This window comes from Heptranchias perlo, chromosome 29 (genome assembly GCF_035084215.1).
Source record: "Heptranchias perlo isolate sHepPer1 chromosome 29, sHepPer1.hap1, whole genome shotgun sequence".
NCBI classification, from domain to species: domain Eukaryota; kingdom Metazoa; phylum Chordata; class Chondrichthyes; order Hexanchiformes; family Hexanchidae; genus Heptranchias; species Heptranchias perlo.
Window position 1 is genome coordinate 37,075,317 of NC_090353.1, and position 141,686 is coordinate 37,217,002.

At 50.3% G+C, this 141,686-nt stretch overlaps 3 protein-coding genes across 7 annotated transcripts in view; 2 read left to right on the forward strand and 1 right to left on the reverse strand.

Annotated features, from left to right (window-relative positions):
- The first annotated feature begins 18,798 nt into the window (after window positions 1–18,798).
- keap1a (kelch-like ECH-associated protein 1a) lies at window positions 18,799–27,513 on the forward strand. Of its 2 annotated transcripts, none has more exons than XM_067968572.1 (5): window positions 18,799–19,409; window positions 20,075–20,751; window positions 21,158–21,363; window positions 22,853–23,029; window positions 25,518–27,513. In XM_067968572.1, exons 1-5 carry the CDS (start codon window positions 18,843–18,845, stop codon window positions 25,682–25,684), a joined length of 1,794 nt encoding a protein of 597 aa, XP_067824673.1. In that variant the 5' UTR covers window positions 18,799–18,842; the 3' UTR covers window positions 25,685–27,513. The 2 variants fall into 2 exon arrangements, with proteins under 2 accessions (XP_067824673.1, XP_067824674.1); XM_067968573.1 differs by having other exon boundaries at window positions 25,549–25,689.
- Window positions 27,514–33,428: 5,915 nt separating this feature from the next.
- On the forward strand, window positions 33,429–117,522 carry ssbp4 (single stranded DNA binding protein 4). Of its 2 annotated transcripts, XM_067968574.1 has the most exons (18): window positions 33,429–33,627; window positions 34,273–34,345; window positions 34,469–34,530; window positions 36,403–36,487; window positions 91,551–91,640; window positions 95,467–95,550; window positions 98,142–98,201; window positions 98,573–98,639; window positions 100,660–100,730; window positions 101,338–101,405; window positions 102,690–102,738; window positions 103,112–103,147; window positions 103,971–104,022; window positions 105,040–105,110; window positions 108,066–108,144; window positions 109,003–109,031; window positions 111,581–111,682; window positions 113,093–117,522. In XM_067968574.1, exons 1-18 carry the CDS (start codon window positions 33,572–33,574, stop codon window positions 113,120–113,122), a joined length of 1,164 nt encoding a protein of 387 aa, XP_067824675.1. In that variant the 5' UTR covers window positions 33,429–33,571; the 3' UTR covers window positions 113,123–117,522. The 2 variants fall into 2 exon arrangements, with proteins under 2 accessions (XP_067824675.1, XP_067824676.1); XM_067968575.1 differs by lacking the exons at window positions 34,273–34,345; window positions 34,469–34,530.
- A 7,828-nt stretch (window positions 117,523–125,350) lies between these two features.
- LOC137299655 (inositol-3-phosphate synthase 1-A-like) overlaps window positions 125,351–141,686 on the reverse strand; it is a 19,699-nt gene continuing 3,363 nt past the window's right edge. The window contains exons 2-12 of one of the 3 annotated variants that reach the window (XM_067968576.1): window positions 141,667–141,686; window positions 141,007–141,152; window positions 137,230–137,391; window positions 135,396–135,525; window positions 134,458–134,651; window positions 133,751–133,900; window positions 133,274–133,489; window positions 131,541–131,705; window positions 130,519–130,632; window positions 128,901–129,118; window positions 125,351–125,964 (exon numbers count right to left, since the gene is read on the reverse strand). The exon at window positions 141,667–141,686 is cut by the window's right edge and continues 74 nt beyond it. In XM_067968576.1, coding sequence (XP_067824677.1) covers window positions 125,778–125,964; window positions 128,901–129,118; window positions 130,519–130,632; window positions 131,541–131,705; window positions 133,274–133,489; window positions 133,751–133,900; window positions 134,458–134,651; window positions 135,396–135,525; window positions 137,230–137,391; window positions 141,007–141,152; window positions 141,667–141,682 — 1,698 coding nt within the window. In that variant the 5' untranslated portion in view covers window positions 141,683–141,686 and the 3' untranslated portion in view covers window positions 125,351–125,777. Of the gene's footprint in view, window positions 125,965–128,900; window positions 129,119–130,518; window positions 130,633–131,540; window positions 131,706–133,273; window positions 133,490–133,750; window positions 133,901–134,457; window positions 134,652–135,395; window positions 135,526–137,229; window positions 137,392–138,137; window positions 138,217–139,763; window positions 140,294–141,006; window positions 141,153–141,666 lie in introns of those variants that run through there. The other 2 variants (XM_067968578.1, XM_067968577.1) reach the window with 2 other exon arrangements.

The following is a 141,686-nucleotide window of genomic DNA, read 5'->3' on the forward strand; positions in this document are numbered from 1 at the left end:
TTTTACTCTGTGGATTGACTATAGTCTAGTGTTTGCGGGAAGCTTTTGAAGATGCCGAATTAAGCTCGGCAGTGCCAGTAAGACCGGTTCAAGTCTCTCTAGTTCTCAGTCTCTCTGATTCTCAGTCACCCAGACAGACAGCAAACTGCAGAGTCATGCTGATATTTGCGAAAGTGCCCGAACATTCAGCTGTGCTCCAGGAATTTGCCTGCGGGCTCAGGATATCCTGATAGGACAGAACACAACCTGCCGCGCCCCCCTACCTGCCGAACACAGTCAGATCCTGGGCAGATCGGCCGTGTGTGGCTGCACCCTGATCTGATCTTAAAGGAGGTCGGGGACAGCGGGCGGGAGGTTTCAGAATTCGTGTGGGTGGATGTTTCTCAAAGGAGAAGAGTTAAAGACTGTCCGAGTTGGGTAAGTTTTCTGTTCCTTTTTGTATCCAGCCCTCGCACACACCCAGGGTCGGAGAGGGCGAGTTGTGCGGCCGGTGCCGGGTCAGTGGGTCCCAGGGTCGATACCTGGTCTGGGGCTAGGGAGATAATCTCAGCCTGGAACTGCTGGAGGATTGAAGGGGGAGGGATGGAAATTTAGCCCAGCTACCCGTTCCTGGATCGCTGTTCAGTGACACCTGTGGGAACGGGTGTGGGTGTTGGTCAAAGACCAGAATCCGGGCTCGGCTGTGACGCCTGCCGTGGCCGAATAGCCTCCGACGCACTGTCCGGATGCACCCGCGGAGAACGGGCACCGGGATGGGAGAGACAGAAGGACGCGTGTTGTTCCACTCCTAGTTTTCCAAGTAAGAACGAAAGAACTTGCATTTATACAGCGACTTTCACGACCTCAGGATGTTCCAAAGCGCTTTACAGCCAATGAAGTACTTTTTCAAATGTAGTCACTGTTGTAGGAAAACGGCAGCCAATTTGCACACAGCAAGATCCCACAAACAGCAACGTGATAATGAGCAGAATTTTTTTTTAGTGATGTTGGTTGAGGGATAAATATTGACCAGCACACCAGGGAGAACCTCTTCGAATAGTGACCGTGGGATCTTTTACATCCACCTGAGAGGGCAGACAGGGCCTCGGTTTAACATCTCATCCAAAGGACGGTACCTCCGACAGTGCAGCGCTCCCTCAGTACTCGGGAGTACGGGCCTGGATCGTGTGTTTGAGACTCTGAAAGGGGGCTCGAACCCACAACCTTCTGACTCTAAAGGCACAGCTGACGTCGGATGATTTACCCCCCCTCCCCCACTAGCCCTGGGGGGGGGGTTGTAGTGCCCCCACCACCTCCTTGCTCAGGCCAGGGGTTGAAACTGGGCTCAGTATCGCACCAGGCAGCACCCGAGCGATCGGCCAAGTCTTGTGCTGAACCTGGGCCATCAAACCGATTTCCCCAAAGTGTCTAAAATCTAAAATTAAAGCATTTTCAAAACTAGGAAATTGCTTTGGACCATTGTACTTGCCTCGATTTAAAAATAAACCAGGCTGTGCTCGAACTGACCGTTAACCGCTGCAGGTCACAGGCTGTGAATGGATCCTGGGCCAACCCTGGAACACTCTCCACGACCTGGCCTCAGTGTCCAATGTCACCTCCCTACTCCGCCCCCAATCTCAGCTCCTCACTACAAGTCCCTTGACCTCTCTGTTCACTGATGTTTCACTTTCTAATCCGGCCTCATAGTATCATAGTAGGTACAGCATAAAAGGAGGCCATTCGGCCCATCGTGTCTGTGCCGGCTCTTTGAAAGAGCTATCCAATTAGTCCCACATCCCCTGCTCTTGCCCCAGAGCCCTGCAAATTTTTTCCTTCAAGTATTTATCAAATTCTCTTTTGAAAGTTATTATTGAATCTGCTTCCACCGCCCTTTCAGGCAGCGCATTCCAGATCATCACAACTCGCTGCGTAAAATAAATTTTCCTCATGTCGCCTCTGTTGCTTTTGCCGTTCACCTTAAATCCGTGTCCTCTGGTCACCGACCCTTCTACCACTAGAAACAGTTTCTCCTTATTTACTCTGTCAAAACCGTTCATGATTTTGAACACCTCTATTAAATCTTCCTTTAACGTTCTCTGCTCTAAGGAGAACAATCCCAGATTCTCCAGTCTCTCCACATAACTGAAGTCCCTCATCCCTGGTACCGTTCTGGTAAATCTCTTCTGCACCCTCTCCAAGGCCTTGACATCCTTCCTAAAGTGTGGTGCCCTGAATTGAACACAATTCTCCAGTTGAGACCTAACCAGAGTTTTATTAAGCTTTAGTACTCTGTGCCTCTATTAATAAAGCCCAGGATCCCATGTGCTTGTTTAACAGCCTTCTCAACTTGTCCTGTCACCTTCAAAGATTTGTGCACATATACCCCCAGGTCTCTCTGTTCCTGCACCCCCTTTAAAATTGTACCATTTAGTTTATATTGTCTCTCCTCATTCTTGCTACCAAAATGTATCACTTCACACTTCTCTGCATTAAATTGCATTTGCCGTGTGTCTGCCCATTTCACCAGTCTGTCTCTGTCCTCCTGAAGTCTGTTACTATCCTCCACATTGTTTACTACATTTCTGAGTTTTGTGTCATTTGCAAACTTTGAAATTATACCCTCTATACCCAAGTCCAGGTCATTAATATAGATCAAAAAGAGCAGTGGTCCTAATACTGACCCCTGGGGAACACCACTGTATACTTCCCTCCAGTCTGAAAAACAACCGTTCACCACTACTCTCTGCTTTCTGTCTTTAGCCAATTTTGTATCCACGCTGCTACTGACCCTTTAATCCCATGGGCTTTAATTTTGCTAACAAATCTATTATGTGGAACTTTATTAAATGCCTTTTGAAAGTCCATATACACAACATCAACCGCACTACCCTCATCAACCCTCTCCATTACTTCATCAAAGAACTCAATCAAGTTAGTCAAACACGAATTTCCTTTAACAAATCCGTGCTGGCTTTCATTTATTAACCCATAATTTTCCAAGTACCAATTAATTTTGTCTCTCATCATTATCTCTAAAAAGTTCCCCCACCACTGACGTTAGGCTGACTGGCCTGTAATTGCTGGGTTTATCCCTCTCCCCTTTTTTGAACAGGGTGTAACATTTGCAATCCTCCAGTCCTCCGGCACCGTCCCCATGTCTAAGGAGGATTGGAAGATTGTGGCCAGAGCCTCCACAATTTCCGTGCCTCAGTAACCCACGATCCAACCCATCTGGACCGGGCGACTTTTCTACTTTGAGTATCTGACAGTTTCAGGAACACAGCGTTTAAAATAAAATCTGTCCAGGTGTTTGTAACTGAAGGAAAAACAATTTATCGATGTATTTCATAGAACCCTGGGATTGGGAAAGAGAGAAATAATCCCAGGAATGGGAATGAGAGAGAGGAGCCCCAGGAATGGAATGAGACAAAGACCTGGGAATGAGAGAGACCCAGGGAATTGGAATAAAGGAGAGTCTGGTGCGTGTGTCGGTGCGTGTGTCGGTGCGTGTGTCGGTGCGTATGTTGGTGTGTTGGTGCGTTGGTCGACGTGTCGGTGCGTGTGTCGGTGCGTGTGTCGGTGCGTGTGTCGGTGCGTGTGTCGGTGTGTCGGTGCGTGTGTCGGTGCGTCGGTGCGTGTGTCGGTGCGTCGGTGCGTGCGTCGGTGCGTGTGTCGGTGTGTCGGTGCGTGTGTCGGTGTGTCGGTGCGTGTGTCAGTGTGTCGGTGCGTGTGTCGGAGTGACGGTGTGTCGGTGCGTGTGTCGGTGTGTCGGTGCGTGTGTCGGTGCGTGTGTCCGTGTGTCGGTGCGTGTGTCGGTGCGTGTGTCGGTGCGTGTGTCGGTGTGTCGGTGCGTGTGTCGGTGCGTATGTCGGTGTGTCGGTGCGTGTGTCGGTGTGTTGGAGTGACGGTGTGTTGGTGCGTGTGTCGGTGTGTCGGTGCGTGTGTCGGTGTGTCGGTGCGTGTGTCGGTGTGTCGGTGCGTGTGTCGGTGTGTCGGTGCGTCGGTGCGTGTGTCGGTGCGTCGGTGCGTGTGTCGGTGCGTCGGTGCGTGTGTCGGTGTGTCGGTGCGTGTGTCAGTGTGTTGGTGCGTGTGTCGGAGTGACGGTGTGTCGGTGCGTGTGTCGATGTGTCGGTGTGTCGGTGCGTGTGTCGGTGTGTCGGTGCGTGTGTCGGTGTGTCGGTGCGTGTGTCGGTGTGTCGGTGCGTGTGTCGGTGTGTCGGTGTGTCGGTGCGTGTGTCGGTGTGTCGGTGTGTCGGTGCGTGTGTCGGTGTGTCGGTGCGTGTGTCGGTGTGTCGGTGCGTGTGTCGGTGCGTGTGTCGGTGTGTCGGTGCGTCGGTGCGTGTGTCGGTGTGTCGGTGTGTCGGTGCGTGTGTCGGTGTGTCGGTGCGTGTGTCGGTGTGTCGGTGCGTCGGTGCGTGTGTCGGTGCGTCGGTGCGTGTGTCGGTGTGTCGGTGCGTGTGTCAGTGTGTCGGTGCGTGTGTCGGAGTGACGGTGTGTCGGTGCGTGTGTCGATGTGTCGGTGTGTCGGTGCGTGTGTCGGTGTGTCGGTGCGTGTGTCGGTGTGTCGGTGCGTGTGTCGGTGTGTCGGTGCGTGTGTCGGTGTGTCGGTGTGTCGGTGCGTGTGTCGGTGTGTCGGTGTGTCGGTGCGTGTGTCGGTGTGTCGGTGCGTGTGTCGGTGTGTCGGTGCGTGTGTCGGTGTGTCGGTGCGTGTGTCGGTGTGTCGGTGCGTCGGTGCGTGTGTCGGTGTGTCGGTGTGTCGGTGCGTGTGTCGGTGTGTCGGTGCGTGTGTCGGTGTGTCGGTGTGTCGGTGCGTGTGTCGGTGTGTCGGTGCGTGTGTCAGTGCGTGTGTCGGTGTGTCGGTGCGTGTGTCGGTGCGTCGGTACGTGTGTCGGTGCGTCGGTGCGTCGGTGCGTGCGTCGGTGCGTCGGTGCGTGTGTCGGAGTGACGGTGTGTCGGTGCGTGCGTCGGTGTGTCGGTGCGTGTGTCGGAGTGACGGTGTGTCGGTGTGTGTGTCCGTGTGTCGGTGCGTGTGTCGGTGCGTGTGTCGGTGTGTCGGTGCGTGTGTCGGTGCGTGTGTCGGTGTGTCGGTGCGTGTGTCGGTGCGTATGTCGGTGTGTCGGTGCGTGTGTCGGTGTGTTGGAGTGACGGTGTGTTGGTGCGTGTGTCAGTGTGTCGGTGCGTGTGTCGGTGTGTCGGTGCATGTGTCGGTGTGTTGGAGTGACGGTGTGTTGGTGCGTGTGTCGGTGCGTGTGTCGGTGCGTGTGTTGGTGTGTCGGTGCGTGTGTCGGTGCGTGTGTCGGTGTGTCGGTGCGTGTGTCGGTGTGTCGGTGCGTGTGTCGGTGTGTCGGTGTGTCGGTGCGTGTGTCGGTGTGTCGGTGCGTGTGTCGGTGCGTCGGTGCGTGTGTCGGTGCGTGTGTCGGTGCGTCGGTGCGTGTGTCGGTGCGTCGGTGCGTGTGTCGGTGTGTCGGTGTGTCGGTGCGTGTGTCGGTGCATGTGTCAGTGTGTCGGTGCGTGTGTCGGAGTGACGGTGTGTCGGTGTGTCGGTGCGTGTGTCGGTGTGTCGGTGTGTCGGTGCGTGTGTCGGTGTGTCGGTGCGTGTGTCGGTGTGTCGGTGCGTGTGTCGGTGTGTCGGTGCGTCGGTGCGTGTGTCGGTGCGTGTGTCGGTGTGTCGGTGCGTGTGTCGGTGCGTATGTCGGTGTGTCGGTGCGTGTGACGGTGTGTTGGAGTGACGGTGTGTTGGTGCGTGTGTCGGTGTGTCGGTGCGTGTGTCGGTGTGTCGGTGCGTGTGTCGGTGTGTTGGAGTGACGGTGTGTTGGTGCGTGTGTCGGTGCGTGTGTCGGTGCGTGTGTTGGTGTGTCGGTGCGTGTGTCGGTGTGTCGGTGCGTGTGTCGGTGTGTCGGTGCGTGTGTCGGTGTGTCGGTGTGTCGGTGCGTGTGTCGGTGCGTGTGTCGGTGTGTCGGTGCGTGTGTCGGTGCGTTGGTGCGTGTGTCGGTGCGTGTGTCGGTGCGTCGGTGCGTGTGTCGGTGCGTGTGTCGGTGTGTCGGTGCGTGTGTCGGTGCGTGTGTCAGTGTGTCGGTGCGTGTGTCGGAGTGACGGTGTGTCGGTGTGTCGGTGCGTGTGTCGGTGTGTCGGTGTGTCGGTGCGTGTGTCGGTGTGTCGGTGCGTGTGTCGGTGTGTCGGTGCGTGTGTCGGTGTGTCGGTGCATCGGTGCGTGTGTCGGTGCGTGTGTCGGTGCGTGTGTCGGTGCGTATGTCGGTGTGTCGGTGCGTGTGTTGGAGTGACGGTGTGTTGGTGCGTGTGTCGGTGTGTCGGTGCGTGTGTCGGTGTGTCGGTGCGTGTGTCGGTGTGTCGGTGCGTGTGTCGGTGTGTTGGAGTGACGGTGTGTCGGTGCGTGTGTCGGTGTGTCGGTGCGTGTGTCGGTGTGTCGGTGCGTGTGTCGGTGTGTCGGTGTATCGGTGCGTGTGTCGGTGTGTCGGTGTGTGTGTCGGTGTGTCGGTGTGTCGGTGCGTGTGTCGGTGTGTCGGTGTGTCGGTGCGTGTGTCGGTGTGTCGGTGCGTGTGTCGGTGTGTCGGTGCGTGTGTCGGTGTGTCGGTGCGTGTGTCGGTGCGTGTGTCGGTGCGTCGGTGCGTGTGTCGGTGCGTCGGTGTGTCGGTGCGTGTGTCGGTGTGTCGGTGCGTGTGTCAGTGTGTCGGTGCGTGTGTCGGAGTGACGGTGTGTCGGTGCGTGTGTCGGTGTGTCGGTGTGTCGGTGCGTGTGTCGGTGTGTCGGTGTGTCGGTGCGTGTGTCGGAGTGACGGTGTGTCGGTGCGTGTGTCGGTGTGTCGGTGTGTCGGTGCGTGTGTCGGTGTGTCGGTGTGTCGGTGCGTGTGTCGGTGTGTCGGTGTGTCGGTGCGTGTGTCGGTGTGTCGGTGTGTCGGTGCGTGTGTCGGTGTGTCGGTGTGTCGGTGCGTGTGTCGGTGTGTCGGTGTGTCGGTGTGTCGGTGCATGTGTCGGTGTGTCGGTGCGTGTGTCGGTGCGTCGGTGCGTGTGTCGGTGCATGTGTCGGTGTGTTGGAGTGACGGTGTGTCGGTGCGTGTGTCGGTGTGTCGGTGCGTGTGTCGGTGCGTGTGTCGGTGTGTCGGTGCGTGTGTCGGTGTTTCGGTGCGTGTGTCGGTGCGTCGGTGCGTGTGTCGGTGCGTGTGTCGGTGTGTCGGTGCGTATGTCGGTGTGTCGGTGCGTGTGTCGGTGTGTTGGAGTGACGGTGTGTTGGTGCGTGTGTCGGTGTGTCGGTGCGTGTGTCGGTGTGTCGGTGCGTGTGTCGGTGTGTCGGTGTGTGTGTCGGTGTGTCGGTGTGTGTGTCGGTGTGTCGGTGCGTGTGTCGGTGCGTGTGTCGGTGTGTTGGAGTGACGGTTTGTTGGTGCGTGTGTCGGTGTGTCGGTGCGTGTGTCGGTGTGTCGGTGCGTGTGTCGGTGTGTCGGTGTGTGTGTCGATGTGTCGGTGCGTGTGTCGGTGTGTTGGAGTGACGGTGTGTTGGTGCGTGTGTTGGTGTGTCGGTGCGTGTGTCGGTGTGTCGGTGCGTGTGTCGGTGTGTTGGAGTGACGGTGTGTTGATGCGTGTGTCGGTGTGTCGGTGCGTGTGTCGGTGTGTCGGTGCGTGTGTCGGTGTGTCGGTGTGTCGGTGCGTGTGTCGGTGTGTCGGTGTGTCGGTGCGTGTGTCGGTGTGTCGGTGCGTGTGTCGGTCCGTGTGTCGGTCCGTGTGTCGGTGTGTGTGTCGGTGCGTCGGTGCGTGTGTCGGTGTGTCGGTGTGTCGGTGCGTGTGTCGGTGTGTCGGTGCGTGTGTCAGTGTGTCGGTGCGTGTGTCGGAGTGACTGTGTCGGTGCGTGTGTCGGTGTGTTGGTGTGTCGGTGCGTGTGTCGGTGTGTCGGTGTGTCGGTGCGTGTGTCGGTGTGTCGGTGCGTGTGTCGGTGTGTCGGTGCGTCGGTGCGTGTGTCGGTGCGTGTGTCGGTGCGTCGGTGCGTGTGTCGGTGTGTCGGTGTGTCGGTGCGTGTGTCGGTGTGTCGGTGCGTGTGTCAGTGTGTCGGTGCGTGTGTCGGAGTGACGGTGTGTCGGTGCGTGTGTCGATGTGTCGGTGCGTGTGTCGGTGCGTGTGTCGGTGCGTGTGTCCGTGTGTCGGTGCGTGTGTCGGTGCGTGTGTCGGTGTGTCGGTGCGTGTGTCGGTGCGTGTGTCGGTGCGTGTGTCGGTGTGTCGGTGCGTGTGTCGGTGTGTCGGTGCGTGTGTCGGTGTGTTGGAGTGACGGTGTGTCAGTGCGTGTGTCGGTGTGTCGGTGCGTGTGTCGGTGTGTCGGTGCGTGTGTCGGTGTGTCGGTGCGTGTGTCGGTGTGTCGGTGCGTGTGTCGGTGTGTCGGTGTGTCGGTGCGTGTGTCGGTGTGTCGGTGCGTGTGTCGGTGTGTCGGTGCGTGTGTCGGTGCGTGTGTCGGTGTGTCGGTGCGTGTGTCGGTGTGTCGGTGCGTGTGTCGGTGTGTTGGAGTGACGGTGTGTCAGTGCGTGTGTCGGTGTGTCGGTGCGTGTGTCGGTGTGTCGGTGCGTGTGTCGGTGTGTCGGTGCGTGTGTCGGTGTGTCGGTGCGTGTGTCGGTGTGTCGGTGTGTCGGTGCGTGTGTCGGTGTGTCGGTGCGTGTGTCGGTGTGTCGGTGCGTGTGTCGGTGTGTCGGTGTGTCGGTGCGTGTGTCGGTGTGTCGGTGCGTGTGTCGGTCCGTGTGTCGGTGTGTGTGTCGGTGCGTCGGTGCGTGTGTCGGTGTGTCGGTGTGTCGGTGCGTGTGTCGGTGTGTCGGTGCGTGTGTCAGTGTGTCGGTGCGTGTGTCGGAGTGACTGTGTCGGTGCGTGTGTCGGTGTGTCGGTGCGTGTGTCGGTGTGTCGGTGTGTCGGTGCGTGTGTCGGTGTGTCGGTGCGTGTGTCGGTGTGTCGGTGCGTCGGTGCGTGTGTCGGTGCGTGTGTCGGTGCGTCGGTGCGTGTGTCGGTGTGTCGGTGTGTCGGTGCGTGTGTCGGTGTGTCGGTGCGTGTGTCAGTGTGTCGGTGCGTGTGTCGGAGTGACGGTGTGTCGGTGCGTGTGTCGGTGTGTCGGTGCGTGTGTCGGTGCGTGTGTCCGTGTGTCGGTGCGTGTGTCGGTGCGTGTGTCGGTGTGTCGGTGCGTGTGTCGGTGCGTGTGTCTGTGTGTCGGTGCGTGTGTCGGTGTGTCGGTGCGTGTGTCGGTGTGTTGGAGTGACGGTGTGTCGGTGCGTTTGTCGGTGTGTCGGTGTGTGTGTCGGTGTGTCGGTGCGTGTGTCGGTGTGTCGGTGCGTGTGTCGGTGTGTCGGTGCGTGTGTCGGTGTGTCGGTGTGTCGGTGCGTGTGTCGGTGTGTCGGTGTGTCGGTGCGTGTGTCGGTGTGTCGGTGCGTATGTCGGTGCGTCGGTGCGTGTGTCGGTGCGTGTGTCGGTGTGTCGGTGCGTGTGTCGGTGTGTCGGTGCGTCGGTGCGTGTGTCGGTGTGTCGGTGCGTGTGTCGGTGCGTGTGTCGGTGCGTGTGTCGGTGTGTCGGTGCGTCGGTGCGTGTGTCGGTGCGTGTGTCGGTGTGTCGGTGTGTGTGTCGGTGTGTCGGTGCGTGTGTCGGTGTGTCGGTGCGTGTGTCGGTGTGTCGGTGCGTGTGTCGGTGTGTCGGTGTGTCGGTGCGTGTGTCGGTGTGTCGGTGCGTGTGTCGGTGTGTCGGTGCGTCGGTGCGTGTGTCGGTGCGTCGGTGCGTGTGTCGGTGTGTCGGTGTGTCGGTGCGTGTGTCGGTGTGTCGGTGCGTGTGTCAGTGTGTCGGTGCGTGTGTTGGAGTGACGGTGTGTCGGTGCGTGTGTCGGTGTGTCGGTGCGTGTGTCGGTGCGTGTGTCGGTGCGTGTGTCCGTGTGTCGGTGCGTGTGTCGGTGCGTGTGTCGGTGCGTGTGTCGGTGCGTGTGTCGGTGCGTGTGTCGGTGTGTCGGTGCGTGTGTCGGTGCGTATGTCGGTGTGTCGTTGCGTGTGTCGGTGCGTATGTCGGTGTGTCGGTGCGTGTGTCGGTGTGTCGGTGCGTGTGTCGGTGTGTTGGAGTGACGGTGTGTCGGTGCGTGTGTCGGTGTGTCGGTGCGTGTGTCGGTGTGTCGGTGCGTGTGTCGGTGTGTCGGTGCGTGTGTCGGTGTGTCGGTGCGTGTGTCGGTGTGTCGGTGCGTGTGTCGGTGCGTGTGTCGGTGTGTCGGTGCGTGTGTCGGTGTGTCGGTGCGTATGTCGGTACGTCGGTGCTTGTGTCGGTGCGTGTGTCGGTGTGTCGGTGCGTGTGTCGGTGTGTCGGTGTGTCGGTGCGTGTGTCGGTGTGTCGGTGCGTGTGTCGGTGTGTCGGTGCGTGTGTCGGTGTGTCGGTGCGTCGGTGCGTGTGTCGGTGCGTCGGTGCGTGTGTCGGTGCGTGTGTCGGTGTGTCGGTGTGTGTGTCGGTGTGTCGGTGCGTGTGTCGGTGTGTCGGTGCGTCTGTCGGTGTGTCGGTGCGTGTGTCGGTGTGTCGGTGCGTGTGTCGGTGTGTCGGTGCGTGTGTCGGTGTGTCGGTGCGTCGGTGCGTGTGTCGGTGCGTGTGTCGGTGTGTCGGTGTGTGTGTCGGTGTGTCGGTGCGTGTGTCGGTGTGTCGGTGCGTGTGTCGGTGTGTCGGTGCGTGTGTCGGTGCGTGTGTCGGTGTGTCGGTGCGTGTGTCGGTGCGTATGTCGGTGTGTCGGTGCGTGTGTCGGTGCGTGTGTCGGTGTGTCGGTGCGTGTGTCGGTGCGTGTGTCGGTGTGTCGGTGCGTGTGTTGGAGTGACGGTGTGTCGGTGTGTCGGTGCGTGTGTCGGTGTGTCGGTGCGTCGGTGCGTGTGTCGGTGCGTCGGTGCGTGTGTCGGTGTGTCGGTGTGTCGGTGCGTGTGTCGGTGTGTCGGTGCGTGTGTCAGTGTGTCGGTGCGTGTGTCGGAGTGACGGTGTGTCGGTGCGTGTGTCGGTGTGTCGGTGCGTGTGTCGGTGCGTGTGTCGGTGCGTGTGTCGGTGTGTCGGTGCGTGTGTCGGTGCGTGTGTCGGTGCGTGTGTCGGTGCGTGTGTCGGTGCGTGTGTCGGTGTGTCGGTGCGTGTGTCGGTGCGTATGTCGGTGTGTCGTTGCGTGTGTCGGCGCGTATGTCGGTGTGTCGGTGCGTGTGTCGGTGTGTCGGTGCGTGTGTCGGTGTGTTGGAGTGACGGTGTGTCGGTGCGTGTGTCGGTGTGTCGGTGCGTGTGTCGGTGTGTGTGTCGGTGTGTCGGTGCGTGTGTCGGTGTGTCGGTGCGTGTGTCGGTGTGTCGGTGCGTGTGTCGGTGCGTGTGTCGGTGTGTCGGTGCGTGTGTCGGTGTGTCGGTGCGTATGTCGGTACGTCGGTGCGTGTGTCGGTGCGTGTGTCGGTGTGTCGGTGCGTGTGTCGGTGTGTCGGTGTGTCGGTGCGTGTGTCGGTGTGTCGGTGCGTGTGTCGGTGTGTCGGTGCGTCGGTGCGTGTGTCGGTGCGTCGGTGCGTGTGTCGGTGCGTGTGTCGGTGTGTCGGTGTGTGTGTCGGTGTGTCGGTGCGTGTGTCGGTGTGTCGGTGCGTCTGTCGGTGTGTCGGTGCGTGTGTCGGTGTGTCGGTGCGTGTGTCGGTGTGTCGGTGCGTGTGTCGGTGTGTCGGTGCGTCGGTGCGTGTGTCGGTGCGTGTGTCGGTGTGTCGGTGTGTGTGTCGGTGTGTCGGTGCGTGTGTCGGTGTGTCGGTGCGTGTGTCGGTGCGTGTGTCGGTGCGTGTGTCGGTGTGTCGGTGCGTGTGTCGGTGCGTATGTCGGTGTGTCGGTGCGTGTGTCGGTGCGTGTGTCGGTGTGTCGGTGCGTGTGTCGGTGCGTGTGTCGGTGTGTCGGTGCGTGTGTTGGAGTGACGGTGTTTCGGTGTGTCGGTGCATGTGTCGGTGTGTCGGTGTGTGTGTTGGAGTGTTTGTGTGTGTTGGAGTGTTTGTGTGTGTTGGTGTGTTTGTGTGTGTTGGTGTGTTTGTGTGTGTTGGTGTGTTTGTGTGTCTCGGCCGATCCATTCTCATATCCTGGGAAGGAGAACAAAACATTAGATGGGAATTTTCTATCAGGGAGAGAGGAGGCCTTCACCCTCTACCTGAGTTAGATTCGAGTTTTAGAGATAAAAGGGCACACAGAGACCTGAACCGGGTCCCAGAGGTGAGAGGCAGGCGTCTATCTCACTGCACCAACCAGTCCCCACCATTCCTTATAAAATCCGTAATGAAGCAACACTGGAACATAAAACTTACTTCCTCAGTCCGACTATAGTGAGAGTTCCCCGCATTCTGCCAGACTGTGAACCTTACACAATGAGCCTAATGCGCCCTTACTATCTTTATGCATCTCAGTTTTCCCTCCAGTGTCTCAGCCAAGTTCCTGTTCCTCCTGTTCTTCCTGTGTCGGCAGGCCATTCAACTGTATGGGGCATCACAGCTGAGCCAGATCCCGTCCTCACCCAATATCCACACACATGCACTTTCCTTCTGGAGTCTCTGGGTTGCTGATCAGGAGTGAGAGCCCAGGTTGATTTCTCCCTCCCCCCACCAAGGGACACTGAGGCCAATTTTGGTGCCCCAACTGAGATCAACTAACTCAGCACAGACTGGGGGAGGGAGGCGGGCCTTGATGTCTCAGTACGACACCCAGTGCTGTATTTTTCCGGGAGTTCGTTTTATAGCTTAGTGGGTAGCTCGCTCGTCTCTGAGTCAGAAGATTGTGGGTTCAAGTCCTACTCCAGAGTCTTGAGCCCATAATCCAGGACTGAGGGAGTGCTGCACTGTCGGAGGTGCCGTCTTTTGGATGAGAAGTTAAACCGAAGCCCCGTCTGCCCTCTCAGGTGGACGTAAAAGATCCATGGCCACTATTTCGAAGAACAGAAGGGGAGTTCTCCCCGGTGTCGTGGCCAATAATTATCTCTCAACCAACATCACTAAAACTGATTATCTGGTCATTTATCACATTGTTGTTTGTGGGATCTTGCTGTGCGTAAATTGGCTGCCGTGTTTCCTACATTACAACAGTGACAACACTTCAAAAGTATTCATTAGCTGTAAAACACTTTGGGACGTCCTGAGGCCCTGTGCTGGGGTGTCAGCCTAGATTCTGGCTCAGACGACCCGTACCCTTGAAGAACTTTGTTTCGTTGGTCAAGCAAAATCCATTTTTCTCCAACTGTTTAATAATTGACAACAGCTCTTAGTTGAACAATAGAATTGTTTATTGCCTTTGGATTTACACATAGGGTTTCCCCGACACTCCCACTGATTTGAGTAAAGTGTTTATCTTGCAGAAAGACTTCTCAAGGGCACGACTGGATATCAAAAGTGTATTTTTTGTGGGGCTGCGGGGGGAATGTACAAGAATCGGACACTTTCGATGAGCCCAGTTGTGTGGAGTTATGGCCTGGTTGCAACAGATATGGAGAGGAAATGCAGCTCAGTAGATGGGAACACAGGGATGGATTGTAACGTCCCAGGGCTGGTGAGAGGCTTCCTGCCGACTGTGAAGCATTTGTCCAGCTTTTTTTGTCGAAGATCTGAAATGAAAGCTAATCAAAGAAACTTAAATGACGGATGTATCTGTTCAACTCTTTCATTAACTGGTTCAAAACTTTTAACAGCTGACTGTTAACTGTTTGCAACTTTAAGAAAGAAAGTATTTGTATTTATATAGCACCTTTCACATCCTCAGGACGTCCCAAAGCTCTTCACAGTCAATGAAGTACTTTTGAAGTCACTGTTGCAATGTAGGAAATGCGGCAGCAATTTGCGCGACGGAAACACTCCCTCAGTACAGCACTGAAGTGTCAGCCCGGATTATGGGCTGAAGTCTCTGGGGTGGGCAACTGTACCCCAGTGAGAGTTGGTGCCCGTGGAACCCATACCCCAGTGAGAGTCGGTGCCCATGGAACCCGTACCCCAGTGAGAGTCAGTGCCCGTGGAACCCGTACCCCAGTGAGAGTCAGTGCCCGTGGAACCCGTACCCCAGTGAGAGTCGGTGCCCGTGGAACCCGTACCCCAGTGAGAGTCAGTGCCCGTGGAACCCGTACCCCAGTGAGAGTCAGTGCCCGTGGAACCCGTACCCCAGTGAGAGTCAGTGCCCGTGGAACCCGTACCCCAGCGAGAGTCGGTGCCCGTGGAACCCGTACCCCAGGGAGAGTCGGTGCCCGTGGAACCCGTACCCCAGGGAGAGTCAGTGCCCGTGGAACCCGTACCCCAGGGAGAGTCGGTGCCCGTGGAACCCGTACCCCAGGGAGAGTCGTTGCCCGTGGAACCCGTACCCCAGTGAGAGTCGGTGCCCGGGGAATAGTGACAGTTACTATCCTATTCTGTCATTTCTTACAGGATAAAACAGCCCCAGTCAGAATGGGCCTGCCCTGTCGGGTCTCAAGGTCTACATCAAGTTTTGTACAAACCCGGGTGCAGAGTGGAAAGGGTTAACTCCTGCCCGAGATCCATTGTCGCTGACGGGGAATGACTAATCAAAAAAAACAGTCACTCGTTTTTTAGTGCACTGATCATGTGACCTTAACAGTGTGAAAGGATGATTAGGAGAGGGAGAGGCAGTGGCAAAGAAAGAAGAGAGAGTCCTTTCTGAAGATTTGCATTATTCATCCTGGAAAAGCCGGAGTTGAGATGTGAATGCGAGCACACAAACATTGTTACTCCAGCGTTTGTGCCCTCTCGCTGTGTAAATATAAAAAAATGGGCTCTCAGTCAGTTAATTCCAGCCACCAGACAGAGGCTGAGGGATGTGAGCAGCTTTGGACTGCAGTCTGGGCCAGTCAAAGATAGCTGAAGGTTCTGGGACAGTTTATAAGCTGCTTAGTGATGTCAGCTGTGGCTCAGTGGGCAGCACTCTCACCTCTGAGTCAGATGTTTGTGGGTTCGAGTCCCGTTCCAGAGTCTTGTAGTACATAATCCAGCCCGACACTCCTGCTGCCAGTACCGAGGGAGTGCCGCACTGTCTGTAGGTGCTATGAAGCCCTATCTACCCTCTCAGGTGGACATAAAATATCCCGTAGCTCTATTTCAAAGAAGAGCAAGGGAGTTCTCCCCAGTGTGCTGGCCAATATTTATTCCTCAACCAATCACTAAAAAACAGATGGTCATTATCACATTGCTGTTTGTGGGATCTTGCTATGCACAAATTAGCTGCCTCATTTCCTGACTTACAACAGTGACTGCACTTCAGAAAGTACTTCATTGGCTGTAAAGCACTTTGGGACGTCCTGAGGTGGTGAAAGGTGCTATATAAATGCAGGTCTTTCTTTCTTATGATGAGAGAATACAACTAGGCCCATTTCCAATAGCAGCTGCACTCTCTCTTCTATCACACGTGCCATTCTCACCCGGTCCCTCCTCCCGCGTCACGTTCCCATATTACGGGATAGAAATTGGTTATGGTGATGATCATGGGAAAATATCTTCTCAACAATAACAACTTGCATTTATATAGCGCCTTTAACGTAGTGAAATGTCCCAAGGCTCTTCACAGGAGCGATTATCAAACAAAATTTGACACCGAGCCACATAAGGAGATATTAGGACAGGTGACCAAAAGCTTGGTCAAAGAGGTAGGTTTTAAGGAGCGTCTTAAAGGAGGAGGGAGAGGCGGAGAGGTTTAGGGAGGGAATTCCAGAGCTTAGGACCGAGGCAGCTGAAGGCACGGCCGCCAATGGTGGAGCGATGAAAATCAGGGATGCGCAAGAGGCCAGAATTGGAGGAGCGCAGAGATCTCAGAGGATTGTAGGGCTGGAGGAGGTTACAGAGATAGGGAGGGGGGAGGAGAGATTTGAACACAAGGATGAGAATTTTAAAATTGAGGTGTTGCTGGACCGGGGACTGGGTCAGCGGAGAGGCAGGTGCTGAGCTATGCCAGGAGCTACACGGATCCCTGCAGCTACCATGCGACCGGGCTGGCACGGCCAGTGACAGCAACAGAAACCGCACCCTGAAACTTGGCTCCAAGTGCCAGTTTGGCTCAGTAAGTAGCACTCTCGCCTCTTGAGGCAGAAAATCGTGGGTTCAAGCCTCACTCCAGAGACTTGAGCCCCATAATTCAGGCTGACACTCCCAGTGCCACTAGTGAGGGAGTGGTCTGATGGCCCCCCCCATCCCTATCTCTGTAACCTCCTCCAGTCCTACAACCCTCCGATATCTCTGCACTCCTCCAATTCTGGCCTCTTGCCCATCCCCGATTTTCATTGCCCCACCATTGGCAGCCGTTTTACTACATTAAAGGCACTATATAAATGCAAGTTGTTGTTGTTATTGCTGCACTGTCGGAGGTGCCGTCTTTCAGATGAGACGTTAAACCGAGGCCCCGTCTGCCCTCTCAGGTGGTTGCAAAAGATCCCATGGAGCTATTTCGAAGAAGAGAAGAGAAGAGGAGTTCTTCCCGGTGTCCTGGCCCGATATTTATCCCTCAACCAACATCACTAAAAACAGATTAATGAATCATGCATCACGTTTACTGTTTCGTGGGATCTTGCTGTGCACACACCCTGAATGCCTTGCGACGTCCTGAGGATGTGATAAAGTACAGTGAAGCTGGAGGTGCTTTGGTTCCAGGCGTGTTACAGTGCTGATCCGGCGGAGGGGAGGGGAGTGGGGAGGATGGTACTGTGGAGTCTCACAGAACGACGCCCTCCTTATATATCAGTCAGGGGTTAAGTGTTGGGGCTGCCCCATCCCTGGTCTTTCCTTTCATTAGTTGCCTGTCTGTTAGTCCCCGCCCCCTTTCAGCCCTAAACAAGATTACCAATGCATTGAGATGCCTTCTGAGTCTGTTCAAAAGCGTTCACAATTTTTGTCCCCTATGGTGACAGTTCCCTTTAATTGCCTCCATCCCTTTAAAATTCACTGAGTGCACTTTCCTTTTCCACCACGAGAGTGCTCTTTAGATCCACCTGAATTTATGTTCAGGATCTCACCTGGGAAAATTAGATGTAAACAAGCTGTTTCCATTTGAAAAGAAAGAACTTGCATTTCTATAGCGCCTTCCACGATCTCAGGACGTCCCAAAGCGCTCGACAACCAATGAAATACTTTTTGAAGTGTGATCAATCTAGTAATGTCGGGAAACGCAGCAGACAATTTGCACACAGCAAGATCCCACAAACAGCAATGTGGTAAATGCCCAGATAATCTGTTTTAGTGATGTTGGTTGAGGGATGACTATTAGCCCAGGACACTGGGGAGAACTCCCCTGCTTTTCTTCAAAATAGTGCCATGGGATCTTTTACGTCCACCTGGGCAGGCAGACAGGGCCTTGGTTTAATGTTCCATCCGAAAGATGGCTGCTCTGACAGTGCAGCACTCTCTCAGTACTGCCCTGGGAGTGTCAGCCTGGATTATGGGCTCAAGTCTCTGGAGTGGGGCTCGAACCCACGATCTTCTGACTCAGAGGCGAGAGTGCTGCCCACTGAGCCTTGAGTCTGTTAAACCCACTGATAACCATACAGGGCGTCACTACACAGGGGAGGCGCCCACAGCCCAACACTGGTCAGCTGGTCATTTCCGCCACAGGGACTCAACAAAATGACCTTCATGTTAATGATTAACTGCAGGTCCCATCAGCTGGTCCTCGATGAGACGAATCCCACCTTGTCCCTCGATCAGATGTTTATTTACCAACAAACAGAAAACAGAGCGACAAAGGGAGTAGGAATCCTGCATATCAACAGACTGAGACAGATAAGAACTTTGGTTATAATCAAATGCACATCTAACGCTGTCCCAGCACTGACTGTGTGTATAACAGGACTGAGTGTCCCAGCACTGACTGTGTGTATAACAGGACCGAGTGTCCCAGCACTGACTGTGTGTATAACAGGACTGAGTGTCCCAGCACTGACTGTGTGTACAACAGGACTGAGTGTCCCAGCACTGACTGTGTGTATAACAGGACTGAGTGTCCCAGCACTGACTGTGTGTATAACAGGACTGAGTGTCCCAGCACTGACTGTGTGTATAACAGGACTGAGTGTGTCTTTAAAGTTTACTGATGTTAAGTTGCCAGCGATAGACTGATGTTGATTTTCCTGCTCCTCTCCGCAGTGCTGGCTGAGCTCCCCAGTGGTGGATTCTATGTTGTCGATGCTCGGTTTGGTGTGACACAGATCGCTGGTTGGAGAGGCCTTTTCCTGCGTCTGGCCTTTCGCCATCGGATCCACAGCTGAGGGGGAGCAGGAACAAGGGGTGCAGTCCGTCTAGAATCTCTCTTCAGTGCCATCTGCCGTGACTCACACCAAACTCTGCCATCATTTTAAACATCGGAAACATTCCACAGACTGTCCTGCAGTACGGTCAAAAGGGAGAGAGAGTACAGGACTGTAATGGAACTGTTCTCCGATCAGGATTGGAGCTTGTAGCTGGGGCCCGGGGCCTCAAGGTATCAGTCCTGGCCCTGTCACTGAGCGCTACTTGTACTCCTGAGGAATTGGTCCCACCCCCCTGAAGATATTGTCCTCCCCCAGCACCCCCCCAACCCCGATCTCTGGGCAGAAGCTGATGTACCTGTAGCGAGGTTCTCGCTCCCAGACCGGAAAAGGAAGAACGTTGGAAAGCAGCTGATTCGTCGGCTGAGTGACTTTGCAGGATTGGGCCTGAGGTGGGGACGAGGATGGAGTCGGTATTTGCGGGGCTGGTAACATTGCGATGAGCTGAGACCTGCCAACAAGTCAAGTGGGCAACGGAAATCCCCCCAAATAAAAAACCCACAAACAGCCGCTCCGAGAGAGAGGGGGAGGGAGAGAGAGGGGGAGGGGGAGGGAGAGGAGGAGGAGGAGGGGGCAGAATCCCCGGGGGAAAAAAGAACAAGAAAATGTTCTGTTCCAGTGGGAGAGAAGCCAACGCAACGGTGAAGTTTGAAGCTGTGGTTATCCCGTCGATGAAGGGACACGGGTACTTGGATTACACTGTGGAGAAACACCCAGCCCGAGCCCTGGGGGTGATGCAGGAGCTGTGGAGAGACAAGCAGCTGTGCGATGTGACGGTGCGAGTGACCTACGCCGGGAAGGAGCAGAGTTTTGCCGTTCACCGGATCGTCCTGGCCGCCTGCAGCCCTGTCTTCAGGGCCATGTTTACCGGCAACCTCCGGGAGCGCCAGGCGCCTGAGGTGAGGCTGGAGGGAATCCACCCCCGGGTGATGGAGCGGCTCATCGACTTTGCCTACACCTCCCGAGTCTCGGTGGGGGAGCAGTGCGTGCTGCAGCTCCTGTTGGCCAGTACCATGTACCAGGTGGAGGGCGTGATCCAGGCCTGCTGCGACTTCCTGGTCAAGAACCTGGACTCGGCCAACGCCATTGGGATCTGCCGCTTTGCAGAGCAGATCGGCTGTGCCGAACTCTGGCAGAAAGGGAAGGAATACATCAACATACATTTCACCGAGGTACAGAAACCCAACACCAACTCCCAGGTCTCACCATCTCTTCCCGTTAGCTCCCTCCCGTTTCTCAACCGCTGTGGCCCAATGGGATCATGTAAGCTTGGTTGGGTGGGTCGTGCCCTGAAAAATCCCCCTCAGTCAGCGGGTTACTGGGTTCGAGCCCCACTCGAGCCTGAGACTTGAGCCCCACTTCAGTTCACACTTCTCCGCCTTAAATTGCATCTGCCGCGTGTCTGCCCATTTCACCAGTCTGTCTAATATCCTCCTGGAGTCTGTCACTATCCTCACTGTTTTACCACACACATAACATCAACTGCACTACCCTCATCAACCTGTCCCTATGTCTGTCTGTCTATCTCTCTCTCACTCTATCTCTCTGCTCCCTCTCTCACTCTTTGTCTCTCACTCACTCATCTTTCTCTGGTGTCTCTCTCTTTCCCTCTGTCTCTCTCACATTCACTCTCTCTGGTCTTTGCACTCTCTTCACTTAAAGTTCAATCTCTTTTTCACTGTGACCCTGGTTCACCCCTCTCCCCCCCCCCCCCTGCTGCCCTCTCCTCCCCTGCCACCCTCTCCTCCTGCCCCCTTGCCCCCTCTCCCCCTTCCCCTCTCGCCCCGCCCCGCGCTGTTTCAGACTCTGTCCTGAGCTGTGGTTTTGTCTCCACCAGGTGACCAAGGAGGAGGAATTCTTTAACCTGATGCACTGCCAGCTCCTGGATCTGATCAGCCAGGATGGGCTGAACGTTTTGTGCGAGTCTGAGGTGTACAAGGCCTGCCTGGAGTGGGTGCGCTGGGACCTGGAGGGCCGGGCCCAGTACTTCCATGCGCTCCTCAATGCCCTCCACATCTATGCTCTGCCCCTCAGGTTCCTCAAGCACCAGCTGCAGGAGTGCCCGATCCTCGACAAGGCCAACACCTGCCGTGACTTCCTCTCCAAGATCTTCCAGGAGATGCATCTCCGCAAACCGCTGCCTCCTGTCAGACAGCGTGGGAACCAGCTGATCTACGTGGCTGGTGGGTACCTGCACCACTCGGTGCCGACCATGGAGGCCTTCAGTCCCAGAACGGGCCAGTGGCTGCGGCTGGCGGACCTGCCGGTGCCTCGGAGTGGGGCGGGCTCCTGCGTGGTGCTCGGGCTTTTTTACACGGCGGGTGGCAGGAATAACTCGGAGGGCGAGAACGTGGACTCGGGCGCCCTGGACTGCTACAACCCCATGACCAACCAGTGGACTCCACGGGCGCCGATGAACGTGCCCAGGAACCGGGTAGGAGTCGGGGTGATCGATGGAGTCATTTACGCCGTCGGGGGCTCCTGGGGGTCTTTGCACCACCACAGCGTCGAGAGGTAAGTGACCGCGGAGGGACTGGGAGTCATGGGGTTAATCCTTTCAGAACTGACAGGCGGGAATAGGGCGACATGTGAGGGCAGTGTTGACAGAGCAGAGTGACCAGTGCGTGACGGAGTGCGTGACGGAGTGCGATCCGAGTTAGTGACACAGTGAGCAACTGCGTCATGCGACTAAAGTTAGGTGGCACAGTAAATAGTGTAGATGGGAGCAGAAAGTTGCAACGGGTCATTGAGTGAGTGGGTGAGACTGGCACATTGCCAGTACTGTCCTGGAACACGAACTCCATCGACCGGCAACGCTTTCAGGAGAGGAGGGGAGATAATTGACGGGGGGGTGGGGGGAGATTAAAGGCTGGGGAACGCTTTACACCGTGCTTACCATCCCTTACCGCTTTGTTCGTAGATACGACCCGGAAACGAACCAGTGGACGTTGGTAGCGCCAATGGCAGAGTGTCGGATAGGCGCTGGCGTGACCGTGTGGAACGGACTCTTGTACGCGGTTGGCGGATTCGATGGAAAGAACCGTTTGAACAGTGTGGAGTGTTACCACCCTGAAAAGGATGAGTGGATCTCGGTCACCCCAATGGGGACCATCCGCAGTGGAGCAGGTGGGCCTCCGACAGAGTATTTGGGGCAATTAAAGAGGACCTTCTTTTGTGATTTCTCCCCCACCCCCCCACCACTTTACCCCCCCCCCACCGCTCCTCACGCAGGCAATGACTTTTTGGACAGGTACAAAAAATAATTAAAAAGGCTAATGGAATGTTGGCCTTTATCTCAAGAGGGCCGGAATAGAAAGGGTGGAACGATGTTACAGTTGTACAGAGTTCTGGTCAGACAGGATGTGGAGATTCAGTTCTGGGCCCCACACCTCAGGAGGGAGATATTGGCCTTGGAGGGGGTGCAGCGCAGATTCACCAGAATGATACCGGGGCTAAAAGGGTTAAATTATGACGACAGGTTGTATAGACTAATTGAATGATGGAACAGGCTCGATGGGCTGAATGGCCTACTCCCGTGCCTATGTTCCATTGAGGTATGGTTCCATTGAGGCCCCTATTTCCATTAGCTTGTCCTCAAGCTTCCCTAATAATTTCCTTTTATTTATTATAACACCTCTGGGCCAGAGATACACAGGGGCAGGGGTGTGGGTCACTCAGGGGCAGGGGTGTGGGTCACTCAGGGGCAGGGGTGTGGGTCTCACAGGGGCAGGGGTGTGGGTCACTCAGGGGCAGGGGTGTGGGTCACTCAGGGGCAGGGGTGTGAGTCACTCAGGGGCAGGGGTGTGGGTCACTCAGGGGCAGGGGTGTGGGTCACTCAGGGGCAGGGGTGTGGGTCACTCAGGGGCAGGGGTGTGGGTCACTCAGGGGCAGGGGTGTGGGTCTCACAGGGGCAGGGGTGTGGGTCTCACAGGGGCAGGGGTGTGGGTCACTCAGGGGCAGGGGTGTGGGTCACTCAGGGGCAGGGGTGTGGGTCTCACAGGGGCAGGGGTGTGGGTCTCACAGGGGCAGGGGTGTGGGTCACTCAGGGGCAGGGGTGTGGGTCACTCAGGGGCAGGGGTGTGGGTCACTCAGGGGCAGGGGTGTGGGTCACTCAGGGGCAGGGGTGTGGGTCACTCAGGGGCAGGGATGTGGGTCACTCAGGGGCAGGGGTGTGGGTCTCACAGGGGCAGGGGTGTGGGTCACTCAGGGGCAGGGGTGTGGGTCTCACAGGGGCAGGGGTGTGGGTCACTCAGGGGCAGGGGTGTGGGTCACTCAGGGGCAGGGGTGTGGGTCACTCAGGGGCAGGGGTGTGGGTCACTCAGGGGCAGGGGTGTGGGTAATATGGGGTTGTGGGTTACATAGGGGTAGGGTGGGTCTTATATTGGGATAAGGGTGTGGGTTATATAGGGGTAGGGGTGTGGGTTATATAGGGGTAGGGGTGTGGGTTATATAGGGGTAGGGGTGTGGGTTATATAGGGATAGGCGGGTGGGTTATATAGGGGCGTGGGCTGTACAGGGGTAGGGGCGTGGGTTGTACAGGGGTTGGTCCAGGATGCTGGGGGTCCATGAACCACCTCTCCCTCTGGACCTGATCTGTTTTGGTCTCTTCCCTCAGGCGTCGTTGCGCTGGACAATTACATCTACGTTGCCGGGGGTTACGATGGACGGGAGCAGTTTTCATCAGTTGAACGTTACAGCATAGAGTCCGATAAATGGGAGAGTGTCGCCAGTATGAAGCACTGTCGGAGTGCGATGGGGGTAACTGCTTATCAGGGCAAAATCTACGCACTGGGTAAGGGCCATATCGATATGCAGTGGAAAGTATGTTGGGTCTTTCGAGCTCACTCAATTGGTAAATGTACTGACCCCAGGGCGGATCCGTGGTCTGTGCTGATTTAGCTGAGGTGCAGGAGTAGGGACACTATTAGACTCAGTGCCCCTCTCCCTCCGAGTTTGGGAGGGGAACAAATCAGCCAGGGTCCCTGTTCCCCCTCACTATCCAGCTGGAAAGTGCCTGAATGTGAATGCCGATGGGAACGGGCTCTGCTACGATGCACCCTGTGGTAAAATATCCCGTCCAGGCTGTGTAGGCTCAGACTGGTGAGGTGCAGGAGGTGATAACCAAACCCCGGAAAGGGTCGGTGCCTTCAGATGGGAAAGGTGGGTGAGGGACATACTAAAGGAGTTGACCTCCTTATTGCCCCTCCTCCCAACTCCGCACATACGTTGCGATAGCATCGCACGCCCTGCACTGCGGATAATCCCCAGGAGTACCAGGAACAGGCACCTTACAAGTGGGTTCCAGAGACTGTGATCGGGTGGGGGAACCCTGACAGATTTCCCCCCTTTCTACAACAACAGCTTGCATTTATATAGTAAAACGTCTCAAGGTGCTTCACAGGAGCAGTAATCAGACAAAATTAGACACCAAGCCGCATAAGGAGATATTAAGACAGGCGACCAAAAGCTTGGTCAAAGAGGTAGGTTTTAGGGAGCGTCTTAAAGGAGGAGAGAGAGTCGGAGAGGTTTAGGGAGGGAATTCCAGAGCTTAGGGCCCAGGCAGCTGAAGGCACGGCCGCCAATGGTGGAGTGAAGGAAATCAGGGATGCGCAAGAGGCCAGAATTGGAGGAGCACAGAGATCTCGGAGGGTTTTAGTAATTCAGTTTTAGTGCTTCTACTGATTGTCCTGGGTGAAATCAGCACAGGCCAGGGGAGGAATCTGAGGTGCAATTTAATGGGAATAAGTGTGAGGTGACAGGAGGAAAAGGAATAAACAACGAAAGCTAGAGGGCCAAATACATGATTCCCTGAGAGTGTGAATGCAGGAAGACGCATCCAAAAAAAAGCCAACAGCAGCCTGGATTTTATGAGTAGGAGCACAGAGTACAAGCGCCAAGAAGGAATGATAAATGTTCACAAAATATTGGCCACAGTTAGAGTACTGGGTGCAGTTACTGACGTCCCATTACAGAAAAGGGTTTTGATGGAGTAAATAAGGAGAAACTTTCCACTGGCAGGAGGGTCGGTGACCAGAGGACATTAGGGATGAGCAATAAATGCTGGCCTTGCCAGCGACGCCCACATCCCATGAACAAATAAAAAACCCCACAGATTTAAGATAATTGGCAAAAAGAACCAGAGGGGAGATGAGGAGAATTTTTTTATGCAGCGAGTTGTTATGATCTGGAATTCGCTGCCTGAAAGGGCAGTGGAAGCAGATTCAATAATAACTTTCAAAAAGGAATTGGATAAATACTTGAAAAGGAAAAATTTACAGGGCTCTGGGGAAAGAGCAGGGGGGAGTGGGACTAATTGGATAGCTCTTTCAAAGAGCTGGCACAGGCACGATGGGCCAAATGGCCTCCTTCTGTGTTGTATGATTCGATGAAAGGACATTAAAGCCATAGAGAGCGTACAGCGTAGATTCACCAGGATGATGCCAGGGATGGGAAACTAGAACAATGAGGAGAGACTTGAGATACTGGGACTGTTTCCATTGGAGCAGAGACGGCTAAGAGGAGATTTAATAGAATTTTTTTAAATGATGAAGGGTTTTGATAGAGTGGGGAAAGACTATTTCCCTACTCATTATCAAAACCTGTCATCATTTTAAAAACCTCTATTTGGTGATGAGGGGACATCAGTTTAAAATTGTTGCCGAGAGAGGAAAGAGGTTCGGAGATATCTTATTACACAGGGGTTGTTGGGGTGTGAATGCTTTACCCCAGGGAGTAGTTGGGGTAGAGACCATTGCATTTTTCGAGGGTGATGGGGAGAAAGCGTGACAGTGGGATTAGCTTTGGATTGATACAGGGCTATAGGGAGAGAGTGGGGCAGTGGGATTAGCTTTGGATTGATACAGGGCCATGGGGAGAAAGTGAGGCAGTGGGATTAGTTTGGGATTGATACAGGGCTATGGGGAGAGAGTGGGGCAGTGGGATTAGTTTTGGATTGATACAGGGCCATGGGGAGAGAGTGAGGCAGTGGGATTAGCTTTGGATTGATACAGGGCCATGGGGAGAAAGTGAGGCAGTGGGATTAGTTTTGGATTGATACAGGGCTATGGGGAGAGAGTGGGACAATAGATTAGTTTGGGATTGCTCTAGCAAAGAGCTGACACAGACACGATGGGCCAAATGGCCTCTTCCTCTGCTAGTTACATTTACCACTCTGATCTGCGTACCTCAGTACCGGTTTGAATGGAGCCATTGGGTTTGCCTCAACTTTGGCTTCTAAACATTGACATTTGAAATAATTCCTTCTTCCCCCAAATGTGTAGGAGGCTTTAATCAGAAAGGTTTCCTTGACAGTGTGGAGTGCTATGACCCTCAGAAGGATGAATGGACAGAGGTGACCAACATGCCCTCTGGACGTAGTGGAGTGGGAGTCGCAGTCACCATGGAGCCGTGTCCAAGAAACCTGACCCCTGCTGACGGAGATAGTTAACCACCCTCGCGGTTAATGTTGCAGAAAACGGCCAGAGACAGCTGTGCCCTCCCCTATTCCTCCCCACTCCCCACCGCACTTATCCGTGAGAAAGACATCTCCATTCTGCGATTTCAGACTCTCCAACTCCCCCATTTCCGATGTTTGGTGTAGGCCGCTCCAGCACGGAACGGCTGGAAGTTCTGCAGAGAGCCTCGAGAGAAGAGATCGAGAGGGAGATGATCCGAGTCTCTGACACTCTGAGAGGGATCCGCGGTGTAAATGTAAACGGCACTCGTAACTCAGACTCCCAGAGCGTCGAATTCAACACCTGGGTTTAAAGCCCCAAATATGGAGGTGGCACGGACTCCAAGCGGAAAGCTGATTTGTTGATCATTTCTTTCGAAAAGGAGCTGGATGGATATCGGTCTGGGATTGGGGCAGGTCCAGACTGAGGAGCATATACTCCAGGGAGCAAGATGGAGTGGGCGAAGGGCTGGACACTGGGCCAAGACTGGGATACACCATATCCCCACTTTGTGCAGGAGCTTCCCATGGTTTTTTGAGGGGGGAAGTTATGTGTAAGGAGACTAGACAGGGCTGACCAATGGGTGTGTGAGTGGTAATAGATATTCTAAATTCCCACTTAATCACAATTGAGGATCAGAGAGTCTTTATACAGAACCCCTCCTCAGGGTGGGGAGAGTCCATGATGGGGTAGAGTGTACATGGGCTGTGGGGTTTATGGAATCAGTGAACCCTTCTTGTTCTGCCAATTGCTGGGATCAGTGTCCTGTGGGTTTTCTGGGCTGATACCTGGTCCCAGTGTAGTCACTACATCAAGTAAGCAGGTAAATCCAATACTGAGTCACAGCGACCAGGAGGGTCATAGGTTCAACCATTGGTCTCTGCTGAATTGGCTTGGGGTCATAGTTGGAGTGTTACAATTGGCCTCAGGACCCTGGCCGAGGGAGGGAGGGAGGGAGGGTGGGTGAATGTTTGGGGTTTAAGGCTCTTCTGTTGGCCCACTCAGCCGAGGGTGGCTGCAGAAAATCACACTCTGCAAGGAGTGGGACACAAGCAACAGAATCGGAAACAAAGCCTGGAACTCCCTCCCTTACAGCACTGTGGGAGAACCTTCACCACACGGACTGCAGGGGTTCAAGAAGGCGGCTCACCACCACCTTCCCGATGGGCAATAAATGCCGGCCTTGCCAGCGAAGCCCAAGAACGATTAAAGAAAAACTACACTCGTCCCAAGAGAAAAAGTAACAAAACTTGCACCTGCTCTCCCCACTCCCCCATCTCTCCCGAGGGTGCATCCAGTCGCTCAGGACGATTCCATGGGCACTGGTCGGATTCCAGTAACTCGTCCAAGTGGCTATTCTTCATGTGTGAGCCTTGGCAGTGAGTCTATTGAACTGTGTGAGGCAGTGCAGCCGAGTCTGGTCCTGTCCTTACCCGATGTTCACACACAAACATTCTCTCGCACTGGGCCGTGATCCGAAGCTCTTTTTTTTTTAACCCATCTCTTCCTATCTTGGGGGTACTGAGGCCGATTATAGAGCCCTCCCCCTCAGTCCGAGGACAGTGACAGCCGCCCCATCCTGGCAACAGTGGCCCTTAATATCGAAGATAGAGGGCAGTGTCTTGAACCAGAGCTGGTGGGAGTGGGCGAGGGGATGGGGAGGGAGACACGGAGTGGGTGCGTGGGTCCAGTGAGTGTTTCCTGCTGACGATCTCTGAATGTAATTACTGTCGATAATTGTACATAGTCACAGATATAAATTATGTTCGTTTTTGAAGATTTTCAGATGTATCGGTATGAAAATAAACCATGTCAAACAAAACTAGACTGTGATTTCTGGCACTTGTCTGTGTTTTTCCTCCCCCTTGAAGGGGAGAGGGGGACAGGATCGGGCTCAATAGTGATGCCTTCCAGAGCTGAATGTCCTGCTAACACTCGCCACATGGCCACTTGGGTGAGGTTTTGGAGGGCAGTCAGTGCCCGCGGAACCCGTACCCCAGTGAGAGTCTGTGCCCGCGGAACCCGTACCCCAGTGAGAGTCAGTGCCCGTGGAACCCGTACCCCAGTGAGAGTCGGTGCCCGTGGAACCCGTGCCCCAGTGAGAATCGGTGCCCGTGGAACCCGTACCCCAGTGAGAGTCGGTGCCCGTGGAACCCGTACCCCAGGGAGAATCGGTGCCCGTGGAACCCGTACCCCAGGGAGAGTCGGTGCCCGTGGAACCCGTACCCCAGGGAGAGTCGGTGCCCGTGGAACCCGTACCCCAGGGAGAGTCGGTGCCCGTGGAACCCGTACCCCAGGGAGAGTCGGTGCCTGTGGAACCCGTACCCCAGGGAGAGTCGGTGCCCGTGGAACCCGTACTCAGGGAGAGTCGGTGCCCGGGGAACCCGTACCCCAGGGAGAGTCGGTGCCCGGGGAACCCGTACCCCAGTGAGAGTCGGTGCCCGGGGAACCCGTACCCCAGGGAGAGTCGGTGCCCGGGGAACCCGTACCCCAGGGAGAGTCGGTGCCCGGGGAACCCGTACTCAGGGAGAGTCGGTGCCCGTGGAACCCGTACCCCAGTGAGAGTCGGTGCCCGTGGAACCCGTACCCCAGTGAGAGTCGGTGCCCGTGGAACCCGTACCCCAGGGAGAGTTGGTGCTTTCAGAAGCCGGGGCTAAGATCCCTCCCTTGAAAACACTGAGCCGCCTTTACTGTAAAGCTTGGTGAGGAGGGGCCTCTTTCCGCCATTCTTTGACACTTGATGTTTTGCATTGTTTGTAAAATAAGCATTTTTATTTGCAAGGCAGAAATTACTAGTTCCCATGATACCTTTAAATACCCACCTACTCACCAACAAATGCTGTAGGTTGTTTTAGCTCAGGACAGGCCTTAAAGGGGCAAGCAATGTCTGTGATGGATTGGAATCAACTGGAAAGCCAGTCATTAATATTTCAAGTACAGCAAAGTGGAGACTTTAACAATCGGGTAGTTACCAGTTCCAAGTGAATGGTGACTGGTTTAAGGGTCAGCACTGCCATTGTGAATCTCTGGGCCTTTTCTAGAGTGTGAAAATGTGAACTTTTATTATAAAGTAATGATTTTTAGCGATTTTCAGAGTATTCCCTGCACTGGTGGCTCCGACAGTGAGGGGCACAGAGCAACAAGGTCCCAGGGCCCGAGTTAGCCGATCTCAGCGATCGGAATGCAATAATTGGCCTGAGTGTCCATGGGCGAGGAAGGAGAGGGGAAAATTCAGACAGGATCCCTGCTTTAATCATTGCCCAGTGATCCCTGTGTGTGCACCCCAGTGAGAGTCAGTGCCCATGGAACCCGTACCCCAGTGAGAGTCAGTGCCCGTGGAACCCGTACCCCAGTGAGAGTCAGTGCCCGTGGAACCCGTACCCCAGTGAGAGTCAGTGCCCGTGGAACCCGTACCCCAGTGAGAGTCAGTGCCCGTGGAACCCGTACCCCAGTGAGAGTCAGTGCCCGTGGAACCCGTACCCCAGTGAGAGTCAGTGCCCGTGGAACCCGTACCCCAGTGAGAGTCAGTGCCCGTGGAACCCGTACCCCAGAGAGAGTCAGTGCCCGTGGAACCCGTACCCCAGTGAGAGTCAGTGCCCGTGGAACCCGTACCCCAGTGAGAGTCAGTGCCCGTGGAACCCGTACCCCAGTGAGAGTCAGTGCCTGTGGAACCCGTACCCCAGTGAGAGTCAGTGCCCGTGGAACCCGTACCCCAGAGAGAGTCAGCGCCCGTGGAACCCGTACCCCAGAGAGAGTCAGTGTCTGTGGAACCTCGTACCCCAGTGAGAGTCAGTGCCCGTGGAACCCGTACCCCAGTGAGAGTCAGTGCCCGTGGAACCCGTACCCCAGTGAGAGTCAGCACTTTGTAAAAAAGAAAGCCTGGGAAAATTGTGAATAATAAATAAAAATGCTGGGGGCAAATGTAGGTCAGGTTGTTAACCCTGGGAGAGGGAATAACGATGCCCCTTTAAGATGTGTTACCTCTTTAAGAGCGATGTGGAAAGCAGCCCAGCCCAGCTTGGTCCTGTTGCCACATTAAACAATAAGGATGCCGAGAGACTGCCAAGCGGCCGAGCCTGGCAATAGCAATGTGAGGGTCAGTTTCAAGGATCCCCACACAATGTTGCAGATCTCGCTGGCAGGGGTTCGGGACAATTAAACTGGCCCCAGACACTCCCGGGTCAGGTCCAGGGCTACGGTACTTGGCTCCCTCGCTGTGCACCGATTGTACGGGTTTGTGGAGTGCCCTCCCATTGAGGGATTTTGTGGGTCCAGGTATTGCAGCCTGTCCCATGTGATTTTAACATTTTAAAATCCTTTCCTTAAAGTGAGGAATTTCATTACTGAGTCCCAGATCTGGGGTTATTTAAGTTTACAGTTCTGGATTGTGTGTAGGGTTCTGAACATACTGGGGTATTTAAATATACAGCCCCATAAAAACTGGGGTATTTAAATATACAGTCCCATTAAAACTGGAGTTATTTAAGTATACAGTCCCAGATTGTGTTGGGGTATTTAATTATACAGCCCCAGACTGTGCAGTGACCCTAAAACTCTGTTGCCCATATCCTAACTCGCACCAAGTCCTGTTCACCCATCACCCCCTGTGCTCGCGGACTTACATTGGCTCCCGGTCCAGCAAAACCTCGATTTTAAAATTCTCATCCTCCTATTTTCAAATCCCTCCATGGCCTCCACCCCCCCTCCCTATCTCTGTAACCTCCTCCAATTCTACAACCCTCCGAGATCTCTGCGCTCCTCCAATTCTGGCCTCTTGCACATCCCTGATTTTCTTCGCTCCACCATTGGCGGCCGTGCCTTCAGCTGCCTCGGCCCTAAGCTCTGGAATTCCCTCCCTAAACCTCTCCGCCTCTCTCTCCTCCTTTAAGACCCTCCTTAAAACCTACCTCTTTGACCAAGCTTTTGGTCACCTGTCCTAATATCTCCTTATGTGACTCGGTGTCAAATTTTTGTCTGATTACGTTCCTGTGAAGCGCCTTGGGAAGTTTTACCACGTTAAATCTGGACACATCAGAGCTGCAGCTGAAACAATCTGTCTGTCTCGGGATCTCTCCCTCTCTCACGCTGGGGGCTCATTGCACTCCGGGGGGCGGGGGGGGGGGGCGCTGGTGCTGATGAGCTGAGCTTGAAGAACACCAGGGGGTTTTGGGAATGCGTCCATTAGCATAAACAGGGTATAATTACAGCCTATTTGCACGTGTAAAAACATTCCTGTGAAAACATAACGCAGATGAAAGCACAAGAGCAGGGCCAGGGTCATGTCACGCATGTGTGAAGCGTGTGTGGAACGCATGTGCAGCATGTATGCAGCATATTTGGAGCATGTGTGCAGCGTATTTGGAGTGTGTGGGGTGTCAGACGTGTGTCAGCGTGAAAGCATTTCCCACTCAGGTGCAGAGTGCAATCTGAGTACGTCAGTGTCAGCCGTGGCTCAGTGGGCAGCAACTCGTCTCTGAGTCAGAAGGTCATGGGTTTGAGCTCCACTCCAGAGACTTGAGCCCATAATCTAAGCCGACACTCCCAGTGCTGTACTGAGGGAGTGCTGTGTCGTCTTTCGGATGAGATGTTAAACTGAGGCCCCGTCTGCCCTCTCAGGTGGTCGTAAAAGATCCCACGGCCACTATTTCAAAGAACAGGGGAGTTCTCCCCAGTGTCCTGGGGCCAATATTTATCCCTCAACCAACATCACTAAGAAACAGATTATCTAGTCATTTATCTCATTGCTGTTTGTGGGACCTTACCGTGTGAAAATTGGCTGGCGTGTTTCCTACATTACATGTATGTTAACCGACAGCTTCTGCTGTTAAACTAAGACAAATCCTCACAAAACAATAAATCCCCCCTCACCCCCACACACACACTTTGTCATCTCTCCTTTCCCCATCTCTCCTGAAGGTGCTGACTCTTCCTGGGGTACGGATCCCCATGGAAGCCAGAAACCCCCCGCACCCCCGACTCTGCCCACCCGCCCCCCTCCCCCCCCGTACCTCATCCAAATATGCCAGATGGTGAGTGTCTACAAGCTATTTGGTCATGGGAGCATCAAGCCTGGCCCAATCCTGTCCTCATTCAATGTCCACTCACACACACTTGGCACTTCCCTGGATCAGCTAATTCAATGTAGACCGACTGGAATTCCCCCCCTCAACCTCTCCGCCTCTCTCTCCTCCTTCAAGACACTCCTTAAAACCTACCTCCCTGTCCTAATATCTCCTTATGGGGCTCGGTGTCAAATTTTGTCTGATAATCGCTCCCGTAAAGCGCCTTGGGATGTTTTTACTACATTATAGGCGCTATATAAATGCAGTTTCTTGGTGTTGACCTTTCCAGTTCTGTGCAGCTCAGTGCAGCACTTTGCTCGTCCAGCCACTGAGGGGAGCTCTCTGATTAATTATTGAGGATCTCATTTTCCTCTAGTTATGGTCTGTTTAAGTGGACTCGGGCTCTGGGCATTCCTCAATGGTTGGCTCCCCTTGGGGCTCCCAAACTCAATGCTCCAAACTTCCTTTGTATACGCACAGTGCCCCCACAATGTGGCCACGGTCCCTTCCTACCATTGATCCCGGAGCTGATATCAGAGTCTGTGCTGACCTACAATTGCCTCTCGAATTAATCACTCCATGTGACGGGGTGCTTTCCGACATCAGTCCTTTTATCAGTTGTCACATTTCTATCTCTCGCTCTACAAGCAGCATTCTCACGTGCCTCCTTTCAAGGTTGAAGAGCCCAAAATTCTCGTTCAAGGTGTCAGCTGTGGCTCAGTGGGTAGCACTCACCTCTCTGCGTCAGAGGGTGGTGGGATTGGGTCCCACTCCAGAGACTTGAGCCCATAATCTAGGCTGACACTCCCAGTGCCAGCACTGGGGGAGTGCTGCACTGTCGGAGGTGCCGTCTTTGGGATAAGACGTTAAACCAAGGCTCCGTCAGCCCTCTCAAGTGGATGTAAAAGAAGAGCAGGGAAGTTCTCCCTGGTGCCTTGGGCCAATATTTATCCCTCAACCAATATCACGAAGATTATCTGGTCAGTACCACATTGCTTTTTTTGTGGGATCTTGCTGTGTGCAAATTGGCTGCTGCATTTCCCCACATTCCAACACTGTGAAGCACTTTGGGACGTCCTGAGGTCATGAAGTGTCAGCCTGGATTATGGGGCTCAAGTCTCTGGCGTGGGGCTTGAACCCAAAAACCTTCTGACTCGGCGGGGAGAGGGGGGCTACCCACAGAGCCCTAACTGGGTGCCCTGTCGATTGGGGCTCGGTGGGCCATCCCCTTGAAGAAGGGTCCCCATGAACATAAGAAATAGGAGCAGGAGTAGGCCAATCGGCCCCTCGAGCCTGCTCTGCCATTCAATAAGATCATGGCTGATCTGATCCTAACCTCAAATCTAAATTCATGTCCAATTTCCCGCCCGCTCCCCGTAACCCCTAATTCCCTTTACTTCTAGGAAACTGTCTATTTCTGTTTTAAATTTATTTAATGATGTAGCTTCCACAGCTTCCTGGGGCAGCAAATTCCACAGACCTACTACCCTCTGAGTGAAGAAGTTTCTCCTCATCTCAGTTTTGAAAGAGCAGCCCCTTATTCTAAGATGAGGGAGGCAGTTCTGCTTTAAGAAACGTTGGTGTGTTTCTCTCGGCAGAGGGAGCATGCAGCCCTTCAGAACCAAATATATAGAGAGAGAGAAAGAGAGAGAGAGAGAGAAATCCTGCAGCTCGGGTCGGTTTCAAATTCCCCTTCGGAAAATGTGGCTGGTTGGTGCCCAATGGTCTGGGAGCTTTGCTCAGATGTAGCTATGGAGATGGCGAGAGGCTCGTTCCTTTGACAGGTGTGTGCTCAGCTTTAAGAGGCAGACAGCGGATATGTACAGCAAGGGGAAAGGATGTACGGTTCCCTCGGACGGTCAGGCAAGGGAAAAGTAAGTGGCAGCGAAAGATAGGGAGAGAGAGAAGGAGAAAGAGGAGGAGGAAGGAATAAAAAGAGAGAGAGAGAGAACATTTGTGGCTCTTGCAAGAATTAAAACAAACCTGCGGGAGCTGGGATTTTATTTTGCTCCGTTCCGGGGGGATGCTGAATGGAACGAGGAGGCATTTTCTTGTAAAGTTTTGTAAAAAAAAATGATTCTCCATTGCATTTTTAAAAATCTGTTGTTTTTAAAATTCTGGAATTAAAAAGCTTTGCTTAAAAAAACCCGCGCGTGTCTGGAAAGTGTGTTTTTGTTTTGTTTGCTGCGATTTTACAAGTTTTAATTCTTCTAAAATTCCCAATATTTCATTTCATGTTTGTAAAATATATATATTAAAAACCCAGTTCAGTTTCATTGTGAATTTTAGCTCCTCTCTCCCGGGGAGAGAGACTCTGAGTCTCGGGGATGTTTTGTTCCGATATATATATTTATTTGGGGGTTTGTGTGGGGTTTTTGCAGCCTCTGTGAGTCAGCTCCTTGGAGCATCTTTTTAAAAAAAAATATTTTAACATTGATAAAAGTGCAAAAATGAAAAAAAAAAAGTTTTCACGGGGTTATTTCTTTTAATGAAGCCTCTGTCTGTTGTCTCTCTGTTAGGTTGGCTCTGTATGTTTACGAATACTTGCTCCATGTGGGAGCACAGAAATCTGCACAGACTTTTTTGTCCGAGGTAAATAATATCTCTCGTGTGTTTTTAAGTTCCCCAACGCTGAAATTTGGCTTTTTTTTTTGCCTTTTCTTTCCTTCATCCATCCTGATCTCTCTCTCTCTCTCTCTCCTTCCTGATTTTCAGATCCGTTGGGAAAAAAATATCACACTGGGAGAACCTCCTGGGTTCCTGCATTCCTGGTGGTGGTAAGATTATTGTTTCTTTGTATTTCCTATGTTTTATTTTTTTTAAGTGTCTGATGTTTTCCAGGAGACCAGCTCCTCAAACAAAGGAAACCTGATTCCAGATGGTGAGGGGGAGTTCCTCACCTCTCTCTATCCTGGCTGTTTATTGCTCCCTCTCTCTCTCCGCACCATCTCAAACTTATTTGGGCTGCCCCAGTGTTTTAAAGGGGCATTCAACACACTCTATATCTACAGGAAGCCGTGTGTGGACTGGGGGGTGGTTACTGAGCTGTGCTGACACGCGAATGACCACAGGTTCCATTCGCGGTCTGAGCTGAGTTACCTGATCTCCCCCTGAGGTAACGTTTAGCCTTGGTGACCCTGAGCTAGAGAGGGGTGAAAATTGGCCAGGGTTCCTGCTCCCGATCACTGCTCAGTAAAATCCCTGCTCCGAAAAGTGCACACGTGTTGCCGTCAGGTGAAAGAAAAGGTCAGGCTCAGCAACGATGCCCCCCACAGTCAAATATCCTGCTTACAATCCCTGCCTCGGCTCACACATTCGCCAGTTGGGGGAGGTATCGGACTGGGTCAGCCCTCTTTGGCTTCAACCTGGCAAGAGGCAGTACCTTCAGGAGAGATGGGGAGAAGGTTGGGGGGAATGCAGGAAAAAGCTATCCAATTAATCCCGCTCCCCCTGCTCTTTCCCCATAGCCCTGCAAATTTTTCCCCTTCAAGTATTTATCCAATTCCCTTTTGAAAGTTATTATTGAATCTGCTTCCACCGCCCTTTCAGGCAGCGCATTCCAGATCATCACAACTCCCTGCGTAAAAAAAATTAATTCTCCCCTTCTCCCCTCTGGCTCTTTTGCCAATTACCTTAAATCTGTGTCCTCTGGTTACCGACCCTCCTGCCGCTGGAAACAGTTTCTCCTTATTTATTCTATCAAAACCCCTTCATGATTTTGAACACCTCTATCAAATCTCCCCTTAACCTTCTCTGCTCGGAGGAGAACAACCCCAGCTTCTCCAGTCTCTCCGTGTAACTGAAGTCCCTCATCATGGTGTTTGATTGGTCAGTGGGAATTCACATTGAATTTTGTCCATTTCAAACTGGATTGGAGTAAAATGGAACTGGACTAACATTTTGGGTAAATGCAGCAGGCAGAAACTCTGCTGTTCCAGGACATCGGGTTCACCACTGCTGAGTGCTGAAGTTGCCTCTTGCTGTGTACTGTTACATTAAAACCCTCCACCAAGCTGCTCGGTGGATCTTGTACATTGAGAGCTGTGGGACACTGTGTGCAGTTGGACCCTGGATGTATTGGGTACTAGGACTGGGATGTATGGGAGCTTGACCTATGCTGTATGGGGATAGCTCACCAGGGCTGGGGTTTGAACTGTGACTGGGCACCAGGTTCTGCAGTTCCAGGATTGGGGTTGGGAACTGGGGACCAGAATTCCCAGACTGGGATCAGAATCGGATTCAGGTTCTAGGCCTGTGGTTCTTAGATTGGGTTTGAGTACTGGGGTCTTTGGATTTGGGTGGAATTTGCGATTAGGATTGAGGTTCTGGAGCCTGTTGATCTCGGCTGGGATTGGAGCCAATGTGTCTAGGTTAGGTTTGGAATTGGGTGAGTACTGGGGCCTTTAGATCCTGATTGGGATTGGGTTTGAGTAATGGAGCCAGTGGATCCAGATTGGGATTGAGTAGTGAGGTCTGTGTGTCCCCTATCGAGATCAGGCTCAGGGAGCTAGGTTTTGCAGTACCAGGGCGGGTATGTATATATGGGGTGTTTTCCTATGTTTGACAGTGTTAACTAATAAATGACAATATAAACTAAGATCCAGCCTGATGAAGAGTTTGCAGTGACCAGTTCTGTCTCCTCTCTCTAGTGTATTTTGGGATCTGTACTGTGCAGCTCCTGACAGACGTGAAACATGTGAGCACTCGAGTGAAGCCAAGGCCTTCCATGATTATGTGAGTTTTATGCTAATTTTATTCATTATGGAGAGGTTCTCTGTCTTGTTGAAGGTAGTATCATTTCTGGCAGGAGAGAGAGGGTGTATGTATTTGTGTTTATCTGTATGTTTGTGTGTGTGCTTGGCTGTGTGTGTGTTTGTGTTTTAACTTGCAGTAACTGCTGTGAGACGTGACTCCATTTTTGTCAAAGGACGGATGGATTTTGACCGAATTTTAATTGTGCCTTTGTTGATTTATAAGCAGGATCTTCCGAAAAGTGTTAATTAAATAGAAACAAATCTCCAACTCTGCTCTTCACCTAATTTGCTTTGTAAAAATGTTGCTCGTTTCCCAGATATTATGGTCGGGTTTGTAGGTGATCGACGTTGTACTGGTTTTTAGAGTTCACCGATTGGGATGGGGGGTGGTGTCACGCTGTGAACCCTTAGTGGCGAGGGCAGTTGTACCTGGGGAAACTGATCTCTGCTACAGTCCGACAATCTTAGCTTAGTGATTGTTATTGAGTGCCGTATGTACAAAGTTACTGTTCAGCAGGGTAAGGGTCACTCACTGTGTAACTGTACAGAGTCACTGCTTGTTCAGGGTAAGGGTCACTCACTAACTGTACAGAGTTAATGATTATTCAGCAGGGTAAGGATTACTCACTGTGTAACTGTACAGAGTCACTGCTTGTTCAGGGTAAGGGTCACTCACTAACTGTACAGAGTTAATGATTATTCGGCAGGGTAAGGATTACTCACTGTGTAGTGTAGTTGACGCTGAATACAGGGACCTTTACTTTACATTTGGTCAGTTGACACCTTAAGACGCTCCGTAAAACTTACCTCTCACCTGTACTTCCTTGGCTCGGTGTCAAATTTTGTTTGCTAATTGCTCCTGCGAAGCGCCTTGGGATGTTTTACTGTATTAAAGGTGCTATATAAATGCAAGTTGTTGTTGCCCTGATATTTTCCTCCATGTGGTGACTTTAATCAATCCCTGCTCTTGTTTATAAACACACGTGGGGAAGTATCAGTGTGTGAGGGACAGCTCAATACTAAATATCAAAAATGTTCAATTTCCCAGCATCAACGCCCCTTGACATGATAAGAATAAAATTCACCCCTGTTCTAGTCGTTGAATATTGCAGGGATACAGTTCCCCTGGTACTGACTCTCACTGGGGTACGGGTCCCACAGACACTGACTCTCACTGGGGTACGGGTCCCACAGACACTGACTCTCACTGGGGTACGGGTCCCACGGGCACTGACTCTCACTGGGGTACGGGTCCCACAGACACTGACTCTCACTGGGGTACGGGTCCCACGGGCACTGACTCTCACTGGGGTACGGGTCCCACAGACACCGACTCTCACTGGGGTACGGGTCCCACGGACACCGAGTCTCACTGGGGTACGGGTCCCACAGACACCGACTCTCACTGGGGTACGGGTCCCACAGACACCGACTCTCACTGGGGTACGGGTCCCACAGACACCGACTCTCACTGGGGTACGGGTCCCACAGACACCGACTCTCACTGGGGTACGGGTCCCACAGACACCGACTCTCACTGGGGTACGGGTCCCACAGACACCGACTCTCACTGGGGTACGGGTCCCACAGACACCGACTCTCACTGGGGTAGAAGTTCCTCAGCTGCATGAGCCTTGCAAGCCACTCAGTTGTATCAAACTATTACACAAAATCACAAGAACCTTCAACAGGTGGACTGCAACGTTTCAGGAAGAAGGCCGAGCACCTCAGGACTACCAGGAATGGGCAATAAATGCCGGCAATGCCCACATTCCAAGAATGAACCTTGTGATGAGAGGCAACAAATCCAGTGTTCCTCTAAAGAGGATCTTTCAACCAGGTTAATGGTTGAGTGTGTGCAAGGGTGGTACATCATGATGGTGGGTAGAGGGGAGGTCATCCAAGGCCAAAGATCTGTAGTTGAAAGAAAGAACTTGCATGTAGGAAACGTGGCAGCCGAGAGACAAGAGAGACAAAAGAGAGTCTAACCACCTCCCCTTGACATTCAACGGCATTACCATCACCGAATCCCCCACCATCAACATCCTGGGGATCACCATTGACCAGAAACTTAACTGGACCAGCCACATAGATACCGTGGCTACAAGAGCAGGTCAGAGGCTGGGTATTCTGCGGCGAGTGACTCACCTCCTGACTCCCCAAAGCCTTTCCACCATCTACAAGGCACAAGTCAGGAGTGTGATGGAATACCCTCCACTTGTCTGGATGAGTGCAGCTCCAACAACACTCAAGAATCTCGACACCATCCAGGACAAAGCAGCCCGCTTGATTGGCACCCCATCCACCACCCTAAACATTCACTCCCTTCACCACCGGCGCACAGTGGCTGCAGTGTGTACCATCCACAGGATGCACTGCAGCAACTCGCCAAGGCTTCTTCGACAGCACCTCCCAAACCCGTGACCTCTACCACCTAGAAGGACAAGAGCAGCAGGCACATGGGAACAACACCACCTGCACATTCCCCTCCAAGTCACACACCATCCCGACTTGGAAATATATCGCCGTTCCTTCATCGTCGCTGGGTCAAAATCCTGGAACTCCCTTCCTAACAGCATTGTGGGAGAACCTTCACCACACGGACTGCAGCGGTTCAAGAAGGCGGCTCACCACCACCTTCTCAAGGGCAATTAGGGATGGGCAATAAATGCCGGCCTCGCCAGCGACGCCCACATCCCATGAACGAATAAAAAAAAAAGCCAATTTGCGCACAGCAAGATCCCACAAACAGCAATGAGATAATGACCAGATAATCTGTTTTAGTGACGTTGGTTGAGGGATAAATATTGACCAGGACACAGGGGAGAATTCCCCTGCTTTTCTTTGAATAGTGGCCATGGGATCTTTTAAATCCACCTGAGAGGGCAGCTGGGACCTCAGTTTAACATCTCATCTGAAAGATTGCACCATCCCACAGTGCAGCGCTCCCTCAGTACTGCACTGGGAGTGTCGGCTTAGATTATGGGCTCAAGTCTCTGGATTTGGACTTGAACCCACGACCTTCTCACTCCGAGGCAAGAGAGTGCGACCCACTGAGCCATAGTTGACACTGTGCAGGAGTGTGGGAGGGCATCCGAGTGGAATCTGAAAGCCCCAGATGAGTTGGTCCAGTGACTGTTCTCTCTCGTGCTGGTTTCTTTGATTCTGTTTGTTCCCTTCCTGGTCCGTGTGTCTCAACAACACAGTGGGCAGGGCATTTGGTCAATGGACCATCGTGGGGGAGAGAGCGAGCGAGCGGTCCACCTCGTTAAGGGATGCCCGAGGGCCACACGAGGCCAGGACTGTGTTTCCAAAGCTTTGTTTCTTTTTGGGGGAATATCCATCGACAGGGTAGAGAGAGAGGGACTATTTCCTCTGGTGGATGAAACCAGAACAAAAGGGCTTAATTTTAAAATTACAGTGAAATCAGGAAGCACTTTTTCACAAAAAGGTTAGTGGAAATCTGGAACTCTCTTCCCCCAAAAGTTCTGTGGACGCTGGGTGATAATTGAAATTGTCAAGACTGAGATTGATAGATTTTTGTTGGGTAGGGGTATCCAGAGAACAAAGGAGGGTAAATGGAGTTGAGGTACAGATCAGCCATGATCTGATAGAATGGCGGAACAGGTCCGAGAGGTTGAATGGCAGCCTCCTATTCCTATTTTCCATACAATGTTATTGCATCTTCCCATTAACAGTGCGTTCGTGTGTCGCGGGCTGCGTGTGTCGCGGGCTGCGTGTGTCGCGGGCTGCGTGTGTCGCGGGCTGCGTGTGTCGCGGGCTGCGTACTCATAGTCCCGTTCAGCGTTCGGAGCCCTGAGATGAGAGCAGTGACTCGCAGGTCGTGATACTGTAATTGGTGAACGGGGATTTCTTCCCCCTTCCTCCTCCGCCCCCCCCCTCAAGTCGACCAGTGGTGAGGGAGCAGGCTGGGCCCTGGAGGAGGGACCGAGAGGCTACTGACTGAGGATTGATGCTCTGTTCGTTGACCTCTGGCCCTCTGAGGCAGTAGGTGGAAGGGTTGTTATTGATGGGTTGCCCTGTGAAATGGGTCCCTGGGTTCCTGTGAAGTGTGTGTGCACTGGGGACAACCAACCACGCTGAGCCTCTCGCCGTTTCCATGGCAAAGTAACCCATTTTGTAAAATAGCACTGGATGCAGCAGCCTAAATATTATCCAGGTACAGAGGTGATGTTATGATCTCATCCCCTTCTCTGAGCTAATATTTTAGCTCCTTTTAATCATGATTTTTTTTCCCTTCACCCTCTCGTTGATTGAAGACCTGACATCAAACTTATGAACAGGAGGAGGCCATTCAGCCCCTCGGGCCTGCACCGCCATTCAATTAGATCATGACTGAGCTGTACCTCAGCTCCATTTACCCGCCTTTGCTCCATAATCCCTCGATACCCTTACCCAATAAAAATCTATCGATCTCAGACTTGAAAGCTCCAATTGACCCCCAGCATCCACAGCCTTTTGGGGGAGAGAGTTCCAGATTTCCACTCCCCTTTGTGTGAAGAAGTGCTTCCTGATTTCATTCCTGAACGGCCTGGCTCTAATTTTAAGATTATTCCCCCTTGTTCTGGACTCCCCCCACCAGAGGAAATAGTTTCTCTGTTTCTACCCTATCGAATCCTTTTATAATTTTCCCCGATTAGATCCCCCGCTTAATCTTCCAAACACAAGGGAATACAAGCCTGGTCCATGCAACCTGTCCTCATAATTTAGCCCCGGTATCATTCTGGTGAATCTGCGCTGCACCCCCTCCAAGGCCAATATCTCCTTCCTGAGGTGCGGGGCCCAGAACTGAACCCAATCTCCAGATGGGGTCTGACCAGGGCTCTGTACAACTGAAGCATCACTTCCTCCCCTTTGAATTCCAGCCCCCTTGAGATAAAGGCTGACATTCCATTAGCCTTTTTGATTACTTTTTTGTACCTGTCTACTGGCTTTTAGTGATTTTTGTTCACGGACCCCTAAATCTCTGCTCCTCCACAGATCCTAGACTCTTTGCATTAAGATTTGTCTTTCTTGATGTCATTCCTTGAGCCATTCCCAGGTCCCTCCTGGGTTTAGAGGGTAGTTCAGCCCCTCCAGTCCTCTCCGCGCCTTCCCCAGGTGTGAAATTATCAGGGACGTAGCGGGGAAAAAAACTGAAGCATCGGTTGGGAAAGTTGGATGAGTCAGTTGGGGAGCAAGAAGTGTCACCATAGCAACAGTCGCCAAAACACATAGGGTGAAGGGCCGAGGCCAGGGTGCAGCAAGTTTGGAAAGGGGAGGAGACAGGACGACACGTGGATGATACCGAGCTTGAGTTTTAAAACTAGTGCAGCATCGAGGGAGCTTGTCTCGCTGGCCCAGCTGGCCCTGTTATTTGTCATGGTATCAGGTACTTGGTACCTGGGTAAAACTGCATGAGGTTGGAGCTTGAGTTCTCAGTCTTTCCACTCACCAGTGACTGGGGATGACGGGGCAGGTGAGGATTGCGAAAAGTTTAGTTTATTTTCCATAGAATCGGAATGTTGCTGATTGTACCACAAAACGTCGCAAAGAGGAGCTACCCGACTATTTAAATACCCACCGACTGCATTCCTGCTTTAGGCTCATCCCTGGACTCTAATCGAGGGGTTCGGGGGGGTTTACATATAGAATAACAGATTCCCGGGGGTGAGTTACAGACTGGAATCTAATCATAGAATCATAGAACGTTATGGCACAGAAGGAGGCCATTCGGCCCATTGTCTCCGTGCCGGCTGAAAAAGAGCTGTCCAGCCTAATCCCACTTTCCAGCACTTGGTCCGTTGCCCTGTAGCTCACGGCACTTCAGGTGCACATCCAAGTACTTTTTAAAATGCGATGAGGGTTTCTGCCTCTACCACCCTTTCAGGCAGTGAGTTCCAGGCCCCCACCACCCTCTGGGTGAAAACATTTCTCCTCAGCTCCCCTCTAATCCTTCTACCAATTACTTTAAATCCATGCCCTCTGGTCACTGACCCCTCTGCTAAGGGAAATAGGTCCTCCCTATCCACTCTATCTAGGCCCCTCATAATTTTATGCACCTCAATTAAATCTCTTCTCAGCCTCCTTTGTTCCAAAGAAAACAACCCCAGCCTATCCAATCTTTCCTCAGCTAAAATTCTCCAGTCCTGCAACATCCTCGTAAATCTCCTCTGTACTCTCTCTAGTGCAATCACATCTTTCCTGTATTGTGGTGACCAGAACTGTACACAGTACTCAAGCTGTGGCCTAACCAGTGTTTTATACAGTTCCAGCATAACCTCCCTGCTCTTATAGTCTTTGCCTTGGCTAATAAAGGAAAGTATCCCGTATGCCTTTTTAACCACCTTATCTCCCTGTCCTGATACCTTCAGGGATCTGTGGACATGCACTCCAAGGTCCCTCTGTTCCTCTACAACTCTCAGTATCCTCCCATTTATTGTGTATTCCCTTCCCTTGTTTGACCTCCCCAAATGCATTACCTCACATTTCTCTGGATTGAATTCCATTTGCCACTTTTCTGCCCACCTGACCAGTCCATTGCTATCTTCCTACAGTCTACAGCTTTCCTCCTCACTATCAACCACGGCCAATTTTTGTGTCATCTGTAAACTTCTTGATCAAGCCCCCCACATTCAAGTCCAAATCATCAATATATACCACAAAAAGCAAGGGACCCCACTGGAAACAGCCTTCCAGTCTCAAAAACACCTGTCGACCATTACCCTTTGCTTCCTGCCACTGAGCCAATTTTGGATCCAATTTGCCACTTTCCCTTGGATCCCATGGGCTTTTACATTTTTGACCAGTCTGCCATGTGGGACCTTGTCAAAAGCTTTGCTAAAATCCATGTAGACTACATCAATTGCGCTATCCTCATCGATCCTCCTTGTTACCTGCTCAAAATTGAGGGGTTTACACACAAAATAACAGATACCCTGGAGTGAGTTACAGACTGGTATCTAATCGAGGGGTTCGGTGGGGTTTATACTTTGGATTGGGTGGTTTAGACTGACGGGGTTGAGTTTACTGCAGTATTTTCCTTTGCCTGATTCTCTTGTTCGTTTCCTGTGTGAAGCTGATGTTTTGAATAAGCTGTGAATCGTGATTATAATGAAGGCAGAAAAACAGTCAAGAGAACGAAACTGAACTCCCCCCCACCCCCCAATCCCCTAATCCTGACACGCACACAGACCCCTGTCCCCAAGGAGCAGTGTAACCATGGTAACCCAAGCAGCGCGGCGTGAAGGGGTTAATGCTGTAAGTCGGGACCAGCGGTTCTCCATGTGCAGTAGTTAAATGACCTACTTTTAATTCCTGTAGCAGGATTGCAGGCTGATTCCCAAAGGAATCTCCTCCCTCATTCCAGGCAAAACCTTCTGACTCCAGCCTACTAAAATCCGTGAGCGTGGAATGAAAATTCAAATCCACTCCCCGCTGGGGCAGTCAGGAGAATCTCTCTCCCAAATGAAGAGGCTGAGTTTCTCATCGGAAGAGGCTGAGGCAGCTGGGGTAAAGAATAAAATGATTCCCTCTCCCCCACCCCCCTCCCAATCCTACAGCTAGTCTACGCAAAGAAGCTCCTTGATTTCTCTGCTGTGCTGGAGTGCTGTTTTGCATGTGATGGCGGTTACCTCTGCAACATTGCCCATTTCCACCCCTGCCTCAACTCTTCTGCTGCTGAAACCCTCATCCGTGCCTTTGTCACCTCCGGACTCGATTATTCCAATGCTCCCATGGCCGGCCTCCCACCTTCCCCCCTCCGTAAACTTCAGCTCATCCATCTGCTGCCCCGTATCCTAACTCGCACCAAGTCCCATTCACCCATCACCCCACTGTGCTCGCTGACCTACATTGGCTCCCGGTCTGGCAACGCCTCGATTTAAAAATTCTCATCCTTATGTTCAAATCCCTCCATGGCCCTCGCCCCTCCCTAATCTCTGTAACCTCCTCCAGCCCTACAACCCTCCAAGATCTCTGCGCTCCTCCAATTCTGGCCTCTTGTGCATCCCCGATTTTAATCGCTCCACCATTGGCGGCCGTGCCTTCAGCTGCCTCGGCCCTAAGCTCTGCAATTCCCTCCCTAAACCTCTCCGCCTCTCTCTCCTCCTTTAAGATGCTCCTTAAAACCTATCAAGCTTTTGGTCACCTGTCCTAATATCTCCTTATGTGGCTTGGTGTCAAATTTTGTTTAAAAATCTCTCCTGTGAAGCGCATTGGGACGTTTTACTACGTTAAAGGTGCTATATAAATGCAAGTTGTTGTTTTGCTGCGTTTTGCGTTCGGACTCTGGGCTCTGGATGGGAATTGCAGCCTCATGCAATGTTCGAACCTTCTCTCCCTTCCCCTAACGTGACTGCTCCTAATTTATCATTCGGGCAGGAAGCTCAGTGCCCTGTGACAAAGGCGGTGGCATTTTGGAGGGGAGCAGAGAGATGGTCATCATTAGTGAGACTCTTGAGCAAGGTGTGTCCTGTCACCCAAAACACAATCTGGGAGGAGGCCATTCAGTCCCTCGAGTCTGCTGCACCATCCAATTAGATCATGGCTGATCTGTATCTCAACTCCATTTTCCTGCCCTAGCTCTGTATCCCTCGATACCCTTTCCCAACAAAGATCTATCAATCTGAGTCTTGAAAACTTCTATTGACCCCCCCCAGCATCTACAGCCTTTTTGGGGGGAGAGAGTTCCAGATTTTCACTACCCTTTGTGTGAAAAACTGCTTCCTGATTTCGTTCCTGAATGGCCTAGCTCTAATTTTAAGATTACAGGAACAGGAGGAGGCCATTCAGCCCCTTGAGCCTGTTCCGCCATTCAGTGAGATCATGGCTGATCTGCATCTTAACTCCATTTACTCACCTTGACTCCATAATTTCTTAATACCCTTGGCTAACAAAAGTCTGTCGATCTCAGATATAAATTTTTTATTGAGCTAGCATCTACTGCTTTCTGTGGGAGAGTGTTCCACACTTCTACCAGCCTTTGTGTGAAGAAGTGTTTCCTAACTTCTCTCCTGAATGGCCTGGCTCTGATTTTAAGGTTACACCCTCTTGTCCTAGACTCCCCCACCAGCAGTACATCAATTGACAGTTCATCAATTAAACCCAGTCAGTAGAATATTTAGCTGTGGGAAAGAAAGAAGAAGCAACTCCCATTTCTACAGCGTCTTTCACAAACTCAGGACGTCCCAAAACGCTTTACAGCCAAGGAAGTACTTTTTGAAGTGTAGAAACTGTTGTGATGTAGGAAACACGGCAGCCAGTTTGCGCACAGCAAGATCCCACAACAGCATATTCAGGGATGTTCATTGAGGGATAAATATTGGCTCCCTCAGTACTGCCCCTCCGCCAGTGCAGCGCTCCCTCAGTGCTGCCCCTCCGCCAGTGCAGCGCTCCCTCAGTACTGCCCCTCCGCCAGTGCAGCACCCCCTCAGTACTGCCCCTCCACCAGTGCAGCGCTCCCTCAGTACTGCTGTGGATGGTCATCCTCAAGCCTCGAAGAGGGGCTTGAACCCGCAACATTCTATCTCAAAGGCAGAAGCACCTCTTGTTGAGCTTAGCTGACAGTGGGCAGTAACATCAAAATATCCTTCCTGGATTACCAGCTGACTTGACATTTGATTCTACCACTGTTTCCCTGTCAATTTAAGTTGTTTGGGGTTCTCTGGTTGGCTGGTGGGCATGGGGTTAATGTTTGGGGTTCTCTGGTTGGCTGGTGGGCGTGGGGCTAATATTTGGGGTTCTCTGGTTGGCTGGTGGACGTGGGGCTAATATTTGGGGTTCTCTGGTTGGCTGGTGGGTGTGGGGTTAATGTTTGGGGTTCTCTGGTTGGCTGGTGGGCATGGGGCTAATATTTGAGGTTCTCTGGTTGGCTGGTGGGCGTGGGGTTAATATTTGGGGTTCTCTGGTTGGCTGGTGGGCGTGGGGTTAATATTTGGGGTTCTCTGGTTGGCTGGTGGGCGTGGGGTTAATATTTGGGGTTCTCTGGTTGGCTGGTGGGCGTGGGGTTAATATTTGGGGTTCTCTGGTTGGCTGGTGGGCATGGGGCTAATATTTGGGGTTCTCTCGTTGGCTGGTGGGTGTGGGGTTAATATTTGGGGTTCTCTGGTTGGCTGGTGGGCATGGGGCTAATATTTGGGGTTCTCTGGTTGGCTGGTGGGCATGGGGCTAATATTTGGGGTTCTCTCATTGGCTGGTGGGCGTGGGGTTAATATTTGGGGTTCTCTGGTTGGCTGGTGGGCATGGGGTTAATATTTGGGGTTCTCTGGTTGGCTGGTGGGCGTGGGGTTAATATTTGGGGTTCTCTGGTTGGCTGGTGGGCATGGGTGGGGTTAATATTTGTGGATGGTGCTGTGCTCAGTATTTTCTGAGCTCTGCTTGTGTTGGCAGAGGCTCAGACCTGGTGGTGTTAGCAGCATTCGCCTTGTGAAACTGATGGGACTCTGGCTCAGGGCCAAGCCCTTAACAACGGGTGAGAGCAGCAGTGCGGAGGAGGGGAGGAGGTGGGGCTGCTGCTACACTGCGAAGCTGACCCAGGGGGAGGGGGGGCACAGTATTAAGGATTATTACCGGCCCGTGCGGGAGGTGGCCACCTGTAGATGCTGTCCTTTAGTACAACTCGCTTGTAGAACCATTCCAGCATTTTAAAGACTCGACAGAACAGGAGGTTGAATTACAGTCTGTTCGTGCCCCATACATTGTCCAAACCTTCAATTCAGCCCGGTCCCTGCCTGACCCTCGCTACACAAACCCCGTTCACCCCCCTCTGCATCTCCTGGCGGTTCTGCATCGCCTTGTCCAAATGGTACTTACACGAACCCCTGCAGAATTCATTCAGACATCTCCAGTATGGGCAGAGGGATCGGTTTTAACAACATCAACTCCCATTTATACAGTGCCTTTAAGGTAGTAAAATGTCCCAGGCCGCTTCACAGGAGCGATTATCAAACAAAAGCCACATAAGGAGATATTAGGAGAGGTGACCAAAGAGGTAGGTTTTAAGGAGCATCTTAAAGGAGGAGACAGAGGTGGAGGTGCGGAGAGGTTTAGGGAGAGATTTCCAGAGCTTAGGGCCCAGGCAGCTGAAGGCACGGCCGCCAATGGTGGAGCGATGAAAATCGGGGATGCGCAAGAGGCCAGAATTGGAGGAGCGCAGAGATCGCGGAGGGTTGTAGGGCTGGAGGAGGTTACAGAGATAGGGAGGGGCGAGGCCATGGAGGGATTTGAAAACGAGGATGAGAATTTTTAAATGGAGGTGTTCCCGGACCGGGAGCCAATGTAGATCAGCGAGCACAGGGGGTGATGGGTGAACGGGACTTGGTGCGAGTTAGGATACGGGGCAGCAGAATTTTGGACAGCTCGAATTTACGGACTGGGATTCAATTTTTGCCTCTTTCTCACCTCCTCTCCAGAATAGGCTCTCACAGGGGTACAGGTTCCATGGGCACTGACTCTCACTGGGGTATGGGTTCCACTGGCACTGACTCTCACTGGGGTACGGGTTCCACGGGCACTGACTCTCACTGGGGTACGGGTTCCACGGGCACTGACTCTCACTGGGGTACGGGTTCCACGGGCACTGACTCTCACTGGGGTACGGGTTCCATGGGCACTGACTCTCACTGGGGTACGGGTTCCACGGGCACTGACTCTCACTGGGGTACGGGTTCCACGGGCACTGACTCTCACTGGGGTACGGGTTCCACGGGCACCGACTCTCACTGGGGTACAGGTTCCATGGGCACTGACTCTCACTGGGGTACAGGTTCCACGGGCACTGACTCTCACTGGGGTACGGGTTCCACAGGCACTGACTCTCACTGGGGTACGGGTTCCATGGCACTGGCTGCCCTGTGGTTCTTCACCCAATTCTTCACTTGTGATCTGCAAACGCAAACAATCGTGGTCAGGAGTGGAAACTTTGGCTGATTTCCTTCTCCTTTCCTAGTCCAGGTGCGAACTTGTCACCGACCAGTGATGGAGACTGGGCCAGTCCTTCTCTCAGTCGCTCAGATGCCATGCCAGCTGGTGTTTGTGCCTGCTGTGCCAGGCGGGGGCTTGTGATAATGTGATGGCATCTCGTCTGTTTGTGTTCGTTTGCTTGTTTTACTCCTTGTGAGTTCTGCCGTATCTCCCAACTGCTTTTGTCTTCATGTCTCCCAGATGCTGTTCCATAAATACTTAAAGAGGGTGTTTAAAATATTCAGGCACAAAAAACCCTTAAATTAAAGTCTCCCAACAGCTGGAGTGTTTGAGCTGCACTGAGATCTCTCAACGTACAGTGACAGGGTCACAAGTCACTCTTCTGACCATCTCAAACTTGTAATTAGGTTTTCAGCTAAATAGTTCTCAATCAGTATTAACTACATTTCAGTGTGCTGCTCTCGCCTGTGATCATTCTGTCTCTGTCTCTCTGTCTCTGACTCTGTCTCTCTGACTCTGTCTCTCTGACTCTGTCTCTCTGACTCTGTCTCTCTGTCTCTCTCTGACATTCTATCAATGAGTCTTGCTTTATTACTGTCCCCCTGTCTCTGTTTTTTTCCCTCCTTCTTTCTCTCTTTGACTCTCCCTCTTTTTCTGGTGTCCGTTTCTTTCTATCTTTTTCTCTATCTTTTCATTTATCTGTGTCTCTGTTGGGTGTTTGACTGTTGCTGTCTGAGCCCCTGTCTCTGTCTTTCTGTCATTCTCTGTTTATTTCTGTCTCTCCCTCTTTTTCTTCTAATTCTTTCCTTTTGTCTCTTTGTCTGTCTGTGTGCGCCTGTCTCTCTGTCTTTGTGCCTGTGCATGTGCCTTCGTGTGTGTGTGTGCGCGCCCATCTCTACGTGTGTGTGTGTGCGCGCGCCCATCTCTACGTGTGTGTGTGTGTGTGTGTGTGTGTGTGTGTGTGCGCGCGCCCATCTCTACGTGTGTGTGTGTGCGCGCGCCCATCTCGACGTGTGTGTGTGTGCGCGCGCCCATCTCTACGTGTGTGTGTGCGCGCGCCCATCTCTACGTGTGTGTGTGTGCGCGCGCCCATCTCTACGTGTGTGTGTGTGCGCGCGCCCATCTCTACGTGTGTGTGTGTGCGCGCGCCCATCTCTACGTGTGTGTGTGTGCGCGCGCCCATCTCTACGTGTGTGTGTGCGCGCGCCCATCTCTACGTGTGTGTGTGTGCGCGCGCCCATCTCTACGTGTGTGTGTGTGTGCGCGCGCCCATCTCTACGTGTGTGTGTGTGCGCGCGCCCATCTCTACGTGTGTGTGTGTGTGCGCGCGCCCATCTCTACGTGTGTGTGTGTGTGTGCGCGCGCCCATCTCTACGTGTGTGTGTGTGCGCGCGCCCATCTCTACGTGTGTGTGTGTGCGCGCGCCCATCTCTACGTGTGTGTGTGTGTGTGTGCGCGCGCCCATCTCTACGTGTGTGTGTGCGCGCGCCCATCTCTACGTGTGTGTGTGTGCGCGCGCCCATCTCTACGTGTGTGTGTGTGTGTGTGCGCGCGCCCATCTCTACGTGTGTGTGTGTGCGCGCGCCCATCTCTACGTGTATGTGTGTGTGTGTGCGCGCGCCCATCTCTACGTGTATGTGTGTGCGCGCGCGCCCATCTTTACGTGTGTGTGTGTGTGCGCGCGCCCATCTCTACGTGTGTGTGTGTGCGCGCGCGCCCATCTCTACGTGTGTGTGTGTGTGCGCGCGCCCATCTCTACGTGTGTGTGTGCGCGCGCCCATCTCTACGTGTGTGTGTGTGTGTGTGTGTGTGTGTGCGCGCGCCCATCTCTACGTGTGTGTGTGTGTGTGCGCGCGCCCATCTCTACGTGTGTGTGTGTGTGTGCGCGCGCCCATCTCTACGTGTGTGTGTGTGTGCGCGCGCCCATCTCTTTGTGTGTGTGTATGTGTGCGCGCGCCCATCTCTACGTGTGTGCGTGTGTGTGCGCGCGCCCATCTCTACGTGTGCGTGTGTGTGCGCGCGCCCATCTCTACGTGTGCGTGTGTGTGCGCGCGCCCATCTCTACGTGTGCGTGTGTGTGCGCGCGCCCATCTCTACGTGTGCGTGTGTGTGCGCGCGCCCATCTCTGCGTGTGTGTGTGCGCGCGCCCATCTCTGCGTGTGTGTGTGCGCGCGCCCATCTCTGCGTGTGTGTGTGCGCGCGCCCATCTCTGCGTGTGTGTGTGCGCGCGCCCATCTCTACGTGTGTGTGTGCGCGCGCCCATCTCTACGTGTGTGTGCGCGCGCCCATCTCTACGTGTGTGTGTGCGCGCGCCCATCTCTTCGTGTGTGTGTGTGTGTGTGTGTATGTGCGTGTGTGTGTGTGTGTGTGCGTGTGTGCGTGTGCGCGCGCCCATTTCTTCGTGTGCGATTGTGTGCGTGTGCGTGCGTATACGCCCGTCTCTCTGACTGTCACTGTTGTGCCGCTCTCTTGCTCTCTCCCTTTCGGTGTCTCTTTGTGTCTGACTGTCTGTCTGCCTCCCATTCTCTCCTTTCTTCTTCCCCCACTTTCCTTCTCAGGTTAGGTTGGGAATTTTGTCCCACTCCAGAGTCTTGAGCACTGTAATCTATGTTGGCACTTCTGGTGCAGTACTGAGGGAGTAGGAAACACGGCAACAAGATCCACAAACAGCAATGAGATAAATGACCAGATAATCTGTTTTTAGTGATGGTGGTTGAGGGATAAATATGGCCAGGACATCGGGGAGAACTCCCCTGCTCTTCTAATAATGTCATGGAATCTTTTACGTCCACCTGAGGGGGCAGGTGCGGCCTCGGTTTAACATCGCATCCGACAGTGCGGCGCTCCCTCAGTACTGACCCTCCGACAGTGCGGCGCTCCCTCAGTACTGACCCTCCGACAGTGCGGCGCTCCCTCAGTACTGACCCTCCGACAGTGCGGCGCTCCCTCAGTACTGACCCTCCGACAGTGCGGCGCTCCCTCAGTACTGACCCTCCGACAGTGCGGCGCTCCCTCAGTACTGACCCTCCGACAGTGCGGCGCTCCCTCAGTACTGACCCTCCGACAGTGCGGCGCTCCCTCAGTACTGACCCTCCGACAGTGCGGCGCTCCCTCAGTACTGACCCTCCGACAGTGCGGCGCTCCCTCAGTACTGACCCTCTGACAGTGCGGCGCTCCCTCAGTACTGACCCTCCGACAGTGCGGCGCTCCCTCAGTACTGACCCTCCGACAGTGCAGCGCTCCCTCAGTACTGACCCTCCGACAGTGCAGCGCTCCCTCAGTACTGACCCTCCTTTTCCATTTCCAACATGTTCATAATTAACATAACAGCAACTTGCATTTATATAGTGCATTTAATGTAGAAAAATGTCCCAAGGTGTTTCATAGGAGCGATTTTCAAAAAAAAATTGACCCCGAGCCACATAAGGAGATATTAGGACAGGTGACCAAAAGCCTGGTCAAAGAGGTAGGTTTTAAGGAGCGTCTTAAAGGAGGAGAGAGAGAGGCGGAGAGATTTAGGGAGGGATTTCCAGAGCTTAGGGCCCAGGCAGCTGAAGGCACGGCCGCCAATGGTGAAGCGAAGAAAATCGGGGCTGCACAAGAGGCAAGAATTGGAGGAGCGCAGAGATCCCGGAGGGTTGTCGGGCTGGACAGAAGCGTTGAAAGAAAATTGTTTTAATGCCCCTATTTTGCCGGGTGTTTGCCCGCAGCAGTGATCCGGAGATTAATCTTCAATTCCTGGAGACTCCGGGGCAATTCTGGAGAGTTGGCGACCCCGCAGTGTACTCCTTTAGGCCCCGACTGCAGGCATTCCGTACAAAGGTTTCACAGTGAGGTCATCTCTGCTCCAGTCTACGTTTGGAATGAGTCAGAGAATTGACAGTCCGATCCCGAGAGTTCGGGGGAGTGGGGTTAGAGTGACGTCAGCAAACTTGCTGTGCGTGTCTCTCCAGATAATGTCACCCACTCACCACCCCCCCACGCCGGTTCATCCTGGGGTAATTACGGAGAGAGCTGCTACCTGCGTATCTTTCTTCTTCTCTCTCTCTCTCAATATTTATGACAGGGAACTGCAAATAATTTGCAGATATTGCTGGAGTGTACACAAATTCTGAGCATTCGAGTTAGAATTAGATCAATATCATTGTCCTAATTTGAGCAGGTTAAACCTTTATTTCCCTTAATGTTTTACCTTTTTTTTGGTGGTAATGCACGGTGCCCGGTTTTAAGATATACGTATATATCCATATAATATATTTGCATACATAAATCAGAACCGCAGCCCGAGAGTTAATGAGATTCTGTGAAGTGCGAGCTGTGACTGCGTTCAGAAGCCAGTCTGCCTCACAGGTCAACTTGCAGATTTAGGCCCCGTCTCCATGGCAACCTTGGCTTGCATATGTAAAGTCTGAGCACTTTGGGATTGCTGTAGACGCGGGGCTGCCCCTCACCCACCCTGGGTTAGTCATCAAGAGCATAAACAATAGACCAGGGGGGTTAAAATGGAGACTTGGCAAACGGCGATTAACCTCTTTGTTGCTGGATTTAACCATCCAGGAGACTATTGGAATGTCTCTGTCTTTACCCAGCAGCCATTGTAGACTGGATGTCAGAGGCCGGCCACTAACTTGCGCAGTGAGGAGTTGGGCTTTTGGCCCCCAGGGTTTAGGATTGTTCACCCAACTCTGGACTCCTCCATTCAGCAAGGGAGGGAACCTGGGAGTGGGGGGTTTTGGGGATGAGAAATCATCAAGCACCATCTTTAGGGTCAGCAATCCTCCAGGGTGGTCCTGGAGTCTCCAGGGATGAAAGATTAATCTCCCAGACACTGTTTCAAGCAAAATCCCAGGAGCAAAGTCACAAGCATTTTAAAAAAATTGTATTTAAAAATAAAATTTCTTTGCACTCTTTTGTGTCAGCTGTGGCTCAGTGGGTAATGCTGTTACCTCTGAGTCAGAAGGTCATGAGTTCAAGTCCCACTCCAGAGACTTGAGCACAAAATCTAGGCTGATACTCCAGTGCAGTACTGAGGGAGTGCTGCACTGTCGGAGGGTCAGTACCGAGGGAGTGCTGCACTGTCGGAGGGTCAGTACTGAGGGAGCGCTGCGCTGGCGGAGGGTCAGTACCGAGGGAGCGCTGCACTGTCGGAGGGTCAGTACTGAGGGAGCGCTGCGCTGGCGGAGGGTCAGTACTGAGGGAGCGCTGCACTGTCGGAGGGTCAGTACTGAGGGAGTGCTGCACTGTCAGAGGGTCAGTACTGAGGGAGTGCTGCACTGTCGGAGGGTCAGTACTGAGGGAGTGCTGCACTGTCGGAGGGTCAGTACTGAGGGAGCGCTGCACTGTCGGAGGGTCAGTACTGAGGGAGTGCTGCACTGTCTGGAGGGTCAATACTGAGGGAGTGCTGCACTGTCGGAGGGTCAGTACTGAGGGAGCGCCGCACTGTCTGGAGGGTCAGTACTGAGGGAGTGCTGCACTGTCTGGAGGGTCAGTACTGAGGGAGCGCTGCACTGTCGGAGGGTCAGTACAGAGTTGGCAACCCCTAGTCATCTTGCGCCTCTTATAGAGAGTTTGGGGATTGCATCAGCAGAGAGCTGTTGGACAACCTTTTGGGAAGAGAGAAGAGCTTAGCGCAGAGAGAGGGAGAGGGAGGGTGGGAGCGAGAGGGATAACAGCTGGGGAGCAGATAGGGAGAGAATTAAAGGTTTATTTACTCTTCTTCTCTGACTGCACATTGTAAAGAAAGACTTGCATTTGTATAGGGGGAGTGGGGAGGTGGAGGAGGTAGGGAGGGGAGGGTAGAGGGATGGAGGGAGGGGGTGGGGTGGGTAGGGGGATGGAGGGAGGGGGTGGGGAGGGGTAGGGGGATGGAGGGAGAAGGTGGGGAGGGGTAGGGGGATGGAGGGAGAAGGTGGGGAGGGGGAGGGGGAGGGGTAGGAGGATGGAGAGAGGGGGGGTGGGGAGGGGTAGGCGGATGGAGGGAGGGGGTGGGGAGGGGTAGAGGGATGGAGGCAGGGTGTGGGGAGGGGTAGGGGGATGGAGAGAGGGGGGTGGGGAGGGGTAGGCGGATGGAGGGAGGGGGTGGGGAGGGGTAGAGGGATGGAGGCAGGGTGTGGGGAGGGGTAGGGGGATGGAGGGAAGGGATATGGGGAGGGGAATGAAGGGAGATGGTGGTGATGAAGGGAGGTGGGGAGGGGGATGGAGGAGGGGGTGGGAATGGAGGGGAGGGGAGTGGGGCGAGGGAGGGGGTGGGGAAGGGTAGGAGGGGGAGGGGGTGGGAAAGGGTAGGAGGGGGAGGAGTACCAGTACCTCTGACGGAGCTGATGATAAGGGGGAGATTTGTCTCTCTGAGGGAGGAAAGAGTTAATGAGGAGCAGTTTGTGGTCCTGGCCCACTTCGGCCCCTCTCTCCCATTGATCAGCAGCTCTCCGCACAGTGCTGGCCGGGCGATGGGGGATATCCTGTTTGAAGGAGCTGTGATTTGTGGTTGGATGGAGAGGAATCGGCCTCAAGGCGATATTTAGGGGCCTCTCGCAAAAGCCTTAGTTACAAGAGGATTTGGCAGGAGTTTGCCTCCCCTCCCCCATCACTCTGCTCCCTTCCTTAAGCCATTTCTCCATGAATCAGAACTGGAGCCTTCAGGCCCAGGCCCAGTCTCCACCAAGGATTCCCCACATCTGGCCACAACCCACAGTCTGCTCTCTCTTTCTCTGACTCTCTATCTCTGTCACTCTCTCTGTGACTCTCTGTCTCTCCCTATTTGTCTTTGTCTCCCTCGGTCTCCATCCCTCGGTCTCTTGTCTCTCTCTGTCTCCATCCCTCGGTCTCTTGTCTCTCTCTGTCTATCCCTCTGTCTCTTGTCTCTCTCTGTCTCCATCCCTCTGTCTCTTGTCTCTCTCTGTCTCCATCCCTCGGTCTCTTGTCTCTCTCTGTCTATCCCTCTGTCTCTTGTCTCTCTCTGTCTCCATCCCTCGGTCTCTTGTCTCTCTCTGTCTCCATCCCTCGGTCTCTTGTCTCTCTCTGTCTATCCCTCTGTCTCTTGTCTCTCTCTGTCTCCATCCCTCTGTCTCTCTCTGTCTCTGTCTCCATCCCTCTGTCTCTGTCTCCATCCCTCTGTCTCTGTCTCCATCCCTCTGTCTCTGTCTCCATCCCTCTGTCTCTTGTCTCTCTCTGTCTCCATCCCTCTGTCTCTTGTCTCTCTCTGTCTCCATCCCTCTGTCTCTTGTCTCTCTCTGTCTCCATCCCTCTGTCTCTCTCTGTCTCTGTCTCCATCCCTCTGTCTCTGTCTCCATCCCTCTGTCTCTGTCTCCATCCCTCTGTCTCTGTCTCCATCCCTCTGTCTCTGTCTCCATCCCTCTGTCTCTGTCTCCATCCCTCTGTCTCTGTCTCTCCCTATTTGTCTCTGTCTCCCTCGGTCTGCATCCCTCTGTCTGTCTCTGTCTCTGTCTCCATCCCTCGGTCTCTGTCTCTCTCTGTCTCCATCCCTCTATCTCTGTCTCTCCCTATTTCCCTCTGTCTCCATCCCTCTGTCTCCATCCCTCGGTCTCTGTCTCCATCCCTCGGTCTCCGTCTCTCTCTGACTCTGCATATGCTTGTTCACACGAGTGATAGCCACTTTGGAGGGGTACTGAAGTGCTGAGGGAGGGGAGAAAGTCAAAGAGAAAATATTTTTAGGACCCTGTCAGATTGCATTGTTTTAAAAAAAAAAATTTGATTTGAATGCTGGAATTGAACAGCCAAATTCTTCAATCCCTTTTTGTGTGTGTGGTTCAGTGACCCCGAGATCGGGACTGAACCGTCGGGGAGCTGAGAGGGGCTGAGATCTGCCGAGGTTTGCTGGCCCTGTGCTGTGAGCTTATGCGTAAACGAGCTGTAGTTTTACTTAAAGAAAGAACTTGCATTTATATAGCGCCTTTTACAACCTCAGGACGTCTCAAAGTGCTTTACAGCCAATGGAGCACTTTTTGAAGTGTAACCATTGTTGTAATGTAGGAAACGGGGCAGCCAATTTGTGCACAACAAGATCCCACAAACAGCAATGAGATAATGACCAGATAATCTTTTTTTTAGTGATGTTGGTTGAGGGATAAATTCAAAGCCGGGCAGTACATCAGTCAATCTGAATTCAGCAAAAATCCACTGTGCGCAATTTGTAATTCGCAGCTGTTCATAGAATGATACAGCACCGAAGGAGGCCATTCAGCCCATCATACTCGTGCTGGCTCTTTGAAAGAGCTATCCAATTAGACCCATTCCCCTGCTCTTTCCCTAAAGCCCTGCAAATTTTCTCCTTTTCAAGTATTTATCCAATTCCCTTTTGAAAGTTATTATTGAATCTGCTTCCACCGCCCTTTCAGGCAGCGCATTCCAGATCAGAACAACTCGCTGCATAAAAAAACAATTCTTCTCATTTTCCCCCTGGATTTATTTTGCCAATTATCTTAAAATTGACTTCTCCGTTTGTGTAGCTCGAGCTGTCCACACCGCTGAGTGAGAGAGAACTGTCCCACATGGTGTGGGTACATCTCGTGGGGATGGAGGGTGGGATGAGGGGAGAGGGGGATGAGTGGAGGGTGACGGACGAGGGGGAGGGTGATGAGGGGTTGGGGGTGACCTGGCGCTCTGTGAATACTAACTAATTGCGCAAGCACCGACTCTGCTGCGGAACAGCGAGAGGATTATCGGTTAAATCCCCATGTCTCTGATCCGAGCAGTTTCTGGTTTTAGAGATCAAACCCTGGCTGGATGGGGTTGGATTAAAGAACAGGATTATGTGCTGTTTTTGTCAGGGTTTTTGTCGACTTCTTTCCTGAAGGCGCTGACTATTGCAGAGACTGGGGCGAGCCGTCTCCCTCCGGTGCCCTGTCAAGGGCCCGCTCTTCATCTCTGAGCCCAGTGTGTCAGAAGGCTGTTCTACAACGGGGGGCTTCGCAGCGGATCCTCCCCACCCCTACTACCCCGTCCCATAAGACCACAGACCATAAGAGATAGGAGCAGGAGTAGGCCATTCGGCCCCTCGAGCCTGCTCCGCCATTTAATGAGATCATGTCTGATCTGATTTTTACCTCAACACCACTTTCCCGCCCTTTCCCCATATCCTTTGACTCCCTCACTGATCAAAAATGTGTCTAACTCAGCCTTGAATGTATTCAATGACTCAGCCTCCACAGCTTTTTGGGGTAAAGAATTCCAAAGATTCACGACCCTCTGGGAGAAGAAATTCCTCCTCATTTCCGTCTTAAACAGGCGACCCCTTATTCTGAGACTATGCCCCCTAGTTTCAGATTCCCCCATGAGGGGTAACATCCTCTCAGCATCTGCCCTATCGCGTCCCCTCAGAATCTCGTATGTTTCAATAAGATCTCCTCTCATTCTTCTAAACTCCAATGAGTATAGACCCAACCTGTTCAATCTTTCCTCATAAGACAACCCTTCCATACCCGGAATCAACCTAGTGAACCTTCTCTGAACTGCCTCCAATGCAAGTATGTCCTTCCTTAAATAAGGGCACCAGAACTGTATGCAGTACTCCGGGTGTGGTCTCACCAGCACCCTGTACAGTTGGAGCATGACTTCCCTGCTTTTATACTCCATCCCCCTAGAAATAAAGGCCAATATTCCATTTGCCTTCCGGATTACCTGCTGTACCTGTATTTTGTGTTTCATATACGAGGAGACCCAGATCCCTCTGTACCACAGCATTTTGTAGTATTTCTCCATTTTCCCACATTATATTCCACCTGCCAAATTTTTGCCCATTCACTTAACCTGTCAATATCTCTTTGCAGACACTTTGTGTCCTCATCACAACTTGCTTTTCCACCTATCTTTGTATCATCAGTAAATTTGGCCACAAGACACTCTGTTCCTTCATCCAAGTCATTGATATATATTGTAAATAGTTGAGGCCCCAGCACTGAGCCCTGCGGCACCCCACTAGTTACAGATTGCCATTTTGAAAATGACCCTTTTATCCCGACTCTTTGTTTTCTGTTAATTAGCCAATCCTCTATCCATGCCAGTATATTACCCCCAACACCATGAGCTCTTATCTTGTGCAGTAATCTTTTATGTGGCACCTTATCGAATGCCTTTTGGAAATCCAAATATACGGCATCCATTGGTTCCCCTTCATCCACCCTGCCCGTTACTTCCTCAAAGAACTCTAATAAATTTGTCTGACATGATTTCCCTTTCATAAAACCATGTTGACTCTCCTTGATTGTATTATGAGTCTCCAAATGTCCTGCGACTACTTCCTTCATAATGGATTCTAGCATTTCCCCAATGACAGATGTTAGGCTAACTGGTCTATAGTTACCTGCTTTCTGTCTCACTCCCTTCTTGAATAGGGGTCCTCACCCCCACTACCCTGTCCCCACCCCCACAACCCCCCCCCCTTCCTGGTCCACACACTTTCCACAGGGGCCACTGGAACTGTACAATTCTGTCCTCACACACACACCCTCCGGCTCAGGGCCAGGGTCCCGAGCTGTTCTCCCTCCCTTCCCCAGCTCAAAGACACACTGACTGTCAGGTGCCAGTTGGGGCTCAGTGGGTCTCTCTCGCTTCTGAAGTCAGGAGGTCCTGGGTTCAAGTCCCACTCCAAAGACTCGAGCGCGTAATCCAGGCTGACACTCCGAGTGCAGTACTGTGGGAGTGCTGCACTGTCGGAGGTGCCGTCTTTCGGATGAGACGTTAAACCGAGGCCCCGTCTGCCCTCTCAGGTGGACGTAAAAGATTCCATGGCCACTAATTGAAGGAGGGCAGGGGGAGTTCTCCCTGATGTCCTGGCCAGTATTTATCCCTCAGCTAACATCAGGCCAGGGATGGAAGTTGGGGTCCATGTGGTTCATTCACACACCAGCTGTGGGGTATTCACCCCTCTCAGAGGAGCCCCCCCATCGATCATAGGAGAGACTTACGATGCCGATGGTGGAATCGCGATGGAGGTGAAATGCTGATCTGAGACTTTACGAATGGATGTCCAGCAGGTTTTAGTTCGCGCCGTTGTTTTGACATCACTCGATCTCCGTACAGGGGGTCTTCCACCCCTGCCCCCCGCCCCCTGCCCCCTGCCCTGCTCGGTTTCACTAAAGCCTCGGAGGCTCCGCCTGAGATCGGGAACACTGGCCGCACTGCGCGAGTCCGACACGCTGGTGACCTGTAACACAGCTCCCTACCCTTCCCAGAAGTTAACAAAAAAAGTCTGATATCTGTGGGGTGTACGTTTGTGCCAATGATTTAGGATAAGTCCCAAGACAGAGCGGGGAGAGCCAGAGAGAGGGAGGGAGAGAGAGAGCCAGGCAGACAGATAGAGACAAAGAAACGGAGAGGGAGAGGGAGAGCCAGACGGAGAGGGAGGGAGAGAGAGAGAGACAGACAGACAGACAGACAGACAGATAGATAGATGAGAAGGAGAGACCGAGGTATTGGTCCCCTCTCTGGCAACTGATCAAAGGGAATTTTATTGTTTAAAAATGTTTTTCCAGTGAATTCCTGGCACCAGGGCGTGCGGTTCGCTGACCCCGCAGTGAGTGGGGGTCATCGGCTCCTTGTACTGTTATGGTCTGTGCAGTGTGACAGTGCAGAGTGTGACTTGCCCTCCCTTTAGTGCTGGGACAGGACCGAGTAACACGCCAGCTGCCATGGCAACGGCTTCTGTCCACCGCAGAGCGATGAGGCCAACAGTGATTGACAGGACAAGTCTGGTAAAGGACGGTGGGTTTTGGCCGTAGGCCTGGCCCCCCTTTGGAGCTGCTGATGATTTGCAAATGTTCGCTGACTGCCATTTGCATAAGGAAACACTTAGGCTTCTGCCACGGACCGAGTGGCACTCCCTGGGTCCTAATGTCCATCCAGTTTACGTCTGGTTTTTAACACTATAATCTGACATCCCTAAATGGAGTGTTTTGCTGCTTCCTCTCTCCTGAAGGCACGGACTCTCGCTGCGCTTCTCCAATTCTGGCCTCTTGCGCAAGTCCTATTTTCATCGCTCCACCATCGGCGGCCGTGCCTTCAGCTGCCTGGGCCTTAAGCTCTGAAATTCCCTCCCTAAACCTCTCCGCCTCTCTCTCCTCCTTTAAAACACTCCTTAAAACCATCCTCTTTGACCAGGCTTTTGGTCACCTGTCCTAATATCTCCTTATGTGGCTCGGTGTCCAATCTTGTTTGATAATCGCTCCTGTGAAGCACCCTCAGACGTTTCACTACGTTAAAGGCGCTATATAAATGCAAGTTGTCGTTGTTGAAGGATTTGATTTCTCTGACTGTATATTGAACTGTCAGAAAGAGCCACATCCCTGAAAAATCTCCCTTTCAAGTATTTACTCAATTCCCTGGAGGAGACTGAAATGCAGTCAATAGGAGGCATGCTTGTTGCTCAGTGTGACTGGTCGTATATCTCCTGGTCGGTAGACTTCGATGTTTTCTAATGAATTCCATCCATTTGCGCACAGCACGATCCCACAAACAGCAGAATGATAATAACCAGATGATCTGTTTTTAGTGATGTTGGTTGAGGGATAAATATTGGCCCCAGGGGCAACTCCCCTGCTCTTCTTCGAAATAGTGGCCGTGGGATCTTTTATGTCCACCTGAGAGGGCAGATGGGACCTCGGTTTAACATCTCATCTGAAAGACGGCACCTCCGACAGTGCAGAACTCCCTCAGTACTGCACTGGGAGTGTCAGCCTGGATTATGGGCTCAATTCCTGTAGTGGAGTTTGAACCCGTGACCTTCTGACTCAGAGGTGAGTGCACAACCCACTGACCCACAGCCGACACTTATGGTCAAATATCCTGACGACATTCGCTTTCTGGGCTAACAGATGTGTGAGGTTCTGGTGGAACCCGTACCCCAGTGAGAGTCAATGCCCGTGGAACCCGTACCCCAGTGAGAGTCAGTGCCCGTGGAACCCGTACCCCAGTGAGAGTCAGTGCCCGTGGAACCCGTACCCCAGTGAGAGTCAGTGCCCGTGGAACCCGTACCCCAGTGAGAGTCAGTGCCCGTGGAACCCGTACCCCAGTGAGAGTCAGTGCCCGTGGAACCCGTACCCCAGTGAGAGTCAGTGCCCGTGGAACCCGTTCCCCAGTGAGAGTCAGTGCCCGTGGAACCCGTACCCCAGTGAGAGTCAGTGTCTTCAGGAGAGGAGGGGAGAAAAGTCGAGGTTAAAAACTAATTGCCGAAAATCACATCTTCACATTTCTCCTGCGCAGAATCAGGTCTGTTTCTAGCGGAGGGAAGGATAGAGAAGATTTGAACACTACAACTGAGGCATGGAAAGGGTTAACAGTGCCCCAAGTGACCGGGTTATAAAGGATCACTGGAATAAAAAGAGGAGGGAGGCTGCTGTCAGCTGCCAGAGGCTTCCCTGCAACATAACAAAGGCCCCAGAAGCGGCTGGGAATTGATTGAGATGGGGGGAGGGGAGTGGAGGGGGAGGGGATTGCACAGCAGGAGGGGAGCGGGCTCTGACTGTGTCAATGCGAAACAGAAAATCAGAAACAGAAGTCGACAACAAGGACTTGTGACCGAAGGGGCACTGAGCAGGGGGGAGACGGCAGTCAGTGCCAGGGGACTGTCTCCAATTCAAGGGCTTGTCCTCGATTAACCGTCTGAGGCCTGGAGGAGCCTCACTGTTTAGAGTTGTTTCACAGAAATGTCGTTTTGTGCAGACACTGAGTGTGTGATGAGGAAGAAGAGTGTGAGGCCGCACACTCCAAGTGTGAGATTGAGGCCCACACTCGGACCTTGAGGTCGGAGCTCACACTCGGACCGTGGGGCCGGAGCTCACACTCGGACCGTGGGGCCGGAGCTCACACTCGGACCGTGGGGCCGGAGCTCACACTCGGACCGTGGGGCCGGAGCTCACACTCGGACCGTGGGGCCGGAGCTCACACTCGGACCGTGGGGCCGGAGCTCACACTCGGACCGTGGGGCCGGAGCTCACACTCGGACCGTGGGGCCGGAGCTCACACTCGGACCGTGGGGCCGGAGCTCACACTCGGACCGTGGGGCCGGAGCTCACACTCGGACCGTGGGGCCGGAGCTCACACTCGGACTCCCTTTCCTCAAGCACTATTTTGCTCACCCCATTAGAACTGTTGACATTGTCCCTCTCCTTCTCAACTTCTTCATCTTCGCTAATGGTCTTCCAGTTCTCCTCCTCTAAGTTCGTCGAGAGTCCCTCACCACTCAGCCCCACGCCTACCTCTCCCAATCTTCCCGCTTTGAATGCCTTTAGTTCACTGCCTTCTCACGATGTTGAGTCCACCCTATTCAAAGTCACCAAGAACATCCTTGGGTGTTAGCTGTGGCTCGGTGGGTAACAGTCTTGCTTCTGAGTCAGAAGGTCATGGGTTCAAGCCCCCACTCTAGAGACTTGAGCACAAAATCCAGGCTGATTCTCCAGTGCAGTACTGAGGGAGTGCTGCACTGTTGGAGGTGCCATCTTTCAAATGATACATTAAACTGAGGCCTGGTCTGCCCTTTCAGGTGGATGTAAAAGATCCCACGTCACTTTTTGAAGAAGGACAGGAGAGTTCTCCCCAGTGTCCAATATTTATCCCTCAACAAACATCACTAAAACAGATTATCATAGAATCATAGAATCATAGAAGTTACAACATGGAAACAGGCCCTTCGGCCCAACATGTCCATGTCGCCCAGTTTATACCACTAAGCTAGTCCCAATTGCCTGCACTTGGCCCATATCCCTCTATACCCATCTTACCCATGTAACTGTCCAAATGCTTTTTAAAAGACAAAATTGTACCCGCCTCTACTACTGCCTCTGGCAGCTCGTTCCAGACACTCACCACCCTTTGAGTGAAAAAATTGCCCCTCTGGACCCTTTTGTATCTCTCCCCTCTCACCTTAAATCTATGCCCCCTCGTTATAGACTCCCCTACCTTTGGGAAAAGATTTTGACTATCGACCTTATCTATGCCCCTCATTATTTTATAGACTTCTATAAGATCACCCCTTAACCTCCTACTCTCCAGGGAAAAAAGTCCCAGTCTGTCTAACCTCTCCCTGTAAGTCAAACCATCAAGTCCCGGTAGCATCCTAGTAAATCTTTTCTGCACTCTTTCTAGTTTAATAATATCCTTTCTATAATAGGGTGACCAGAACTGTACACAGTATTCCAAGTGTGGCCTCACCAATGCCCTGTACAACTTCAACAAGACATCCCAACTCCTGCATTCAATGTTCTGACCAATGAAACCAAGCATGCCGAATGCCTTCTTCACCACCCTATCCACCTGTGACTCCACTTTCAAGGAGCTATGACTCTGTACTCCTAGATCTCTTTGTTCTATAACTCTCCCCAACGCCCTACCATTAACGGAGTAGGTCCTGGCCCGATTCGATCTACCAAAATGCATCACCTCACATTTATCTAAATTAAACTCCATCTGCCATTCATCGGCCCACTGGCCCAATTGATCAAGATCCCGTTGCAATCCCAGATAACCTTCTTCACTGTCCACAATGCCACCAATCTTGGTGTCATCTGCAAACTTACTAACCATGCCTCCTAAATTCTCATCCAAATCATTAATATAAATAACAAATAACAGCGGACCCAGCACCGATCCCTGAGGCACACCGCTGGTCACAGGCCTCCAGTTTGAAAAACAACCCTCTACAACCACCCTCTGTCTTCTGTCGTCAAGCCAATTTTGTATCCAATTGGCTACCTCACCTTGGATCCCATGAGATTTAACCTTATGTAACAACCTGGTCATTATCTCATTGCTGTTTGTGGGATCTTGCTGTGTACAAATTGGCTGCCTCGTTTCCCTGCATTACAACAGTGACTACACTTCAAAAGGTATTTCACTGGCTGTAAATCGCTTTGGGACGTGAAGAACACCTGAGTGAACGGCCAATGAGCTGTTGCTCCCTAAAGCTTTGCACCCCGGAGGAGGGGTTCAGATTGAACGGGCTGGGGCTCTTTTCCCTCGAGAAGAGAAGGCTGAGGGGTGACCTGATGGAGGTCTTTAAAATTATGAAGGGGTTCGACAGGGTAGACGTAGAGAAATTATTTCCACTTCTGGGGGAGTCCAAAACTATGGGCCATAAATATAAGATAGTCGCTAATAAATCCAACAGGGAATTCAGGAGAAACTCTTTACCCAGAGAGTGGTGAGAATGTGGAACTCGCTCCCACAAGGAGTGGTTGAGGGGAATAGCGTAGATGCATTTAAGGGGAAGCTGGATAATCACATGAGGGAGAAAGGAATAGAAGGATATGGAGATAGGGTGAGATGACGTAGGGAGGGAGGAGGCTCGCGTGGAGCATAAACACCGACATGGACCAGTTGGGGCCCACTGGCCTGTTTCTATGTAATATAATTTTAATGGGAGGTGCGTCACAGCTAGAATCCCCAGTGAACGATGTTGTGGTCCCACCGAGTCCATGTGAAAAGCTGAATCCAGTTCTAATTATCCTCGTTTAATTAATCTCATTAACGGACAGTGTTATTACGGTTTGATATCTCCAAAGGTTTTTAATGGAGCCATCCCTCAGCAGGGTTTTAAAAAATTTGTACTGGGGATGTGGCCGTTGGCAAGGCCGGCTTTTAATGCCCATCCCTGGTTGCCCGATGGAAAAGAAAGACTTGCATTTATATAGCGTCTTTCACGACCCCAGGACGTCCCAAAGCACTTTAGAGCCAATGAAGTACTTTTTGAAGTGTAGTCACTGTTTTAATGTAGGAAACGCGGCAGCCAATTTGCGCACAGCAAGATCCCACAAACAGCGACAAGATAAATGATTTTGGTGGTGGTGATTGAGGGAGGAGTATTGACCAAGAACACATCCCTCACTCTGTGCCATTGATCTATAAAGTTCATCTGAACACTAAAACGAGGCCTTGGTTTAATGCCTCATCCAAAAGGCGCCACCTCTGACAGTGCAGCACTCCCTCAGTACGGGACTGCGAGTGTCAGCCTAGATTATGTCTCAGCCTTAGCTCCAATCTCGTGCCCTGTCTCCTTGTTATGAGTTACATGATTATATAGAAAGAACTATTGTTCAGTGGGCAGCACTCTCGCCTCTGAGTCAGAAGGTCATGAGTTCAAGTTCTACTCCAGAGACTTGAGCACATAATCCAGTCCAACACTCCCAGTGCAGTACTGAGGGAGCGCCGCACTGTCGGAGGGTCAGTACTGAGGGAGTGCTGCATTGTCGGAGGGTCAGTACTGAGGGAGCGCTGCACTGTCGGAGGGTCAGTACTGAGGGAGTGCTGCACTGTCGGAGGGTCAGTACTGAGGGAGCGCTGCACTGTCGGAGGGTCAGTACTGAGGGAGTGCCGCACTGTCGGAGGGGCAGTACTGAGGGAGCGCCGCACTGTCGGAGGGGCAGTACTGAGGGAGTGCTGCGCTGTCGGAGGTGCCGTCTTTCGGATGAGACGTTAAACCGAGGCCCTGTCTGCCCTCTCAGCTGGACGTAAGAGATCCCTCGGCCACTATTTGAAGAGGAGCAGGGGAGTTCTCCCCGGTGTCCTGGGCCCGCACAGCACAGGCTAACTGTAAAGCCAGCTGATTGTTGTATGTTCAAGCTGGTGGAAATGGTGTTTGTGTGTCAGCATAATAATGTGTGTTATATAAAGGAATGCTATCAGGCAGGGGGAGGGGAGAGGCAGAGCACATAATGTGATTTATGTAGTTATCTATTAATAAAGGACTCGTAACAGTGAGTGTGGGAGAGCCGCAATATCGGAGAAGAGAAGAGAAAAATTAAGAAGTTGCATTTACACAGCGCCTTTCACATCCTCCGGACGCCCCAAAGCGCTTTACAGCCAATTAAGTACTTTTGAAGCATAGTCGCTGTTGTAATGTAGGAAACGCGGCAGACAATTTGCACACAGCAAGATCCCACAAACAGCAATGAGATAATGACCAGATCACCTGTTTTTGGTGACGTTGGTTGAGGGATAAACATTGGCCCAGGGCACCGGGGAGAACTCTTCAGCTCTCCTTCGAAATAGTGTCATGGGGTCTTTTACGCCCATCTGAGAGGGCAGACGGGGTCTCAGTTTAACGTCTCATCCGAAAGACGGAGGAGATCAGCAACCATCTGATTGAATGGTGGGACAGGCTCGAGGGGCTGAATGGTCTTCTCCTGTTCCTCCGTTTGACGGCGAGAGGGAGGTGAACACAAACTCTTTGGTTTGGAGGCTGCTGCTGGAGACTGTCTCCGAGACGCGGAGGGTGCTGTGGGGAAGGGATGCAGACGGGAGGAATGTGAGCTGCGGTTTTGGATGTGTAATGGGAGGAGGGGGATTGGAGAGGTGGGGGTGGGGTTTGCTCGGTGTCTTGCAGGGCCTGGGGCTGCGTCCACAGACTCCCCATTGTCTTGCAAATGATTTGTACAGTGCGGCAGACTGCACGGCCCCCCCGCCCGCGCTGATCCAGACCTGTGATAAATGAGCGGGGGGCCAGAGGACTGTCTGTAACTGACTCCAGAATCCGTGCAAGTTTCCTCTGGGTCCAAACACCCACCGTGTTCAGTTATGCCTCCTCTCCCTCCCTCTTCCCCTCCCCGGCTGTCTGCCAGCTCTTTGAGGTTGCGGGTGCTGATGGCATAACTCCCTCCCCCAACCCCACATAACATATCTGAGCAAATACCGTCAGCGGGCCCTCTGACGCCTGCAGGCAGGGTGCTAATGCTCACCCAGATCCGGAGCCTGCAGGAATGAATTCTTTCACCCCAGTTTTCTCTTTCACCCTCCTCCCCCCATCTCTCCCAAAGGCAGGGTAGACATGCCTTCCAGGACCATTCTTCATGCGTGAGCTTCGGTGGTGAGTCCGTCAGCAGCCTGTTCAACCGTGGAAGGCATCACAGCTGATGTACTCGTTTGCCTGATGTTTGCACGCACAGCATTTTCTAGCAGGGGTCACAGGACAGTGATCAGGAGCAGGAACCCTGGCTGATTTCCCCCTCTCTCTAACCCAGGGGTCACTGGACAGTGATCAGGAGCAGGAACCCTGGCTGATTTCCCCCTCTCTCTAACCCGGGGGTCACTGGACAGTGATCAGGAGCAGGAACCCTGGCTGAGGAGTATTGAAGCCAATTGCAACACATGGGATTGAATCGAGTGCCCTCATGATCGACATGTTTTACGTGCTTGATGCATTTATTCATTGAGCCATAGTATGTGGGGGAGGGTGCTGAGTTTTTCTCTCCCCTCCCATCTCCCCAGCCCTCCCTTCCCTCTGTCTCTCCTCTCCGTCTCTTGCTCCCACTTTCTTCCTCCCGTAGCATCAGACTGATCATTCTAGGAACTGTAACACATGCCTCCCTGGGCTGGCTTCGGACCTGGGTGACAGGTGAATGTTCAGCGTTGAACAGACTGCACGGGTCAGAGAGCAAATATACTTCATCTGTCCCTGGATGGTTCGGAGTTGAGGTCCTGGAGGTGAAAGGTCAATGTTGACCTTGTTCTGCCGATTCATCCGATCCATTCATTGCACCCATTCCCACTCCCGTTCATTGTACCCATTCCCACTCCCGTTCATTGTACCCATTCCCACTCCCGTTCATTGCACCATTCCCACTCCCGTTCATTGTACCCATTCCCACTCCCGTTCATTGCACCCATTCCCACTCCCGTTCATTGTACCCATTCCCACTCCCGTTCATTGTACCCATTCCCACTCCCGTTCATTGTACCCATTCCCACTCCCGTTCATTGTACCCATTCCCACTCCCGTTCATTGCACCATTCCCACTCCCGTTCATTGTACCCATTCCCACTCCCGTTCATTGCACCCGTTCCCACTCCCGTTCATTGCACCCGTTCCCACTCCCGTTCATTGTACCCATTCCCACTCCCGTTCATTGCACCCCCATTCCTGACACTGGAAACAAACAATTGGGACAAAACTTTCCTTCCCAGTAATATCATGCCTCCCCTCACAGTCTCCTCCCTCTCTCCCCTCCATTCTCTCCTTCCTGCCCTGTCTCCCGTCCTCTCTTCCCTCTGTCTCTTGTTTCCTCTCTACTTCCTCCCAACCCCCTTCTCTCCTGCTCTCCCCTCCTTCTCTCACTGCTCTGATTCTCTCTCCCTCTCTCTTTTCCTCTTCCCTCGCTTCCTCTTTCCCCACTCTCCTGCCTCGCCCTCCATCTTTCTCTCGATCTCTTGCTCTCTACCTCTATCCCTTTCTCTCCTCTGCCTCTCCCCTCTCTCTCCCTATTTCCCCTGCCCTCCCACTACTTTCTCTCTCTCTCCTATCCCCTTTCCTCCCTCTTTCTCCCTCCCACTCCTTCCCTCTCTCCATCCCACTCTCTCTCCCTTCCTCTTTCCCCACCCTCCCATCCCTCCCTCTCTCCTCTTCGTCTCTCCCTCTATCTCTTACATAGAATGGGGTAAAAGATTGTATTTGAAGACTGGATCAGTGATATTTCTGCCAAAGCCTTAACCAGGGATGGGGTGGGGGAGGGGAGGGGAGGAACGCCCATCTGTTTTTCCTTAGATTCCGTGCAGATGTTGATCTTTGTCCTGAGTGCTCATTTAAAGACGTGCGCACACAGTGCCCCTCTACCCCATCTGCTCACACTTCTCTCTTTCAAACTGACTCCTATTCTCTCTCACACTCACTCGCTCTCTCTCTGTTTCTTGGTCTCTGTCTTTTTGTTTATCTCCCTGTCTCTTTCTCTGTCTCTGTCTGTTTCTCTATTCTCTGCTTCTCTCCTTCCCTGTCTTTCTGTCTCTCTCTCTGTCTCTCTGTCTCTCTCTGTGTCTCTCTGCTTCTGTGTGTGCCTCTCTGTCTCCGTTTCTCTCTGTCTCTCCCTCTCTTTCTGTCTCTCTCTGTGTCTCTCTGTCTCTCTCTGTGTCTCTCTGCTTCTGTGTGTGCCTCTCTGTCTCCGTTTCTCTCTGTCTCTCCCTCTCTTTCTGTCTCTCTCTTATCCTCCGTTTGTCTATCTGCCTCTCTCTTTGTTTCTCTGACTCTCTGCTTCTCTCTATCTCTCTCTATGTCTCTGTCTGTTAGTCTTTTCTGTTTTCTTTCTCTTTCTCTCTTTCCCTCTATCTTTGTCTGCCTCCCTCTCTTTCAGATACCCGTGGTGCTCTGCTTGCTATAAGACAGCAGCCCCGAAAGAGTGTGGTATGTTTATAGAGAGCGTTAGCAGCCTCTAGTGGCAGAGAAATGTGCTGCAGTGAAGTGGCTCCAGTTGATGCAACGATGGCTGATTAATCAGCTGCCCTCCTTGGGTTATTTGGGCAAGTTATGCACGTGTGTTATTCAGGTTATTATAAATATTAAAAACGAATCGGATCTCTGATGACTTTTCACGCAGGGAGTGAAAACCAAGTGTAGTTTTCAGTTGAAGCCGGATTAAAGTGTGGTGGATAATTGAATCAGCACGTGTCCCATTTTAAAGTAACCCATTCTGCCCTTATTTTTATATTTCCATTATAAATTCCTATGTCAACATTTCCAATGGAAACTGCCTGTGTAAACTTGTCATGCTGTAATTGCGCCTCCTGCCATGGGGGCGCTACCACTGCCAGGGACGGGTGTCATTACAGTGTGACGAGTTTACATAGGAACTTCCCATTAGAAATGTTGACATAGGAATTTATAATGGAAAAAACTGACAGGAATTGTGCACTGTTGGAAGATTTTTTAATAGATTCAATATAGATCACAGATACTTTATTCTTTTCCATCACTTGTGTTTGTCCATCTTTCTCTTCCTCTGCTCGAGGTGCTGGCTCATGTTGGTTTTGTGGTATCTGGTCTAATTGGCCATTTTTCATACAATCATAGAATGATACAGCACAGAAGGATGACATTCGGCCCATCATGCCTGTGCTGGCTTTTTGAAAGAGCTATCCAATTTGTCCCGCTCCCCCACTCTTTCCCCATAGCTCTGTAAATTTTTCCCCTTCGAGCATTTATCCAATTCCTTTTGAAAGTTATTCTTGAATCTGTTTCCACCGCCCTTTCAGGCAGCGCATTCCAGATCAGAACAACTCGCTGCGTAAAAAATATTCTCCTCATGTCGTCTCTGGTTCTTTTGCCAATTACCTTAAATTTGTGTCCTCTGGTTACCGACCCTCCCACCACTGGAAACAGTTTCTCCCAATCTACTCAATCAAAACCCCTCATAATTTTGAACACCTCTGTTAAATCTCCCCTTAACTTTCTTTGCCCTAAGGAGAACAATCTCAGTTTCTCCAGTCTCTCCACCTAACTGAGGTCCCTCATCCCTGGTACCATTCTGGTAAATCTCCTCTGCACCCTCTCCAAGGTCTTGACATCCTTCCTAAAGTGCGGTGCCCAGAATGTGTGAGTGGAGATGATGATCTGTGCATCTCATCCTGTCTCTGCACAAGAATCCAAGTCATGATTCACGCAGTGCAAAGAGTAATGTTGAACTGGTTAGGCCACGGTTAGTTGGAGGACTGCGTGCAGTTGGGAAGGATCTTTGAGTCATGGAAAGGGGACAGTGGAGATGAGAGAGTACAAAGAAAGGCGTGAGAAATGTACGGCTTTTCACTGGAGTAGAAGGTTGAGCGAGGGAATCGAATAGAGGGTTTTGAAAATGGAAAAGGTTTTGAAAGTGTGAACGGTCAAATATTTGGCAAGTAGGGGGGGCCTAAACTCAGGATTTTACCACTAAGAGAAGGAAGGGAGAAGTTAGAAGAATTGTTTTCACACAACTTGCATTTATATAGCACCTTTCACAACCTCAGGACATCCTAAAGTGCTTTGCAGCCAGTGAAGTACTTTTTGAAGTGTAGTCACTGTTGTAATGTAGGAAATGCGGCAGCCAATTTGCACACAGCAAGATCCCACAAACAGTAATGACATAATGACCAGACAATCTGTTTTAGTGATGTTGGTTGAATGATAAATATTGGCCCCGGGACACAGGGGAGAACTCCCCTGCTCTTCTTCGAGTAGTGCCATGGGATCTTTTACGTCCACCCAAGAAGGCAGCCGGGGCCTCGGTTTAACACCTCATTTGAAAGACGGCACCTCTGACAGGGCAGCACTCCCTCAGTACTGCACTGGGAGTGTCAGCCTGGATTACGGGCTTGACTCTCTGGAGTGGGGCTTGAACCCACGACCTTCTGACTCAGGGGCGAGAGTGCTGCCAAGCTGACACGTGCTGGGATCAGCTGACTTACAAAGAATGTACAGCACCGAAACAGGCCATTCGGCCCAACTGGTCTATACCGGCATTTATGCTCCACATGAGCCTCCTTCCACATTACTTCATCTCTCCTTATCATCATATCCCTCTATTCCTTTCTCCCTCATGTGTTTATCTAGCTTCCCCTTAAATGCATCTATGTTATTCGCCTCAACTACTCCCTTGTGGTAGCGAGTTCCACATTCTAACCACTCTGTGGATAAAGAAGTTTCTCCTAAATTCCTTATTAGATTTATTGGTGACTACCTTATATTTATGGCCCATAGTTCTGGTCTCCCCCACAAGTGGAAATATCTCAGCTCAGACGAAGGCCCAGGATGGGGATCTGGGACCTTCTGGTCTGTGTGACTCAGTGCCATCCCTGTCAGGGCCTGTACACAGGAGGCCATTGGGGGAGGGAGCTTCACTGTAGTTAATCTGTGTCCTTTTGTCCTTTTAATCATTTGTTCGTTGCTAGGCAGCCATTTTATCCAGTCTTTATTGAGAAGAGGGAAGGGAGTTTTTAAATCTGGTGCAGGTCTGGCCAGGGTTTTGCTGTTTCCTTGTGAGACTGAACTGTCCTGATGTCTGATTGTTTACAGACAAACACCGCGCCCCCCCGACCCCACCGTTCTCAGAGAGAGTTTGGTTCAAATCAGAATCCATAATCTTATCCAAGTAAAGGGAAAGGAATTGAATATTTTCATTTCTTTGGCCCAGAATTTGCTGTCAAAATAACGGTGAGACTAATGGCGCTCACGGTTATAAACACGCAAATCTCCCAGCAACTTCAGGCGAGGGCAGATGCGCAGTTAAACGTGGAAATTCAAAAGTTGCTGTCCGAGAAGCATCGCTCTGCCATTAGCTTTGCGAAAATGGCATCTCGCTGTCTGCCTCACCATTGAACGGCGTGAAGTTACTGTATTTGCGCAGTAGATACGAACTAAACTCGCCACAGAAAGTTAACGCAAGTCATTTCAAGCCGAAGTACCCGTTTAATGGTAAGTGTTAATTACTGCCAGTCAACCTCTCTGACACTGGGCCTTACAAGTGTGGAGTTTCAGTCTTTCAGCTTTTAAGAACATAAGAAATAGGTGTTTACCTGAGGAAGGAGGAAGCCTCCGAAAGCTTGTAGATTTCAAATAAAAATCGTTGGACTATAACTTGGTGTTGTAAAATTGTTTACAAATAAGAAATAGGAGCAGGAGTCGGCCATACGGCCCCTCGAGCCTGCTCCATCATTCAATCAGCTCATGGCTGATCTTCAACCTCAACTCCACTTTCCTGCCCGATCCCCATATCCCTTGATTCCCTAGAGTCCAAAAATCTGTCGATCTCAGCCTTGAATACACTCAACGACTCAGCATCCACAGCCCTCTGGGGTAGAGAATTTCAAAGATTCACAACCCACTGAGTGAAGAAATTCCTCCTATTCTCAGTCTTAAATGGCCGACCTCTTATCCTGAGACTATGCCCTCTAGTTCGAGACTCTCCAGCCATGGGAAACAACCTCTCAGCATCTACCCTGTTAAGCCCCCTCATAATCTTATATGTTTCAATGAGATCATCTCTCATTCTTCTAAACAGCAGAGTTTGGGCCCATTCTACTCAATCTCTCCTCATAGGACAACCCTCTCATCCCAGGAATTAATCTAGTGAACCTTCGTTGCACCGCCTCTAAGGCAAGTATATCCTTCCTTAGATAAGGAGACCAAAACTGTACACAGTACTCCAGGTGTGGTCTCACCAAACCCCTGTATAATTGTAGTAAGACTTCCTTACTCTTGTACTCCAACCCCTTGCAGTGAAGGCCAACATACCATTTGCTTTCCTAATTGCTTGCTGTACCTGCATGCTAACTTCTTGTGTTTTTTGTACCAGGACACCCAAATCTCTCTGAACACCAACATTTAAAAGTTTGTCACCATTTTAAAAATATTCTGGTTTTCTATTCTTCCCACCAAAGTGAATAACCTCACATTTCCCCACATTATAGAAACATAGAAAATAGGAGCAAGAGTAGGCCATTCGGCCCTTCATGCCTGCTCCGCCGTTCAAAATGATCATGGCTGATCGTCTAACTCAGTACCCTGTTCCCGCTTTTTCCCCATATCCCTTGATCCCTTTAGCATTAAGAAATATATCTATCTCCTTCTTGAATACATCTAATGACTTGGCCTCCACTGCCTTCTGTAGCAGAGAATTCCACAGGTTCACCACCCTCTGAGTGAAGAAATTTCTCCTCATCTCGGTTCTAAATGGCATACCCCGTATCCTGAGACTGTGACCCCTGGTTCTGCCATCGGGAACATCCTCTCTGCATCTAGTCTGTCTAGTCCTGTTAGAATTTTATATGTTTCGATGAGATCACCTCTCATTCTTCTAAACTCTAGTGAATATAGGCCTAGTTGACCCAATCTCTCCTCATACATCAGTCCTGCCATCCCAGGAATCAGTCTGGTAAACCTTCGTTGCACTCCCTCCATGGCAAGGACCATCCTCAGATAAGGAAACCAAAACTGCACACAATACTCCAGGTGTGGTCTCACCAAGGCCCTGTACAACTGCAGTAAGACATCCCTACTCCTGTACTCAAATCCTCTTGCAATGAAGGCCAACATACCATTCGCCTTCCTAACTGCTTGCTGCACCTGAATGCTCGCTTTCAGCAACTGGTGTACAAGGACACCCAGGTCTCGTTGCACCTCCCCAATCTATCACCATTCAGATAATAATCTGCCTTTCTGTTTTTACAACCAAAGTGGATAACCTCACATTTATCCACATTATACTCCGTCTGTCACTTTCTTGCCCACTCACTTAACCTGTCTATATCCCTTTGCAGACTATTTGTGTCCTCCTCACAGCTTACCTTCCCACCTAGCTTTGTATTGTCAGCAAACTTGGATACATTAAAGTTGGTCCCTTCATCCAAGTCATTAATATAGATTGTAAATAGCTGAGGCCCAAGCACCGATCCCTGCGGCACCCCACTAGTTACAGCCTGCCAACCTGAAAATGACCCGTTTATCCCTACTCTCTGTTTTCTGTCCGTTAACCAATCCTCTATCCATGCTAATATATTACCCCCAACCCCATGAACCCTTATCTTGTGTAACAACCTTTTATGTGGCACCTTATCGAATGCCTTTTGAAAATCCAAATATACGACATCCACTGGTTCCCCTTTATCTGCAAGTTACACCCTCAAAAAACTCAAATAAATTTATCAAACACGATTTCCCTTTCATAAAACCATGTTGACTCTGCCCAATCATATTATGATTTTCTAAGTGCCCTGTTACCACTTCCTTAATAATGGATTCCAGCATTTTCCCAACAACTGATGTCAGGCTAACTGTCCTGTAGTTTCCTGTTTTCTCTCTCTTTCCTTTCTTGAATAGCGGGGTTACATTTGCTACCTTCCAATCTGCTGGGACTGTTCTAGAATCTAGGGAATTTTAGAAAATCACAATCAGTGTATCCACTATCTCTGCAGTCATCTCTTTTAGAACCCGCGGATGTAGGCCATCAGGTCCAGGGGATTTATCGGCTTTTAGTCCCATTAGTTTCTCAACTATTTTCTCTCTACTGATATTAATTACTTTAAGTTCCTCACTCTCATTAGTTCCTTGGTTCCCCACTATTTCTGGTATGCTTTTTGTATCTTCTACTGTGAAGACAGATATAAAATATTTGTTTAACGCATCTGCCATTTCCTGATTCCCCATTATAATTTCTCCTGTCTCTACCTTTAGGGGACCAACATTTACTTTTGCTACTCTCTTCCCTTTTACATACTTGTAGAAGCTCTTACATATTTTATATTTTTTATATTTCTTGCTATTTTACTCTCATATTCTATTTTCTCCCTTTTTATCAATTTTTTGGTTGTCCTTTGCTGGTTTCTAAAACTCTCCCAATCCTCAGGCCTACTACTCTTCTTGGCAACATTATAGGCCTCTTTTAATCTAATACTATCCTTAACTTCTTTAGTTAGCCATGGATGGGTCACTTTTTCTTTGGAGTTTTTATTTCTCAATGGAATGTATATTCATTGAGAATACTGAAATATTTCTTTAAATGTTTGCCATTGCTTATCTACCGTCACACCCTTTAATTTAATTTCCCAATCTACCTTAGCCAACTCGCCTCTCATACCTATATAATTGGCTTTATTTAAGTTTAAGACTCTAGCTTCAGACTTAAGTACTTAAGTCTCAAACTGAATGTGAAATTCTATCATATTATGATCACTCTTCCCCAGAGGATCCTTTACTGTGAGATTACTAATTAATCCTGTCTCATTACACAATACATGATCTAAAATAGCCTGTACCCTGGTTGGTTCCATGACATATTGTTCCAGGAGATTGTCTCGAATGCATTCCATGAACTCGTCCTCCAAACTACCTTTGCCTTTTAATTGTTGTTGGAGATTTTTTTTAAATGTTTAAATTTTTTTTTAAATTCCTTTTACTTTCTGTCTATTTTTTCTCTTTCTTTCCCTCTCTATTTCTCTTTCTGTACCTGATTTGACATTGAATTCACTCACTCTAATTTACATTTCCTAGTTCAGACTCTGCCCTGTTCATTTCACAGATTGGTTATTGGGATACACAGCCCCGTTCACACAGGTCCCAGATGCCCTGTAGTCGGGGAAGGGAAGGGGGCCGTGCCGTTTCTATCTCCCACTTAATGCAACTTCCAGTAAAAGATCTCATGGAGCTTAAACGGGCAAGGGGCAAGTCTAACTAACTTGGCGGAGCAGGCTCGAGAGCCCTAGGGCCTACTCCTGCTCCTATTTCTTATGTAACGGAGGGCACCGTTCATTCACCGGCTGGAGCAAAGTCTGGGCCAATATTTAAAATGCATTTGCCGCCCTGATTGATAAATGCCAACTAGTAATGCTGAGTCACACGTGCCAGCAGACCCCAGGTTCCATCGCTGTCTGTGCTGAGTGAGCTGGGGCTGGATGGGAGGGGGTGAGTGATAGAGACGCTACCAGTAGCCTCTGCAGTGGCAGACTCCTGCTGGAAAGGGCAGGCGCGGGAGCACTGGGTGAGGACGGGAAGCAGGCTCAGACGGCGATGCCTCACACAGTCAAATAACCCTGCGCCGTGCATTCTCTAGGCTCAGAGGTAGGAACCTAGAACTCGAGTCAGTCATTCGGCCCATCCTGCCTGCTCCACCATTTTGTCAGCTCGATTCTCGTTTCCCACCCGCCCCCCCCCAATAACTCTCTAGTCCATAATACTCACTTCTTTAAACACCATAATTGATTCTGTACCTCTGCGGCCGGGTGTTAGATATTCTCACAGCTCTTTGTGTTTTGATTTGAACCGGTTTAACTCAAAGTCTAAGATGTCGTCCCCATTCTGCTGGATTCCCCAACCAGAGCGATGGGCCTTTCTCATTCGATGGTGTCAATTCCCCTCATTATTTTAAACCCCTTGGTCAGATCAAGATGGGCTCTTGGATGAGGTACTGGATGTCAGTTAAACCCCGTACCCCAGGAAGGGTCGGTGCCCGTGGAGCCCGCACCCCAGGGAGAGTCGGTGCCCGTGGAGCCCGCACCCCAGGGAGAGTCGGTGCCCGTGGAGCCCGCACCCCAGGGAGAGTCAGTGCCCGTGGAGCCCGTACCCCAGGGAGAGTCAGTGCCCGTGGAGCCCGTACCCCAGGGAGAGCCGGTGCCCGTGGAACCCGTACCCCAGGGAGAGTCAGTGCCCGTGGACTGTGCATTCCCCAGGGAAGGGAAATTGACTCTCCCACTATGCCGTGCAGGACTGGCCGGGCACTAGGACCTGGCGGATGCCTGTGTCCGTGCGGCAGTGCTATTTGTGTGTGCCCATCCCCCGTGTGCTGGTTCTCAGTCTCCCTCCCCAGGGAGCGGTGCTGGAGGAGACACAGCACTGAAGCAGCCAATGGCATGGCTCGATCCGCAGCTCCCCAGCACCCGGTGATTAATTAAGTGTTAAAAAGGAGGGGGAGAGGGAGACGGAGAGAAGCAAAGCTCCACAGACAAGATAACCAGCAGCTTAACGAGCGCACTGTATTAACCCTCACTGCAACGCCCCTGGGGTACAGGTTCTACGGGCACTGACTCTCACTGGGGTACGGGTTCCACGGGAGCTGACTCTCACTGGGGTACGCGTTCCACTGGCACTGATTCTCCCTGGGGTACGGGTTCCAGGGGCACTGACTCTCACTGGGGTACGGGTTCCAGGGGCACTGACTCTCACTGGGCTACAGGTTCCATGGGCACTGACTCTCACTGGGGTACGGGTTCCAGGGGCACTGACTCTCACTGGGGTACGGGTTCCACGGGCACTGACTCTCCCTGGGGTACGGGTTCCACGGGCACTGACTCTCACTGGGGTACGGGTTCCACGGGCACTGACTCTCACTGGGGTACGGGTTCCACGGGCACTTACTCTCCCTGGGGTACGGGTTCCACAGACACTGACTCTCACTGGGGTACGGGTTCCACGGGCACTGACTCTCCCTGGGGTACGGGTTCCACGGGCACTGACTCTCACTGGGGTACGGGTTCCACGGGCACTGACTCTCCCTGGGGTACGGGTTCCACGGGCACTGACTCTCACTGAGGTACGGGTTCCACGGGCACTGACCCTTCCTGGGGTACGGGAACTATGGGCGCCTGCTGCCCTCTAATACCTCACTATAGTTCTTCATGTGTAACACTAGACATGAGTGTCGGTGAGATATTGAACTTTGGGGAGCATCGCAGCCGAGCCCAATCCTGTTCTTGCTCGCCATCTGCAGATGCACTCACTTGCCAGCAGGGGCCGCTGGGTGGACCCTCTCCCCCTTTTCCCCCCTCACGTCCTCCCCCCTGCCATTGGGCACTGAGTCCAATTGTACTGTCCCTTTGGCTGGCCCAGCTGACTGGAGATGGAACCTGGAATCTTCCTGGTCTGACTCAGGGCCGTACTCCCAGTGTGTCAGTTTTGTCCTTGGATCTTGATGGAGTATTTGTGCAACTAAAGAAAGAAAGATTTGCATTTCTATCGCGCCTTTCACCAACTCAGGACGTCCCAAAGCGCTTTACAGTCAATTAAGTACTTTTGATGTGTAGTCACTATTGTAATGTAGGAAACATGGCAGCCAATTTGTGCACAGCAAGATCCCACAGATAGCAATGTGATAATGACCAGATAATCTGTTTTTAGTGATCTTAGTTGAAGGATAAATATTGGCCAGGACACCAGGGAGAACTCCTTTGCTTTTCTTTGAATAGTGCTAGGGGATCTTTTACATCCACCTGAGAGGGCAGACGGGGCCTCAGTTTAATGTCTCATCTGAAAGACAGCACCTCTGACAGTGCAGCACTCCCTCAGTACTGCACTGGGTGCGTCAGCCTGGATTATGGGCTCAAATCTCTGGAGTGGGACTTGAACCCACAAACATTCTGACTCAGCGGTAAGGGTGCTGCTCACTGAGCCACAGCTGTCAACGTCCAGCCCAGCCTGTTGTGTGGGCAATATCAGCAAGAGTTTATTGCAACACTTGCCAAAAAATAACAGCCAACGCCCCCAGTGACCCCGTGGGTAAATATGCCACCTGGTGTGGTACTGGACAATGTCGGCCATGAAGGCCCCTGCGCTCGTTGACCTACATTGGCTCCTGGTCCAGCAACACCTCGATTTTTAAAATTCTCATCCATGGCCCTCGCCCCCCTCCCTATCTCTGTAACCTCCTCCAGCCCTACAACCCTCCGAGATCTCTGCGTTCCTCCAATTCTTGCCTCTTGAGAATCCCCCACTTCCATCACTCCATTGGGGGCCGTGCCTTCAGCTGCCTGGGCCCTAAGCTCTGGAATTCCCTCCCTAAACCTCTCCGCCTCTCTCTCCTCCTTTAAGATGCTCCTTAAACCCAACTCTTTGACCAAGCTTTCGGTCACCTGTCCTAATGTCTCTTCTTGTGGCTCGGTGTCACATTTTTGTCTGATTTGCTCCTGTGAAGCGCCTTGGGACATTTTACTACATTAAAGGCGCTATATAAATGCAAGTTGTTGTTGTTTGGTTCAAACTCCTGTCTGTGTTGAATTAGCAGACCACAGCTGGGAACAGGGCACTGGAACTGGACTCAGTGATGGAAGGGAAAAAAAAGCCACGGTCTCTACTGCGCTCCCCCCCCTCCTCAACATGGTGGGACTCGTCCATGGTGGCCGCCACAATTGAATGGCCCATCGACTGGCCTCCACAGTTGAATAGCCCACCGACCAGCCTCCACAGTTGAATAGCTCACCGACACTTGGTGGTCCAGTCCGACACATGAAGAATTATTTAGACTGTGAGGTACCAGAGGGCAGGCAGTGCTTGTGGAGGTCTGTCCTTCATCTGGGGGCGAGGTGGGGGGGGGGTAAATCTGGATCGGGGAAGGAGTACAGCCACCAACACCAGCCCACGTCACGGTCCCTCCACTCCACAATGGGCAGCCGCTCTTGTCAGCCACCTTGCTGGGCGCCGACTCTGTCCCTCAGTATCTCCTCCACCGTGCCACCTCCCTCCTTTAAGACCGTGCGTCTCCCCCCCCCCGTTGTGTATAATAAGCACTATGATTGTGGAAAGATGCTGGTGTGATGGTGATGACAGTGTTGTCTCGGCCTGCTCACCAAGCTCCTCAGCATCAGGTCCTTTACCTGCAGTTCCCAGAAAGGACCCACTAATCAATATTGTTTGTCTGATTGCAATTAACACCATTAATTGAGGGCAATTAGTCGCACACTTGGTAGTGTCAGAAGAGCAGGTAGTCCAGTCGGTCGTGCCCTCACCTGCGCTGCCGGTTAATGTGGGCTCTGACCCGTGTTAGACACAGTGAACATGGGATCATTCACTAATGGTGAGTGTAAATGTAATTGTCTGTCAGTCGAGCTTTAATCAGCAGCGACCGTTTGGGCAGCTTGGTGGCTTCTCTGGGCCTGTGCCTGATGTTCCAGACTTAATGTCGAAAGAAACCGGACTGATGGCAAAATTATATTTTAATTTGGATCATTTTTGAGGGTTTTTTTCTCCGAGTTTTACCGAATGAGATTTAATCTCTTTTACAGCTTGCTGACCATTAACTCTTCGCTGCCTGGTGCTTTTTCGTGCCAGTTATTCTGATTCACAGGAGCTCTCCGGGGAGGAACTAAAATTGTCTCAGATGATCTCAAATCTGATCCTTCAGTTTATTCCCTATCTCTCCTAAAGACACTGACTCTCACTGGGGTACGGGGTTCCACGGGCACTGACTCTCACTGGGGTACGGGTTTCACGGGCACTGACTCTCACTGGGGTACGGGTTTCACGGGCACTGACTCTCACTGGGGTACGGGTTCCACGGGCACTGACTCTCACTGGGGTACGGGTTCCACGGGCACTGACTCTCACTGGGGCACGGGTTCCACGGGCACTGACTCTCACTGGGGTGCGGGTTCCACGGGCACTGACTCTCACTGGGGTACGGGTTCCACGGGCACTGACTCTCACTGGGGCACGGGTTCCACGGGCACTGACTCTCACTGGGGTGCGGGTTCCACGGGCACTGACTCTCACTGGGGTACGGGTTCCACGGGCACTGACTCTCACTGGGGTACGGGTTGTTGTGCTGAATGACCCTTCAGAGTTACTGAGCTGTGGTGGGAGTGAATGGGTCGCTGGAACAAAGTGGAATGGTGGATGTGTGAAATGTACACGCATCAACTGTGGAGAAATACCCAGCGGTACGGTTATGGATTGTATCGTTCCAAACTAAGTAACATTGGGGTGCCATACTGGGGTACAGGTCTGCCGGTGGGAATGGGAGTAATTCGAGGGGATGGTTTATTTGGTTAAGTGTGATGTTTCCTGCAGCGAGTTTGTGGTCCATGGTGTTGGGAGACTGAGGGAAAGCACCATTAGGGGCCGTGTATCAGACCTGCTAACAGGTAATGGGAAGTGAAAGGGTTAAGCCCGCTGTTTGCCACTTACTGTAAGTGGGCAGTGCGCCCAGCACCCTGCCTGGTGATCACTGCTGGGAAGCTGAGTCTTTCCCGACAGATTTGTTTAGCAGTAATTAATTTACCGGATTGATGCTGCAGCTGTCGGGGAGCAAGGCCGAGCCAGAGCTCAGCTGCATGTTTCAACTGACGGAGAGCCGCCTCTGCCCCCTAAATACTCCCCCTTCCCCCCTCCGCCAGGCTGGGGCGGGAGAAATACAGAGAGAACCTGGGATCCAACAGATATGTGCCCACCACCACCTTGTGTCTGTGCCTCTGGAAGGCCGTCTCTGCTCCCAGGCGTTTCAGAAACGCCCGACCAACATTCTTTTTCTCACTCCATTCTCGGCTGTGATCAGGTAAGTCAGCATAGAACTCAGGACCCCCAGAATAGGGCGGGTGAGGGGGAGGGTGGGAGATCATCCTGGGTTCCTGCTGGAAACTGTAGGTGTGAGCATCGTGTGACAATAAATTGTCAGTGATGCCCTCAATGGGTGAATAGCTGGTTGACACTCACTGGGCTCACACATGAAGATAAGGAATTGCATCTGTGAATTGAACCCCGTAAGTAAGAAAGACTCGATTTGACCTCCTGAATTATTTCGTCCCTCAAACATCTCAAAACACCGAACGGACAATCGGTTACCTTGGATTATTGGCGCTGTTGTTATATCAGCAAACTTGGGAGCCAATTTTTTTAATAAAACAAAATCCCACAAAGAGCAATGGGATGGATGAGCAGTTTAGTCTAGTTTTGATTGAGGGAGGAGTGTTTTGGCCAGGAACATCAGGAGAACTCCTGGCCGAACCTTCAAACTGTTCGATGCCGGAGATCCTGTAGATCATCCCACAGGGACCTTGGTTTAATGACCCCTCCGCCAGTGCAGCGCTCCCTCAGCACTGACCCTCCGCCAGTGCAGCGCTCCCTCAGCACTGACCCTCCGCCAGTGCAGCGCTCCCTCAGCACTGACCCTCCGCCAGTGCAGCGCTCCCTCAGCACTGACCCTCCGCCAGTGCAGTGCTCCCTCAGCACTGACCCTCCGCCAGTGCAGCGCTCCCTCAGTACCGACCCTCCGACAGTGCAGAGCTCCCTCAGTACTGCCCCTCCGACCATGCAGCACTCCCTCAGTACGGCCCCTCCGCCAGTGCAGCACTCCCTCAGTACTGACCCTCTGACCGTGCAGCGCTCCCTCAGTACTGACCCTCTGACCGTGCAGCACTCCCTCAGTACTGACCCCTCCGACTGTGCAGCACTCCCTCAGTACGGCCCCTCCGACCGTGCAGCGCTCCCTCAGTACTGACCCTCCACCAGTGCAGCGCTTCCTCAGTACTGACCCTCCACCAGTGCAGCGCTCCCTCAGTACTGACCCTCCGGCAGTGCAGCGCTCCCTCAGTACTGCACTGGGGAGTGTCGGCCTGGATTATGGGCTCAAGTCTCTGGAGTAAAGCTCAATCCCACGACCTCCTAACCCAGAGTTGAGGGAGAGAGAGTCCGACTGAGTGAAACTAGCACAGTCAGTGAGTGAGTGAGTGGCATCCTGAACTCTCTCACTCATCGATTCTTTGAACGTGAAATCTCATGCATGAGACATTTTTTGCTCTGGTGTGCAGTCATTCATCCAAATCCCTACCCTGCCGAATAAACGGTGACTCTGTACAGTTACACAGTGAGTGACCCTTACCCTGAATAAACAGTGACTCTGTACAGTTACACAGTGAGTGACCCTTACCCTGAATAAACAGTGACTCTGTACAGTTACACAGTGAGTGACCCTTACCCTGAATAAAGAGTGACTCTGTACAGTTACACAGTGAATGATTTGATTAATGAGTTAAAAGGATTCTGGACCAGTAAAACTTATTTTGTTTTTAATAATGAATGGGTTGAGGACGTGTCAGTTGGTGTGGTACTGACCCACACTGACCAGTAATGCCCAGCCTCAGTCCCGAGAGCTGAATTATTTGATCTGAGCGGGGGCAGCAGTTGGATGAGTAGAACTGGCCTCAGTACCGTTGGACGAAGGAGGGGCCAGGGCAGGATCAGTATCGGCTGTGACGCACCCTGTGGTCAAACAGCTTATCAACACAACTGTCTAGGCTCACCAATGAAGAACGGACACTTGGGTATGGTCCCAGAGGGTGGCTGGTTTCCATGGAACAGTAGCCTAGCAACAGTCACCAACTCCGGGGGAGTTGGGATGGACATCCAATAGAAGTGAATATGTTACTGATTCTGACAGACGTAATTGGTGATATTTATAATTGCATCTTTTGGTGAAATGCCGTGGCTACAAGAGCAGGTCAGAGGCTGGGTATTCTGCAGTGAGTGACTCACCTCCTGACTCCCCAAAGCCTTTCTACCATCTACAAGGCACAAGTCAGGAGTGTGATGGAATACTCTCCACTTGCCTGGATGAGTGCAGCTCCAACAACATTCAAAAAGCTCGACACCATCCAGGACAAAGCAGCCCACTTGATTGGCACCCCATCCACCACCCTAAACATTCACTCCCTTCACCACCGGTGCACTGTGGCTGCAGTGTGTACCATCCACAGGATGCACTGCAGCAACTCGCCAAGGCTTCTTCGACAGCACCTCCCAAAGCCATGACCTCTAGCACCTCGAAGGACAAGGGCAGCAAGCACATGGGAACACCATCACCTCCAAGTTCCCCTCCAAGTCACACACCATCCCAACTTGGAAATATATCGCCGTTCCTTCATCGTCGCTGGGTCAAAATCCTGGAACTCCCTTCCTAACAGGACTGTGGGAGAACCTTCACCACATGGACTGCAGCGGTTCAAGAAGGCGGCTCACCACCACCTTCTCAAGGGGCAACTAGGGATGGGCGATAAATACTGGCCTCGCCAGCGGCACCCACATCCCCAGAATTAATAAAGAAATAAGCAGAGCTACGAGCCCTGGTTTGATGTGGGGAACATTGCCTGTTTAAAAAGTTACAGCCCAAATGTTAGCTGTAAGTTGAATTGTGTTTTTGTGGTACCTGCGGGCGCCTGTGGGCTTTTGGTACAGACCTGACTCTCGGGGACCATGAAGGATTGACAGGTAAAGGGTTTTAATGGGCACTGGAGAGGCCGAGGAAGCTGGGGTTACCATGGTTACTGGTAGTGGAGCCTCTTCATCTGACTGAGGGATGGATTGGACTACAGACGGGAGAATACAGCAGCTCCTGATGTGCCCCTGTCCCAATTAATCTTTAATAATTTTGAATACACCACTGGTTGAAGAAGTGAAGTGTGGAGAGGTTCTGTGTGGCTGAGAGGGGAAGGGTCAGACGCAGAGACAAGCAAACCTCTGGGTTTCGTTCCCTCTATCTGCCCTGATTTAAAATTCTGCTCTTTTCTCCTAAAGCTTTTTGAAATTTTATTTTTGCATATCTATTCCATGTTTTACATATTTTGTTTAACCTTCTTGCTGCTGAACTAGTGAGACTGGAAGCAGGCAGTGCTATTAGATCAGGGCTGAGTCCAATTGGTATCATTAAAAACGCTGGAGAGGAGGGGGAATAGATTCAGACATTTTTATGTTTTTCTTTTAATATAACCTTTATACAGCACTGCTCAGAGACAGTGAGACAACTCAGAGCACTTCACAATAGGCAGGGAGGGGCAAGGAGAGGGGAGAAGGGGAGGGAAATGGAGAGGGTGGAATGGGTAACCAAAGGCACAGTTGAGTAGGGGGTGAGGGGGGAGGAAAAGTCCAGCATTAGAGGAGTAGTTTGTGTCTGTGTATATGTACGTGTGGTTTGTGTGTGTGTATATGTACGTGTGGTTTGTGTCTGTGTATATGTACGTGTGGTTTGTGTCTGTGTATATGTACGTGTGGTTTGTGTCTGTGTATATGTACGTGTGGTTTGTGTCTGTGTATATGTACGTGTGGTTTGTGTCTGTGTATATGTACGTGTGGTTTGTGTCTGTGTATATGTACATGTGGTTTGTGTCTGTGTATATGTACGTGTGGTTTGTGTCTGTGTATATGTACGTGTGGTTTGTGTGTGTGTATATGTACGTGTGGTTTGTGTCTGTGTATATGTACGTGTGGTTTGTGTCTGTGTATATGTACGTGTGGTTTGTGTCTGTGTATATGTACGTGTGGTTTGTGTCTGTGTATATGTACGTGTGATTTGTGTGTGTATGTGCATGTGTGGTTTGTGTTTGTATGTGTATATATGTATGTGTGGTTTGTGTGTGCATATATGGTTTGTGTGTGCGTGTGTATATGTGTGGAGTGTGTGTACGTATATGTAAGTCTGTGCAGTTTGTATCTGTGTGTATATGTGTGGTGTGTTTGTATATGTTTGTGTCTCGGGCTTGGCAGTGATGCCACTCATGGTTGAATATCCTGCAAACATTGTCTAGACTTCTGTGTGACAAATGGCCCCTTGGGTGATGGAGCTAAGAGCTGACGGGGCAGATGAAGCCTGTATCCCAACAAATAAGAAGAGGGAAGGAACACAATTGCCCCTGTTTGGCCTGGCCTTGTGCCCCCGCAGTCACTGTATGATTCTCGGGCGGTCTTTATAATGATATTGGTGTTCGAATTGCTGGGAAGCAGCTTCTGCTGAAGCCGTTCGATGGTTCGCTTATTAGTATGCATGGCCGGGTCCCAATAAAACATTCCCTGATTGGCCGGGGAGTTGCAGGAGGTGCAGAGTGATGTGTGGTACATAGCCTGGGGACTGCTGGGGGGGCGGGCAGGGGAGAGAGGATGATTATTGCCTGCAAAGGGTGAATGGGGATGGGTGCCTGTGTGGGAGTATCAGAGACAGATTGCTTTCTGTTTCTTCCGCTTAGCTTACGTTTAACACTTTCACCAAGTCCTGCCTCATGATAACACTGAACCACATTCCACTGCAGCGATCCAGCTGCTGTCAGTCTGCACCAACCCTCCTCCTGAACTGCAACTGGAAATCAGGGTGAACCCAAAGGGAAAAGATAAAAAGAGACTTGAAAATACATTTGAGAGTGGCAGGAGACACTGGCACCACCATAGAATAGGAAAGGTACACGGACAGTCTACGTTCAACGACGGTGCTCTCCCCCGGGGATCTGTTAGTCTCTATATAAACCCCCCGAACCCCTCGATTAGATTCCAGCCTGTAACTCTCCCCCGGGGATCTGTTACTCTCTGTATAAACCCCCCGAACCCCTCGATCAGATTCCAGTCTGTAACTCTCCCCCGGGGATCTGTTATTCTATGTATAAACCCCCCGAACCCCTCGATTAGATTCCAGTCTGTAACTCTCCCCCGGGGATCTGTTATTCTATATATAAACCCCCCGAACCCCTCGATTAGATTCCAGTCTGTAACTCTCCCCCGGGGATCTGTTATTCTATATATAAACCCCCCGAACCCCTCGATTAGATTCCAGTCTGTAACTCTCCCCCGGGGATCTGTTACTCTCTATATAAACCCCCCGAACCCCTCGATTAGATTCCAGTCTGTAACTCTCCCCCGGGGATCTGTTATTCTATATATAAACTCCCCAAACCCCTCGATTAGATTCCAGCCTGTAACTCACTCCCGGGTATCTGTTATTCTATATATAAACCCCCCGAACCCCTCGATTAGATTCCAGCCTGTAACTCACTCCCGGGTATCTGTTATTCTATATATAAACCCCCCGAACCCCTCGATTAGATTCCAGTCTGTAACTCTCCCCCGGGGATCTGTTACTCTCTATATAAACCCCCTGAACCCCTCGATTAGATTCCAGTCTGTAACTCACCCCCGGGGATCTGTTATTCTATGTATAAACCCCCCGAACCCCTCGATTAGATTCCAGTCTGGAACTCTCCCCCGGGGATCTGTTACTCTCTATATAAACCCCCCGAACCCCTCGATTAGATTCCAGTCTGTAACTCACTCCCGGGTATCTGTTATTCTATATATAAACCCCCCGAACCCCTCGATTAGATTCCAGTCTGTAACTCAATCCCGAGTATCTGTAATTCTATATATAAACCCCCCGAGCCCCTCGATTAGATTCCAGTCTGTAACTCACTCCCAGGTATCTGTTATTCTATATATAAACTCCCCGAACCCCTCGATTAGATTCCAGTCTGTAACTCACTCCCAGGTATCTGTTATTCTATATATAAACCCCCCGAACCCCTCGATTAGATTCCAGTCTGTAATTCACTCCCAGGTATCTGTTATTCTATATATAAACCCCCCGAACCCCTCAATTAGATACCAGTCTGTAACTCACTCCCAGGTATCTGTTATTCTATATATAAACCTCCCGAACCCCTCGAATAGATTTCAGCCTGTAACTCTCTCCCGGGTATCTGTTATTCTATATATAAACCCCTCGAACCCCTCGATTAGATTTCAGCCTGTAACTCTTCCCCGGGTATCTGTTATTCTATATATAAACCCTCCGAACCCCCCGAATAGATTCCAGCCTCTATCTCACTCCCGGGTATCTGTTATTCTGTATATAAACCCCCCCGAACCCCTCGAATAGATTTCAGCCTGTAACTCTCTCCCGGGTATCTGTTATTCTATATGTAAACCCTCCGAACCCCTCGAATAGATTTCAGCCTGTAACTCTCTCCCGGGTATCTGTTATTCTATATGTAAACTCTCCGAACCCCTCGATTAGATTCCAGTCTGTAACTCACTCCCGGGTATCTGTTATTCTATATATAAACCTCCTGAACCCCTCGATTAGATTTCAGCCTGTAACTCACTCCCGGGTATCTGTTATTCTATATATAAACCCCCCGAACCCCTCGATTAGATTCCAGTCTGTAATTCACTCCCGGGTATCTGTTACTCTCTATATAAACCCCCCGAACCCCTCGATTAGTTTCCAGCCTGTAACTCACTCCTGGGACCGCTGTTGTTCACCATTTACATAAACGATTTGGACTCGGGATTGGAATTGGGGGATATAGTTAATACGGAGTACGGTGACAAAATACAGGAAGATATTAATAAACTTGCTGAAAGGGCATGTAATTGGCAAATGAATTTCAATATAGATAAATGTGAGATGGTATGTTTGGTAGGAAGAATAAGGAGGCCACATACTGCTTGGATAATAAGAGTCTGAATGGGGTAGAGGAGCAGAGGGATCTGGGGGTACAGATGCACAAATCACTGAAAGTAGCGACGTAGGTTAATAAGGCCATAAAAAAGCAAATCAGGCACTGGGGTTCATTCCTAGAGGGATAGAATTGAAAAAAAGTTATGTTAAACTTCTATAGAAACTTGGTTGGACCAAAGTTGGTGAACTGTGATCAGCTCTGGTCTTCATGTTATAAAAAGGATATAGAGGCAGTGGAGAAGGTGCAAAGAACTGAGAGATTATACCTATCAGGAAACATTGAACAGGCTGGGGCTCTTTTCTCTAGAAAAACGAAGATTAAGGGGTGACGTGATAGAGGCCTTTAAAATTATAAAGTGGTTTGATAGGGTAGACGTAGAGAAGATGTTTCCACTTGTGGGGGAGACCAGAACTAGGAGCTATAAATATAAGATAGTCACTAATAAATCCAATAGGGAATTCAGGAGAAACTTCTTTACCCAGAGAGTGGTGAGAATGTGGAACTCACTCCCACAAGGAGTGGTTGAGGTGAATAACATAGATACATTTAAGGGGAAGCTCGATAAACACATGAGGGAGAAAGGAATAGAAGGATATGCTGATAGGGTGAGATGAAGTAGGGAGGGAGGAGACTCGTGTGGAGCATAAACACCGGAATGGACCTGTTGGGCTGAATGGCCTGTTTCTGTGCTGTACATTCGATGTAATTCCATGTTATTCTATATATAAACCCCCCGAACCCCTCGATTAGATTCCAGCCTGTAACTCATTCCCGGGTATTTGTTATTCTATATATAAACCCCCCGAACCCCTCGATTAGATTCCAGCCTGTAACTCACTCCCGGGTATCTGTTATTCTATATATAAATCCCCCGAACCCCTCGATTAGATTCCAGCCTGTAACTCACTCCCGGGTATCTGTTATTCTATATATAAACCCCCCGAACCCCTCGATTAGATTCCAGCCTGTAACTCACTCCCGGGTATCTGTTATTCTATATATAAACCCCTCGAACCCCTCGATTAGATTCCAGTCTGTAACTCACTCCCGGGTATCTGTTATTCTATATATAAACCCCCCGAACCCCTCGATTAGATTCCAGCCTGTAACTCACTCCCGGGTATCTGTTATTCTATATATAAACCCCCCGAACCCCTCGATTAGATTCCAGCCTGTAACTCACTCCCGGGTATCTGTTATTCTATATATAAACTCCCCGAACCCCTCGATTAGATTCCAGTCTGTAACTCACTCCCGGGTATCTGTTATTCTATACATAAACCCCCCGAACCCCTCGATTAGATTCCAGCCTGTAACTCACTCCCGGGTATCTGTTATTCTATATATAAACCCCCCGAACCCCTCGATTAGATTCCAGCCTGTAACTCACTCCCGGGTATCTGTTATTCTATATATAAACTCCCCGAACCCCTCGATTAGATTCCAGTCTGTAACTCACTCCCGGGTATCTGTTATTCTATATATAAACTCCCCGAACCCCTCGATTAGATTCCAGTCTGTGACTCACTCCTGGGTATCTGTTATTCTATATATAAACTCCCCAAACCCCTCGATTAGATTCCAGTCTGTAACTCACTCCCAGGTATCTGTTATTCTATAAATAAACCCCCCGAACCCCTCGATTAGATTCCAGTCTGTAACTCACTCCCGGGTATCTGTTATTCTATATATAAACTCCCCGAACCCCTCGATTAGATTCCAGTCTGTAACTCACTCCCGGGTATCTGTTATTCTATATATAAACTCCCCAAACCCCTCGATTAGATTCCAGTCTGTAACTCACTCCCGGGTATCTGTTATTCTATATATAAACCCCCCGAACCCCTCGATTAGATTCCAGTCTGTAACTCACTCCCGGGTATCTGTTATTCTATATATAAACCCCCCGAACCCCTCGATTAGATTCCAGCCTGTAACTCACTCCCGGGTATCTGTTATTCTATAAATAAACCCCCCGAACCCCTCGATTAGATTCCAGTCTGTGACTCACTCCTGGGTATCTGTTATTCTATATATAAACTCCCCAAACCCCTCGATTAGATTCTAGTCTGTAACTCACTCCCAGGTATCTGTTATTCTATAAATAAACCCCCCGAACCCCTCGATTAGATTCCAGCCTGTAACTCACTCCCGGGTATCTGTTATTCTATATATAAACCCCCCGAACCCCTCGATTAGATTTCAGCCTGTAACTCACTCCCAGGTATCTGTTATTCTATATATAAACCCCCCGAACCCCTCGATTAGATTTCAGCCTGTAACTCTCTCCCGGGTATCTGTTATTCTATATATAAACTCCCCGAACCCCTCGATTAGATTCCAGTCTGTAACTCACTCCCAGGTATCTGTTATTCTATAAATAAACCCCCCGAACCCCTCGATTAGATTCCAGCCTGTAACTCACTCCTGGGTATCTGTTATTCTATATATAAACTCCCCAAGCCCCTCGATTAGATTCCAGTCTGTAACTCACTCCCAGGTATCTGTTATTCTATATATAAACCCCCCGAACCCCTCGATTAGATTTCAGCCTGTAACTCTCTCCCGGGTATCTGTTATTCTATATATAAACTCCCCGAACCCCTCAATTAGATTCCAGCCTGTAACTCACTCTATAATGTGTGACTGGTGATCTGTTTTGCTTTGATGTTGGGTGTTTGGAGAGATCAGTGGGCCTCTCTCTAATCCGAGTGCTGTGACTGACCTGGGAGTGGGGGGATGTGACGTGTTTAGTGACCAGTGACTGACCGATGGTTTTTACTGCATTCTTCTGGTATCTGTTGGTGTCTGACTGTGTCAGGGAGAGGCCCCCTCTCGCTGGGGATGTAGCGAGCCCCCCCCGCTGGCCTGAAGAGTGGACTGTAAGACTGTGGTTGTGTTTTTTGCAGAGTGCAGCTGCAGCTCCCAGCCCTGTGCTTGGAAACATGGCTCCCAGCGAGGGGACACCTGGCACTGCCCTGCCACCCGGCTTCTTTCAGGTACTCGCAGCTTAAACTACGTACAGGTAATTGGGGCGGCCTGCAGGAGGTGGGTGAGTTTCAAGACCTTGGGGTTGGAAACTGGCCCATTCGCGGGTCTATAACCAAAAACATCAACTTGCATTTATATAGTGCCTTTAACGTAGCGAAACATCCCAAGGCGCTTCACAGGAGCGATTATCAAACAAAATCTTGGTCAAAGAGGTAGGTTTTAAGGAGCGTCTTAAAGGAGGAGAGAGAGACGGAGAGATTCAGGGAGGGAATTCCAGAGCTTAGGGCCCAGGCAGCTGAAGGCACGGCCGCCAATGGTGGAGCGATTAAAATTGGGGATGAGCTGGAGGCCAGAATTGGAGGAGTGCAGAGATCTCGGAGGGTTGTGGGGCTGGAGGAGGTTACAGAGATAGGGAGGGGGGCGAGGGCCATGGAGGGATTTAAAAACAAGGATGAGAATTTTAAAATCGAGGCGTTCCCGGACCGGGAGCCAATGTAGGTCAGCGAGCACAGGGGGTGATGGGTGAACGGGACTCGGTGCGAGTTAAGATACGGGGCAGCAGAGTTTTGGATGAGCTCAAGTTTACGGAGAGTGGAAGGTGGGAGACCGGCCTAAAAATTGGGGCCTGATTTATAATGATGTCGGTGGTCGGAGGGCCGATCGTGAGTCGGCAGTGGAGCCGGAACGAGCAATCCTGCTCCTCCTCCCACATTAAGCTTAAAAAACAAAATTTAGCTGCCTCTTTGGAGCCGCATCCAGGCCCAGACAACCTGAGCGGAGCAGACCCGACCCCGGGGCAGACCCGACCCCGGGGCAGACCCGACCCTGGAGCAGAACAAATCCCTCGGAGGGGAACCAAAAACAGGCATTAGGCCCCCCCATTAGGTGTCAAACTTGGCTCAGTGGGCAGCACTCTCGTCTCTGAGTCAGATAGGTCATGGGTTCAAGCCATCACTCCACAGACTTGATCCCATAATCCAGTCCGACACTCCCCGTGCAGCGCTGAGGGAGTGCTGCACTGTCAGAGACTGCAGTCTTTCAGACATTAAAATGAGGCCTGGTCTGCCCTGTCAGGTGGATGTAAAAGATCCCATGGCTCTATTTCGAAGAAGAGCAGGGGAGTTCTCCCCGGTGTCCTGGGCCAATATTTATCCCTCAACCAACATCACTAAAAACAGATTATCTGCTCATTAACTAATTGCTGTTTGTGGGATCTTGCTGTGCATAAATTGGCTGCCGTGTTTCCTACATTACAACAGTGACTGCACTTCAAAAGTACTTCATTGGCTGTAAAGTACCAATGGCCTTGGGACGTCCTGAGATCGGGGCAGCGATGACCAGTTTCTACTCCAGCTGTCCCGGTAGTTAGTCTGAGCAGGAAGGCCCCAGGTCAGCCTGGGGCAGCGGTTTGGCTGCTGCTGGTGGTATCAGCGCCCCTGGGCTGGGGCTTCCTGCTCCTCATCACCCGCCAGTCACCTCTGCTGGAAAAGTGTCCCTGGACGGACTTCCGGTGATGACAGGTGATGCCCATGCTGGTTGAATATCCCACTGACACTGGTTTTACCAGGGTCAGAGGTGATGAATGGACACTTGGGAGAGGTACTGGAGAATGATCTGTCCTTTCTGTTGTCTCTGCCTCACACTGCTATCTCTCTTTCACTTTTTCCCTCTGCACTCTTAGCTCTGCTCTCTACCTCACTTTCTCTCTGTTATTTATCTCCCACCCTCCCTGCCTTCTATCTGTTTCGTGCTCTATCTCTGCTACCTCTTTCCCTCCCTCTCTGTTCAATCTGTCTTCCTCCCTCTCTGCTATCTGTCTCACTCCCTCTTTGTTCTATTCATCGTACTGCTATCTCTGATCTCCCTCTCCCCTCCCTCCCTCTTTTTCTCAGTCCCTCTCTCCAATCTGCATCTCTCTCCCTTTCTGCTAACTCTGTCTTACATCCTCTCTGATATCCCTGACTCCCTCATTCTCTGCTTTCTTTGTCTTGCTCCCTCTCTTCGGACTCTGCCTTATGCTCTCTCTCTAGTAACGGACTCTTTCTGCTGTTTCTGTTGCTCTCTCTTTGCTCTCTGATTCTCTCCCTGCTATCTCTATTACGTGCTTTCCCTCTGAGTCTCTGCTCTCTCTCGTGCTCTCCCTCTCTGATTCTCTCTGCTCTCTCTCTCTCTGATTCTCTCTCTCTCTGATTCATTCTGCTCTCTCTTTTGTGCTCTCTCTCTCTCTGATTCTCTTTGCTCTCTCTGATTCTCTCTGCTCTCTCTCTCTCTGATTCTCTCTCTCTCTGATTCATTCTGCTCTCTCTTTTGTGCTCTCTCTCTCTCTGATTCTCTCTGCTCTCTCTGATTCTCTCTCTCTCTGATTCATTCTGCTCTCTCTTTTGTGCTCTCTCTCTCTCTCGTGCTCTCTCTCTGATTCTCTCTCTCTCTGTGATTCTCTCTGGTCTCTCTCTCTCTCTCTGCTCTCTCTCTCTCGTGCTCTCTCTCTTTGATTCTCTCTGCTCTCTCTCTCTCTGCTCTCTCTCTCTCTCTCTCTTTCTCTGATTCTCTCTGCTTTCTCTCGTCCTTTCTCTTATTCTCTGACATCCACTGTCGTTTAAATGCTGTTGTTTTTATTCTGCAGGGTCGCCCTGCCCCCATGCGGTGACTTGTGTTTGTTGCAGGCTCCCCGACAGACAGTGACACTCAGCAACCCTTTCATTTACAGTCAGTCCATGTCAGTGAAAGGGCACCAGTCCCACACCAGGACAGTCTGTCCCACGTGAATTGCAAGCTGAAACCCTGGCCATGATATCACTGCTATATATTGATTCAAAAAATATTTCTGCTTCATTACACAAAGCAAATGCATGCTGACCCCTGGTTAAAGACCAATTAACAGGTACAAAGAATTACATAAAATGTACAGCACAGAAACAGGCCATTCGGCCCAACAGGTCTATGCTGGTGTTTATGCTCCACACGAGCCTCCTCCCTCCCTACTTCATCCCACCCTATCCCATATCCTTCTATTCCTTTCTCCCTCATGTGTTTATCCAGCTTCCCCTTAAATGCATCTACACTATTCACCTCAACTACTCCTTGTGGGAGCGAGTTCCACATTCTCACCACTCTCTGGGTAAAGAAGTTTCTCCTGAATTCCCTATTGGATTTATTAGTGACTATCTTATATTTATGGCCCCTAGTTCTAGTCTCCCCCACAAGTGGAAACATTTTCTCTACATCTACCCTATCGAACACTTTCATAATCTTAAAGGCCTCTATCAGGTCACCCCTCAGTCTTCTCTTGTCTGGAGAAAAGAGCCCCAGCCTGTTCAATCTTTCCTGATAGTTTCATATATATATATATATATATAAAGAGTTTATCTTTCTCTCAAGCCCAAGTAGCAAACTACTTCCTGACCCAGTTAAGTCAAATCCTCGGTCTTGTGCCCTATCTGGAGTATCCCGCTATCCTGTGACCCCCCGGCAGACGCAGGCGCCCTCCGGCAGGGGTCACTGGATAGCAATTAAAACTCACGGTGGTTGTTGCTGGTAAGGCCGACATTGGCATCGGTGAACGAGGTGAGTTTCTCCAGCAATCCAGCAGCTTCATGGTCACTTTTACTTGCACCAGCTTTTTATTTCCAGATCTCCTTTTATAGAATCTTACAGCACAGAAGGAGGCCAGTCAGCTCTTTGAAAGAGCTGTCCAATTAGTCCCACTCCCTCCTGCTCTTTCCCCATAGCCCTGAATCCCCCCCCCCCGATTCATGTACCAGTGAAGGGAGCTTCAGTCTCACTTTGCGTCTGTCCCAGGTGGTCCCTGATTATTTCATTTTTTCTCCGTTAAAGGGACCCCCGGGATCGCAGCCATCTCCTCACACTCAGGCACCTCCACACAACCCCAACAACCACATCATTGGCCCTCATGGTCAGGTAAGTGCCGTCTACACGGTGGGAGGGGGGTGGGCACAGGGCTCGTGTTCCGACCGCGGGGGAGGGGCGAGGTGGGGGGGGAGGCTGCAGGGGAGGGGCAAGGCGGAGGAGGGGGGAGGCAGGGGGGGAGGGACGAGGCCATGGGGGAGGGGTGAGGCGGGGTATGTTCCCTGGAGGAACTTGATTGAGCCTTTCACATCATCAGTGTAGAGGGAGCTTTACTCTGTATCTAACCTGTGCTGTACCTGCCCTGGGAGTGTTTGACGGGACAGTGTAGAGGGAGCTTTACTCTGTATCTAACCCTGTACCTGCCCTGGGAGTGTTTGACGGGACAGTGTAGAGGGAGCATTACTCTGTATCTAACCCTGTACCTGCCCTGGGAGTGTTTGATGGGACAGTGTAGAGGGAGCTTTACTCTGTATCTAACCCTGTACCTGCCCTGGGAGTGTTTGACGGGACAGTGTAGAGGGAGCTTTACTCTGTATCTAACCCTGTACCTGCCCTGGGAGTGTTTGACGGGACAGTGCAGAGGGAGCTTTACTCTGTATCTAACCCTGTACCTGCCCTGGGAGTGTTTGATGGGACAGTGTAGAGGGAGCTTTACTCTGTATCTAACCCTGTACCTGCCCTGGGAGTGTTTGATGGGACAGTGTAGAGGGAGCTTTACTCTGTATCTAACCCTGTACCTGCCCTGGGAGTGTTTGATGGGACAGTGTAGAGGGAGCTTTACTCTGTATCTAACCCTGTACCTGCCCTGGGAGTGTTTGACGGGACAGTGTAGAGGGAGCTTTACTCTGTATCTAACCCTGTACCTGCCCTGGGAGTGTTTGACGGGACAGTGTAGAGGGAGCTTTACTCTGTATCTAACCCTGTACCTGCCCTGGGAGTGTTTGACGGGACAGTGTAGAGGGAGCTTTACTCTGTATCTAACCCTGTACCTGCCCTGGGAGTGTTTGACGGGACAGTGTAGAGGGAGCTTTACTCTGTATCTAACCCTGTACCTGCCCTGGGAGTGTTTGATGGGACAGTGCAGAGGGAGCTTTACTCTGTATCTAACCCTGTACCTGCCCTGGGAGTGTTTGACGGGACAGTGTAGAGGGAGCTTTACTCTGTATCTAACCCTGTACCTGCCCTGGGAGTGTTTGACGGGACAGTGTAGAGGGAGCATTACTCTGTATCTAACCCTGTACCTGCCCTGGGAGTGTTTGATGGGACAGTGTAGAGGGAGCTTTACTCTGTATCTAACCCTGTACCTGCCCTGGGAGTGTTTGACGGGACAGTGTAGAGGGAGCTTTACTCTGTATCTAACCCTGTACCTGCCCTGGGAGTGTTTGATGGGACAGTGTAGAGGGAGCTTTACTCTGTATCTAACCATGTACCTGCCCTGGGAGTGTTTGACGGGACAGTGCAGAGGGAGCTTTACTCTGTATCTAACCCTGTACCTGCCCTGGGAGTGTTTGATGGGACAGTGTAGAGGGAGCTTTACTCTGTATCTAACCATGTACCTGCCCTGGGAGTGTTTGACGGGACAGTGTAGAGGGAGCTTTACTCTGTATCTAACCCTGTACCTGCCCTGGGAGTGTTTGATGGGACAGTGTAGAGGGAGCTTTACTCTGTATCTAACCCTGTACCTGCCCTGGGAGTGTTTGACGGGACAGTGTAGAGGGAGCTTTACTCTGTATCTAACCCTGTACCTGCCCTGGGAGTGTTTGATGGGACAGTGTAGAGGGAGCTTTACTCTGTATCTAACCATGTACCTGCCCTGGGAGTGTTTGACGGGACAGTGCAGAGGGAGCTTTACTCTGTATCTAACCCTGTACCTGCCCTGGGAGTGTTTGACGGGACAGTGTAGAGGGAGCTTTACTCTGTATCTAACCCTGTACCTGCCCTGGGAGTGTTTGACGGGACAGTGTAGAGGGAGCTTTACTCTGTATCTAACCCTGTACCTGCCCTGGGAGTGTTTGATGGGACAGTGTAGAGGGAGCTTTACTCTGTATCTAACCCTGTACCTGCCCTGGGAGTGTTTGACGGGACAGTGTAGAGGGAGCTTTACTCTGTATCTAACCCTGTACCTGCCCTGGGAGTGTTTGACGGGACAGTGCAGAGGGAGCTTTACTCTGTATCTAACCCTGTACCTGCCCTGGGAGTGTTTGATGGGACAGTGTAGAGGGAGCTTTACTCTGTATCTAACCCTGTACCTGCCCTGGGAGTGTTTGATGGGACAGTGTAGAGGGAGCTTTACTCTGTATCTAACCCTGTACCTGCCCTGGGAGTGTTTGATGGGACAGTGTAGAGGGAGCTTTACTCTGTATCTAACCCTGTACCTGCCCTGGGAGTGTTTGATGGGACAGTGTGGAGGGAGCTTTACTCTGTATCTAACCCTGTACCTGCCCTGGGAGTGTTTGATGGGACACACCAGTCAGTGAGGAGCTTTGTGTTGTTGATGAGAGACGCTCTAAGGCACTCGATAAACGCACGGACGTTCACCGCAGATCTCTCTTGCGCTATTGGAGCTGTTGGTTTTCTGAGGCGATCGGCATGAATGGGGATTGAAGTTCCAGCCAGTGACTGTTTGTGTTTGTCCCCAACAGGCCTTCATGTCTCCTCGATACCCAGGAGGACCCAGATCGTCCCTCCGAATGTCGACACAGGTGAGTGTTGGTGGGATGAAATCAAACTGTGCCTCTGCCCTTTGAACCCGGGCTGTCGTACCCCCCAACTGCAGACTGGGACCCCATCACCTGTCAGATGCCCGTCAGTGGGGAGGCTCCTTTGTGACACCCACAGACTCTCATCTATCATTCATGTCCCTCGTTGCGTGTTCTTCCCCCACGCGTGTTCCATTTCCACTGACTTCAATGGAAGTTAAAATGGGTGGAGATGTAAAACCAGCCGCCGATTCGCTCTCACCCGTTTTACGCTACGGCACAGAGTCGAGATCTGCCCCAGAGTGAGATTGATGGTGGGGATGATGTAACCCTGCTCCCTGTTAATGATTCCTGTGTTTGCTTTGTTCCCACAGCCCCATGTAGGAGTCCCAGGGTCTCAGCCCTTGTTACCGAACACAATGGACGCCACAAGACAGCAGGGTAAGAATCGGAATTCAGGAGACTGTAAATCGCACCTGGGGACCTTTTACTCACAAGATGTTTGCGACCTCCGACAGTGGCCGTTCCCCGCCCTGGGCCGTTACCCCCCCACCCTGGGCCGTTCCCCACCCCGGGCCGTTACCCCCCCACCCTGGGCCGTTCCCCGCCCCGGGCCGTTACCCCCCCACCCTGGGCCGTTCCCCGCCCCGGGCCGTTACCCCCCCCACCCTGGGCCGTTCCGTGTTCCCCCTCCCGGGTTGTTGTTCCCCCACTGACCCCGGGCCATTCCCATCCTCGGGCCGTTCCGGTCCTGGGCCGTTGTGGTCCTGGGCCGTTGTGGTCCTGGGCCGTTGTGGTCCTGGGCCGTTGTGGTCCTGGGCCGTTCCGGTCCTGGGCCGTTCCGGTCCTGGGCCGTTGTGGTCCTGGGCCCGGGGTGGGGGGAGCAGGGCTGACTGTCTCTGTGATGAATGGCTCAGGGCCCAGTGGATCGAGCACTGTGGTATTACAAACCGAACATCAGGATAATGTCGACCGTGTCCAGCTGTTTCACCTTGTCCAGAACCGTGGAACCCGAGGACACGGCCTGTGCTTGAAGGAGGTTAAATTCAAAAGATTATTTCTGTGAGTGAGTGGTCTATCCACAGACCAGGTTCCCCAGGGAGACGGTGGCAGCAGAGAATGTCGATTCATTCAGATGCAAATTAGATCGATTTGTCTCAGAAAATAACATTCTGGGATCCAGTAGTAATTTGAGACATGACATGTGGTGACTGTAACAACTCGGGAGGGACTCTGGTCCTCTGGTGACATCAGGAGGGTGTCAGTATTTACAGGGGGTCCCCAGGAGGGTGTCAGTATTTACAGGGGGTCCCCAGGAGGGTGTCAGTATTTACAGGGGGTCCCCAGGAGGGTGTCAGTATTGACAGGGGGTCCCCGGGAGTGTGTCAATATTTACAGGGGGTCCCCGGGAGTGTGTCAGTATTTATCGGGGGTCCCCGGGAGTGAGTCAGTATTTACAGGGGGTCCCTGGGGGTGTGTCAGTATTTACAGGGGGTCCCTGGGGGTGTGTCAGTATTTACAGGGGGTCCCCGGGAGTGTGTCAGTATTTACAGGGGGTCCCCGGGGGTGTGTCAGTATTTACAGGGGGTCCCTGGGAGTGAGTCAGTATTTACAGGGGGTCCCTGGGGGTGTGTTAGTATTTACAGGGGGTGGGGTCCCTGGGAGTGTGTCAGTATTTACAGGGGGTCCCCGGGAGTGTGTCAGTATTTACAGGGGGTCCCTGGGGGTGTGTTAGTATTTACAGGGGGTGGGGTCCCTGGGAGTGTGTCAGTATTTACAGGGGGTCCCTGGGAGTGAGTCAGTATTTACAGGGGGTCCCTGGGGGTGTGTTAGTATTTACAGGGGGTGGGGTCCCTGGGAGTGTGTCAGTATTTACAGGGGGTCCCCGGGAGTGTGTCAATATTTACAGGGGGTCCCTGGGAGTGAGTCAGTATTTACAGGGGGTCCCTGGGAGTGTGTCAGTATTTACAGGGGGGTCCCTGGGAGTGTGTCAGTATTTACAGGGGGTCCCTGGGAGTGAGTCAGTATTTACAGGGGGTCCCTGGGAGTGAGTCAGTATTTACAGGGGGTCCCTGGGAGTGTGTCAGTATTTACAGGGGGGTCCCTGGGAGTGTGTCAGTATTTACAGGGGGTCCCTGGGAGTGAGTCAGTATTTACAGGGGGTCCCTGGGAGTGTGTCAGTATTTACAGGGGGTCCCTGGGAGTGAGTCAGTATTTACAGGGGGTCCCCAGGAGTGTGTCAGTATTTACAGGGGGTCCCCAGGAGTGTGTCAGTATTTACAGGGGGTCCCTGGGGGTGTGTTAGTATTTACAGGGGGTGGGGTCCCTGGGAGTGTGTCAGTATTTACAGGGGGTCCCTGGGAGTGAGTCAGTATTTACAGGGGGTCCCCAGGAGTGTGTCAGTATTTACAGGGGGTCCAATTCAGCCTTTGACAATGGTTTGCCTTTATGTTTCATTCAGGACATCCGGGAATGGCGGGACCGATACAGAGAATGGCAGCCCCTCGAGGATTAGCAAGCCTGGGGCCACAGGTAACTGCCTCACACCCCACACGCAGCTCGTGCCTTGGTCCGTTGGGGTGTGTCGACCATTCTCACCTCCAAGGTCCTATCTCGTGTCCTCGTCAGACGTTCTCCCAGCTCGTGAATTATCCGGTGATGTGACGAGACCTCCCCCCCGCCCCCTCCCCCCCGCCCAACTCTAATTCTGGCCCAGGATTTCAAACGTACACCAAGACCCCCTTTCTGTTGCCTCTCACGGCCCCAGTGTCGGAGAGAGGATGGGGTACCAGCCAGCTTGTGAGTCCCACACTGTCCGGCCGACAGCAAAGCCCACGAGAAAGGGTTTACTTGGTGATCTTTCCCGGCTGCATGTTTGAGGTCAAATCTCCCCTGGGTGTAATCAGCAGGTGCAAACAGTGTGTCCAGGACAATCCCCTGGGGCCATTCTTCAATAACTGCTCCTATCTTACAGTTACCCCATGGCTCAGTGATAAAGGCTGGACTGAGTCCCAGCAAAGGCCCAGGCTCCATTCTGGCCTGTGCTGAGTTCGCTGATCCCACCTCCTGCTCCTGATATTCCCAGGTTTTTTTCCCTGTTGCTGTCTGACTCCTGTCTGTTTTTCCCTTTCTCTTCCAGAGTTACGGAGGTGCAATGAGGCCCCCGCCTAACTCTTTAGGTGGTCCCGGGATGCCAGGAATGAATCTGTAAGATTTCCCGTTGGATTGTGAATGTTGTTGGTTGTCGATTGGTCGGGAGTGGGTTGTGTTGTCACATGGTCCCAGCTGGTGGACGGGGACCGTCTTAAATTATCAATAGAACCGGCTGAGAGATCTTTCAAGGATATGGGGGAGAGTGGGGCAGTGGGATTATCATAGAATCTTACAGCACAGAAGGAGGCCATTCGGTCCATCGTGCCTGTGCCGGCTCTTTGAAAGAGCTATCCAATTAGTCCCACTCCCCCCTGCTCTTTCCCCAGAGCCCTGCAAATTTTTCCTTTTCGAGTATTTATCCAAATCCCTTTTGAAAGTTATTATTGAATCTGCTTCCACCGTCCTTTCAGGCAGCGCATTCCAGATCAGAACAACTCGCTGCGTAAAAACACTTCTCCTCATGTCGTTTCTGGATCTTTTGCCAATTACCTTAAATCTGTGTCCTCTGGTTACTGACCCTCCTGCCAGTGGAAACAGTTTCTCCTTATTTACTCTATCAAATCCCCTCATGATTTTGAACACCTCGATTAAATCTCTCCTTAACCTTCTCTGTTCTAAGGAGAACAATCCCAGCTTCTCCAGTCTCTCCACATAACTGAAACCCCTCATCCCTGGTACCATTCTGGTAAATCTAGTTTTAGTTTTGTTTTGGATTCCAAAGAGCCGGCAGAGACACGATGGGCCGGATGGCCTCCTGCTGTGTTGCAAACCTCATTGGTTCTCGTGTGAAAGCCGGGAGAGAAAGAAAGAAAGAAAGATTCCCATTTACACAGCGTCTTTCACCACCTCAGGACGTCCCAAAGTGCTTTACAGCCAATGAAATACTTTTGAAGTGTAGTCACTGTTGTAATGTAGGAAACGCGGCAGCCGATTTGCGCACAGCAAGATCCCACAAACAGCAATTTGATAAATGGCCAGATCATCTGTTTTAGTGATGTTGGTTGTTGGCCGGGACGGTGTAGGAATTGAGTGTTTGGTGCTTCGGGGAAATGAGAGAGGGGAGATCGGAGGGGCACTGATCACTGTCGGGTCAAGGGAGTGGGGAGAGAGTGGGGAGTAGGTGAGTGGAGAGTAGGTAGAGTGGGAGGGTAAGGGAGGGAATGGAGGGAGAGGAGAGTGGACTATCGCTGTGAGCTCCGCTGTCAGTGTGAGGGTCTCCCTGTGGGTGGGAGGCCTGCTGCAGGAGTCCGTCAATTAGCAGAGGGTTTACTGGTTGAAGGGCCCCCTGAACAGCCTCGTGTTTGATGTCTGTAACCCAGCGTTGTGTTTCTGTTGCAGGGGTCCGGGTGGAGGGAGACTGTGGCCAAACCCACCAAACACAAACTCGGTGAGTAAACGGCGATCGGAGCAAATTGAGCAAAACGGCCCCAGTTTGATGAGATGCAGCGACTGTTTCAGGGGCTCGTTAACAGTCTCATCTCTTGCCAGTACACCCATAACACAACCCTTATTTATACCAGGCTAGTCCCCTGCAGTCTCCGAACTCTCTGGCTATATCTCTTATCTCTTCTTATCAACGGTTAATGAGGTTGTGTCTCCTATACTCCAGGCCGGAACGTGTACTGTGACAACCATTGCAGTCTTTAATACGTTCAATATGTATTCTATATTAAGAAAAGCTAACGATGACATTCTACCTGGTGCACCAATACTTATACACCCGATGAACAGTTAATGGATTGTCTCTCTCTGTGTCCTAGATACCGTATTCCTCCTCGTCTCCCGGCAGCTACGTGGTAAGTTTATCGACCTGATCTTTTCGCATTCTTCCTCCCTGTGGCCCCTCCCTGCATCCTGTCCCTCCCCCAGGGCCAACAGGAGACGGCCCCCCTCCCCCTCCCCCGCTCCCCCTCCCCCAGCACCGACAGGGGACGGCCCCCCTCCCCCCTCGCCCTGCACCGACAGGGGACGGCCCCCCTCCCCCCGCGCCCCCTCGCCCTGGACCGACGGGACGGCCCCCCTCCCCCGCTCCCCCTCCCCCAATCCCCCCCTATCCTCTCTTCCCCGCAGTGCTTTGTGTAGAACAACAACAATTTGCATTTATATAGCGCCTTTAATGTAGTAAAACGTCCCAAGGTGCTTCACAGGAGCGATTATCAAACAAAATTTGACACCGAACCACACAAGGAGATATTAGGACAGGTGACCAAAAGCTTGGTTTTAAGGAGCATCTTAAAGGAGGACCCACTGGCCCCCCTCTCCCTCCCCTCCCTCCCCCCTCTCCCTCCCCCCTCCCCTCCCCTCCCCCCTCCCCTCCCCCTCCCTCCCCCCCTCCCCCCTCTCCCTCCCCCTCTTCCTCCCCCCTCCCTCCCCCTCTCCCTCCCCCTCTCCCTCCCCCTCCCTCCCCCCTCCCCCCTCCCCTCCCTCCCCCCTCCCTCCCCCTCTCCCTCCCCCCTCCCTCCCCCTCTCCCTCCCCCTCTCCCTCCCCCTCTCCCTCCCCCTCTCCCTCGCCCCACCCTCCCCCCCCACCAAGGGAACCTTCATTTTTGAGTTTAGGGTTTATTTCTTGTCTATTTGTAATAAACTCTACTTTTACGTGTGATTGTTTCTCTCTTCCAGGGTCCTCCAGGCAGCGGCCCCCCAGGAACCCCCATCATCCCCAGCCCAGGAGGTAATGTCACTCTTTCCACTGATTGTTGGAGCATCAAAGTTATTACTTAGGGAACTGAGGTGTAACTGGGAAACGGGGGGAGGGGTGTGGGTGTGGAGAATTGTCAAAATATTCTTCATTTTGATACTTTTAATTTAAAGTTATTTCTTTGAAATAAAATCACACTCACAGAGTAAAGCTCCCTCTACACTGTCCGATTAAACACTCCCAGGGCAGGTACAGCACGGGTTAGATACAGAGTAAAGCTCCCTCTACACTGTCCCATCAAACACTCCCAGGGCAGGTACAGCACGGGTTAGATACAGAGTAAAGCTCCCTCTACACTGTCCCATCAAACACTCCCAGGGCAGGTACAGCACGGGTTAGATACAGAGTAAAGCTCCCTCTACACTGTCCGATCAAACACTCCCAGGGCAGGTACAGCACGGGTTAGATACAGAGTAAAGCTCCCTCTACACTGTCCGATCAAACACTCCCAGGGCAGGTACAGCACGGGTTAGATACAGAGTAAAGCTCCCTCTACACTGTCCCATCAAACACTCCCAGGGCAGGTACAGCACGGGTTAGATACAGAGTAAAGCTCCCTCTACACTGTCCCATCAAACACTCCCAGGGCAGGTACAGCACGGGTTAGATACAGAGTAAAGCTCCCTCTACAATATTACTGCATTAATGTAACATTTCCCAGACATTCTGTGGCTCCGAGTGAGATTTCTGTTTGACCCAGGTACACAGGGAGCCGCACTGAGACTGTTCAAACTGATTTCACCCAGGCCCCCTCGGTCTTGGCTGTAATTGAACCCAGGGTGAAAGGCCAGAGTCTAAACCCACTGCTCCTCCCAGTTCAGGGCTTTGTCCCAATAAATGTGGACCAGCCACATGTTTGGAACGGACTCGTTTCCAGGAAATGTGCTTCTGATTCGTACGGTTTTGTGCTATAAAATTTTGACAAGCTGTGACCCACCTCACCCGTGACCTTAGCCTACCCGTTGACCTTTGGCCTCTGTTGTTTTGTAGACTCCACGAACTCCAGCGAAAACATGTACACGATGATGAATCCCATCGGACCCGGAGGGAACCGTCCCAACGTAAGTCGGAGCCAGTGAGAAGGGGCGACCCGGGCAGTTTAGCCACCGGTGTGTTTAGTTTTGGCCTCAGTACCTCTGGATTGGGGGGGAGGGGTAAGAAAAATTAGCCAGGGTTCCTGTTCCTGATCAACTATCCAGTGACAGGATTGGGTATGGCTGTGATGCACACTGCAGTCAAAGAGCCTGCTGACACTCACTGTCTGGACTCGCGTATTAGACTTGAGTGAAGCGACTGAGGGGAACGTTATCTATGGAACTGCACCCAGCAAGAATCAGCACCTTCAGGAGAAGAACTTCACTGTCTGTAAAGTTCTTTGGGACGTCCTGAGGTTGTGAAAGGCGCTATATAAATGCAAGTTCTTTCTTTTTCTTTGTAAATCACTGGTTAGACCCCAGCTGGAGAATTGTGTTCAATTCTGGGCACCGCACTTTAGGAAGGATGTCAAGGCCTTGGAGAGGGTGCAGAGGAGATTTACCAGAATGGTACCAGGGATGAGGGACTTCAGTTATGTGGAGAGACTGGAGAAGCTGGGATTGTTCTCCTTACAGCAGAGAAGGTTAAGGGGAGATTTGATAGAGGTGCTCAAAATCATGAGGGGATTTGCTGGAGTAAATAAGGAGAAACTGTTTCCAGTGGCAGGAGGGTCGGTAACCAGAGGACACGGATTTAAGGTGATTGGCAAAAGATCCAGAGGGGAGATGAGGAGAAGTTTTTTACGCAGCGAGTTGTTCTGATCTGGAATGCACTGCCTGAAAGGGCGGTGGAAGCAGATTCAATAATAACTTTCAACAGGGAATTGGATAAATACTTGGAAAAATTTGCAGGGCTCTGGGGAAAGAGCAGGGGGGAGGGACTAATTGGACAGCTCTTTCAAAGAGCCGGCACAGGCACGATGGGCCAAATGGCCTCCTGTGCTGTATCTTTCTATGATAAGTGAGGTCAAAGAATAATCTTGCATTCATAAAGCACCTGATCACATCTGCTGAACATCTCTTGAAGTGCAGTCACTGTTGTTACGTTGGCAAACACAGCAGCCAATTTGAGCACAGCAAGATCCCACTTACAACAATGAGGCGAATGAGCAGTTAATCTGGTTTTGGTGATGTTGGGTGAGGGAGGAATGTTGGCCCAGGAACGCTATCCTGGAACTCCCTCCCTAACAGCACTGTGGGAGAACCATCACCTCACGGACTGCAGCGGTTCAAGAAGGCGGCTCACCACCACCTTCTCAAGGGGCAACTAGGGATGGGCAATAAATGCCTGCCTTGCCAGTGATGCCCACATCCCGTGAACAAATAAAAAAAACAGCAGGAGAACTCCCTGCTCTTCTTCCAAAATTGCATTTTATGTCCACCTGAGAGGGGCAGACAGAACCTCAGTTTAAAGTCTCATCCAATAGACGGCACCTCCGACAGTGCAGCACTCCCTCAGTACTGACCCTCCGACAGTGCGGCACTCCCTCAGTACTGACCCTCCGACAGTGTGGCACTCCCTCAGTACCGACCCTCCGACAGTGCAGCGCTCCCTCAGTACTGACCCTCCGACAGTGCAGCACTCCCTCAGTACTGACCCTCCGACAGTGCAGCACTCCCTCAGTACTGACCCTCCGACAGTGCGGCACTCCCTCAGTACTGACCCTCCGACACTGCAGCACTCCCTCAGTACTGACCCTCCGATAGTGCAGCGCTCCCTCAGTACTGACCCTCCAACAGTGCAGCGCTCCCTCAGTACTGACCCTCCGATAGTGCGGCACTCCCTCAGTACTGACCCTCCGACAGTGCGGCACTCCCTCAGTACTGACCCTCCGACAGTGTGGCACTCCCTCAGTACCGACCCTCCGACAGTGCAGCGCTCCCTCAGTACTGACCCTCCGACAGTGCAGCACTCCCTCAGTACTGACCCTCCGACAGTGCAGCACTCCCTCAGTACTGACCCTCCGACAGTGCAGCGCTCCCTCAGTACTGACCCTCCAACACTGCAGCACTCCCTCAGTACTGACCCTCCGATAGTGCAGCGCTCCCTCAGTACTGACCCTCCAACAGTGCAGCGCTCCCTCAGTACTGACCCTCCGATAGTGCGGCACTCCCTCAGTACTGACCCTCCGATAGTGCGGCACTCCCTCAGTACTGACCCTCCAACAGTGCAGCACTCCCTCAGTACTGACCCTTCGACAGTGCAGCGCTCCCTCAGTACTGACCCTCCAACAGTGCAGCACTCCCTCAGTACTGACCCTCCAACAGTGCAGCACTCCCTCAGTACTGACCCTCCAACAGTGCAGCACTCGCTCAGTACTGACCCTCCGACAGTGCGGCGCTCCCTCAGTACTGACCCTCCGACACTGCAGCACTCCCTCAGTACTGACCCTCCAACAGTGCAGCACTCCCTCAGTACTGACCCTCCAACAGTGCAGCACTCGCTCAGTACTGACCCTCCGACAGTGCAGCACTCCCTCAGTACTGACCCTCCGACACTGCAGCACTCCCTCAGTACTGACCCTCCGACAGTGCAGCACTCCCTCAGTACTGACCCTCCGACAGTGCAGCGCTCCCTCAGTACTGACCCTCCGACAGTGCAGCACTCCCTCAGTACTGACCCTCCGACAGTGCGGCACTCCCTCAGTACTGACCCTCCGCCAGTGCAGCACTCCCTCTGTACTGACCCTCCGACACTGCAGCGCTCCCTCAGCAGTGGGTGTCAGTACTATAGAGTGTGAGCCTGGATTGTGGGCTCAAGTATCTGGAGTGGGACTTGAACCTATGACCTTCTGACTCAGAGATAAGAGTGGGACCAACTAAGCCAAATGGTAAAGGAATGAACACAGAATAACGTCCAATAATGGGGAATAACGAGTACCTTGTGTACCACAGTGCACACCCCCTTTTGTGTGAGGTCAGCCTCGGGTACAGGGAGTGCCACAGTCTCAGTTATTAATCGCTTTTTCTTTTCTCTTGTAGTTCCCGATGGGTCCTGGAGCTGAGGGGCCGCTGGGTGGGATGGCAGGAATGGAGCCACATCACATGAATGGAACACTAGGTAAAGCCCTGGGCCTGGGGTAACACAGAGTAATACAGAGTAATACAGCCCTGGGCCTGGGGTAACACAGAGTAATACAGAGTAATACAGCCCTGGGCCTGAGGTAACACAGAGTAATACAGCCCTGGGCCTGGGGTAAGACAGAGTAATACAGAGTAATACAGCCCTGGGCCTGAGGTAACACAGAGTAATACAGCCCTGGGCCTGGGGTAACACAGAGTAATACACCCTGGGCCTGGGGTAACACAGAGTAATACAGCCCTTGGCCTGGGGTAACACAGAGTAATACAGCCCTGGGCCTGGGGTAACACAGAGTAATACAGCCCTGGGCCTGAGGTAACACAGAGTAATACAGAGTAATACACCCTGGGCCTGGGGCAAAACAGAGTAACACAGAGTAATACAGCCCTGGGCCTGGGGTAACACAGAGTAATACAGCCCTGGGGTAACACAGAGTAATACAGCCCCAGGCCTGGGGTAACACAGAGTAATACAGCCCTGGGGTAACAGAGTAATACAGCCCTGGGCCTGGGGTAACACAGAGTAATACAGCCCTGGGCTGGGGTAACACAGAGTAATACAGACCTGGGTTTACTCAGCTCGTTGAGTGAGGGGATGGGGTTTGTCGGAGCCTCTCCCCCCTCCCTGGGCCTCGGTGTGTGTCCCATTCTCAGGCCTCCCTAAATACACAGACTGCACCCCAGCCATCCTGGGACTGGGACTGGGGCCATTTCTGACACCCCCTGGGAACTGCCCATCACCCCTGCCCGTTCACTCCAGGTGTGGGACAGAGGTCCAGGGGAGGGGGAACGTTGGGTCAGACCGGTGAGTCAGTAATTGCCTCTTTCTATTTTCCAGGTTCTGCCGATATTGACGGATTGTCGAAGGTAAGTTTGTGTCTGGAGCAGGTCGCAGTTTGAAGGTTGCAGGTAATGTTCGGCTATTTCTCAGGCAGTTTCAGGCGACTCTTTGCTGCTAAACAGAATTTAGAAAAGTGTTTTCGCTGCCACTTATCAATTTACAATCGTCGCTAGGAACTGAATAGAATCACAGAATGGTTACGGCACAGAAGGAGGCCATTCAGCCCATCGAGCCTGCACTGACTCGCTGCAAGAGCAATCCAGCTTGTCCCACTCCCCCACTCTTTCCCCTTCAGGTACCTATCTGATACCTAGATTTTCCCAATGCCTCCTCCCCTCCTTCTCCTGTGAGGGAGGGGCTGCCTCTCGCTGTGGTACAGTGCTAGGGGCCATTCTTAATGTGTGAGCACAGAGAGTGAGTGGCAGCAAGGTATTCGACCTTGGGTGTCATCGCAGCCAAGGCTGAGCCAAACTAATGCTCCTGCTGTCAAATTAATGGCCTTGCCTCATATCCCTGTCGCCTTGTTATGAGCTACATGATTATATAGAAGTGACTTGCATTTATATAGCGCCTTTCACAACCTCGGGAAATCCTAAAGCGCTTTACAGCCAATTAAGTACTTTTGAAGTGTAGTCACTGTTGTAAAGTAGGAAATGCGGCAGCCAATTTGCACACAGCAAGATCCCACAAACAGCAATGAGATAAATTACAAGATAATCCGTTTTAGTAACATTGGTTAAGGGATAAATATTGGTCCAGGACACTGGGAAGAACTCCCCTGCTGTTCCTCAAAATAGTATCATGGGATCTTTTACATCCACCTGAGAGAGCAGACAGGGCCTCGGTTTACATTTCCGAAAGACGGCACCTCCAACAGTGCAGCACTCCCTCAGTACTGGCACCTCAAGTGTCGGCCTGGATCATGGGCTCAAGTCTCTGGAGTGGGTCTTGAACCCACAACCATTTGGTGACTCAGAGGCGAGAATGCTGCCCACTGAGCCACGGCTGACATATCAGATAAGTGCATGGAGAATATGAGCTGGGGATTCCTGATGGATGGAATTTGCAACAGGGAGAAATTTTGCGTGGATTTCGTTACAGGCCCGTCGTTGCAGAGCACAGTCTGCAAGTTAAAGTCACTGGATTTGAAGCAAAGACCAGTCGGAGAATCAGTGCTGTGGTGTTATAGCCCTGATTCGGACACACACTCCCTTCGAGCCAGGCAGCCTGCAGGGACTGCAGGGATCGGCTGATTTACCTGTTTAAATTCAATATAACAGATTCACTTTTTTATCATGTTTAAAACTGGTATCCAGGCTCCATCTAGTGGCCATTTGCTGTGACTGCTTTCACATGCCTGCATCAGTTTGTGATGTTTGTAAAAATTAGTTGGAGCGAATTGCCCTGGATGAAACATTCCTAACTTCTGGAATTCTTCACATACGCTAGGGATTTACTGTGGGGGAATAGAGGGATGAGCTTCGATCGGAAAGTCAGGGTACGAGAGGAATGGGCTTTGATGGGAGAGTTAGGATACTAGAGGGATTGACTTCGATGGGCTGATTGACCACATCCAGATGTGCTCTCCCCCAGCGGGAAGCAGTGAGAGGTGATCAGGAGCAGGAACCCTGGTTGATTTGTTTTCCATCCCTCGGGGTGCTGAGGCCAATTTTTGCACCTCATTGGCTGAGCTCAGCTGACTCACCACAGACCAGGGACATACCTGGTCAGTGTGGGTCAGACTCACACCGGACTGGGCTATTACGCACTGAGACAGACAACTGCATTCTAACCGGCGTTTTGGTGATAAGATTGTGTTTAAGGTTTCTGACTAGTGGTAATGAGGCATCATTTTGTTTATCTTCTCATCTCCTCGATCCCAGCTGCTCCTGGGCAGAATTTGACACCGAGCCACATAAGGAGATATTAGGGACAGGTGACTAAAAGCTTGGTCAAAGAGATCGGTTTTAAGGAGCATCTAAGGAGGGGTTTAGGGAGGGAATTCCAGAGCTTAGGGCTGAGGCAGCTGAAGGCACGGCCGCCAATGGTGGAACGATTAAAATCGGGGATGCGCGAGAGGCAAGAATTGGAGGAGCGCAGAGATCTCGGAGGGTTGTAGGGCTGGAGGAGGTTACAGAGATAGGGAGGGGGGAGGCCACGGAAGGGGATTTGGAAACAAGGATGAGAATTTTTAAATCGAGGTGTTCCTGGACCGGCAGCCAATGTAGGTCAGCGAGCACAGGGTGATGGGTGAATGGGACTTGGTGCGAGTTATGATACGGGCAGCAGAGTTTTGGATGAACTGAAGGTTATGGAGGGTGGAAGGTGAGAGTCTGGCCAGGAGAGCATTGGAATAGTCGAGTTTGGAGGTGACAAAGGCAAGATCAGAGGTTTAGAACCAATCTGCAGATACGTCCCACTGGCACCAGAATCTACTGCATCACTGCCAGGAATAGATGCACCTGCAGTTGTTGCTTTGCTGTCAGGGAGTGAATTGAGGGCTGGGATTGGATTATCACGGCGTCTCTGCTGTTAGTACAACACCAATCAATATTCCTCATCCTTTTCCCTTTAGAATTCCCCAAACAACATGACCGGGATCAGCAATCCTCCGGGAACTCCGCGAGACGATGGCGAGATGGCGGGAAACTTCTTAAACCCGTTCCAAAATGAAAGTGTAAGCAAGGCCACAGTTGGTCTCTCTCCCTCGCTCTCTCTCGTTCTCTCTTTCTATTTCTATTTCTGTCTCTCTCGCCAATTTTCTTCCCCCGCTCCTGAAGGCGCGGACTCTCTCTAGCCTCGGTTACCATTCTTCACATGTGAGCTTGGACGGTCGGTGCTCGCAGGGTATTTGGTCAGGGGCCTGGCCGGGCCCAGTCCTGCCCACATACACGGACAGGGGGGTCACTGGACAGTGATCAGGAGCAGGAACCCTGCCTGATTTCCCCTCTCTCTAACCCAGGGGTCACTGGACAGTGATCAGGAGCAGGAACCTGGACTGGAGTCACATATAGGCCCAGACCGGGTAAGGACGGCAGGTTTCCTTCCCTAAAGGACATTAGTGAACCAGTTGGGTTTTTATGACAATCCGACAGCTTCATGGTCACTTTTACTGATCCCAACTTTTTATTACAGATTTTTTAAAAACTGAATTCAAATTCTCAAACTGCCGATAGTGGGATTTGAACGCTCGTTCTCTGATTTACTAGTCCAGTGATATAACCATTACACTATGGTACCTGGGCTCAGTTAGCACAGACCGGGGATGATAGCCTGGGATCTTCCTGGTCTGTTTGGCTCAGTACCCTCTCTGGACAGAGCATTTAACCACCGACCCCATGTCTTCATTGTTGTTTCCTGTGATACAGGACACGTAACGAGATGTGATTCATCCACTTCTCTGTGCACTGGGCACATCCGTGTGTGAGTGTGCGCACATATGTGTGTATATGGTTGTTTATATTAAAAAAAAATTTACATGCTAAATGTTTATGAATCCCTGGTTAGGCCTTAGCTGGAGCATTGTGTTCAATTCTGGGCACCGCACTTTAGGAAGGATGTCAAGGCCTTGGAGAGGATGCAGAGGAGATTTACTAGAATGGTTCCAGGGATGAGGGACTTCAGTTATGTGGAGAGACTGGAGAAGCTGGGATTGTTCGCCTTGGAGCAGAGAAGGTTAAGGGGAAATTTAATAGAGGTGTTCAAAATCATGATGGGTTTTGATAGAGTAAATAAGGAGAAACTGTTTCCATTGGCAGAAGGGTCAGTAACCAGAGGACACGGATTTAAGGTAATTGGCAAAAGAACCAGAGGGGAGATGAGAATTTTTTTTATGCAGCGAGTTGTTATAATCTGGAATGCGCTGCCTGAAAGGGCGGTGGAAGCAGATTCAATAATAACTTTCAAAAGGGAATTGGATAAATACTTGAAGGGCAAAAATTGCAGGGCTCTGGGGAAAGAGCAGGAGGGAGTGGGACGAATTGATGAGCTCTTTCAAAGAGCCGGCACAGACACGATGGGCCGAATGGCCTCTTTCTGTGCTGGGATTCTATGATGATCTTTCATGTGCTGTGCTTTCTTTTCCCAGTATTCCCCCAGTATGACGATGAGTGTGTGATCGAACCCTCCAACCCCCTCCCCTCCGATCCTCAGCCCCCAACCCCGCCGGAGATGAGAAGAAAGTATTCACGTGGGATAGCCAATCGCATTTGAAATAAATAATATTTAATGGACAATTCCCCGATGAGCAGTGTCTGCAGTCTCGCCGGAGTAAATCCTCGGGAGTTCCGTCGGATGAACTGCTCGTGAAAGCCTGAAGCCTACTGGAGAAAATGAAGATGTTGCATTTACGGATGGGGAGGGGGTGGGGGGAGGCGGGAGGGTGGGGGGAGAGGATAAGAGAGTGAGGTCGGGGGGGCTGCAGGGCGATCAAAGACATTTTACTGTTTTAAGACATGTTTTTGTATAAAAAATATTGTCCAATCAGACGACCAAGATACAAAAAAGGCCTCAATCGTGGAGCAGGCCCGAACCAGCGCCCAGGGCGAGTATTTCAGTTGTGTAGTGCTGCGTTTCCCAAACTACAGTGTCCTTTCGTTAACTCGCTGGTTCCGATTAACCACTGGCGACCTGGTTACCTTTTGAAAGGAGGCGAAGGGGGAGGTGTGACAGGGGTGTCTCGTGTTTCACACGTAACATCTGATGAACTGGGAGTGTCTCCAGTCTGGTGATGACCGTGGGACCTGATGCCTGTATTGTGGCACTGTTGGAGGGTCCCAACCGAGAGCTCGTCCCTCAGCCGGTGCTGGCCTCTTGGTAGCCCACCCATCGAAGCCGGCACTCTTACCGGGAGGACTAAGGGCATTGCTTTTTTTTGTTGTGTTGGGCGGTGTTGTGGTTCCCATGTTTTCCAGTTTATATGAGCAGGTAACGTGTACAAAAGAGAAGAAACCTGCCATCTCTCTCTCTTCACCCCTCTCCCTCCGTCATATAATGGATCGGAATGGACATGCAGGGGCCTGTTAGCGAAGAATGGTTTTCTTAGAGAATTCGAAGATAAGTTTCTCAGGAGGAAAAGCGGTGACAGCGAGCCAGCCCAATACCGAGGTTGCTGCTCCCCCACGGACCAGCCAAGGTATTGGAATCTTCCGCTGTCTGTTGGCAGAGGCTCCTCTTGTATTCTTTAGCCTTCTCGGTTGGTCCAGCAAGCCCTTCCGGTTCAGCTGCTGGTTATCTCCAGAGAACCCTACCTGAGGTTTCCTCTCCAATTCTTTTTGCCACTGCCCTCCCCCTCCCTCCCACCTCTGATTGAAAGATCTCAACTCTCTTTCATGAAATGAAGATAGTGTCAGGATCAGCACAGGCACAGTGGGCCGAATGGTCTATCTTTCTATGATTCTAGGATCTCACTCCAACTTCACCTCAAACCACAAGTTTCCTGTAAATTTAATCTGATTCCTCCTATGTGAGTTTCAATGTTTGAGATAGAAGATTCAAAGCTCTAAGTGTAGGTTGGTCATGGATTCATGTCTTCAGAATGCTGAGGACATGTCTTGTACCTGATCTTCTCTGAAAGAGGGACCTTCATGGCTAACCCCCTGCTGGTGGGCTGGTTGGTGAATGCATCGTCACACAAGACGAAGAGGGTCCCAGGTACATTCCCTGTTCTGTGCTGAGATCAGCTATCTGAACATAGTCCGAGGATGGGTCCTGAGACCTTTCTGGTCAAAACCACACAGAGAACCGATGAACTGGGTTATCGGGGCAGCTTTGTGTGTGAGAGGAATGTGAATTGATGAGGCGCAGTCCATCTCTTCAGATTACCAGAGCAGGAACCTGCTTTCTACCAGCCCTGATGCAGATGAAAGCTAATCGGTGTTTTGGTCGGGAGGATTTTTTTGTGGGGAGTGGGGGCGAGAGACTCCAAGGTTTCCTTGTAAATATTGTAATCACTTTTGGTCACGGCTTCTTTTAAAGATTCTGGTGTTTAGTCGGTACCAGGAGCCTGTTCCATGGGACGGGAGATCAGCCCTGCATTTCCTCGGCCTCACTGTGACACCAGTGGGCTGCTGAGGTGCCTGGTTTCAAGGAAAGTGTTGTGCTTCACAAAGGGTGGAGTCACTGTTAATTGGGTGAATGTGGCAGCTATCTTGCGCATGACTAGATCTTACAAACAGCAATGAGATGATTCAGTTAATCTGCTGGAGTTCGTTGGTTGATAATGTTGGCCAGGGCACCGGGAGAACTTGCTTCTCTTCCAATGGTCCCATGCCATCTTTACCATCCACCGCAGACACCAGGAGAGACAAATGGGGCCCCGTCTAACATCTCATCCAAAGCACTGATGGATACGCATCTGAGCATGTCCATCACAGGGAGAAACTTGGCCATTTTAGCCTTGGAAGGAGATGACTCTGAGGAGCTTATAGTTATACAAGAAAGTAAATGGTAGGGAAAAGGTAAATTCAGACCACACTGCGAACTGAAAAGGTTAATTTAGGACCAATCACATGGAATGGACTCTGGGGAGGGGAGTTGGGGAAAACCCTTGGAACAATTTAAGAAACAGTTGGTTGAAGTGACCTGGTTGGGGGGACGGGACCAGACGGGACTGTAGGGTCTTTCTGGTTGGATGGGCCGAATGGCCTCCCTTGTCCAGGTAGAAAAACTGTCGGATTTCCCAAAGCAGGTAGAATTTTCCGCTTCAAATACTCCATGTAACAGACACTTCCGCTTTCCCTCCAAGTAATCGCCCATTCCCCTTGGGGCTGATTTTGTGTCTGACAGAAGTTAACTCTTTCTCTGACCCCCTTGCTCTCGCTCGCCAGTCGCTCCTGATCCAATTCTTGTGAATAAACTTTTAGAAAATTCATTAATGTTGTTCACTAATGGGGGGTGAACTTATCACCCATTGTGGGTACTGAGCCAAACACATCGGGATCGGCCCCATGTCTGTGGATCATCAGTTCCTTGATCTCCACCCTCAGTGCTGTCATCCAATCTTGGAAATAGTTCTCTCTCTCTCTTTTCTCTCTGTCTCTTCTTTCTCTCTTTCCCTGTCTCTCCTGCATGCATATGCTTTCCACCTCATGCACACACTCATACATTCTCTCAAGTGCTTTCACACACACTCTTGCACACTTTCTTTCACTTTCATGCTTTCATAATTTCACACTTTCTCACACATTTTTACTTATGCTTTTTCTCTTGCTTTCTCCCTTGCTCTTTTCCATACTCTCTCTCGTTCTCCCTCACACTCTCTCCATGGCCGTGGTGCCTCTTTCTCCTACTGGAAGATGGGCAGACACAGTGCCCACTAAGTGCTGAAGTTCAAGTCCTGCTCCAGCTTCAAACTTTCCCTCAGTAGAAATAATGCCACCTTGTGTCCGTTTCATTGTCCATTGCCCAGGTTCTGACACTAACCTTTGAGCCGTGTGTATTACTGAGGGAGGAGAGGGGAATGACAGAGATTCCATTCTCGGAATGGGCTGCGACAGATTTTCCCACCACCCAGACCGGGTATTGCTAATGGTATTGATACCTGTCATGTGGGACTCTGTCCTGTCTAGCCTGCCCTCCGGACCAGATGAGATTACTTGGAGGGACTGGGAGTGAGGAGGGGAGGTGCTGGAGCATTTCAGTATGGCATTGGGGGATAAAGTCACGGTGCTGAGGGAGCATTGCACTGAAAATCCACCATAATGCCCCAGTGTGTCAAGAAATGGAGGGTGGGTCCAGCAGGTGAACAGATCGCCCCATTTGGATACTGAGCAGCACAGACCAGGGAGCTGCCATGGTTTTATTGCCAGACAGAGAGTGGGGGGTTGCTTCAATTGACCTCATCACCCCAAGGGTGGGGGGGTTTAAAACCAGCCAGCGTTCTCCCCCCTGCCCTGATCGGTGTCCAGTGGCCCCTGCTGGAAACCTGGTGCGCGTAGACAGGCTGTGATATTCTCCACGATGACCTATAGCATCATTCTGGGCTCAATGTGAAGAATAGGGGAAGCACCTGTGGGCAGGTTCCCCTTGATCCTGTACCCCAGCCAGAGTCAGCAACTATGGGGGGGGGGGCGGAGGGAGAGAGAATATAGGGGTGCAAGTCAGACCTGATCACCTTTTAAAATGAGTTTGGGTCTTCGTTATATAAAATACAAAGTTCACCACTTGATAACAAGAAGGACCTCAGTCGCTCTCTGACCCTCTTTTTTTTAAATATATTTTTTTAATATCTATCTGTTACGACCCTGTACAGCCCCATATTCCCGCTGTCTGCCAATTGCGTTTGATGTATAATTGCGTTAAATCCTCGCGTTACGTCCTGACAGTATTGAACACAAAGTTGGCTCCTGCCTGAGGCAGTTTTGCTGCTCCCAATCCCATGGGCCCTGCGTTCGCTGTAGTCGTTCTGTGTAGTATATATATTATGTCATCTGTATGTTCTTTATATATTGTAAAGATTCTTTAGATGGTCAGTTGCATATTAAACTGCATCAATAAATGTCATGGATCCTTTTCTTATTTCATGTCTCTCTGTCTTAAAATTCTTTCAGCAAGCAAATAGGTTGTTCGGCCCATCCAGATTGCGCTAGTGTTTCTCTAGACTAGCCCCCTACGCCTAATGATCCCACTCTCCTCCACACACCCTTCAATACCCCACCCAGTCTAATCCCACTCTCCCGCTCACTCCCCACACCCTTCAATACCCCACCCAGTCTAATCCCACTCTCCCGCTCACTCCCCACACCCTTCAATACCCCACCCAGTCTAATCCCACTCTCCCGCTCACTCCCCACACCCTTCAATATCTCACCCAGTCTAATCCCACTCTCCCACTCACTCCCCACACCCTTCAATATCCCACCCAGTCTAATCCCACTCTCCCGCTCATTCCCCATACCCTTCAATATCCCACCCGGTCTAATCCCACTCTTTTGCTCACTCCCCATACCCTTCAATATCCGACCCAGTCTAATCCCACTCTCCCGCTCACTCCCCATACCCTTCAATATCCGACCCAGTCTAATCCCACTCTCCCGCTCACTCCCCATACCCTTCAATATCCCACCCGGTCTAATCCCACTCTCCCCCCACACCCTTCAATATCCCACTCAGTCTAATCCCACTCTCCCGCTCATTCCCCATACCCTTCAATATCCCACCCGGTCTAATCCCACTCTTTTGCTCACTCCCCATACCCTTCAATATCCCACTCAGTCTAATCCCACTCTCCCGCTCATTCCCCATACCCTTCAATATCCCACCCAGTCTAATCCCACTCTTTTGCTCACTCCCCATACCCTTCAATATCCCACTCAGTCTAATCCCACTCTCCCGCTCATTCCCCATACCCTTCAATATCCCACCCGGTCTAATCCCACTCTTTTGCTCACTCCCCATACCCTTCAATATCCCACCCAGTCTAATCCCACTCTCCCGCTCATTCCCCATACCCTTCAATATCCCACCCGGTCTAATCCCACTCTTTTGCTTATTCCCCATACCCTTCAATATCCCACCCAGTCTAATCCCACTCTCCCGCTCACTCCCCATACCCTTCAATATCCCACCCAGTCTAATCCCACTCTCCCGCTCACTCCCCATACCCTTCAATATCCCACCCAGTCTAAACCCGCTCTCCCGCTCACTCCCCATACCCTTCAATATCCCACCCAGTCTAATCCCACTCTCTTGCTCACTCCCCATACCATTTAATAATCCTCTTTTTCAGCAACTCTATAATTCCCTTTTAGTATTTATTGATTCTGCTTCAACAAGTTTGCGGCAGAGAATTTCACATTTTCCCCACCCTCTGTATAAAGAATCTTTTTTAAAAAAAAACCCTTAAATTTAATCACAAACAGAATTCGTGCCCGTTAATTACTGTCTCAGATCCATCAGCTTCTCATTAAAGGCAAACAGAAAATTGCTCAGCAACAAGTTCCCTTATCACCCTTCATAACCTAGAACGGCTGTATCAGTCACCCCTTGACCTTCTCAGTTTGTGTCAAACAAGCCCTAACTTCTCAAGTCTCCGCATAACTACAATTGCTCATCCCGGGCATCATCCCGGAGAATCACTGCATCTTTCCCATTGATTTTGTTCCCTTCCTATATAGGGGACACCTATCTGTGGCCTGAGGTCTTATTTAGGTTTTACCGTTACACGTTTCTGTTGTCTCAAGTACCTCTCTAAAGATTGTGACGAATGAATCCAAACACTAAACAGGATCTAAATTCATTTATTGGTTTGTAGGCACTGTGAGATAGAGCTGTACATGTCTGCTTCCAGCAGTGCATGCAGGGTTAAAATGGAACGATTCATGCTGGTCTGGCACTGTACGGCTCATAGGAACAGGAGGAGGCCATTCAGCCCCTCGAGCCTGTTCTGCCATTCAATTAGATCATGGCTGATCTGTATTTTAACTCCATCTACCCGCCTTGGTTCCATATCACTTAATACCCTCGTCTAACAAAAATCTATCAATCTGTTTTAAAATTTTCAACTGACCCCCAGCCTCAACAGCTTTCTGGGGGAGAGAGTTCCAGATTTCCACTCCTCTTTGTGTGAAGAAGTGCTTTCTGACATCACCCTGAGCCTAGCTCTAATTTTAAGGTCACGTCACCTTGTTCTGGACTCCCCACCAGAGGAAATAGGGTAGATAGAGAGAAACTATCAAATACTTTAACCATCTTAAACATTTCTATTAGATCAACCTTTCATTTTACGTATTCAAGTGTAAACAAGCCTAGTCGATGCAACCTGTTCTCAATTTAACTCTTTTAGCCCCAGTATCATTCTGGTGAATCTGCGCTGCCCCCCCTCCAAGGCCAATCTATCCTTCCTGGGGTGCAGTGTCCAGAACTGAACACAGTTCTCCAGATGGGGTCTAACCAGAGCTTTGTACAACTGAAGCATAACTTCCTCCCCTTTCTATTCCAGCCCTCTTGAGATAAAGGCCAACATTCCATTAACCTTTTAAATTATTTTTGTACCTGCCCACTAGTTTTTAGTGATTTCTGTTCTTGGACCCCTAAATCTCTCTGCTCATCCACAGTTCCCACCTTCTCGCCATTTAGAAAATACCCTGATCTATCTTTCTTAGGTCCAGAATAGATGATCTCACACTTTGCCACATTGAACTCCATCTGCCAGTTTTTCCAACTCTTTTAATCTCTCAATGTCTCTTTGCAACTTTCTGCTCCCATCTACACTATTTACTGTGCCGCCTAACTTAATGTTGTCAGCAAACTTGGATACATGGCTCTCTATTCCTTCATCCAATTGATTTATAAATATAGTGAAAAGCTGTAGCCCTAGTCCATATCCCTGGGAAATACCACTAGTCACATCCTGCCAATCAGAGTACACAACCATTATCGCAACTCTGTCTCCTATCTTCTAACCAATTCCCTATTCAAGTCCCTCGGTTGCCTCTAATTCCATGTGCTCTCATTTTTGTTAACAGTCCATTGTGTGGAAACTTGTCAAATGACTTCTGGAAGTCATGTATCTCAGTGTCAGCTCCTGTACAAGTACAGTACACAGCAGGTAAAAGGGAACGATTCACTCCCGTCTGGAGTTGACACAGGGTCAAAAACAAGCCACATGTTTGATCTGAACGCAGACAGTTGCAAACTGTGGAGAAATCGACGGTGGCTTGGGACTGACAGCATGTTGTGACCTTGTCCCCTGTTCTGCGACTCCTCTAACCCTGCTTATTACCTGCAGGATTAATCAATTACAGACGGACTTGGATCACTGGAAGTTTACAGAAAGTTCCAGAAGGGTTTTTCGGTGATTGCTGCTCTGGCCTAGTAACTGGGTTCATTGGCCCAGTTCGACAATGGTCTACATTGAAATTACGCCAGCTTCCCGAGGATCAGGTTCAAAGCCAGATCAGATTAACAGGATGAAAGTCTCCTCTCTCTCCCTGGCTGCAAGACAGTTTTAATGGAGTTCCCACTGACCCTAATTTAGAATTAACTGGCAATCTAAACAAGAGATGCCACAGGAAGTGGCCATTCGGCCCATCGTGTCCGTGCCAGCCGAAAAAGAGCTATCCAGTTTAATCCCACTTTCCAGCACTTGGTCCGTAGCCCTGTAGGTTACGGCACTTCAAGTGCCCAGCCAAGTACTTTTTAAAATGAGTCGAGGGTTTCTGCCTCTACCACCTTTTCAGGCAGTGAGTTCCAGATCCCCACCACCCTCTGGGTGAAAAAAATTCTCCTCAGCTCTCCTCTAATCCTTCTACCAATTACTTTAAATCTATGCCCCATGGTCACTGACCCCTCTGCTAAGGGAAATGGGTTCTCCCTATCCCCTCACTCTAGTCCCATCATAATTTTATACACCTCAATTAAATCTCCCCTCAGCCTCCTTTGTTCCAAAGAAAACAACCCCAGCCTATCCAATCTTCTCAGCTAAAATTCTCCAGCAACATCTTCGTAAATCTCCTCTGTACCCTCTTTGGGGCAATCACATGTTTCCTGTAATGTGGTGACCAGAACTGTACAGTCCTCAAGCTGTGGCCTAACCAGTGTTTTATACAGTTCCAGCATAACCTCCCTGCTCTTATAGTCTATGCCTCGGCTAATAAAGGAAAGTATCGCGTATGCCTTCTTAACCACCTTATCTATCTGTCCTGCTACCTTCAGGGATCTGTGGACATGTACTCCAAGGTCCCTTTGTTCCTCTACACCTCTCCGTATCCTCCCATTTATTGTGTACTCCCTTACTTTGTTTTCCCTCCCAAATGCATTACCTCACACTTCTCTGGATTGAATTCCATTTGCCACTTTTCTGCCCACCTGACCAATCCATTATTATCTTCCTGCAGTCTACAGCTTTCCTCCGCACGATCAATCACACGGCCAATTTTTGTATCATCTGCAAACTTCTTGATCAAGCCCCCCACATTCAAGTCCAAATCATTAATACCACAAAAAGCAAGGGACCTAGTATTGAGCCTTGCGGAACCCCACAAGAAACAGCCGTCAACCATTACCCCTTGCTTCCTGCCACTGAGCCAATTCTGGATTCAACTAGCCACTTTCCCTTGGATCCCATTGGCTTTTACTTTTTTGACCAGTCTGCCATGTGGGACCTTGCTAAAAATCCATGTACACATCAAAAACGTTACCCTCATTGAATTTTTTGAGGTAACGATCAAGTTAGCCAGACACGACCTTCCCTTAACAAATCTATGCTGACTGTCCTTGATTAACCCGTGCCTTTCGAAATGATTTATGCTGTCCCTCAAATCGATTCCAATAATTTGCCCACCAGAGGTTAGACTGACTGGCCTATAATTACTCGGTCTATCTCTTCCTCCCTTTTTGAAACAACGGTACAACGTTAGCAGTCCTCCAATCCTTTGGCACCACGCCCGTAGCCGGGGAGGGGGAAAAAAAAAATCAGAAAATGATGGTCAGAGCCTCCGCTATTTCCTCCCTTGCTTCTCAGAGAAGCCTGGGATACTTTTCATCTGGGCCTAGTGATTTATCTACTTTCAAAAATTTTAAATCCCTTAATACTTCCTCTCTCACTATGTTTATCCCATCCAATATTTCGCACTCCTCCTTCTCCTCAACTACAATCTCTGCATTGTCCCCCTCTTTTGTGAAGACAGGCAAAGTATTCATTAAGAACCATACCCACATCTTCCGCCTCCACACAGGTTACCTTTTTAGTCTCTAATCGGCCCTACTCTTTCCTTAGTTATCCTCTTGTTCTTTATGTATTTATAAAACATTTTTGGGTTTTCCTTAATTTTGCTTACCAGTATTTTTTCATGCCCTCTTTGCATTCCTAATTTCATGGGAAATTTTTAAAATCTCATCCTGCGGCAGTAAGGGGCACTGTTCAGAGGTTGGGACAGTGTAGAGAGCGCTTTACTCTGTATCTAACCTCTGCTGTACCTGCCCTGGGAGCGTTCAATGGGACAGTGTAGAGGGAGCTTTACTCAAGGCCAATTAGACAGTGTAGCTTTCCGTAGCTGTGTGCGATGAGTCTCAAAAATCTATCTTCAAACCGCACGTAATCCCCGGCTGTTGCTTGTGATGTAATTCCAAATGGCTATGGCCTTTGACCCACTGACAAGAATAAGTGCAGATAAAACACTAACTAAAGCCAGACAGCAAACAAACATCATAGCATATCATCCTGGAAGCTGCAGGCATAGGAAAATTTTGGAACACAAGAGGATATTGAGAGGTGTGACTTGAATGCTTGGTCAAACATGAGGGTTGAGGATCTTAAAAAAGGGAAGGTGGAGAGGCGGAGGAGTTCAGAGCAGAAAGTCCAGAGTTTAGGGCCTAGGTGGTTGAAGTCACAGCTGTTAATGTAAGGTCATGAGGGGGTGCACAAGAAGCAAAGCAAGAGCAACAGAGTTTGGGAGGGTTGTGGGGGTAATTGCAGGGCTGGAGTAGGTTAAAGATCAGGAGGGATGAGGTACTTACAGGGTCCAAGAAAAGCTTTCGATTCAACCTGCAATGTCCCTTACCTCAAATCTCCCAAACCTCTACTTTAAAATCATACTATAACCAATCACCCTCCAAAACATTCCTCTCCAGTTCCTTCTAAGTTCCAAATTCCTCCTCATTCTGTTGAAATCAACTCATTGCTACATCTGCTGGTTAGCACCAGGTGTCTGCTGTGGCTCAGTGGGTAGCACTCTCACCTGAATCAGAAGGCTGAGGGTTGAAGCCTCACTCCAGAGACTTGAGCACATAATTGCGCCGCACTGTCGGAGGGGCAGTACTGAAGAAGCGCTGCACTGTCGGAGGTGCTGTCCTTTGGATTAGATGTTAAACAGAGGCTCCGATTGCCCTCAGGCGTCCTGGCCAATCCCTCACCAACATCATGCAAATAAAAAAATTGTGCACAGCAGGGTCCCACACACAGCAAAATTGGTTGCTCTATTTTCCTACATTGCAACAGTGACTACAAAAAGTAGTCAATACGAGCGTTTGTGCTCCACATGAGTCTCCTCCTCTATTTCATCTAGCCCTACCAGCACTTTTTTTAAAAAAAATTGTTCATGGGACGTGGGCGTCACTGGCAAGGCCGGCATTTATTGCCCATCCCTAATTGCCCTTGAGAAGGTGGTGGTGAGCTGCCTTCTTGAACCGCTGCAGTCCATGTGGTGAAGGTTCTTCCACAGTGCTGTTAGGTGGCGAGTTCCAGGATTTTGACCCAGCAACAAAGGAACGGCGATATATTTCCAAGTCGGGATGGTGTGTGACTTGGAGGGGAACGTGCAGGTGTTGTTCAGGTGTGCCTGCTGCCCGTGTCATTCTATGATGTGGAGATGCCGGTGGTGGACAAATGTAAGGAATCTTACAACACCAGGTTATAGTTCAACAATTTTATTTTAAAATCACAAGCTTTCGGAGATTATCTCCTTCGTCAGGTGAGTAGTCACTGACGAGTAGTCACTACTCACCTGACGAAGGAGATAATCTCCGAAAGCGTGTGATTTTAAAATCAAATTGTTGGACTATAACCTGGTGTTGTAAGATTCCTTACACTTGTCATTCTAGGTGGAGGAGGTCACGGATTTGGGAGGTGCTGTCGAAGAAGCCTTGGCCAGTTGCTGCAGTGCATCCTGTAGATGGTACACACTGCAGCCATGGTGCACCGGTGGTGAAAGGAGTGAATGTTTAGGGTGGTGGATAGGGTATCAGTCAAGCAGGCGGTTTTGTCCTGGATGGTGTCGAGCTTCTTGAGTGTCGTTGGAGCTGCGCTCATCCAGGCAAGTATTCCATCACACTCCTGACTTGTGCTTTGTAGATGGTGGAAAGGCTTTGGGGAGTCACTCACCGCAGAATACCCAGCCTCTGACCTGCTCTTGTAGGCACAGTATTTATGTGGCTGGTCCAGTTAAGTTTCTGGTCATCCTTCTATTCCTTTCTCCCTCATGTGATTATCTAGCTTCCCCTTAAATGCATCCTCAACTATTCCTCGAGTTAGCGAGTTCCACATTCTAACCACTCTCTGGGTAAAGAAGTTTTGCCTGAATTGGATTTATTAGTGAGTGACTGTCATATTTAAGGCCCCTAGTTGGTTATGAAACACTTTTTTTTTAAAGATTGTAAAAGGTGCAATATAAACATTAAAAGGAAAATGAAAAGGGGGGGGTGTGGAAAGAGAAGAGTGAAAGGATCAGGCTCACTGTGGGGATAGTAGCAGCCACAGCTTCCTTCTGGACCAAAATGTTTGCAAATCTAACTGAGGGATCATGGGGAAACTGACAAGGAGCATCCTTTCTCAGTGAAGGTGACTGCTCATTTACAGCAGTGACTATTCACAGAAAATGGCAACAGAAAAAAAATTCACAGCAGATACTTATCAAGATGAAGGATTTTATTCTTTTAAAAGTTCCTAGCATCTGGTTACAACTTCACATTGCTTATTTTTGGCAGCAAATGGCCCATTTGTCTCAATGAAGTTATCAATAAATCAAAAATTTAAATACTCTGCATAAAAGGCTCATGACTAAATTCAAATTTCAAACTGCTCTAACAATACAAACAGATATCATAAAGAAATCATCTACCAGGACCCCCGCGGACAGAGGGGAACAGACACATTAAGTGTAACAGCACGCTCATTCTAGTGTTTGAAGGGAGAGGATTCAACAGCACATCTGGAGACAGAAATGCAGACTAGCTTGGATAGAAATCAAAATCCAAAAGCCTGACACAAGTAACTGCTGAGAGTTGGACTTGTATTAATTCTTACTAGCTGCACTTCCAGTAATATTTTTGTAAATTTAATGAACATATCCATTGGTGTGACCATTTAGAACATGGTTCTTATTGATGATATTGTTGAGTTTTGCTGTTTTGAGAGGTGTAGGTTGAGCCGTGGAGTGAGCAGCCATCCAGGTACTCACCAAGCTCCTTTGCATCTTGTGCTCCAGGTGCATGTGATTCTGAGGAGGAAGGGCCAGGCAGGCTCTAAAGAAAGAAAACAAAATCAATGTTACTGGTGACCACCGCCAGCTGTGTCTCAATGCAGACTCCATACCCCCAGTGACCACAGCCAGCCCTGTACTGATATGCTGCTTCTCACCTATTCAGATCCAAAACTGAGCAAGGTATCAGTGAATCCATTTGATGTAGACTATTAACACTAACCACTTGATATGCCCACTTGCCTTTGCCTGGCAGCAAAGGTGAAGGATGGTTCCTGCCCCTTTGATGAAGCCACTATGGACTGCATGGTGCTATATTGGGTGGCACTTTTACCCACAAGGCCTTCATGGGCTGGGAATTGGAGGTGGGGTGGGGGGGAACTCTCCAGTGGCTGGAGTCATACCTAGCACAAAGGAAGATGGTAGTGGATGTTGAAGGCCTCAGGAAACTGCTGCAGGAGTTCCTCAGGGCAGTGTCCTAGGCCCAACCATAAGAGATAGGAGCAGGAGTAGGCCATTCGGCCCTTTGAGCCTGCTCCACCATTCAATGAGATCATGGATGATCTGATTTTTACCTCAACTCCACTTTCCCGCCCTTTCCCCATATCGTTTGACTCCCTCGCTGATCAAAAATTTGTCTAACTCAGCCTTGAATGTATTCAATGACTCAGCCTCCATGGCTTTTTGGGGTAAAGAATGCCAAAGATTCACGACCCTCTGGGAGAAGAAATTCCTCCTCATTTCCGTCTTAAACGGGCGACCCCTTATTCTGAGACTATGCCCCTTAGTTTTAGATTCCCCCATGAGGGTTAACATCCTCTCCGCATCTACCTTATCGAGTCCCCTCAGAGTCTTGTATGTTTCAATAAGGTCTCCTCTCATTCTTCTAAATTCCAATGAGTATAGATCCAACCTAGTGAACCTTCTCTGAACTGCCTCCAATGCAAGTATGTCCCTCCTTAAATAAGGGCACCAGAACTGTCCGCAGTACTCCAGGTGTGGTCTCACCAGCACCTTGTACAGTTGCAGCGTGACTTCCCTGCTTTTATACTCCATCCCCCTAGAAATAAAGGCCAATATTCCATTTGCCTTCCGGATTACCTGCTGCACCTGTATGTTGACTTTTTGTGTTTCATGTATGAGGACACCCAGATCCCTCTGTACTGCAGCATTTTAGTATTTCTCCATTCAAATAATAATTTTGCTTTTTTGTTTTTCTTCCCAAAGTGGACGACTTCACATTTTCCCACACTATATTCCATCTGCCAAATTTTTGCCCATTCACTTAACCTGTCAACATCCCTTTGCAGACACTGTGTCCTCATCACAACTTGCTTTTCCACCTATCTTTATATCAGCAGCAAATTTGGCCACAAGGCACTGTTCCTTCATCCAAGTCATTGATATATATTGTAAATAGTTGAGGCCCCAGCACTGAGCCCTGCGGCACCCCACTAGTCACAGATTGCCATTTTGAAAATGACCCTTTTATTCCAACTCTGTTTTCTGTCAGTTAGCCAATCCTCTATCCGTGCCAGTATATTACCCCCAACACCATGAGCTCTTATCTTGTGCAATAATCTTATGTGGCACCTTATCGAATGCCTTTTGGAAATCCAAATATACTGCATCAATTGGTTCCCCTTCATCCACCCTGCCCGTTACTTCCTCAAAGAACTCTAATAAATTTGTCAGACATGATTTCCCTTTCATAAAACCATGTTGACTCTCCTTGATTTGTATTATGAGTCTCCAAATGTCCTGCTACTACTTCCTTAATAATGGATTCTAGCATTTTCCCAATGACAGATGTTAGGCTAACTGGTCTATAGTTACCTGCTTTCTGTCTCACTCCCTTCTTGAATAGGAGTGTTACGTTTGCGGTTTTCCAATCGGCTGGGACCTTTCCAGAATCTAGTGAATTCTGGAAGATTACAACCAATGCATCCACTATCTCTGTAGCCACTTCCTTTAAGACCCTCAGATGCAAGCCATCAGGTCCAGGGGGCTTGTCAGCCTTTAGACCATCTTCAGCTGCTTCATTAATGACCTTCCCTCCATCATAAGGTCAGAAATGGGGATATTTGCTGATGATTGCAGAGTGTCCTGTTCCATTCGCAACCCCTCAGATAATGAAGCAGTCCGAGCCCGCATGCAGCAAGACCTGGACAACATCCAGGCTTGGGCCGATAAGTGGCAAGTAACATTCGCGCCAGACAAGTGCCAGGCAATGACCATCTCCAACAAGAGAGGGTCTAACCACCTCCCCATGACATTCAACGGCATTACAATCGCCAAATCCTCCAGCATCACATCCTGGGGGTCACCATTGACCAGAAACTTAACTGGACCAGCCATATAAATACTGTGGCTACAAGAGCAGGTCAGAGGCTGGGTATTCTGCGACGAGTGACTCACCTCCTGAATCCCCAAAGCCCTTCCACCATCTACAAGGTACAAGTCAGGAGTGTGATGGAATACTCTCCACTTGCCTGGATGAGTGCAGCTCCAACAACACTCAAGAAGCTCAACACCGTCCAGGACAAAGCAGCCCGCTTGATTGGCACCCTATCCGCCAGCCTAAACATTCACTCCCTTCACCACCAGTGACACACTGCAGCCGTGGTGACCATCCACAGGATACACTGCAGCAACTCGCCAAGGCTTCTTTGACAGCCCGCGACGTCTACCACCTAGAAGGACAAAGGCAGCAGACGCATGGGAACACCACCACCTGCATGTTCCCCAAGTCACATACCATCCCAGCTGTTCCATCATCATTGCTGGGTCAAAATCCTGGAACTCCCTACTTAACAGCATTGTGGGAGAACCTTACCAGTGACGCCCACATCCCATGAACGAATAAAATAAAAGCACACCTCACATCTTAAATTCACTACTCCATTTCCCCCCCCAACAACCTCCCTCCAAAGCCTTTAGCTTCGCTGGGACAGGTAACTAGATTTTTCAAACATTCACCTGAGAATATTTTCAATGCAGGTCCTTTGCCTGAAAAGTGAGTTAATGACAGGAGTTCCATCTGGCACCAGTGGGGCCTTACAGAGGTAGCTGAGGATCGAGAGGACGCTGTGAAATGTTTGGAATTCTGGATCCAATTCTGTTCGGAATGTTATCCTTTGGCAGAGCTCAGTCAGGATCACTAGGTCCAGAATAAGAGGAGTGGCCAGCAAGGAATCCTAAATGGAACAAAGTTTGAACACACACCATTTAGGCATTCAATAGTTTTAGTAAGCAACACACCAGAATACTGAAGGAATTTGGGGAATGATAGCTGAACTAACTAAAATTTTCTAAAAATCTTGGGAATGAGAATTGTGCCTATTCGAGAAAGTGATCAGTAAATTAGCCTGGTCAGTTGTGGGTTCACGTCTAGAGTTCATAATACAGGATGAAATTAGTTAACCATGCATTGTAAACGTTAATCAGTGAGAGAGCAGGGAAAGTTGCACTTTGCTAATTTAAGTGAATTTTGAGAGGGGGGGGGGGGGGGGCGTGGAGAAAAGAAAGTTTATAAAAAGGAATATAGTGAATGTGGTATACATGGATTTTCAATGTGCCACTAGACTTATGAAAGTGAATGCACAAGCTATTAAAAGAAATGTAGTCAGAGGATGGCCAAGGGGCGAAAAGCAAAACTAGAAGTACAGGTAAAGAGATGCTTTTTGGATTTGCAGAGTGAGCAGCAGCATCTCCCAAGGACCTGTGTTGGAACCTTTGTCTCCATAATAAAAATGATTTGAACATAGGCACAAGATATTAAAGTTAGCTGCCGATACCAAATTAGGGACCACGGCAAATAGAAGAAAAATGTAGGAAGAGACAGACAGGTTAGTAGAGCAGGCAGATGTAGGTCAATGTAAAGACATATTGGGAAAAGGAGCAGTAAAAGGGAGAATGACTTGAGTAGAGGAACAGATCGAGGACATTCAGGTAGAAAAGGCCATAAATAGGCAAATGGGCCTCAAATACAAAACAAAAAAGGATGCTGAATTTGTATTGGTTAGAATACAGTTACAGTATTTTATGCAGTTCTAGACCCTTCCATTGGAGAATCAGGAAACAAGCGCCATAGGAAGGGTACATCAAGATACAGGCTTAATTGGGTCTACTGAATCAAAGGTTTAAGGGAGAAATCTAAATTTCAAAATTAGAGATGTTTTGAGGGGGTAAATCATGGAAGATATTTTCTCCTGGTTGGTGAAATTATGAGTAAAGGGCAGGAATATGGGATTAGCATTAACAGCAATAGCTGAACAGATAACAGTCACAATGGGCCAACTGGCCTCCTTCCGTGATTGTTTGAAACTCAGCTCCCATTATCTTGTACTTCTAGCTCTGCAGAGAGCATGGATATTCCTATGTACGTTGCTCTTTACAGTTAAGGATATTTATGGGGTCTGCATTAGTTAACAAAATATGGCAGTTACTAAATTTAAAAAGGTCGTGCAAGAGAATACAACTGTAACAAAGATCATTAATGCTAAAAAAAGCCAAAAACAAACAAACAATCTGCATCTTGTAATTTCTGGGAGGCATAAAGTCATGTAAATGAAGTGAAATGAAATTTGACTCATACCTCACAGGTGTTATGGAGGACTAGGGTGTTGGTACCACCCATCATAATCTCCGATGTATACTCATCCATCGCCCGCTTGCTATCTCCAACATATGGGACATACTTAATTACAACCTAAGGAAAGCACAAAGACATACAGTACATCAGGAAGTGCAAGTGTGAGAAAGAGCCATTTAGCCCACTAAAACTCATCTCTTTAGTAAAGAACTTTCCCAGCCTCTTATTCTTCAACTATTCTGCCTGGTAGATTATTCTAGGCATTTATAAAGTTTCTTCTGGTATCAGATCCAACTTTATATAAAAAAATATAAAGATTAGTTTATATTTATGACCCCTGGCCATACTATCCAGTCTCATTTTAAATCAATCAATCATTCAGGTTCCAAAAAACATCTTCCCAGTAGGCTGCAGAAATTTTATTTTTTTTTAAATTTAAGAAAGCCTCATCTCAGTTCAATCCCATTACACCTAGAATCAGTCCTCATCCAGTTTTATTGAAGCTTGGTTTAAAATGTTCTCCTGTCCTGAAGTGCAGTTCCACAGGCAGCAGTGGCCCTTTATTACCTTGTCCAAGTGGCAGCCTAGACAACAAACGTTAACAAGATACTGGACTATGGAGGACACCACAGCCAAGCATGACCCTGCCCTCACCCATGTCCACAGTGATCGGGAGCATCTCTTAGGCCATAGATCAACTACAGCATCAACCTGGCAAAGGAAAGCCTAAATGCAAAATAATTGCTCAAGCCAGTATCCAGAATAGGCAGCACTGAGGCAGGAGTAAGGCAGTAAAAATGAAGCACTAAAACAGGTGCAGACACATGAAATACCAAGCAGAAATAAAAATTTATAAATACAACATTACCTTTATAAATGATCATCTCAAGTGCTTCACAATTATTAAATTGTTAAGTGCAGCATGGTACTTGCAGATGGATAAACTACACCATAACAGCAAGACAGAATCGGACCACAATTGGGGGAGGGAGAAGGAAAAGGAAGCCCCTCTCCCCAGTACTTACACAGTGATCTGGCTTCTCAGATGGTTTATACAAGATGGGATTGGATTGAACCATATCATCAACGACATTACTCTTTGAGATCTCTTTTGATCTGAACTGTTGTGGAGCAGAGAGATTCTTCCCATCGTTATTGCCCAAGTGATTGTAACTGACGATAGAGACTGTCTGCAAGAAGCAGAGGAAGAATATGCAGAGTACTGTCACACATTTCTTTCAAGTTAACCAGTCAGCCTTTATCTACACTCCTAAAATTAATGCTATAGCAAAATGCATCTCTGGAATCTATCTTGTACAAGCCAATTGTTGCAATCTGGGGTACAATGGGCAACAAAAACTGGCAAGCAACCAAGTCAGTCTAAAAACTGGCTGAGAGCCATCTACTGTTTTGAGCAGTATGTCACGGCTAATAACGGAAACTGCTCTACACATTAGACACACCATATGGGGCCAGTATATGAATGCAGTGATCAGACAATATTTAAACAAGAACATACTCTATGTTCCCTATGCCATTACAATAATTCTACCATACCCTGCCCAGGTTCTCTGATCAATGTATTATCCAGTAATTACAGTCACAAAAATTGAAATACTAACACCAGCAACTTTCTAAAACTAAGCAGAATATAAAATTACAGAGCATGGTTTAAAAAAAAAATCAGGATTCAAACCATCTGTGCTTCACTGTTTCCACCAGGCAAAATTCCAGAATAAATGACAGCCTTATCATCAGTTACCAACATCTAGGTTGATATTTTTCTTCCCTGCCATCTTTTCTTCCTTTTTAAAAAGGTGGTGACTTTTTGTTGGGATACAGTTCTACAAGCACTGGGAGCCTTGGGCACTTTCCTAAGTGGCCACTCTTGCATGGTCATGGTCCACACATCACAACCAAGTCATATCCTGCCTTCATCTGATAAGACACACACACACTCCCACAGAAGTCACTGGATAGCAAACAGGAACAAGGGAACTATTGCTGATTGTTTCTCTTCCTACTCTGCCCTAGCCTAAGGACACTCAGGTCAGTTTTAACACCCCAAACTTCTGCCTGCGTACAAACCAGAGATCAAACTTGTGACTCAGAATCACAGAAAGGTTACATAAGGAAGGAGGCCATTCGGCCCATCGAGTCCGTGTCGGCTCGATGCACAAGCAATCCAGCTAGTCCCATTCCCCCGCCCTATCCCCGTAGCCCTGCACATTTTTTTGTTTCAAGTACTGATCTAGTTCCCTTCTGAAGTCTGCCATGATTAAGTCTGCCTCTACCACTCCCTCGGGCAGTGCATTCCAAATCCCAACCACTCGCTGGGTAAGAAAGTTTTTCCTCATGGCACCTTTGGTTCTTTTGCCAATCACCTTAAATCTAGGCGCTCTGGTTCTTGACCCTTCCGCCAATGGGAACAGTTTCTCCCTGTCTAGACTCATGATTTTGAATACCTCGATCAAATCTCCTCTCAACCTTCACCTCTGTGCAAAGGAGAACAATCCCAGCTTCTCCAGTCTATCCATGTAATTTAAGTCCCTCATCCCTGGAATCATTCTAGTAAATCTCCTCTGCACCCTCTCTAAGGTCTTCACATCCTTCCTAAAGTACGGTGCCCAGAACTGGACACAATATTCCAATTGTGGCCCAACCAGTGTTTCATAAAAAGGATCATCAGATACATCAAATTCCAAAACACAGTAATGTGCAATGACAGGAAGGCAGAACATATTAAAGAGCTCCTCACCTTTAGCCCAGCATTGATGAGGAAGTCTACAAGAACAGATTTGATTTTAGTCTGACCAGATTTGAAGTCATCACCCCCAATGAACACCTTATGTTTAATGGCAAGATCAACAGCTCCTGGTACAAAGGTGTTCTGTGGAGATCCATTGATATAGGCACAGCCCTCCAAAATGCTGGCCACTGCAAACATGGACGATGGCGATACCTCCCCTCCACACTGCAAGGGGATGAAGAAACAAAAAAAGTGACTACAAAGCTACACAATAACTAATTAGCATCACAGAGCAGGACATTCCGACACTCAACTCTTTACTTCATGGGTTTCGAGAGGCAGCCTGGTAAGATGGCCAAGAACTCCCTTCATTGGAAGTCGGTGCCCTATTTGTTAGAGAGCCCGCACAATGCCCAGCCAGTGATTATTATTTATCTGAAATGTATCTATTTGACAAATTGTGCTTCTAAGGATTTGGCACATTACCTCAATTGTCTTCATTAGATTATCTGCTGTGTCATTTACTCCACAAATGACATCACAAAAGCGTTCTGTATTTGCTGTCCACAGAACAATCACTTTGTTGACCCCACTCTTTGCTTTGAAGTCCCGGATGTCCTTTCTAATTTGCTGTATCTGGGAAGAGAAATATAAAATTTTGCTTGAGGCATTTTATTGTTTGAAACTTCTGAAAAACAATTCTCATTGCCAAAAGGTCCACCTCCCCTTCTAATTCTCCCCCACCAGTTCCCAAAACAGTTGCCTTCTATGGGGGCATGGTTCAACAGGCACTGGGCACCCTCCAGAGTTCTCAAATGGCCACTCATGTACTCTTCTCTGCAGGCTGTTTGACTGTGGAGGGCAACAGATATGCCCAATCTGATGCCCACACACACATTCACTGTCAGGAGTCACTGGATAGTAAACAGATGCAGAAAGCCTGGCTGAGTTCCTCCTTTGCCTAACCCAGAAGCACCCAGACCAGCTGTAGCACCAAGTGGTACCCTAGCAGAGACTAGCCAACTCTGCCTCTTCTGTAAGAGAGATTACCATCCAAGAGAAAACATTTTAAAACACTGATAGCAAGGGTACGCAGTAAATGACCCATTACCCATTCCACCCACTCCAACAATCTCTGGAAGAGCACAACTCTGGATGGAGTCAACCGTACCCAGCAACAAACATTTCTGTACCTGCTCCTTTTTTGAACCTCGCATCACGTTATCTGCCCTGTCCTCCTGATTGGCTGCAATGAATTCTGGAATGTAAACAGAAGGTCGAGGGTGCAGCTTCCTCATGTGAGGTTTCAGCTGTTCCTGAAGCTGCCAGTCTAGAACCTGAGCCCGCTCCATGGCATCCGAGAGGTTCATGGAGGAGATATCCCAGCCTGGAAAATAGCACAAGTCTCAAACTTAATGCCAAAGTTCAGTGAGGAAAAATAAAGTTACATTTATATAGTACCTTTCACATTCTCAGGACATCAAGACTAATGAATTGCTTCTGAAGTGTCGCACTTACACAAATTCAGCAGGCGATTTGTACATGGCAAAGTTCCACAAACATGAATGCCCAGTTAATCTGTTTGGTGCTGTTGGCTAAGGATAAATACTGGCCAGGATACTGGGAGAACGTCCTGTTCTTCAAATAGTGCCAAGAGATCTTTTACATCTGTCCACCCAAGGTTGCAGATGGGGCCTTGGATTAATGTCTGATCCAAAAAACAATGCAGCACTCCCTTGGTACTGCACTGTTGTGTCAGCCCAAGTAAAATGTTTACATCCTGGAGAGGGCCTTGTGCCCATGACCTGACTTAGAGGCAAACGCGCACCACTGGGCCAAAGTGATACCAATTTCTAATGCATCACACCGGTACTAGCTCACAGATATCACAAGCAGTGAAACAAACATGTCTGCTAAACAAAGTTAGACCCACATGGGCAGCAGACAGCATCCGCGTCAGCTATGATTTCTGGCTGGGGATGGAGGGTACTAGGAACATACAGAATAAACTAGTGTTTTGTAGCTTTTATTACAATTAGATCTAGGAAAACTGGGGTGACCTAACAGAATTTGTATTTTCACCCCCAGGGTTTCTGATAATGGCTGCCCTTAGAGCTAGCATGATACCTACCATCAAACACAATGTCATTTGGATTCACCATGGGCAGTAGATCCTTGAAGGGCACATAAACGTCACCAGCAGGACCAGTCCCCAGACACACAGTGGAGGCTTGAAATAAGGATCCATAGTAATTGGCAACCTGTGTTTTTTTTTTGGGGGGGGGGGGGGGGGGTGTGGAGGGAGGAAAGAAAGCAAAAGTGAAAAAGAGGAAACAGTTGAATAATCTGCAGTCAACTTTTAAAAAAAACAAACATACACCTTCTGAACACACACTAAATCAGGCAGAGGCTGGGAGTACAGGGGAAGGGGCTTTACAGCATTACATAGAATTTACAGCACATTCTTTGCCAGTATTTATCCTCCACGAGCCTCCTCCCACTCTTTTAGGAAGATAGAGGGAAAAAAGTAGGATTTCCCTCCTTACCCAAGATATTGACTCTCGAAAGCAAACTTCCATAGGTCTGATGATATTTGCCCCTTGGTGGCCCAAGACAAAAGTGTTGACAGGATATTGGACTTTGGGAAGCATCATAAAAGGAGTCTGATCCAGTCATCACTTGATGTCCACAAAGGCACTTTCCAACAGGGAACCATTCATAAAGAACAGCAACCCTGGCCGACTTTCTGCTCCCTAACCACAAAGTATTGTAATATCCTAACTGCTGCTCTAGCTCACTCTGTACAGACCAAGGATCAAAGCTCAGGCCTTCTGTTTGTTTATGTGGCTTAGTGTTTTACTGGATGGCACTTTACCTAAGTAACAGCAATGCTTTCTTAAAAAAAATATATAAAAGGATTTATTCAAGAACAAAAACTACAGGTTTCTTGACATACCCTAACCAATTCTGAGTATAATTAGCTAATCGATTCCCTAATGCTGCATCTTAATTGTTACCTCACACACTGCACTGGCGCTATATCAATGCAAGTTCTTTTCTTTCTGCAAACAGTCATAATACCAGGTGCAAAAAGAACAAAGTCCTATTGATTTAATGCCTTTTCAGTGATGAGTTTGCTGCTCTAGCTTTTGAGTTTGCTAGCTTTAAGCAGAGCTTGGAGAGAGTTGAGTGAATCTACTAAACAGAATGACGACAGGAATTTGCGAGGGGGAAGTAAGTGCTAAGTAATTTAAACCAAGGGGCACCAGTAAATAAATAAAAATCAGTAATTAATTAGATCTAAGGGGATAAAATTAACTCGAGGATACCAACATTAAAGGGATCTGAATTGCATTAAATAAAAATCTGGTATACATAAATTATAAAAAAGGAGTTAAGGGGATACTAAAATTAAGAAGTTAATAATTCAAAATCATGAATGGTTTGGATTAAATAAGGAGAAACTGCTTCCAGTGGCAGAAGTGTTGGTAATCACAGAACAGAGATTTAAGGCGATCGGCAAAAGGACCAGGAGAGATTTTTTTTTAAAAATATAAAATGCAGCGAGTTATAATGATCTGGAATGCACAGCTTGAAAGGGTGATGGAGGCAGATTCAATAGTAACCTTCAAAAGGGAATTGGATAAATACTTAAAGGGAAAACATTTACTGGGCTATGGGAAAAGAGCAGAGGAATGGGACTAATTGAATAGCTCTTTGAAAGAGGCACGATGGACCCAATGGCAACCTCCTGTGCTGTATCTACTATGGTATATAGGAACACAGCTGCAGTCTGTTCAATCTATCAGTGCTCACTAGTTTAGGATCTGAGGAGCTCTTCTGTGCTAATATTTGAAACCCGAATCTATTAAGGCACTTCCAAATCCTCCCGTCCCACTCCAAAATCTACCTACATCCCTGGAAGGAACAAGCAGTAAGATCAAGTGTTGGAAGAAGCAACAGACCTTCTTTCCCGTCTTAGTCATCCAGAAAAGTCCCAACTTATTGGCCAGAACTGCTGCAGTAACCGTGGTTCCGTTATTACCACCCCATCCGACCAGCATCACGCCGAGTTTTGGCACCTTTCTCTCTGTACGGAAGGTGAACTTGGTAGAACATGGTTTCACCTAGTCAGAGCCCAACACAAACACAAATCATTTACAAACAAAATCCTAAACCATCATTTACCTCAAGGCATCACCTGGGGAGTAACAGAAGCTTGACAGCTGGCCTTGCAATGGAGTTCAGAGTCAACATTTGCCCCTCCTGGAGACAATTCAACTCTAGAAGGAAGGCTCAACTAAGTTGACGCAGCAACTGCGTGCAAGCTTCTTTCACTACCTGCCTAGGTGAGCAGGAATGAAAGTACGGCCTCGGATGAAAATAAATACACTAGTATGAGGGTATAGCAAACCCAGATACCATTGCAAACAAGCAGACATACCAACTGAGGTGGGAGGGGAAACCCAGATAACATTCACAGAGGAAAGAAGGGTCCTTTATGAAATCCAGCTAACATTGAAGGGGTACAAAAAGGACCCATAAAAAAATTATAGATATCCCACATTCTGTACGTGTAAATAATTATAACCATTGCACACCTTAGGGGAGGGAGGGGGGAGAAGATCCACAACAATTCCAGGTAACATTTTATACATGGCAGGAGGAACCCGAAGAACTAAGCTAAACATGTGAACTGGCGTTCCTACCAAGCCGAGCCAACATTACCCAAATTGTGCACTGGGAAGGTGGAATGTCAATGCAATCAAGGAATATTTCCCTAGTAATGTGCATTCATCTGATGAGACCACTCATAATCGAAGGGCTCCCCAATAATGCTTAAATACTAGAAATATTGCAGAAAAAATCTCACCCATTGCTACCATAACATAGTCAGACACGGTTTATGATCCTGTCACCTTAACGTTCGGGATCGAACTGCTTTATTTTACCTAGAAATGTCACAAGCAGCATTAACCACAACAGGACAGGTGTTTAATAAGTTAAAACCAGCCTTACTATAACAGGAAAATAGAACATTGAACCACCATTTGGTTTGTAGCACCATTATGCAAAGAAACACTGATCTAAAAACATCCAAGCTGTTCCTTGAGTGGCTCTTCACTGCTGATCATTTCCTGTTTTGGTCAAAACCTTAAATCACTAAAAGAATGGCTTCTGTTTAATGGACTGCCTGTGCAGGGGAAGCAAAGTCCGGTCTTCCCTTAAACTGAAGAAAATCTCCATTACATCTTCACTGGATAGGCCATTACACGTGAATTTAAAACAAAGTGCTAATCTTGAGTTCCCATGTTCCTATGGGGTGAACAAGACAATACACAGATCCATCTATTCATTTTGGGGATGAAGCCACTTCCCAGAGGGAAGTAATTTCATATATATAACTAACTCCCATGTGTCTGAAGTATTAAATAAAGTTTGCAGAGACACTATAGGGTTATGCTTGGAACAAGCTATTGATATGCCATCAAAAGCAAGTAAAATCAAAGGACATCCAAGAGGCACTACCTGGATGATTAATTACATCTTTATCTAATGGGAAAGGACTGCTTTGATCTTGGGCAGTCAAAGAAGCTGGCCACTTCCAAAGGAAGCAGTCATAGGACATTTAATTCCCAGTCGGTGTCCACACTATACTAATGGAAGGACTCAGTGGAGCTGAAACAACCACAGTACATTCAAAGGTTCAGTTTAAAAATATCCAAAATGCACACTAACATTTTGGACTATTATTTTCAGAATAGTTTAGGTAAACTACTACACAAGTCAAGCATTGTATTGCTGATTTGCTATAACTGTTACACCTGTGTAATTAAAGTTCATGTAAATAAATGCAATGTTCAGTTCCAGCTGAGTACCAACAGTTTAGCAGTGTGGTATTCTCCATCTTTTGAGTGGACAACCTGTGCAATACCATGGCAAAAGGGCAATGGTGAGTCTTATGGCTCACTACTCCCCTTCACAGAATGCACAAGGTTGTAAATTTAAGACCAGAGATGCAGGTCTGTTTGCAGAAAATGCCTATTGCTGTGAAAATGAAGAGGCTGAGAAGGGAGGCCAAATGTTAACAGTCTGCACAACAGCCACCATGCAATGGCTGGTTCAAATAATAAATCTCAGCAATTTTCTGTCATCACTTTCCCTTCTCCCCAATGTTACATCTTTCCCAGATAAGGGAGAGGGGTAACAAACTCTTCAATATTTCCTTCTCATGCACATGATCTGAGTTTTGTTCAAGTCTTCCATGTTAGTTGAGATCAGAATCTGCCCAACAGGGACAAGCAGGCATAAACCATTTCCTTAAACTGCAGGGCTATGGGGAAAGAGCAGGGGGGAGTGGGACTAATTGGATAGCTCTTTCAAACAGCCGGCACAGGCATGATGGGACGAATAGCCTCCTCCTGTGCTGTACGATTCTACTCCAAAACAGCATGCTGCAAATTCAAACCTCTAGCACAGTAATATTTAACACCCTCACCCAGTAACACACTGGATTTCCAGACAATTCTTCCACTTGTTGAGATCACGAGGATCACACTGAAAAAGAAAAGTGTTTATCTGATCCTCAGACTAATATCAGCATTGTCGGTGATATACTAATGTAGTTAGACTATCAAGAGACAAACAGACAATATCCACATCACATTCTCGATGATGTATTCTTAAGTCTGGTTTTAGGTTAAGGTGCTATATACAAAGAATTGGTTTATGCTAAAACATCACCATGTTGACACGTTCTCTCGATGGGGCACAGTTCCAGGGGTGCCTGTAGCTTTCTAGTACCTAACCCAAGTGACCACTCTTAGTGGTCAAACCTTGACAATAAACAGTCAGGATTTTCAACTATGGGAGCATCACAACTGAGCTCCATCCCATCTTCACCCAACTTCCAAATAAGTGCACTTACCAGCAAGGGGTCACTGGATAGTGATCAGGAGTGGGAATCCTGACTAATTTCCCTTCCCCTAACCAAGAGAGGCAAACACAAATTCAAGTGTTCTGCAAAAATCTATGAGATCCCTGCTGCTTGTTCTCACAGCAAGACCAACTCCAACTCTGCCCTTTACAGCATTTGAGAAAGCAAATAAGGACATGAGCAAGAAAGAGGCAGCCAGCTAGTGTGCCAGATTTCAGAGACACAGGATGCAAGGGATTGGGGTGGGAAGGCAGGGACTGGATAAAAGCAAACCAAAACATGTTAATCACCAACCCCTGTAAAGGCTGGACTCATTTTCTTCTGGGCCAGGGAAGGGAAAGGGTGGAAAGAAAGTGACAAAAATGGGCCACATATACATGGAACCACATGGGCCATCAATTTTACTGCAAGAATCAAAAGGAACAAATACCATCTGAAAATGAATAGCACCCAAGAGGAGATTTCATTGTTCTATCACAGATCCCTTCAAGTTCCTCATAGCCAAGTCTTATCACATGATGTGCAATGGCTGCTATTGCATCTAGTCTCATGTGCACGAGATTGAATCTGGCACTTAATAGCTCTAGACATTACTGATGCTGAGTAAGCACCAGAATCTGCTCTCTGATCCTAACAGCACAGTATTACCCATTTGAATTCGCACAGCTGAGAACTTTAGTTACTAACTGAATCTTATGTACAGGTGTACAGCATACTTACAGTGCAGGACATTGCCACGCTGCTCACCTTTCTGGCACTATCCATTTCACCAGCAATTACACAATCAGAAAACAGAACACCTTACCTTCATTGCTCCATTCTCTTCATAGACCTGTGTAGTCTGGTAGGGATACACTGCCTCAATACAATCCTTAGTGTAGGTCACATCTGGGCTCTCAATAATAAACGTCTCAGCCATCCTTCTTAACTGTAGTGAGGGGGGGGGGGTGCCTAAAAAAGAAATAGGTAAGTGAAAAGGGTTTGGGGAAAAGAAAGAAAACAAGAAAGACAAAAACAGAATTTAAACAGCAGAAACTGGTATGTAGCAACAACACAACCCAGTTCGCCAGTTAATACTTCATGCTAGGACCAGCTCCCATTTTTTTTTGGTATTTCTGAAAAGTATAGCTGTCACAAACAAGTGAATGACATGCAAAGCAGGAATCAAGGTAGTGGTGTCCCATCGGCTGGAGTACAGCGCCCCTGCTGGTTTTCAAGCATCTAATCCAAGTCCTGGGTTTACTCAAGCATGCGAGTTCCTGATATCAGCCATTGCTGTTGGACGGCTCCAGATTTAGAGTTAAAATGAGACTGCTCCTACATGTCTTCTAGCAGTTGGCTAGAAGAGCAGTATTAGGAGAAGATCTGCAAGCAGGTCACCTGCCTGTCCTCTTGCTTAGAGCATGGCCCCGCAGGACTGTTAGTGAGGTTGGAAAGAGAGAAATAAAGAAAATGTTTTCCAGACCTTTCATTTTCCTCATGATC

Coding starts and splice junctions, on each gene's coding strand:
- keap1a (XM_067968572.1), top strand. CDS start 18,843: ATGTTCTGTTCCAGTGGGAGAGAAGCCAACGCAACGGTGAAGTTTGAA. Junction 19,410..20,074: donor TCAACATACATTTCACCGAG/GTACAGAAACCC, acceptor TGTCTCCACCAG/GTGACCAAGGAGGAGGAATT. Junction 21,364..22,852: donor GACCATCCGCAGTGGAGCAG/GTGGGCCTCCGA, acceptor CTCTTCCCTCAG/GCGTCGTTGCGCTGGACAAT.
- ssbp4 (XM_067968574.1), top strand. CDS start 33,572: ATGTACAGCAAGGGGAAAGGATGTACGGTTCCCTCGGACGGTCAGGCA. Junction 36,488..91,550: donor CCAAGGCCTTCCATGATTAT/GTGAGTTTTATG, acceptor TGTTTTTTGCAG/AGTGCAGCTGCAGCTCCCAG. Junction 105,111..108,065: donor CCGGAGGGAACCGTCCCAAC/GTAAGTCGGAGC, acceptor TTTCTCTTGTAG/TTCCCGATGGGTCCTGGAGC.